The sequence below is a fragment of the Pteronotus mesoamericanus genome, unplaced genomic scaffold (assembly GCF_021234165.1).
Source record: "Pteronotus mesoamericanus isolate MK-2021 breed Mesoamerican mustached bat unplaced genomic scaffold, CSHL_Meso_final contig_116, whole genome shotgun sequence".
Taxonomy (NCBI): Eukaryota; Metazoa; Chordata; class Mammalia; order Chiroptera; family Mormoopidae; genus Pteronotus; species Pteronotus mesoamericanus.
Window position 1 is genome coordinate 18,513,031 of NW_026555027.1, and position 119,807 is coordinate 18,632,837.

The 119,807-nt window shown below is 38.9% G+C and overlaps 2 protein-coding genes and 1 non-coding gene across 4 annotated transcripts; 2 read left to right on the top strand and 1 right to left on the bottom strand.

Annotated features, from left to right (window-relative positions):
- The first annotated feature begins 19,968 nt into the window (after positions 1–19,968).
- Positions 19,969–35,775, top strand: BTG3 (BTG anti-proliferation factor 3). The gene is made up of 5 exons (XM_054579609.1): positions 19,969–20,184; positions 23,601–23,778; positions 28,097–28,234; positions 32,408–32,618; positions 35,076–35,775. Exons 2-5 carry the CDS (start codon positions 23,606–23,608, stop codon positions 35,316–35,318), a joined length of 765 nt encoding a protein of 254 aa, XP_054435584.1. The 5' UTR covers positions 19,969–20,184; positions 23,601–23,605; the 3' UTR covers positions 35,319–35,775.
- An 83-nt stretch (positions 35,776–35,858) lies between these two features.
- Positions 35,859–87,776, bottom strand: CXADR (CXADR Ig-like cell adhesion molecule). Of its 2 annotated transcripts, XM_054579606.1 has the most exons (8): positions 87,655–87,776; positions 65,707–65,873; positions 61,508–61,712; positions 55,356–55,511; positions 54,229–54,351; positions 53,558–53,696; positions 52,100–52,283; positions 35,859–36,241 (listed from the first exon to the last, which is right to left on the bottom strand). In XM_054579606.1, the coding sequence occupies exons 1-8, from the start codon at positions 87,695–87,697 to the stop codon at positions 36,200–36,202; spliced, it is 1,059 nt and encodes a 352-aa protein (XP_054435581.1). In that variant the 5' UTR covers positions 87,698–87,776; the 3' UTR covers positions 35,859–36,199. The 2 variants fall into 2 exon arrangements, with proteins under 2 accessions (XP_054435581.1, XP_054435577.1); XM_054579602.1 differs by lacking the exon at positions 35,859–36,241 and having other exon boundaries at positions 48,108–52,283.
- Positions 87,777–111,742: 23,966 nt separating this feature from the next.
- LOC129077311 (U6 spliceosomal RNA) lies at positions 111,743–111,847 on the top strand. The gene has a single exon (XR_008529810.1). It is a non-coding gene; the product is annotated as a U6 spliceosomal RNA (small nuclear RNA).
- The last annotated feature ends 7,960 nt before the right edge of the window (positions 111,848–119,807 follow it).

Below are 119,807 nucleotides of genomic sequence, written 5' to 3' on the forward strand. Positions count from 1 at the left end.
TCCAGTACGTGGTAGATTGAGCAGTGAATGGGAAGTCAGAATGACAAAACCAGTTGTAGACCCAATTTTCAAAACTTGTGTTTGTACATAGACAAATATAAGGCAATTATTTAGAGTGGAATATGAGAAAAAATAAATTTTTATTTTTAAAGGAGAAACCTGAGGATACTCATAAGAAAACAACCAATAGAGGGAAAAAGACTGAGCACAAAAGAGAAGAGATACTTGATAGAATGAGGTCTCTGAAGATATGGAGAAGGCTAAGCACAAGCTAGCCGCTATATTAAAAGATCAGCTATGAACATATAGATACCATTTCCTTGGAGATGGGAATGAAGAAAGTAGAAATGGGTATAGAAGCAACCAATTTTGTTAACATATGGCAGATTGCATTTTCCATCCATATACTCTGCAATAATGTAACTGTACCACTCCTCCATCAAAAGATGGAGTCTTCCTCTTACCCTTGAGTTAGGTGGTTCTTAGTGATTTGCTTGACCAACAGAATGCAGTGGAACTGACATTCTGGGACTTCCATGGCTTATGACCTAGATTTGGAATGCTTGATCCTGGGTCTTTCCCTTTAAGACCCATCTGCCACGTGTGAACAGCCAATGGAGTCCCCCAGCTCTTAGCTTGTAACTAGCATCAGTTGCCAGCCATGTGAGAGAGACATCTTGGGCATCCAGCTCAGTCAAATCTTCAATTGTCTATAGATCAAACTGACTGTGGGTTAAGCTAAAATAGCATGACTGACCCAATATGAGAACTTCCCAACTATACCTTAAGAAAAGGTACAATCCACAAAATCTTAAGAAAAAAAGGATTCAATCCACAAAATCTTAAGAAAAAAATAATTTTTGTTTTAAGCCATTAAATCTTGGAAAGTTTTGTTACTCAGCTAAGGCTAATTGAATATGGAGGAACAGGGAGTTAAAAGAGTTCAAGCTTTATTTTCTTACAGTTGAGTAAATGCTAAATGCTTTGGAATAGCAAACATAAGGAATGAAACAGATAGTTGATGGGGAACATGTAGAAAAATAGTTCAACAGTGAGGAGGGTCTATTTCATGTCATAGGTCCATTGCAATGGCACCAATCTCCTTTATGATTTTTCTCTAGTAGAGCTCAAAAGATTACTATAGGTTTGAAGTGTGGCAGTACAGATACAGAGAAAAATAAAGGGCTCAAAGAGCAGAGAATGGTGTCAAGAGAATGGTCAAAGCAGTTAATCAGTGCCTAGCAGTAGGGCTGAGTGATGCTTAAGACACAGAGCTTAGGGCTTACAAAAATGTTTTAATATCTTTTAGAAACAGAAGAAAAATAAACTTTAAGGCCAAAGGAAATATTTAATATATTATATTTATCTTTATATAAGTGCAACTGTAAAATATAACTTTTTTTTTTTAATTTAACAAGGGTCCAATGGAAGAAAAAATGTTTAGGGCTCATGAAAATCATTATGTGGTCCCGCCTAGGAGGGGCAGACAATATGAGGAAAAAAGAGAGATGTTAAGGGTCAAAGATCTTGATGAAACTATTATAAATTTGTAATCAAATTAAGAGAGCAAAAGACCTGGAAGGATAAGAGATTGTGATGAGGAAGTGGAATATGAGAATTTTAAGTTTTTGCAAAAGGAGAAGGGTTTCATAGGTGATGAGAAGTTCTGAGATATGCTGAGGAGAGGGAGGAAAGGAGAGGGTTTTCTGGACAAAGGAGAAGATGGTGGTGGGTAGAAGGTTGAGAAGGTCCTTAACATTGAAGTGATTGCCCCAAGTGGCAGCAGTTAGAAAGACTAGAATTCTAGATGGACCAAAGATTTATGTTTAAAAATAAACACATAAAAATTAAAGTACTAGAAGAAACAAAGGAAAAATTTTTTTACTTGACATTTACTGACAAAATTCACCGTAAGTAGAATTTTGAGAAGTTCCTTAATCAAGTTTAACAAAAATGGAATATATTTTAAATATTTATTTTCTACCAAAACTAATGTGAACTCCTTTTTTTTATTTGTTTAATTTTATTTTTAAATCATGTTTATTCTATTACAGTTATCTCAGTTTTTCCCCCTTTGCCCTCCTCCACCCATCTCACCCAGCCCCCCTCTCCTACAGTAAGTTCTCACTCTGTTGTCCGTGTCTATGGGTCATTCACACATGTTCTTTGTTTAGTCCCTTCTACCTTCTTTCAACAATTGTCCTCCTTCCCCATCCCCTCTGGTCACTTTCAGTCTGCTCCATGTGTCCTTGCCTGTGGTTTATTTTGTTCGCTAGTTTATTTTGTTGAATAGATTCCACTCATAGGTGAGATCATGTGGTATTTGTCTTTCACCTAATGGCTTATTTCACTTAGCATAATATTCTCCAGTTTCATCCATGATGTTGCAAAAGGTAGGAGTTCCTTCCTTCTTTCTTCCTTTTTTTTTTACAGATTGATTTTATATATTTTTTATTTAAATGTAAAGATCCATTATAAAATATTAAAAAATTTAAATCCGTTATAAAATCTCAGCAATTAAAACAACATGATACCAGCACAGAAATAATCAAGTAGATCAATGAAATAAAGTGAGCATTCTAGAAACAAGTGTATATATCTAACAATGTAATATATGATTAAATTGGTATTTCAAATCAATGGGGAAAATAAGGCTTATTCAGCAAATAAAATGCACGGACCACTATTCCTTGAAATAAAACAAATATAGAGTCTTATTTCACACATTATATAAAAAATATTCAGGTGAGTTAAAAATCAATATGTAAAATCTAAGGAGTTTTTGGAGAAAATTCAAAATAACATTTTTCTTACCCCAAAGTAACATATTCAAACATAGAAGCTATAAAGTAAAATATTGACAATATGACTATATTAAACATTTAAGACTATATAGTAATATACATAAAAAAAAGTTAAAGGACTTTTAGAATAGGTAATAGAATAGGAAAATATTTGCAACACATCTAAAAAAGGGTTAATAGGGTTTTTTGGAGGGTTTTTTAGGGCAAAAATTCTACAAACATTTAATCAAAAAATGGATAAAGAATACCAAAAGGTCATTTAAAGTTTTTTTTAAAATAATAGAAATAGGCAAGAGATATACAAAAAGAGGTTTAGTTTCAACAAATAATAAAGTAACAATTTAACACATTGTCACAATCAAATTAATAAATAGTAAAAATATTGGTAATATCAAGTATTGATAACTGTGAAAGGAACTGAGTATTCATAGACTCTTTTTCTTCATCTTCTTAAAGCAGTCCCTTTAGCATATCTTGCAATGCAGGTTTGGTGGAGGTGTATACTTTTAGCCTTCTTTTGTCAGAGAAACCCCTTATTTCACCTTCAATTTTAATTAAATTCCATTTTACCTTGCTGGGTAGAGCAGTTGTGGTTGCAGGCCTTTTGCTTTTCATTGGAATATTTCTTGCCATTCCCTTCTAGCTTGTGGTGTTTCTGTTGAGAAGTTAGCTGCTAGCCATATCGGGACTCCCTTATAAGTTACTACCTCTTTCTTCCTTGCTGCCTTTAGGATTCTCCGTTTGTCTTTGATATTTTCCACTTTAATTATGATGTGTCTTGGAGTGGGCCTCATTGGGTTCCTCTTGAATGGGACCGTCTGTGCTTCCTGCACTTGTGTGACTTTTTCTCTCCTCAAATTAGGGAAATTTTCCATCATTATTTTTGGGGAAGGAGTCAGCACCAGGATCCTGCCAGCTACTCTCTCAGTTCTCTCCCCAAAGCTTCCATCTCCAGTCTCTCCTGAAGTGTCTCTAGGCCATTCTGCACCCCCTTTAGCCAGGGATCTACTATCTGTGGCTGCCACTCTGCATTCAGCAGGCCGACTTAGAGATACCACAGGGCGGAGCCAAGGCACTCCTAGGGGTGGGGCTCTTGGGTCCTCTCATGCTGCTGCTGCTCAGGGAAGTGGTCTCTGGCTGAGCAAGATGGCTGCTGCTGCATGGGGGATGAGTCAGCACCGGGATCCCGCTGGTTACTCTCTCAGTTCTCTCCCCAAAGCCTCCTTCCCCAGTCTCTCCTCCGGCATCTCTAGCCCACTCTGCCCCTGCCTTTGCCGGAGACCAGGGTAAGTGGCTGCAAATAAAAATTTATGCATTGGCTCTTTAACCAGCTCTTTGCGTCTCCAGCCACCTGTCTCTGGCAGAGAGCAACCCTGCCGCTTTTCACAGCTGGCTGTTATCTGTGTACTTTTTGGGCTTTGGTGCTGTAGACTGGAGATCCCCGCTTATGGAGATCCCTGGTTTAGACCATGCTCTTCTCAGGGGGATCCAACTGGCTGTTTCAATAGCCATCTGGTGCTGCTGCCCAAGGGCACCCCACCTGCCTTCTCAAGTCTCTACTGTACTCCTTACCAGTTAGATTGTGCTAACACCTATTCTTCTGTCTGTCCGAGGTTATAAGGCTCCTCTCTTGCTATTGTTCAGTTGTTTTTTCCAGGTGATTTCTCCACAATTTAGTTATAATTCCAGGTTGGCCCTGGGAGGAGGTCAGTGTGACTTCCACTCACTCCTCCGCCATCTTGATTCACTCTGAATTCCTTTTTTCAAAGTTGAGGTATAGTTGACATAGAGTATTACAGCTATATCAGCTATACAACATAATGATTTGGTACTTACATACATTGCAAAATGATCATCACAATAAGTCCAGTTAATGTCTGTCATATAGTTGAGATTATTTTTCTTGTGATGAGAACTTTTAACATCTATTCTCTTAGCAACTTTCAAATATGCAACACAATATTATATTATTAAGTATAGTCACCATGGAGTACAGAAATTTTAAAAATTATCTTAAAATAGGGAAAGTATAGATATAAAATATAGATAGCAAAATGGAAAGATTGATAAACTAAACAATATGCAAATAAAATTGTCTGGCACAAGAAACACCAAGACCAAGTGGCAATTCAACAAACTAGGAGAAAAGTATATTGCAGCTCATATTTCAGTAGAAGTCTATTTTCCATATTATATAAAGACCTGAAATAAAATAGGAAAATAGAGAGGGGTTTTGCACTGAACTCTAATATGTGACAGGTTCCCCCCACACCACCAAGCAATTCTCTAATACCTGTATGTGTTCTACAGTTCAACTCAATTTGAGGTTATCTACCCAAAGAGAGCATCAGATTCCATAGGTTAAAGGCTCAGTCCCACAAGACTGCCCTCTACTTCTGATGCCAGTCACAAGGTCAGCTGTTACTTGTGCTTCTGACAGGAAAGCTATAAATCAGAGGTTCCCACAACCTTCTCCTTGGGTTCAATTAATTTGCTAGAGCAGCTTACAGAACTTGGGAAACATGTTTACTCACTAGATTATAGGCTTATTACAAAGGATATTAAAGGATACAATTAACAGCCAGATGAAAAGATACATAGGGCAAGGTCCCTAAACAAAGGAGCTTTTTCTGTCCTCGTGAAGTTGAGGGACCAGCACTGTTCACCAACCCAAGAACTCTCCAAACTTTCTCCTTTTGGATTTTCAATGGAGGTTTCCATAGGCATGCTTGATTAAATCATTGGTAATTGATGACTGATTCAACCTCCAGCCCTTTTCCTTTCCCCTCTCTGGAGGTCAGGAAGGGGTTGGACTGAAAGTTCCAATCCTCTAATCACATATTTCGTTCTCCTGTTAATCAGCCCCCAAACTTAAGTCCCAAAGTCACCTTATTAGCATAACAAAAAACACTTATATTGCTTTTATCCCTTAAGAAATTCCAAGGGTCTTAGGGGTTCTGTGCCAATAACAGGAACCAAGATAAAAATATACAGTCCGGCAGAAGTAACCCCTGCTTGAGTGTGGTTTGTAGAGTAATATGTTATAGTTTTAACGTGAACATTTCACCTAAAATATCATATGGTGTGCTTGAGTGTGATATTGTTATGTTTATGATTTTGTAATAAAAAAGGGGCATTATTGTTGCTGGACACTGTATATATTTCTTACTATAAATCACAGTATCACAATTGGCAAAGAAGATAGCTAACAATTCACAGAAAAGGAAATACAGTGTTAAACATTTGAAAAGATGTGCATCCTCACATAAAGTAGGAAAATCACAAATTAAAACTTCCGTGAAATATTTTTCAATTATCAAATTGTCAAAGGTGAAAAAAAGAATTAAATATTGTGTTGCCAAGGATAACTGGAAACTGACTCAAACCTTGTTGATGAGTGTAAGTCAACACACAGCCAAGGGAGAGCAATGTTGTCAATATTTACTACAACTAGAAAAAAGTAAATAACTTTAACCCAGCAGTCTCACTTCTAAGAACTGAATCCACAAATAACCTTCCTCTTAAAGGGCACATGGCACAGACTTACTTGGACTCACTGGCTCTGAGCTCCAGCACAGGAAAGCCACTCGAAAGATACCAGGGATGTATGGGAAGAAGCTGAATTGTTTGACTTTGGGGAGGGAGTTGAAAGAGCAGCTTTCTCTCAGATAAGTGCTGGCAGAGGCCATTGTTTTTTGCTGAGACCTCCCTCCTGCTCCAGTGGAACCAGCAGATGGGTGCCATAGATGAGTCTCCATCAACTTGATTAACACTGTTTGCTCACTGTGGTGATTCCCTGAGCCACCCCCCCCCACCCAACTTGCAGCCCACTCAAGTCATTTCTGGTGGCTTTTCAGTGGAAATGACCTGCCTTGCCTCATGCTGAAGAGTTTATTAAAATCTCTCAAAGGTTCACAAATCCCAAACAAGCAGCATCTACTCTGGTCTCAGTGTTCCCATATCTCTTGCTAAATAGCCTCAGGCCCTGAACTAGCTGGCCTCTGTTCAAAGCTTGGCCTCTCAGGAGTACTTCCAAGTCCAGTACAAGTAGCAGCCATCCGTAGATTGCTTTGTAGCTCATGCAGGTGACTGACATTGGCCAGCACTTCTCTGGAAGCCCTATGGTCAGCTTCAGACCACGTCAAAGCACTACACTCAACGGGTGGATTTATGGGGCACCTGAGCCCCGCTGAAGTAAGTCCTGCTCCATGGAGTTGGCCCCTGGACAGCAGCTACTCCACTGTTGTCTCAGCCAGTCCTCTCCACAGCCCATGGGCCTTGGGGGTAAATTCCTCCCATTGACATGCCAACAGCAATTAAAGCTCAACTGCAGCAGGAGGGTACACAGAGCTCACACAGGGGGTGCACCTGGGGGCCCAGCTGGAACACCCACGAGGCTGTTCCACTGGGCCTTACAGAACACCAAGTACATAAGGCCACTCTGCCAAGACTGCAGATGTTGCATCTCTCCCTAACACACAGAAACAAACACAGGGGGGCTCCAAAAGAAGGAGACAAAGAAATGTGTCTCAGATGAAAGGACAGAACAAAATTCCAGAAAAAGAACTAAATAAAATGGAGACAAACTATCTAGATGTAGAGTTCAAAACACTGGTTATAAGGATGCTCAATAAGTTAGAGGAAGAGTACACAAAATCAGTGACAACTTCAGCAAAGAGATAGGAAACATAAAAATTAAAATAGAAAACAGAATCTTTGCAGGCCAGAAGGGATTGACACAAAATGTTCAAAGTGATGAAATCAGGGACTTACAACCATGATCACTCTATCCAGCAGAGCTATCATTTAGAATCGAAGGACAGACCTGGCCGGTTAGCTTAGTTGGATAGAGCATCATCTGGATATGCCATGGTTGTGAGGTTCTATCCCCCATGAGGGCACATGCAAGAAACAACCAATGAATGCAGAAATAATTGGAACAGAAAAGCAATGTCTCTCTCTCTTTCTCTCTCCCTCTAAAATCAATTTAAAAGAAAAAAAGAATTGAAAGACAGAGTTTCCCAGACAAGAAAAAGCTAAAGAAGTTCATCAGCAAGCCAATATCACAAGAAATGTTAAAAGGTCCTCTTTAAGAACTAAAAAAAGATTTAAAAAATATGAATAATAAAATGACAATAAATATATATCAACAGTTACTTTATTTTTTAAATCTTTATTGTATTTTTTCCATTACCATTTAGTCCCGGTATACCCCCTGCGCCCCAACAATCACCACAATAGTTACTTTAAATGCAAATGGATTAATGCTCTAATCAAAAGACACAAGGTGACTGAATGGATAACAAAACAAGACCTTTACATATGCTGTCTACAAGAGACTCACTTTAGATCCAAAGACATATATAGACTGAAAGTAAAGGGATGGGAAAAGATATTGACTAAAAATGGACATAAAAAAAAAATGCTGGGGTAGCAGTAGTTATACCAGACAAAATAGACTTAAAAACAAAGGCTATAGCAAGAGATGACAAAGGAGCCAGCAATTCCACTTCTGGGTTTTTATCTGAAAACACCCAAAACACTAAATCAAAAAGACATATACATCCATATGTTCATTGCAGCATTATTTACAATAGCCAAGATGTGGAAGCAACCTAAGTGTCCATCAGTATAAGAATGGATAAAGAAGAAGTGGTGTACATATACCATGAAATATGACTTAACCATAAAAAAAATGAATGAAACCTTGCCATTTACAACATGAAGGACATAGAGGGTTTTGTGCTGAGTGAAATAAGCCAGAGAAACAAGGATAAATACTGTATAATTTCACTGATACGTGGAATAAAAAAAAAATTACAAAAAACAAGCAGACCATAAACAGACTCACAGATACAAAGAACATTTTGATGGTTGCCAGATGGAAGCAGGGCTAGGGAGAAGGGTGAAAAAGGTGAAGGGATTAAGAAGTACAAATTGGTAGTTACAAAATAGTCATTTACAAGAAAAGTACAACATAAGGAATATAGTCAATAATATTACAGTAACTATGAATGCTGTCAAATGAATACCAGATTTACCAGGATGATAACTTCGTAAGTCATCTAAATGTGTAATCACTGAGTTGTACACCTGAACCTAATAGAATATTGTACATCAACTGTACTTGAAAAATAATTACTAAAGTAAAAAGAAAATCCTATAGCTAGTGTCATTAAATGGTGAAAAGACTGAACACATTCTTAAAGTGGGAAACAAGGCAGGAATGTCCACTCATAACATTTCTATTCAACATTGTACTGAAGACTCTAATAGTATAATAAGGTATGAGAAAGAAACAAAAGAAAACAGATTGTAAGGATGCAGATCTGTTTATTCACAAGTGAAAGGATCATATATGAAAAAATCCTAAGAATCTGCAAATAAGCTAGTAATAAGATGGTAAGGTTCAAAGTCAATTTACAAAAACTAATTGTATTTCTATATATTAGCAATAAACAATCAGCAATTAAAATTTACCACTTATAATGGCATCAAAAATCGAAATCCTTAAGAATAAATTTGAGCCCTAGCCAGTGTTGTTCAGATGGTTGGGTGTCAGCCCACAGGGTGGGGGTTGGGGGGTCACAGGTTCAGTTTCCAGTTGGTGACTGTGAGAAGCAACTGATCGATGTTTCTCTCTCACACTGATGTTTCTCTCCCTCTCTTTCTCCCTCCCTTCTCCTCACTCTAAAAACGTATGAAGTTTAAAAACGAATAAATTTGACAAAAGATGTTTATGTTTCATCAAATTAAACATTCCTGAGAAAAATTAAATACCTAAATAAATAGAGAGACATACTATGCATAGACTCAATATTGTTAAGATGTCAATTCTCTCCAAAATGATCTATAGATTCAAGGCACCCGAGTTAAAATTCCAACATGCTACTTTGTAAAACTTGCAAACTGATTTTAAAATTTATATGAAAATGCAAAAGATCCAGAATAGCCAAAACAACTTGGGGGAAAAAAGAACAAAGTTAGGGGGCATTTGGGTTTTTTAAAAGTATTTTTCTAGGAAGTGATTTCTAGGAGTATAATTACTAGATAAAAGATGAGAAACATCTTTAAGAAAAATGAATCTTATTCAAGTAAACTTTGCAGCTCAAAAATTTTTTAGATTTGAAGTATTTTGAAAGCAAATTGGTAGTTGTCATGAGACTGAGAAATGCCTGAGTGACTCCATCGTTCAGACACTAGGTGAGAATGAAATGAGCTGGGATGAGGGTGTGGCATGAGATTACCTGCTAGTGAAGTATAACATGGACAGAAAGAAAAAAAATCCAATTTATTAAATAAATTAATTTAGTGGTAAATTTACTAACAAAAGGAAAAACATCTTATTGTACAGAAGATATTTTACAAATAGTTGATGATTCTAATTGTACTTTAATAGAGCAAAGAGTAATAATATCAGTTTTTAGAAGCTCCCAGAAAATGCACTGAACTGGAAATCTGCTGATGTAGAACTTTAGTATAGGGATTGCTACTAACCAACCTTTGGGTGGTTAACTTTACCTCTCTAGGTCTTAGCATTGATATCTTCAAAAGGTTATTGAAGGAAATAATTTCTAAGGACTCCTTATAGTTCTATTCTAAAAATTCTCTTTATGTCTTTCTATAGTTTTTTTTTTCAGTGTTACTACATTTTGAGGTAATGTCTATTCATTTCTCCTCTATTGAATCCAACTTTTTGTAATTTACATATCTTTATCAGAGAATATTACTATAGGGTTATTGTGGCTGTGTTCAAGAAATCAAAAGCTATAAAACAGTTTTCCCTTTCACCATCCAGGACCAGTAATGAAGGCATTTAGCATGTTTCTACCATTGATTATAGATACTTCTATTTTTTCTTCTTTCTTCAGTCCTCCAAAATGTAGTCTTTGACACATCACATAAATAAAACACCACCAGTATGCCTCTCTACTGATTCTCAGAGCAAGTAAAGTTTAAGAGAATACATAAATAAGCTAAAACAGGTGCAGCATTCTAAGTGGAGAGAACTAGTTCAAGGTCACTAACTGACTTCTCTCTAGCTATATCTGAAAACCTCCCTCCAGTATTTTTGTAGTCTGATTCTTTCTTTATGGTAAGAGCTATTGCGCATATAAGAATCTTCGTCCCAAAAGAGCCCTGTTTAGCTTATCTTATTTTAGTGCATAAAGCCAGAATTCAAAAGACATGCAACATGAACAAAATTGTGTAAAGTGTTGAAACATATTTTTTCTTGAATTTAGCTATGATAGAATGAGATACTACAGGCAGAATCTAAATGGCAGGTGTTCCTTACAGGGGTCCACTGTTATATAGAGTTTAAGAGGGATATAATCTCTCCTCTATCAATCATACTCGGGTTCATCACCTTTTGAAATTTTCTTCCTCTTCTGTTCATTTTACTTCAGAACACACCATCAGTCCAAAAGAACTGCTAATCTTAACTAGTGTGTGTGAGGCCATTTTGAGATATAAACTTTAGAGTTAAAGAAAATTCCAGGTGTGGTCTCATATTATACAATTACCTTACCACAAGTTTAAAAAATTAGTTTTAAAACTTGTGGCCATCTTGACCATTGCTTAAGCCAGAACCTAAGCCCCCTCCTTCAAACTTTCATACCTATAAACACAGGCTCTGACCCAAGTCTCTTCCCTTAGTTTTAAGTAGAAGTTATATCACTAATAACCACATGGATTGCCAGCCTGGCTTTTGTCTCCTAAATGTCATTTCTGGGAAAGCTTGACCAGTTTATCCTAACCCCTTTTTAGCTGAACTTCTAAAACCAATACGCAACTTGTTATTCTGCATACTTTCCTTATCTGTTCTTTTTTATAGTTTTTTTTTCCATGGTGGTTCCTGTTCTTGATCTTTCCTAAGGCTGTTAACTCACATTGTGTTCTCTTGTTTCCCTCTGAACCCTTCAACCTTGTATCTCACAGATTTACTAACTCAGGCTCCAATCTTAACCTACAGATCCTTCACTCTTGGAGTGATATGTAAATTTTGTCAACTTCACATGGTCCACTCTGAATCTTTTACTACATGGTATTCAGACTGGAAGTAAATTAGTTATTTTTTATCCCAATTCAGACATTTTTAATAAGGCATAAAATAAAATTCACCTTCCTTTGTGGACAGCATAATCAAGTGGCTTCTTAGTCTATGACCCTGGGGGTAGTTAGGGAGCACAAATAAGTGTCTTTAGTTTATAGCCTGTCATAGACGGCAGTAATATGGAGAAATATATAAAATGAGAATCTGTAAAGAAATGTATAAAATGAAAACAATACCAAAAGTGAATTTTTTAAAGTTAAAATTGTTAATACTGTCATGTTGATTCCCCTAGGCCTCTAGTCGAATGGATATTTGATATATGTGAGGTGTTGCTGGAGACGGCATTTATTACTGTACAATAAGTTTGCAAAGGTAATTCTGGAAACGTTTCAGTGTACTAGGAACTCATAAAAACTATTTCGTTAAAAAAGAATACAAGTTGATATCTGTGAGTGCTGTCTCACACTTAAGTAAAAACAAAGTCAGCTGCCACATGGCTGCAGCAGTACTTTCATCTGACACTTTCAAAACTTGGCTTAAAATAAACTAGTGTGCTAGCCAATGAAAAAGCAAAGAGAGCATGGAAAGCAGTGGGGCCATGAAATTGGGTAAGAGCACGACATTTCCAGTTCAACTATTTTATAGTCTAAGACTATAAAAGGAACAAACTGTAAAACTATACCAAACCATCTACCACTGAATTCTACATGATTCTACAGTAAGTGTCATAATCTATCCTTCCCTTAAGAAAAAATTGTCAGTTCTATTCTTTCAGCTAAAGAACCTACAATGCCAATGTAACAATAGTCTATTTAGTGGGTTAACACGTTTTATTGTTCAGATTTCCATTATCCTCTTAATATAATATTACTTTTTCTACAACTATCTTAATGTCTATACATGGTGTCTCTATTTTCTCAAATTCAGTTCATTTTAGATTCAGAAGGGAAAATCAGAGAGATTCCAAGTGTGAGAAGAATACCGCTCACTTGCTGACTCCGAGATATAGGGTCCTATGAGCAAAGACCATGGAGAGGGCTCTGGGAGCTAAGAGCAGTCCCTAGTTGACAGCTAGCAAGGAAACAGAGACCTCATTCCTACAATTACAAGGCGTAAGATTCTGCCAATGACCAGAAAAAACAGCCATGCCAACCCAAATTTTGCCTGACAGAACTATGAGATAATAAATTTGTATAGTTTTAAGCTGCTCGGTTTGTGCAATTTGTGCTCATTTGCTATGGTAGCAATAGAAACCTAATACAGACTATGAGACTGGATTAAAATGAGGAGAGACTAAATAAGAAGCGATGAGGATGGACTGGAAGAAGGTAAAGGAGGTGCCAACCATTGTGTGGCCTTGTAGAGCATTGTAAGGCCATTTGAGTGAGACAAAAACAGTTGAAAATCAAAGGATAAGTCAAGAGGATTTGCTCATCAATGGCCTGCTAGGTGTTGGGCAAAATGAGGTGTTTGTTGACTCCAAAATCATTTACCTTAGCCAAGGGCAGAAGAATTGTACTGAGGTGAAATAACAAACAATTCAGGAGGGGAGCAAATTCAGTAGGGGTTGAGAGGCAAGGGCAAACAAGGGTTCATCTTGGGACATGTTATGAATGAAATGCCTGTCAGACATCTAAGTGGAGATAATGATTAAGCTGTTAGATACAGAAATCTGGAGTTCAGAGAATGGTCTGGAGCTGGAACTATTAATTAGGAAGTCCTCCCACATCAAGTGTTCAAAGTCAGGAGATGATGAGTTCAAACACTGAGGAAACATGTTAAAGAGAGAACGGTGCTTTGTGGTTTATCCCTTTTTGAAAGTCTCTCCTAGATTTTTTTTTCTGATTTGTAAATACAAATATATGAACGATGCCAAAACCCAAATGTTTTAACAATATTTAGTTATTATGTATTTAATGAGTTACCTGACTTAAAATTAATAAAACTGAATGAAATCCATACTATCACTGAAAATCCAAAATAGTTATCACTAAAATCTTCCAAATTGAACCCAGATTATATAGTTGAAAAAGCCCATTAAAATTTGCATAAGCTCTGTACCCATATCCAAAGAATACTCCTCCAATAGCTATTGCTCTGAGACATTTTAACATTCCAGAATCATATACATTTTCATATAACATTTGTGCTGAAAATCTGGTGAGGAATATTATTCTCCTAATTCATTTTGGTTCTGCAACACTATGAAAATTCCGTATTTACATGTCTGCAATTGAAAACAAAGGCAAAACAAAACAGAAAAATACGAACACAACAACTTTGTTTCACTCTGTTTCCTTCCACACATACTGCCCCCATTGTGTTTTCAGTTGTTGCTAATGATATGGGTCATAGCTAGTTTATTATTCTCACCAACTTTTCTTCTGAAAAGAAAGAAGTATTTGTGAGTGCTTTAAGCTCATTTTTTAAAAAAGCAACTAAAAAATCCCTCTCTGTCATAAATCTCTATCTATGCTTTATTGTATCACACAAACAAGAGTTGATGAAACCTTCTTACAAGGTAGAGAAAATCCTGACCTGCTGCACCCATTTGTCTAAAGTACTCTTATAGGCACAATTACAAACTATTTTTGCCAACCACATCACAAATAATTATTAATGTGGTAACTTTAGCTCCATGTTTTGAGCTTCTCCCGGACTAGGTGAGGGGTGGCTACATGCTCTTTATGGTAAGACTTCATTGGATCATCTGCTGACAAAGCAGATTTTTAAACTTTATCCATAATCACCCTAATTAGGACATGAATGTCAGGACTTGCTGTGTGAATTCAGTCCTAGCTATCTCTGTGGCCCACATGAAAGGAGTGACTCTGCCTTGGAAACAATTTCCTTATGCTTACGGCTTCACCCCACTACTTACTTGCACTGAAAAAATAGTAAGGAAGGTTTGCAATGTGGGCCTCACAAGTCTGTGAAACTTCCTATCAGCTGGAAGCACAATCAAATCCAAACCCTTTCATAGACCTACAACACTACTGACTTTACATCTTTTTGCGGCACTTAATTTATAATATAACTTGTAATATGTAGATTGTCCACATGTCTCTACCTTCCATAGATTGTGAGCATTTATTTGTTCATTTTTTTAAATACTAATAGACACGTTGTTCCCAAAGCTCTAGCACAAATATTTGACATGGTTATGCAGAAGAGGGCTCTTGAAAAAAGGCGTACAGTCTTATCTCCCCATCTCCATCTTTCCCACCACCACACAAATGACTGAACAGAGCAAAGAAAAGTAAAAACATGGGGACTTGTTTTCCTTTTTGTTTTTAAGATTTTATTTATTTATTTTTAGAGAGAGGGAAGGGAGGGAGAAAGGGAGAGAAACATCAATGTGTGGTTGCCTCTCGCATGTTCCTTACTGCGGACCTGGCCCGAAACACAGGCATGTGCTCTGACTGGGAATCAAACCAGCAATCCTTGGGTTTGCAGGCTGGCACTCAATCCACTGAGCCACACCAGCCAAAGCAGGGACTTGTTTTCTTCATGAAGGCATGCTTTCTGTCATTCACTAAGAGATTTATATATTTAAGCCTACTTATCTTTTGCATTTGAGGAAATAACATTGAATGAAGGTTGTGACGGTTAATCTTATGTGTCAGCTTGGACTAGACCATGATACTCAATGGTTTGGTCAAACACCAGACTAGATATTGCTATGATGGGTATTTTGTAGATGTGATTAACATTTATAACCAGTGAGTTTCATATAAAGGAGATTACTCTCAATAATGTGGGTAGGCCTCAATAAGTTGAAGGCTTTAAAGGTAAAAACTGAAGTTTTCTGGCCCTGGCCATGTAGCTCAGTTAGTTACAGTGATGGCCTTATGTGCTAAGGTTGTGGGTTCAATCTCTGGTCAGGGCACATACAAGAAAAAAACTAATGAATACATAAATAAGTAGAACAACAAATCAATGTTTCCCTGTCTCTCTCCCTCCCTCTCTCTCTCTCTTTTGCCATTCCTTTCTCTTTCCCAAATCAATGAAAAAAAAACAGAGGTTTTTTTTTTTGTTTGTTTGTTTGTTTGAAGTATAATTAATATTACTTCTTTAAGACAGTAAGAAAAATCCTGCCTATGGATTTTGGACTCAAGGCTGCACCTTCAACTCTTTCAATCTGGATTGGGTTTTCGGCCTGTCAGCCCGCCCTACAGATTTCGGGCTTGCCAATTCCCATAACAGCGTGAGCAAATCCCTTAAAAGAAATCCCTCTGTCTCCATATATACATACTGCTAGATCTGTTTCTCTGAGAACCTAACAGTTATATTTCAAAGCAGTTCTTCCTTTTATGATATTGTGAACCTTTTGCTAATTTGATATAATTATATTCTTAATTTTGTTACATAGAATAAGGGTAGGGATGGTACGGAGAACAAGAGAGTATTGTCAAAGGAACTCAACAGCAATGGTACCTCTCCTAACAAGAACGGAAATTTTACACCAGGAGCTTTTAATATGAAGCTCTACTTGAGCCCAGAGTGTGCAACCCACCTATACATTTTCCTAACCCCTAAGGGGGCCGGGGTTGGAGGGTGGAGGGTGGTATGGCCAGACTGCTGGGGAGCAGGAAACCCCAACCCGATGTGAGAGGCTGCGTTTCCAGAGTGAGGCAACAGACACTGGGTCCCCCTGTCAGCTCTGGACTTGCCCTACTTGCACAGTCTGGAGCAGGCTCATGCAGGACTCATGCCCCACCAGCAGCGGGGCAGCGGGATGCTGTGGCCCTGTGCCGCACAACATGGTCCCCAGGCCTCTCCCAGGAAAGTTCACCAGTCTCAGGGGCACGAGCAGCCTTGGCTGCCGGGGCCCAGTGGACTGAGCCCCTTGTAGGACACTGGCAGCAATGATCTGACAGTACACCTGGGCCCTGGGAGAGTGAGGAAGCTGTGGCGCGACAATAGAGACATTGGCCTCACAAGCATGCACTCCAAAGAGAAAGCCTGGAGCTGGAGAGATGGAGGCCCAGTGGTATAGCAGCCTTGGACTCCAAAAAGGCAAATAAGAATGAAGAGGGGGTATCTGGGCATGGATTTCAGTCTTTTTTGGGAACAAGGAGATTTCTGTGTTTTGCAAAGAGAATAGGTTGGAGCAAGGGGGACTCCACTCCCCCAAACTGGGCACCTTGTTACCAAAAACCTTTTTCCTTCCCCACCAAATACTGTGTTATACTTGTGTGCATTAGCAGATGGTTGAATCCCATTTTGCCCAGTAACAAACCTTGGTCACATGACTTGACAAATCCTAACCAACCGCCAACAAAGAATTTGAGAAGTAGCAACACATTTTCTGAAAAAAATGGAACATGTATGGGGAATGCTGGGGCAGGGAGGAGGTTTTCACCAGTTAATACAAGTGAAAATACAAAGTTGGTATGGCCAATTTTCGTTGCCTCATTCATCATGAGTTTGTGTGTGTGACTTTTGGAAGTCAGTTTCACTGCATGATGTAATGGAGAAAATAATGATTACAAATTTTCTTCATGCTTGTTTTTTTAACCACTGCCAGTTTATTGATATTTAAGAAATTGAAGCAAAGAAAATAATTTATTTTAATTTAGCCAACTGGTTAAGTACTGGAAAACTTTGAAGAAATATATTGTTTTTGTTTTTGTTTTTAAAGATTTTATTTATTTACTTTCAGAGAGGGGGGAAGGGAAGGAGGGAGAAAGAGATGAAGAGAAACAGCAATGTGCTAGAGAAACATTGGTTGGTTGCCTTCTGCACACCCCCAACTGGGGACCCAGCCCACAACCCAGGCTTGCACCCTGACCAGCAATCAAACCAGCAACCTTTTGGTTTGCAGGCTGACACTCAATCCACAAAGTCACACCAGACAGGGCTGAAGTGTTTTTAGAATTAAAAAGTGTTGAAGCCCCTTGATAGACCTCCAATGGTCCCGAAAGGCTGCACACTTTTCCCTGGTGTTAGGGAAACAGAACTCTCTCTGTCCACTATAAAAGTAACAGTTTTGTATTCAGATTCCAACCTGACATGTGGATTAAGATGGTACCTGAGATTAATCTGTTTTTAATATTGAACTTCTCTAAACTCAAAGGAATAACAGATTTTAAAGAGTTACAGAGTTATTTTGTGGAAAATAATCCCTGATTTTGAAAGCTATTCATAACTTTGGGATAGTGTATGAGTTGTGTTTTCTGTGACTTTGGGATACAGCCGCAAGATGTGTGTGATTTTAAAGCCCCTGCCATATTAAGGTGGCTCATTTTCAAAAGAAACCACTTGTGCTAAAAGCAAACTAGACCTATTAACAAAGGATCTTAGTGAACATTTAGATTTCACTGTGAAAAGGAATCAGCTACGAAAGGAAAAGTACATTTGATGGTGTAATTGTTTGTTTCAGCTCTGCTCCCTCCTTCCAGCCTCCTAAAGAGGAGGGTCTGGACTTGCTAGGCCAATTCCTTGGGGCTTTTTTGATTCCAACTCAAGAAAAAAGAGAGCTAGGAGAAAGGATCTGAAGAACTGGCCACAGTTTGAAAGCACACATGCAGCTATCTTGTGTGGGAACAGTGGAGGAGAAAAAAGAGAAGTGATAAAGATGTGTTGTTTGTTACTTACCTGCTTCACAGTGTTCTGGCTATGAGAACTTTAAAAATTTATTTTGAAATCAGATTTCAGGTACTTGCCTGTGTTTTTTGGAAATGGTACTGCTCTAAGTCTGGGCCATGTTGTTCACAGATTTCTAAACATTACACAAAATAGCCATCTTGAGCTATAGGAATTTCAGAATGAATTTTGAGTAATGTTTGTGGCTTCCCAGCTATTTATGAAATTCCAGTGATAAAAACCTTTGTCAGTAAATACCTCAATCAGATTGTTAAGAGTTTAGAGTGAAAACGCCTTTTTTCTCCTAGAATATTCTAGGGTATAAATATGAGTACTCTCTTTAAATCAACCAGTCCAGTAGCCCTAGGTGGAATAGTTTTTTTAAAAGTTAAGTTTATTGTACTCGTCTTGGGATTGCATATTTATTTTTCTAAAAAGTTGTTCTGGATTGCCCATTTGCTATAATTACCAACATCAGTAATAAAAATTTAAAATACTCATGAAACTGGGCTGAAAATATGCTCTGAGGCCTAGTGGACTGTGAGAAATCTGGTCAACCTATAGCTTGAGCAATCAGTTCTTGAATAATTTACATGTTTTAGCAGGAAGGAGTGAAAACTCACTCTTTTAATAGTAATTTTTTAAAAGTAGAAATATCTTTGTATTTTGGGGGTCTGTTTGGTGTATTCAAGTTCTTTCACAAAATGAATACTGTGGTCTCAATGAAATATAAAAGGTTGAAAAGATGTTCCTCCTTTTCTTCAGAAAGTTAACGTACCTTTTCCACACTTGGATTTGCTCAAAGATGAAGGTTTGTATCTGGGAAATCCTTGAATAAAAGGATCTCCAAAGCAGAAAGCCTAACTCTCAAGGTTTCATACATTCAGTCAACATCCCAGGAACCCTTCCTATATGCAAGACACTGCTCAGTGCTAGGCCGGGCGGGACACACAACTGGTAGTCCCTGCTCTGAGGGAGCCACCTGCCTAAGCAGGGAAGGGCTCAACTAGGCGCTCTAAATAACCTACAGTTAACGTGCCTGCATTTACTACACCCATAAATGCAGTTTCCCTTCCATAGGGTCCGTGTCGCCCCTGCCACCCTCTTTCCCCCTAAACCCTGGTACTAGAGAAATGGAGATCTACAGAGCTGGATTTGGACCTCGCACTCCCAAGTCAGAGGATGTCAGGGCACAGAGGAGCAAGGAGAGACCAAAGAGGGAGGTGGATGCCCAGGCAGTCTAGGGACGTGGCCGCGCAATCCCCGAAGGCTCTGCAGCAAGTAAGCGCACGGCAAGAATCCACTCAGCACTCAGAGCAGGTCTTCACCGCAGCTCTGGGCGACCCTCGACGTCTCACTTGAAGGTCCGCGCGGGTTCTTCGTGGCCTAAGTTTCGGGGGCGGGCTTTCAGTGAAGCCACGCCCCCAGGCCCCGCCCCCGAGGCGCGCGAGCCCGTCCCGCGCGGCGCCAACCCTTTCCCGGGTCATCGCCCCTCCCCTCTTCCGGCCCGCGAGCCCCCAGCGCGCTACCTCAGGGCTGCGCTCGCTGGCTCGCTCTCGTCCGCTCGCCCGCCCTCTTAGCGCGCGCTCTCGCCCGACGAGGCGGGAGCCGCACGAGCTGGACTAGGGGAGCTGTGCTCCTTGCCACCAAGCGGCGGCCCCCAGAGGCGGCGCCCTTGGTTCCCCGCCCGAAGACAGTCGGGTCTGCCTTATCTACGGCCCCAGAGCGGTAGCGGCGGTGAGGAGGCCGGGCCGGGGAGGCGGGCATGGTGGGGCTGAGGGCATTGAGGGAGGGGAGGATGGTCCCGGCGCCCCTGCGGCCACGTCGAAGGCTCGCTGAGGGAGGCGCGCCAGAGAACCGGGAGGAGTGAGAGATCGAACCGGGTTGCATCGGCTCCGGCTGTGCGCGAAGAAAGGGCTGGGGACCGCGAGGGTGGCTGGCGGGGTTTCCGCGGGACCCTCGGCGGGATCGGGACGGAGACGCCGCCTTGAGGCTGCTGCCACGTTTCCTTCCTTCCCCTGGGGGGTGGGCGGCCGCCCTGCGCCTTCCCGCCCCCTGCCGCCCCCTTCTGCTTCCGCGCGTTGTCTGAGCCCGAGACCCTTGCTGTCCGAGGGTCGCCCCTGAGGGGAGCCCGGTCCTCGAACCAGGCCACTCAGAGACCGGACCCGGAATGGGGTTGGCGCACCCACGGGCAGACTGGGGAGCGGGACGCCCCCTGCCAGGCTGTTTGCCGGGGGATGGGGCCCCCGAGCCCTTCCCCCTGAACTCGGGGAAAGCCCCGATTGCACAAGTTGGACGCGCTTTCAGGCCGTTCTTTGAGGAGCGGGTGAGGGTATTTTTGGTGCCTACTCACCTCGCACTCATAGAACCGAGCGTGAGGGCTTAGCGGCGAGGGCTTAGCAGCAATGGCTTAGAGAGTCCGTCTCCGGGCCCTGCGGGGATCCCGCGTTTCCCCGGCGTCCGGAGCCCGCCTCGTACCGCCACTGAGGCTGGTCCCGGGCGCCTCACCTCCACCGCCAGGCGCCCGCGTCCTCAACCTTGGGAACGTCTAGCAGGAGAGAGATTGTTTCTAGAAACGCTCGCGATTGTCTTTTCGTTACAAGGAAAGGAAAAGTACGAAGTTACAAACTCCTGGAAGACAGGGCTGGGTTTTCCTCTGGGTTCTACGCACGCCCCGGTGAGCTGAGGAGCCTCTGGAACAAAGTACAACTTGAGTAGCAGCCTCCGCGGTGACGACGTCCCGGGGTGACGTCACTGTGCGATATTTAAAATGGGAGCGTTTCGCTCTGAGTGTGGGTGGAGGAATTGCGGCCACTTACGCAGGGCGCTCGGATCTCCTGGGCCCGGCTCGCCTCCGGCTCCTCTGCCCCTGACTTGATAACTCTCCCTCGTTTCACCTTTCGGTGCTCCTGGAGAGTACTGGCCGGGGGGGGGGGGGGGGGGGGGGGGGGGGGGGGGGGGTCATTTTTCTGCTCTTCCAGGCGTCATTCCTTCAAACTGAAAACAAAGTAATTCCATATGACTCATCCTGTGTTACAACCAGCAGCAGCCACTAAGTGGTTATTTCCTTCCTTCTCTTTTTGATATGAATCGGAGCAAAAATAAAAGGGAAAACAAAACCCCAAACTCCGATACGTAGAACACGGTTGGCAAATTTAATGAATGAGGAGAGAAATCTAGTTACGGATTCAGTACTTTTCTTGAGAGTGGTTCCTTGTGTTGGGTTGTGTGGGGACTGATGTAGTTCCATCACCAACTTTTATCCCAGACCATATGTTAAACTGCAGTGGGTTCTCTTTCCCCTCATAACATGGTTGTGTGTAAATAATAGCTTTATGGAGTGGAAATGGCTCACATGTTTTCCAAGAGGAGGCTGCGTAGCGCTTGCGGGAGGGCTGGGGTTGTGGGTGCCCGCACCCTGTGGTGTGCGGCCCGGGACCCGGGGCCCGGGACCCGGCCGTGGAAAGTGGATTTGGCATTCTAGGGTTCGGGAGGAAGGTGTGGGTGCCCGCCCCTCCGGGGTCAGCGTGGCGATGGCTGCCAGCACACCTCTCGGATAACTATATAGAATTTATTTCACAGTGAGATCCCTTGTTAGAATTTGTACAAGGAGTAAGGGAATCATATTATGAAGAGAGACTTTTAAGAGCAGGTTTAATAAGAAAAGAAAAAGGAAGCTCACAGAATCACCTTTATTTTTTGAATGTGTGAGAACGCAAACTATCAGGTTAGTTGGGTTTTATACTAAACATAGCAGAGGCTGTAAGTCTTTAATAATTGGCTTCAAAAAAGGCGATGTTGCTTAGTAAATGCAGTATCTGAATAACTCCAAGTTGTTTCAGCCAAATGAATGAGCTCATCGCTTAAAGACAGAATATACATCGAAACAATCCCAGGACACAGTTGTTTTTGCCTTTATGGATTAATCAATGATAAATCAGATCTGCCATTTAAAGAATCCTCCTTGAGACACTTCCAAAATGCAACTACATCTCTGATTATTTCTTTTAGTTTGATTTTCTATAGATGACCCTGAGTTTTCATTCTCTTAAATATGTTCTTATAGAGCTACTCTTTTTGTGGTATCTCTTCCTGAAAGAAAGCTTACAGGCAATCTATACTGGATTTTTTTTTTAATGTATAGCAGCTTTAGGGAAATATAATTCACATACCATATAATTCTTACATTTAAAAATGTATTTTGTTGGTTTTAGTATTTCATGACGTTGTGCAACCATTACCACAGTCAATTTTACCATATTCTCATAACCTCAGAAAGAAACTGTACTAATATCACTCCTCCCTTCACTCTGTCCCTAGTGCCCCCTTAAGCCACTAATCTACTTTGTATCTATATAGATTTGCCTGTTCCAGAATTTAATATAAATGGATTTATGCAGTTTGGTTCTTTTTGACTTGCTCCTTTCCCTTAACATAATACACTCAAGGTTCACCCAATGTTGCAGCATATATCATTATTTCAATGAAATCTTTTTGTTGCCTAACAATATTCCATTGCATATATATGCACCACACTTTATTTCTCCACTCATCAGTTGATGGACATTTGGGTTGTTTCTACTTGGCTATTATGAATAATGCTGCTATGGACATCTGTGTGCAAGTTTTTGTGGGTATATGTTTTCATTTCTCTTGCGTATGTAGCTGGTAGAACTTCTGGGTCTTACGGTAACCCTATGTCTAACCTATTTAGGAATGCCAAACTGTTTTCTATTATGGCTCTACAATACTGGATTTTAAATAAACCTTTTTGTGTTTTAAAATTCAAATTATATCACAGAATTTTAAACTTAAGTTATTGCAGCTAAATACTGACACATTTAGTAAAAACTACTATAATGGTACTGTAGTACTTATCTGAATGATATCTCTGATTTTATTTTAACCAATAGGAGCAATTTTTTGTGCTCTCTTTACTGAATTTCTTCTCAGAGCTAAGTGGTAAGATTCTTAAACAGAATTTTATGAAGTCTTTGTGGCATAAACAGCGATTGTTCTCTACTGCAGATATGAGCCAATGAAACAAGATAACATTGTAAGGAGGAAGGGGAGCTGCAAGGAGGGATATTTTGCAGAGCTTTATCTTCCAGTTTTTCTATTTTGTTTTGAGAAAAACTATTTTATCTCTGCAGGAAAAATGAAGAACGAAATTGCTGCCGTTGTCTTCTTTTTCACAAGGCTAGTTCGAAAACATGATAAGTTGAAGAAAGAGGCGGTTGAGAGATTTGCTGAGAAATTGACTCTGATACTTCAAGAAAAATATAAAAATCACTGGTATCCTGAAAAACCTTCAAAGGGACAGGCCTACAGGTAAAGGACTGAATTGGACTAAATGAAGAGGCTGATCAGTTTCTAAAATGAGTGCAAGCCCAAAGGACCCATGCCTTTCATAGTTTATCTGCAAAATACAGAACTTTGGGGTGTCTTGGTATTTTTTTCCTTACTTATTTTAAAATACGGGTATTTGTTGTTGGAGCTCCACTGCCTGGTCTTCGGAGGCCAATATTTTAGGGGCCTAGGAGTTAGTCTTCTTGTGGTTATAGTTTGGCTCCTAACTGAGTGCATTCTTCTCTGTATCACAGGTACTTGGGAGTTTTCGAAATTCTAGGGGTCCGCTAAAGCTATCACCCATAAATGGACATGGTAGGAGTTGACAGGAATTAAGACTATTAAATACCTAATACATTTTTATACAGAATTAACTCTATTTATACTATGCATAACTTTATTGTAGAAGCTAGTGCAACTATTTTAGAGCTGAAGATAACTGGTAAATATTAGCTGTGGGATTTGAACTCAGATCTAACTGATCCTAAATTCTTACGGGCCTTCAGCACACCCCACTCTAAGAGGGAGGGTAATTCTCACACGTAGCTGTCTTATACTCTAGTTCATAAGGAACATTTACAGCTTAAAGAACAGACTCCTGTGGAACGTGTCCTAGCATGCTTACTCCCTGCTATTGATGTTGACCGCTCAGGAACCTAGGTTGAGAATGTTCTGCTAAAGCCATCTGTCAATCCTTATCATTTGTGGAGGTGGCCACAAAAAAATGAAAGTGGAACAGTTGTGGCTATCATGAGTACAGAAATTATTTTATTTATGGATATTGTTACCCCGAAAGTTTTCTCAATAAACCAGCACTTCTGTGCTGTAATATAAAAAGGACTTCCTTTTAGTCACTGAGCTCTTGCAAGTGCAAGATTATTCAAAGAATGTACAAGGTAGGTGGAGATATGATTTGTTTATTTCTCATTTGCTAAAAGTTAGGTGAGTGTGTGTTCTATTGAAAAAAGAATCAAAGTGATTGATGTATTTTCCCCTTCACATTTACCCAAGAGCTTTCTTGGTAAATTGGAAATATGGTGAGTTAAAGCAGAAATGTGGATGTTCTATCTAAAACAGATTCAAGTTATTTTTTATCTTGTCATTCAATTCTCTTAATTTTTTTCTGCACACCTTCATTACTGATAGAGTGAACAGCTTTTGTGAGTTAGAGCTGTTGAGGCTTTTACACGAAATGCCAAGCCACCATACTATTACTGAAAAAAGGAGACACTGTCAAATAAATGCTTAAAGGTCACACAGTGTATAATTTCATTGCCATTACTTCTAAAAACTTGGGGGGGAAAAGTTAGTCAAACAGGATTAAATTGGCGTGTGATCAGAAGTATCATTACTAAGTCATTTTGAAGCCGTCTTTGAAGTAGAAAACAGACTTAATGCTGTCATTAACTATTATAAAAATGAATCAATTATAGGATTAACCAGAGTTAGTGTACTCTTCGATTCATAGAGTAGGTTGGAAGTGTTCTCTTTCGTCTAAAGTGTTTATACATTAAAACTGTTTCTCTGCAATATATGCAAATAGATGCTTTTGAAGGGCAATTTGACATTATTAAGATCTGTATAAAATATCCATACTCTTGAACAGTAAGTCTCCTAAAAATCTATTCTAGGAACTTAAGCAGAAATGCAGACAAATATGTATGAATATGGATGTTTCTTACACTTTATAACTGCAAAAAAATTGGAAAGAACTAAACTGGTGATATTAAGTAATTGATAGACTATTTTTACGCAACTTTTTTGAAGAGTGATTAATGGATAAATAGTCACAGTTTATATGGAATGAAAAACAGCTTAAAATATGTAAGGAATATAAGTTTTATTGAAGCAGAATCTCTATTTAACCATCTATATTTACATACATATTTTTAAGCATAGAGCCTATATCTTGTACATGGCAAAACACATACTAAGATTTCCCTTAACTCCTTTTAATTATAGGGCACATGGAACTTTGTTTTTACTTCTCACCTGAGGATATGTTTACTGATTTTTTTTTTTTAAGAGAGAAAGGAAGGGGGGAGAGAGAAACATCGATCCATTCCCTTCCGTGTACGTCCCGACTGGAAATTGAACCTGCAACCTTCTGGTATATGGGACAAAAACACTCCAACCAACTGATCCACCTGATCAGGGCCACATGGGACTTTTTTTTTTTTTAATGTACTTTTAGAGAGGGGAAGGGAAGGAGAAAGTGGGAGAGAACTATCAATGTGCGAGAAAAACATGGAGAAACATTGATCAGTTGCCTCTGTCACACCTCCAAACGGGGATCTTTGGTTTCGCGGGCTGGCACTCAATCCGCTGAGCCACACGAGCCGGAGCATTTTGGAATCAACCTACACAACATTAGAATGTATAACATAGGACCATCTTACAAAAAGGAACAAAAGGACATCATGCATGCTGTAAAATGATTTTTTTTTTGCTCTGAATTTGCTAAATTGTTAATGATGTTAAGATAGGTACAGACAGAATAGGGTGTCATTGGAATCTCATGGTCTAGATTTGAACCCTACATTCACTACTTTTTAGTTGTGTGACTTTGAGAAAGTTACTAAAATTCTCTTTGCTCTTTCTTAAAATGGGGAAAATAGTATATAGCTCAGGATAACTATGAAAATTAAGAGTTAACACATGCAAAGCATTTAGGAAATTGCCCATTGCACAGCAAACCATCAGATAGAGCTAATTACAGTTGACCCTTGAATAATAATTAGGAGTGCTGACCCTTACATAGTCCAAAATTTGTGTATGCATTTTGACATCCCCCCAAATTTAAGTTGTCCTCAGTATCCCCAGAGGATTGGTTCTAGGACCTTTCTTTGATACCAAAATCTGTGGACGCTCAAGTTCATTATATACAGTGACATAGGCCATGGCATACAGTTGGTTTGCTGCATCTACGGACTCTCAAACTGGGAACTGAAAATACTGTACAGGTACTTACTGAAAAAATTTGCATATAAGTGGACCATGTGATTCAGACTCATGTTCAAGGTCCACTGTATTATTATTATTATTTGAATATGCATATTAGCTACCATCAAATTAGAAGTTTTTTTCTAATTTGTATTTTCCATTTAAAAGGAAAATACAAATCAACTAATGAAATGGTTACTATTTATTTTTAGACAGAGAGGGAGGGAGGAGAGAGAGAGAAACATCAGTGTGTGATTGTCTCTTGCACACCCCCTACTGGGGACCTGGCGTGCAACCCAGGAACGTGCCCTGACTGGGAATTGAATCTGTGACCCTTTGGTTTTCAGAATGGTGCTCAATCCACTGAGCCACACCAGCCAAGGGGAATAAAATAATTTAACTTGTAAAAACTTTAAATGGCGCATTATTCTATTGATGTCACCGTATTTATGGTATAATTACTAGTTGTCATTTACATCATGTTTTCCATATTGTAGAGCTTTGAGTCTGAGAAAGAGGTGAAATGTCCTAATCTAAATTCACCCAGTGCTAGTTACAGGACTAGTACTAAAACCTGGGTTCTCTTGATTTCTTAGTTGTTGGCAATAAATACTGTCATTGAAGATACCATTTCTCCATATTAGTAGAATGCTTATTTTAGTGTGTATTTTGCACTTGTATTGGGAACCATCTTTGAACATTCTCACTTTCAACAACTATTAAAAATAAAGAAAACCCTTGCATAACAAGTTAAATGAAATAAGCCAATAACACTTTGGATTATATTTTAATCTTAAGTATGTGAAATGAATGGTTCTGTGTCCTTGACTGATTCTAGTTTTATAGAACAGTTTTAAGTAAGACAAAGGACATCCTTATTAACACTTATTTTAGTATCTGGGATGTATAAGCAAGGTAATGACTGATCAGAATTTGTCATAAGAATTTCCAAGTATTATGTGAAACTTTGTTGTTGGAGGATTTGTTGTTTATGAACTTGGCCTGTTAAAACATTTTCCTTCAGAGCTCCAAGTAATTTCATGCAACTTTCATACTCCTTGCTCATTTAATGTACTTGTTGAGTAGTTTCTAAGTAAAATGAAGTAGAACCAGTTTAATGATTTCCCTGGGTTCACACAGATGCCTGTTTCTTTTTACTGGACTGGGTAGTCTTGTTGATGCTGCCTTTGCCTTTAGTTCACATTTACTATCTATTTGGGATAGATATACTCCTAAGTTCTCTGCAAGGGTTTTTTGTTTGTTTGTTTTAAATTCATGTTGGCAAATACTAAAAGATTAATGAGGATTATGATCATGACTCAACTAAAGCTGTTAACATTACTCCACTTTGTTATAGATGCATTCGTGTCAATAAGTTTCAGAGAGTTGATCCTGACGTCTTGAAAGCCTGTGAGAACAGCTGCATCTTGTACAGTGACCTGGGCTTGCCAAAGGAACTCACTCTTTGGGTGGACCCATGTGAGGTGTGCTGTCGGTGAGTTTTTGATTTTGGTGGCTGAACTGATTACCTTGCTGGAATTGAGTTTATGAAATTCTTTTAGGACTGCTTGTCTGTGTATCTTTATGGCCAGAAGTTGGTTGCTTGGCTTCCTGATATATGGATTTTGTAAAGTACTTTTCTTGAGGTGATAGGAAGGAACTGGTTACATTCCTGTTTTAAAGCTAAATAAACTAAAAAATTGATTGGGCAGGGTTTTTCTAGAACTTTGCCAAGAAGTTTGTTGTGGATCAAAAAATAAAATTGAGACATCTAGACTCCTGTAGGTCAGTTATCTTCTTTCATTGATGGTGAACTTGTCTTTCCCTTCTTCAAATTAGGAAATAAATTAATCTCAAATAATATTGGATAATAATTTGTAATTGTTCTCTTTCTGTTTGTTTCTACTCTGCCTTCTGATTTTTAAGTGACTGATTGATATTTTCATGGTTTTGCTTTCATAACGGAAATTACTTTTTGTCTCCTAATGAGCAGAGTTGTGAAAGGTGAGTGGTAGGTCTGAAATCTAATTTGTACTCCATTCATTCTAAAAATATTCATTGTGGGCCAGGCTTCTTAGTTGTGGCATTTTTAAAAATGAAAGTGTCATTTGTCTTTCATGTAGTTCAAAGTACAATAAATTAGAAGAAAGAATAAGCAGATTACGACAGAGAATGATTTGTGTTATAACAGGAATATGTACAAAATATAGTGGTTGATGGCACAATGGAGAAAACTAGTGCTCTGCTGTGTCAGAAAAGACTGTTGAGTAGGTGATTTGATATTCGAGCTGATTGGGAAAGGATGAGTTGCAGTTGACTAGATGACAAGGTGGGAAGTACATTTCCAGGCAGGAGGAACAGGATGAGCAGATGCTTGGAAGCCCCAATGAGTAATTTCGTACAGCTATTTCTTTAGGACTTTTTCTCTTTAATTTTGAGGAACAATTCACCTGTAGACTGTAGTAGAGATGCTTTATGATGTAACCCTAATACGTTCCAAAGGTTCATATTAATAATCGCCTTTGAGCTGATTTCTAACAATGAAAAGGGAGTTGAAGACATGTCAGAAAATGCATGATTACTCTTTCATTGAATATTCTCTCTCAGGGTCAAACTGGAGACTTACCACTGAACCATTGGCAGACCTCAGTATACGAGAAATATGGCTATCACAAAGCTATTATATTAAATTGCTTGTATTTTTATTAGGCCTGCACTTAGATTCTGATTGACCCTTATTTAGCACAGTTCTTTAAGGAGTTGTGTAGCTTTTCAACTAATACAGAATTTTAAGCAGCATTTGAAAAGGGGGTTCATAGTCAAACTGCAAAAAAACGGTCATAGTCTGACATAGAGTTGGGAGTGAAGAAGCTGAAGATTTGGTACAAATGTATTATTACACAGTCAAATAATGAATATTTAATAGTGACCTTAAATCATTAGGGAAAAGTTTCTATGTCCAAGGATGTTTAAGAAGCTGGGTAATTATATGAACATTTTGGACATGTTTATTTGAAATGTTTAAACTAAACCATGGCACCTGAAGAAAAAAGCTCTAATTATGTGGACGTTCTACCTAAGTGAGTACATTATTACGATGCCAGATAATGAAAAATTATTGTGCTTTTATCTGGTTACTGTAAGAAAAACTTTGCATTCAATAACTTTCTAATTTATATGTGATTAAAATTGTGCCAAATATTGGCTGTGATGTGATTTTTTTCCATGGATAATAGAAAGCACCTTCAGAATGTGGGGCCCTCATTCAGTGATAACAATCCCCAAAAGAAAGATGGTTAGTGATTGAATAGAGGTTATACCATAAGTTAATAGAGGAGATTGCGATAGTGATCAGTACTTTTGGACCAAACTAGAAGTAAATAATCTGAAAATTAAAACAAATCTGATCTAGCAATTAGTTATATTATATAACTGAGTAAATATCTGAATAACAATAACTAGAGGCTGACAAAGGTTATGAAAAAAATTGAAATGCACTCAAAGATAACATTCTTCATAATCATCAGCATAAAATATTGGAAGGGTGCAGAGTGTTCCGTACTTGGAAAGGTTACTACTTAGGGAAATATTTGAAAGGATACAGAATAGATAACATCTTTCCAATAAGGAGAATCTGGCAGTTTTATTATGTATCTATCCAACATATTTCTATACCTTTAAAAAAAATTCTATGATCCTTTCTTTTCCTGATAAAGAGCCTTAGGTACTATTGATTTGTTTCAAATTAAGTAAATTGGCCTTAATGTTTTAGTAGTGTATCATTGAAAAATGGGAAGTTTAAAAGTTGTTCACTACTAAGTCTAAGGAATTAACTATACATTCTAATGTTACTGTAATATGGTAAGCAGCTTCACTTACCATGAAGAGAGCACTCATATCAAAATACTACAAAGGGAAAGGTGTAGAACCTAATTGAACTTACATGTCAAAGAAATCTGAGTTAATACAGCTGATCCTTCAATCATTAGATGTCTGCCCCTGATTTAGGTTTCTGCAAAGGCAGGGATTTTTCTCAAATTTCCTGCCTTTATGTTTTGCTTGAATTTTGACTCCAGTAATGGACAAAACTGAAGGTAGGTCTAAGCCCATTGTTCATATTGACATTAACATATGAATTAACCTTTGATTGTATCAAGATTTGCTTAGCCTTTAAATGCTGGAGAGGACAGAAGGGTAAATTTCCATTGCTAAAAACCCTATGCTAAGTAAACTTGAAATTTTAATACATGAATTCTGTGTAGTGAGGAACTTGCCCAATTGTTCAGGTACCTTATACTAAGAAGAATCACCAGCAGAGGACCAACCAGTATCCAACCAGCTCCAGTTTCCTCACACAGCAAATAGGAAACTGAGGCCTGAGGCCTGGAGAGGTTAAATGACTTGCCTCTAGCCACAGAGCTAGTTAATAGCTAAGCCAGAACCAGAAACTTTTCCAGTGCTCTTTCTGCTATCCTGTAGCAACTCCTTTTATGAGGAAAACTGGAAAAGAATAGAAGAGGGAGTTATGCACTATATTCAGGTAGCATTTATGGCCCAATTCAGCTTGTGCAAATGCAAGATAGCACAGTTATATGAAGACAGAACTCATCTATGAGACTACTTGATTTCCATATAAACTTTCAAAGGCTTTATTGCAGTTAGGCCGTTTATTGTAGATATCTTGATTGAGAAATAATTTGAGAGAAGTTCTTTGAAATGAATTGACGTCAATTAACAGTTAACTATTTTTACTGAAGTTGTATTTATGTTTTTTAAGCTTAGAATCACTTTGTTTTTCTAACTTTAATTACATACTGTGTAAGAACTGCTTAACGATTCATTTCCTTTGTCTTAATACTTACTAAAAATTGTTTCATCGTGTTTATGTTGTACAGTCTATTTAAATAAATTTCTGGGTTTCTCCTTTGGCCTCTAAATGAAAACTGGTTTTACTGTTACTGTGCTATTTTCCCTTATTGTGGAACTTTATATTTGGCAATTATTTTTCTTAGATCAAGTCTTTAAAAACATTTTGGAAGGATAAAAAGGCTTGTTTAATGAAAGGTAACCAGTTACGCTAGGGATCCTTATAAGGTATGCAGTATAGTTCAAGCAAAACCCCTTTATTTCCTCAATGATAGTTTTTTCTTTAACTTCAACAGATGCCTCAGTTCTTATTTTTGTCAGTGTGGACATAAGAAACACAGGCCCCTTTTTTATTTAGTCATGATAAAAATAAATGTCATAAGAAACATCTAGTTGATTTGTGACTTGAATTAGGATCTATATTATTACAGGGATCAGTTAAAATATATTAGAAGATTTTACTGTACAGCCCACTTTAATGGTATGTACAAAATGGAATCAAAACAATGAATTTCTCTTTGATGTCTTAAATAAGTATTTAGGAGACGGTAGAAAAGAAAATTTGAAAAGAATAGAGTCACTTTTATTTGAAGTTAAATAGATCAGAGGTAGAAAATTGTGGCCTGCCTGTTGGCATGAAGCTAGGTTAGGATACTATGTGTGTAAGATAAAGTTCTGAGAGGGTTTCTTCTTTGCTCTGGACCAGAGACATGTCCAGACCAGTTTGATTGTTTCTATGGATGTTTCTTGCTTTGTTGTGACTTCAAGGTTGGTAAGATTTTTTTTTTTCCTTAATTCTTAGGTATGGAGAAAAAAACAATGCATTCATTGTTGCCAGCTTTGAAAATGAGGATGAGAACAAGGATGAGATCTCTAAGAAAGTTACCCGGGCCCTTGATAAGGTTACCTCTGATTATCATTCGGGATCCTCTTCTTCAGACGAAGAGACGATGAGTAAGGAAGTTGAGGTGAAATCCGGTTCGGTGGCTGCAGCCCCAAGCCCCATGTACCAGGTAACCATGAAATAGCTTTATATGGAAGGTCCATGAGCAGGGTTTGCCAAGTCATTCCATGTTGCCCAACGTTTCTCTGATTTGAGATTCTGGATTACAGTTCTTGTCTTTCCATATGAAGTTGTTCCTCTGAGATGTAAAATAAGCACTCCGGCTCACTTTATCAAAGGTCAGCCTTACCACTCAATGAGTAGAATAAATATGTTTCAAAAAGTGTGACAAAGACGAAGGGAAAAAAATGAGATAAAACATTCCTGATGTTTTTAAAATTCTCACTATCTTAAAAAGTAGCCACTCATTTTTGCAGTCCCTAGCACTTCAGTTTGTACCTTTGAGTTTAACTTTCTTGTTCTCTACTTTTCCATGACCTAAGAGAAATCACACTAAATTATATTTCAGTCAAGCTAAATTAATTTTCACTCAAGCCAAAGCAATATCTTCTTCACTTTAACAGTTGAAGAATTATATAGCTACCATGCAAGCACCTATGAGATATTTTCAGTTATTTACTATTTATACCCCATGTGCCAAAGAACATTTAATATACTTATAAAAATTCTTAACAACAGTACTTCTCAACTGGAAAGATATTTTAAAGTAAAAAATATTTAAAGAAATCTTTGAGTTGACCCTTATTCTGCACTTGGCCATTTTTCTAATTTTAAACACAGCCGACCCTTGCGTGATACGGGTATGAAATACACAAGTCCACTTAATGTGAATTTTTTTCAATAGATACCTGCACTGTTTTCAGTCTGAGATTGGGAGTTTGAGGATGCCAAGGGCCCACCATATGCATTAATCTACGCCACTTTATATAGAGGACTTGAGTACTTGCAGATGCTGGTACCTCAGGGGTCCTGGAATCAATTCTCTGCTGATACCAAGAGACAACCAGTTAATAAGCTTTTAGGGAGTCGGAAGTTAATACATCAGTATTTGCGTGAGAGGGCAAATATACCTAACCTCCATATTTATTGTTCAAGGGTCAAGTGTATACTTTTAAATATACTTGTTTTTATTAATTTGGCCTTAATTTGACTTAATGAAACATACCAGGCTTATGGTAGACTTGGGTTTGTGCTGAAATGAAAATTTAGACTTTAATGAGTAAGAAATCAGTTACCAGTTTTGAGTATGAAAAACTAAACTTTTAAATTTAACATACATTTATATAGTGAGCATTCTATCACTATAACTTCATTTTTTATTTCTCCTTTTATTTTTCAGTTGAATTATTTTTCCTAAGCTTTAAAGGAAGATTGGTTCTGAAGATTATTATATTTTATATGTATATATGTGCATTATAACACATTACCTGCTTTTAAAAACATCAAGCAGTATAAAAGTATAATAGTGACAAGTGTGTCCTCTCCCTCCAACCACTAGTCCTATTCCCTTCCCTGGAGATATTCCCACTTATTTTTGTGCTCTGAGAGATTTCCTATATAGATAAGTAACATTTTTAAGACCTTTGCCATAAATATGTAGGGCATTTTTTTTTCTCTGCATAATTTGTTATATACTGCAAATGACTGTTAAATTGCCTGGGATTCATTCAAATATGTCCAATTTTATCTCAAAATTTTGTTACTTAACAAAGCGAGAATGGAAGTCCCAAATTGAACTGATTGCTGCTAATATCTAACAATTAAATTGCCCTTTTATATTTAGATTTTCCTTTAAAATTAAATTATATTTATTTTCCACCCCTGTTGAAAGACTGTTAGGATAAAATTTTAACAGGAAATGAACGTCTCTTGTGCTTTTTAAGTTAAAACATCTCTTTGTGACATATCCACTAACAAATTTCATGACAGAAAATCCTGTTTATTATATGCCATTGTGTAGGAAGCTGGTGCAAGTGGCTGATTTTAATTTTTTTTTTAATAAAAGTACTAAAGCCATTCAGTAGGAAGTCTTTAAGAACTGGTACTGAAACAATTGGGGGTGTGTGTGTGTGTGTGTGTGTGTGTGTGTGTAAAATTTTTTTTTTTTTAAAGGAGAAGAAGAACCTGACTGGTGTCTAACACCATGCACACAAAAGTTTAATTTGGGATGCATCGTAGACCTAAAAATAAAAGCTAAATCTCTTGATGTTTTTGGAAGAAAATACAGGGAGATTTCCGATTGCTTCAGAAGGCTAGTTTGAGTTTATTCGTTTTCACTTACTCAGAAAATGCTAGTTGATCAAAAGTAGGTTTACAGTTGTCTCTATGGAAAAATAATACAATAATTTATAAGTAATACAAGAATAAACTCTGTGTATTGCATACTCAAAACTATAAACCTACTTTTGCCCCCACCCTATATTTAGACTTGACCATAGGAATGTCACTTTTGGAGTGAGTGGTTTTGTTTTTCTTCAATGAGGAATCTGGAAATTCACCTAGTTTTTACATAACACATGACTAATTTTTTTCTTTGAATTGACTTACTGTTTTCTCTTTCCTACAGATTTCAGAACTGATATTCCCACCTCTTCCAATATGGCACCCTTTGCCCAGAAGAAAGCCAGGAATGTACCGAGGGAATGGCCATCAGAATCACTACCCTCCTCCTGTTCCATTTGGTTATCCAAATCAGGGACGGAAAAATAATAAACCATATCGTCCAATTCCAGTAACATGGGTGCCTCCTCCTGGAATGCATTGTGACCGGAATCACTGGATTAATCCTCACATGTTAGCACCTCACTAGCTGCTTTTGATTCTGTTGGTGTTGAGAGAAGTAGAATAAGCCTGACTACATATTAAAAGTTAAAAGTTCATACTCATAGTAGTGAAGTTAGATGGGTTAAACCATCAAACTTATTTTTATAGAGAAGTTATTGAGGATAATCTTTCTTAAAAAATATATGCACTTTAGATATATTGATATAGTTTGAGAAACTTTATTAAAGTTAGTCAAGTGCCTGAGTTTTTAATATTGGACTTGAGTATTTATATGTTGTGCATCAACTCTGTTGCATACGAGAACACTGTAGGAGTGGACGATCTGTTCTAGCACCTTTGAGCATTTACTTTGTGGAGAGTATGTAAGTTATTTATACACAAGGAAATATATTTTATGTTACTGTTTAGAAGAATTGTGTGAAATCATGTAGTTGCAAATAAAAAGTAGTTTGAGGCATGACAATGTGTGCTTCTGTTCTGTGCATAAAAAAGGGAGAACAAAGGGGATATTTCACTTCACTGTTTAATTAAACATTTAGCAAAGTAAACGTAAACATTTTCATTTTCCTTTAAAAAATCAATTTTTAAAAAAACCATACTTTCCCCAAAGGCTACAGTATCAAAATAAGTATATAAAAAGTCTAAAATTTGTTAGCTCGTCGAAAATATAAAACATCTTTCAAAATATTAAAGTCACTGTACATAGGATTTTTCTAATGAAGAATTTGGCCTTTACTAATTTGGTAGGACATTTGACAAGTGCATAATGCTATTGCATAAAGCAGAAACATCCTTTCAGCCACTCAAATTGCTGTGCCATGTACTTTTGCTGACATGTTAAAGTCTTTACTAGAGGTCCAAAATAAACTAGAGCAGTACTTCGGATTCTTCAGTAGTCCTTCATATTTATACCACTGTAATGACATCAGTCTTGTTAATGTACTCGAACTACAAAAAGAAAAAAGGAGATATAAGAATTTTGTTCCCAAAGTAAATTTTAATCTTCTACATCTTTAAATTATTTAACTTAGAAAAACCATTACTTGCTAGTAAATCATTGGATGGTTTTGGCTATTTTAAATATTCCTGTTGTCATTTTTTTCTGGTAAGTTCTATCAATGTATAGAATACCAGAGAAGTATACAAATCATAAGGATACATAGCTCAAAGATACTAAAGCATGTGGGAAAGTGTTCCCTCAAGTTTTTAAACCTTAACTTTCCTTGTTCTAACGTTACTGTATTCTTTTATAAGACATACAACTTTTAAGGTACTTTCAAACTGTATCTACTTTTCCCCCAGAAATACAGGAGGTTGGCAAAAGTAGGTTTACAGTTGTGATTACATGAAACTGTTGTGTATACCAGACAGCAAATTGTAAACCTACTTTTGCCTACCCCTGTATATAGTGAATACCTGTTCAGGCTTCAGTTTATTTATCTAGGGCTAACATCACAAGGCAGATTAGTTATTTTAAGTTTAGATTTTTAAAACTTCACTGTTCCCTTATTGGAGAGTTTTATGTGGTAATGGCAGATTTGTGGTCATTTGTAAAGGTGACAGGTTTCAAGTATTTTTGTCATGGAGCTAGCACTTTTTTGCTCACATAATTACAAGCTTGTTGGGAAAATCAGAAGTGTACTAGCCATACTGTCAGAGAAGGAAGTATGTTTGGCACACTCCTGGTAACCATACCTTTCTACATAGGACACTATAAAATCTTAATCTCTTATTCATTTGTGCTGACAACTAAATGGCAGGGTGCCTAAGGGGAAATGCTAAGTTTGAATTTGTATATTAGATGAACTACCTGTAGAGATTTCCAACTTTAACTGTCCATCCCCTACCTTGTTCTAAAATTCACTTAAAGCAAAAGAAAGCTTTTATCAATACAGTTTTTCCAATGCAGACCGTCTTTCTCAGCACCTGGATCTTAAAGTCTGTCTAGTAAGCATGGGGTACAAAAGTTTCTCTTAACTTTTTTAGTGGTAATATGACTAAGTTGTAACATGTCTGAACTTTCTCTCATATGGCTCTAGGACTGCGCTAATGAAGATAAAATGTGGCTGCATAATTGCTTTAAAACCATATCAGGCTATTTCTAGCAGGAGTGGTTTTTAATTAATGATTTGTCTTAATTCTCTTCTATATTTGTAGATATAATTGCAAAGTTCTAAATTTAGGGGTTAAACTTGGACATAGACATTTTAAAAATAAACTCGGTAAATTTTATTACATCAGTACAATACTTTTTTAGTGTAATATCTGTCTCAAAGTATTTAACTTTTCAGCAAACTTCTATAATTTCAAGCTAATAAAGCATTCCTGTTGACTTTCTACTCAGCTATGCCTGTTAAAATTTCTTATTTGATGATTGGGAAGAGGGAAGAAAACTTACAAACACATATCATGTGCATACCTTGCCAAAGTAGCCATTCTACATGTAAAAGTAATTTTTCATTACTATCTGCCAATAACTTGTTTATTCCACATAATAATCCCATGAGGTAGGTACTAGTATTATTTATGTAGATAAGGGCTTTTCAGACGTTAAAAACACCTAAATCACAGAAAGCTAAGTAATAAAGCCCTAACTTAAAACCAAGCTGCACTTTATAAAGCCTAAACTCTTGGTGCCTTTATTCATTACCCAGAAAATCTACCAACTCATGAAACTTGTGAGTGTTCAACATCAAGCCAGATTTGAAAAAAAGGAACAAATATAAAGCTTATATTAAGTGAGAAAGCAAAATATTACAGTATCTATTGATTAATGACTAATAGTCTTGACAAAGTTCCTTTTTACACACTATGCAGTCATTTCTGAAAAGGGGCTAATGCCAGTCATTTTATTTGCTTGAACTAAATCAAATTGTGAGAGAAATTAAGTCCAATTGACGGGATTGAGATGACAAAGCAGTACCACTGATTGGTCAAGGGGAAAGATCACATAGAGAATTAGTAGTGTTAGGCCCAACTTTATCACAAGCTTTTCTTTTTTTCCGTTATCTGTGACTTAACATAGTGTACAGTGTTCTCATATATTCTCTAGAGTTTGTATAACAGTTGTGAGGTAGTAACAGGGGCTCTAAAGGGAACACCATCCATCCCTGCATTACAGATGGAGCTTTATGGCATCAACTCACACAGGAAAGTTGTCACACAAGCACTAGTTGTGGAGGGGGCTCTACATTCATGATCAAAATGTGCACACTTTATTCACCATAGAAAGTATCCCCTGCCTCCCAATTTAATAGCATTAGGCCCCTTCCAGCTTCCTTTGCTTTTTCACATATAGTTTAAAAAGGAGTACATCTAATCCTTAAAGCAAATTCACCATTAGGACTTGCAGTGAATATACCACTGCTTAGGGTGGCTTAATTATTCCTTAAAGCACATGATCAGCACAAAAATACTGAATTATTGTTTCTACCCTCAAAAAGGGAGATTATTACAGAAATGACCTTCATTAAGCATGGAAGCCTTGGGAGCCTTACTTTAATTTCATAGGACTTGAAGATACCAAATATTATGATACATATATAACTTGGCTTATAGATGTTTTAAAATATATATTGTATATATTAATGTATATACAATTTACATTAAACCTATAGGGAATACAGGTGGCAAACATTTCTAACTAGGCCAGAAGTTTAATGGATAATTTCAGTACACATTTTCGTGTCATTACTGATAAAGGTATTATTTTCACTAGTAATTAAAGCAGTTTTATTTTGGCAATCGTAAGATCAGAAATGCCCAATGTTGATGAAAGTGTGTAGGGAAGCATTCTAATACTTCGTTAGTACAGGTTTAAAGAAGTACAACTTCTGAAGGGCAGTTAAAATGTGAATGCCTATATCCTTTGACCAACCAACTGTACTTCTAAAAATTCATCTACAGAGACACTCAAACAAGGGGGTCATTACCTAAGTAAAAGTGTTCATTGCACTTTTACTTAGATAATGGCAAAAATAACAAAAACTCAAATAGCAACTAATAGGTGAACAGTTAAAATATGAACATCTATTCAAGAACACTGGAAAATGCCATGTAGTCACAAAAGATGAATTTGTAATGACATGGAATAAAATGTTGCAAGTTGGGGAAATATTGCAAGTAGAGAAAGAAAAATATTATGTCCAATATGATGCCAACATTGTCTGGAAAAAGAAATTCCAAATTGTTAAAAAAGTAGTGTTCTCAGAGGCAGGGGAAAAGGGCCAGATACAGAGAACTATTTTTTTACAATGTTCATTTCAGTCTAGATTTTTATGCTAAGCATTATTATTTTTATACTGAGCATTATTATTATTATAACTGGAGGGGTAAAAACATTTTTAAAAGCACGTAAGACACATTTGGTGGGTTTATTTTTATTAAATACTATACATCACTGATAACCAAATTGCACATACATTTTGAAGGCAATCTCTTACATTTCTGAATTAAATGATTGCAATGTGGGTTACTTTTTGGTGATTGTTGTTCATACTGTGTCTGGAAGAAAATATTTCAAAATAATAAATGCTTGTAATAGAGTGGTAGTGTTCCCAATTATATGTCACATGATTCTGTGATAAAAAATTTAAATAGTACTTTGAGGGAGATAAATTTCTATTAAGAATATTGAATACCTAAAAACAAACAGAAAGGTGTGAGTCCTATAAAGGAAAAAAATTATAAAAATTTGCCAAAAGACAAAAAAAAAACAACAACCCCTGACCAGAAGGATATACCACATTTCTAAATTGACTCAATTACTTTCCAAATTATTATGTAAAGTCAATATAAATCATAATTAAGATCTCAATGGACTTTTAGTGGAACTCAAAAACTTGATTTAAGTTTACATGGAAGAATAATTCTCAAGAATAACCAAGAATTTTTTTTAAAAGAACAATGGACAGGGAATGTCTTTCCTTATAATTTATAAATATATACTCTAAAGTATAACCTAGGAGTGAACCAATACACAAATGATAGAATTATAAGTACAGAACCAGAACAGAAATATGTATACAAGCAAGTGCCATGTTCCACTTAACAAGGGGGATAGATACATTCTGAGAAATGTATCATTAGGTAATTTTGTCCTGTGAACATTATAGAGTATGCTTACACAAACCTAGATAACAGCCTACTAAATTCCTAGGCTACATGGTATGTCACTGTTGTATATGCGGTATGTCGTTGATGTGAATGTGTCTTTACAAATTGAAAATATTCACTATTAAAAAATAGTAAACTAAATATTTGGTTATGAATTGTTAAAAGTTAAATTCCTACTTCAAACCATAAAATTGCCAGATTAAAAATAAAATGTAAATTATGAAACTATGAAAGTATAGAGGAAATACATGAGATATTTACAAACTTTAGCTTAGGAAAATTTTCCCCACCATTACAGAGAATTTACTGATTTGGAATTGAAAAAAAAGTTTGAACTGCGTATCAAAAGGCATCATAAACTAAGTTAAAAGACAAACTCCGAAGAGGGAGAAAATTTCCAAAAAATGTTTAAAAGAATGAATTAGTATTCTTCATATACAAAAAGCTTCTGTATATAATTAACTTAGCAGAGCCAAATATAAAGAAATACAAATGGCTAAAAACAGAAGATGTGCTAATGGCACACTAATGACAAGGGAAATAAAAGCTGAAACCACGAAGTACCCTTTTCACCTTACAAATCGAAACATTATAAAGGCTGTTGTTTGTATTCTTTGTGGAAGGCAATTTGACAATGTCAAAAAAAATTTTAATGTTTATATTCTCTTGTTCAGTAAATTAAATTCTATACATCCAGAAGATAACCTGTGGAAATATTTTTGCAAATGTATAAATATCAATGTACAATTGATGCCGAATTATTTGCCATAATAAAAGATTGTAATTCATACTACGTAAGAACATGAGGCCAATACAAGAATCATCTGTGGCTACTGATGTGCAAAATTGCCCACCATATTGTGTGAAAGGCGAAAATAGATGCAAAAAACTGAGGATAATAATAGAATTTAACAGGTTTGTCATTGAAACTGAGTCTTAGAGTATTCCAGAAAGTTGCCCCAAGTGATCTGAACTTCAAACCCAGGCAGTGCGACTCCAGGACACAGACCTTTAGAAGGTAGATAGCGGGCTGGAAAGATAGACTAAACCGTAAATTATGGTTCCCCTTAAGTTGTTAATAAGTGTTTTTCTTTTTTTGGTCATTTGGAAAGCTGTGGAATCAGTATTATTTTCTTGTTTTAGACAGGGTTTCAATGAAAAGAAACAAATCACATTTGAAAAATTATTGGCCACAAGAGGGCATCAGATATTCTTTTCCAACTTCCAAGCTAAAAGTTGTATTTACAAATATTACTCTCCCTTCTCCATGAAAAGCATTAGTGGTTAGTTTAAATCACTGCTTTTCCTATGGATCTACATATAGAAATTGTCACTGGTAATTAAGAATTTTAACTAAGTATGCGATAGTTATACACAAAAAGTATTTATTAGAATGATTTTTCTGTTAATAAAAGTAAATTTAAGGAAAAAATAGTTAAAAGCAAAGAAAGATCATGCAAATCACCTATAATGCCTCTGGCAAAGATAACCACTGTTAATATTTTAGTGGATGGGGAATGTTTAAAAGAGGGAGCTTTTAATTTACATTCTCCCAGTGTTGTACCATGATAAGAAATATATTCATTTTATGGTCACACAATTTGAAAATGTAGAACATTTTATTGTGGCACTGACTTTTTAAACACAATTTTTAATAGTTTCACAGTATTCATATGTATGTGCCTTAATTGACTTAACCCATCTTTATCACTGGATATTAAGCGACAGATCAATTTCGGAAATATCTTTTCAATCATATATCTAAATATATACCGTACTACCTTTGTTGATCATGGGGTGGGGAGAGGAGATTATTCAAGTTCAGAAATAAAGAAACAAACTGATCTTATAATGAAGCTGTCAACTTTTTGAAATCATACACAGAAAATTATAGACTATAAATGTTTTAGTCAAATTGATAAGCTGTAAAATTCAACAGAAAACAACCAGTGCAATTGGTTGATGTTTGTTTCAGTTAATTCAATGGAAAAAACACTGTTTTAGTTTAATGAATGTTATAGATCATTCATTAAATGTTCCTTCTAAAGAAGTGAAACCAAATTTACTGATGAAACTCAAAAGTATATTTAAAAATTTTAAACTTTGTCTAAAGGGACTTAAATGTGAAAAATGTAAAATTCACTTTTGTCATCTGAGTTTTTACTAAGTGAAACCTCACTATTGCATGTTTTCTAACGTTGTCCAATGATAAGACAGACAATACTTAACATCTGATATTGATAGGTAATAAGATCCTTTGGTAAATAATTTTGAAAATACTGGTTGTGATACTTGATACTTACTGTGAAACCTGGAAAGGCATATACACACAGAAAAAGTTAAAATACAGATTTTGAATAGGAATTTGGCACATAGATTTACAGTAAAATCCCTCTTCCCTGACTCAATTAGGAATGCTAATCAAAAAAGTTTAAGTGAAAAAACCATTAAAACGTATATACACCCTAAACATTTTTAAGTGTTTAAAATATATCAGTATACTTTCAGTCACCACATTTTTGATGTAGAGTTAAGAATATTTCTTAGGATACTGGTCTATTGCTAGGAGTGTTGTGTTTTCTTTTCTTTATAACCTTCATCCACAATATATCAATCTTAATTTAAAGTTTGGTTTCTTTGCAGTGAGTGAAAACAACATATTTTTAAAGCAATTGCCAGCAGAGTCATTTCCTCAGATAAGTTATCTTCACCATGTCTAGTACTTTTGCCCAAATTATGTACAATTTACTCAAATTATGCAGTCAGCAACACCACAAGCATAAACAGGCTTGGTACCAAACAAAGCAGACTCTTGTCAATCATACACCATGGTGGGGACACCGCAGGCATCTCTGAAGAGTGCTGCTGTTGATGCTCACTTGTGCCCTGGGAATCAGTGAGCAAGTTCTGCACTGGGAACAGAGAGCACTGGATAGGCCAGAGCCGGCTCTGCTTCCCCCAGCCTTCTCCCAGGCTAGCGTGGCAAGGACGGGAGTGAGAGGTCAGAGTGAGCCACACACTCTTAACTCTTCCCTTCTTTCCTTTCATATAGTTCTCTCAGGGCTGCGCCTGCCAAGGAGACTCAAAGCTCCTAGAAAAATACTGGACCAGGAATCAGGAGGCCTGGGTTTTGTTTCTAACTGTGGCCCTGGGAAAGCAAAACCTTTCTCGATCTTGATTTTTTTCATAAACTGATACTGAATTAGATAACATGGCCTACTGGTATTTTGGTGGTGGTGGTGAGGGGCTGTTTTTACAAAATTTGAACTGCTATGTAAATTTTATTAACTATCTCACAAATATTTTGCCCATAATACCACAAAAAATTTAAACTGAAGCCACAGAAATGTGTTCATAAAGCCCTTTTGGGCTACTTACAGGGTACATCTTTATTTTGTCCTGGACATAGCAGGTAGTATCTTTTAGTTGGCAGGGCAAAGATCATGTTTCTTTTCACAGAAATATTGTGTTCTGTTATTTCTGTGAGCAAGTAAAATGTCCCCTCCTTGTCACTAGATGAAATGACTGGTGGAGGCCGATGCTGGAGGACTATGAATTTCTGACAGGTTGCAAATCATTGGTGTCTTCTCCTATCATACGGCTTCCTCTCAGACTTGCAAGGTCATTCAACTGTTCCCCAGAAATGTTCTCATTGTTGACAGTTCTGGGACTATGTGAGAGGAAAATGCCCTACTTAGCAACATTCAAAGAGCACACTGTCGGTAGCCAACATTCAACTTGGAATAGTGTGCGACAGCTGACCTGGCACATGACCTAGACACATCTTTTCAAGTGCAAGATATCTCATTTTCTTCATTAGTTTAGTTTGTGCTGATTTCATACAACTGCTTTAGGTGATAACTCCAGAAACCTGAAGAAACCAAAGAGAAATTAAGAAACACACTGTAATGGGAATACATGCAGTGATGGCTTTGACAGAATTGAGCTGCTGCAATTATCAGTAATTACTGAGAAACTGCCCCAGCTGGTGAGGCTCAGTGGACTGAGTGCTGGACTGTGAAGCAAAGGGTTGCCAGTTCAATTCCCAGTCAGGGCACAGGCCCGGGTTGCGGGCCAAGTCCCCAGTAGGGGGCTTGCAAGAAGCAACCACACAGTGGTGTTTCTCTCCCTCTTTCTCACTCCCTTCCCCTCTCTCTAAAAATAAAGATTACTGAGAATCTACTATGTGCTGAATATTTATTTATTTTAATCCTCACCTGAGAACTTTTTTCCCCATTGTTTTCAGAGTGAGGAAGAGAGAGAGAACATTGATTGTCTCTAAGAAGCGCCCCAACTGGGGAAATAACTCACAATTTGGGTATGTGCCCCGACTGTGAATCAAACCTGCAAACGTTCAGTTTATAGGACAACACTGCATCCAACTGAGCCACACTGGCCAGGGCATTAGTGGAACGTTTAAATGTGAAGATGCTCCCTCTACCCTTGAGCAGTCACATCTGCTTAGGGACAGGAGACAAATACATGAAAAGATAGGTGATCCTCATCTTCCTTTGAGGGTATAATTTCAAGGAGGGAGAAGTCAAGATGAACCAATAGGACAGTTTAGAAAGATTTAGGATTCCATGGTCAGAAGGGTAAGACTATAAACAAAGTCAAAGAAAAAGGATAACCTAGCAAAAAAAGGTTTTCATATCACAAAGGGCTCATTTTAATACATTTAAGAGCTCCAAACTAAAATTGTAATATAAAAGAAAACTGAGTAAATCATTTGAATAGTTCACAAATGGTTTTTAAACATAAGGTGCTCAACTGAACCAGTAACAGAATTTTAAACCACGAGATGATTTTCTTCACAGAGATTGGGAAAGATCAAAAGGCTGGGTAAGAGTATTGGCCAGGATTGGGGGAGATATCAGCACTCTCATCCATTGCTAGCATACGCGGCTACAATACTAACAAAGCTATTTAATAATAGTTGTCAAAATACTCTATACTCAGCAACACTCCTTCTAGAAATTTACCTGAAAGATGTCTTTACACATATACATAATTACGTATATATTGTACAAACACACTGCTTGTGATTTTACTCATTACATCAAAAAGATGGGATCAATTTAAATGACCATCAGTTGGAGGCTTTGATGTAAATATTAGTTTTAAAAACAAGATAGGTAGATGGGTGTATAGATAATAGAAAATAGATAATATAGATGTAGAATAGTCTGAGAAGATTCATTAAATTAAGAAACAAGTGTGTATAAAGCCTTATTATTTTTTAAATGTACATCCAAGTGTAAGCATGGTTGTGAAGAGCCAGCTGTGAAAGTCTAGGAAAGTCACTGACCTCCCTCCAGACCTAGTCAGAATCTGAGAAGGGTTTTAGACATTTCTTTCTGAAATGTCCTTCCACGTCTCCCAGTTTCTATAGTTTTTTGTTTTTTTGTTTTAAACTGGCTTCTATTGAGTCAGATCGCCCCATTCTGTATTTGCGACAAGTTCACTTTTCTAGCCATGTGCAGACTTTCTCACCGCATGAACTCTCGCTTTTTCTCTTGTGATACTGCCTTTTGAGAAGAAACCAGGCAAGTCTTACAGACCATATGACAGGAATACTGAATGCATTCTGGCCCCCTAGTGCCATTTCTTTTCTAAAAATTCATTCAGTAATTACTGAGCAATATAGGAGTTAGGAACTGGGGATAAAGGTGAATAAACTAGGTTCAAATTCATAAAGGGGATACATTAAACATGTTAACTAATTAGAATACATAAAAGGCCTGCACTGGCAATACTGAGGTCTCAGACGCACCCCTCAATTAGCATGTGAATGAGGGGCATGAGTTCAAATCAAGAAAAATGACAAAGGAGACAGTGTCTGGACTTACACTTATAGGGCAAACATGCACTGGGAAGGTAAGCAAGGAGGGGCTGTTCTCTGGTTGAGGAAACTGCATGTTCACAAAGGTATGAAACCCACCCTAACCCCCAAGAGGGGCGTAGAGTTGCACCTGGAGGTGTGGAGGAAACAAACCAGGGAGAAATGGAATGGACCATGAAAGACCTTTTGTATCAGATTAAGATGCTCTGGATTTTAACATGTTTATTATTTACATGTTAAGACAACCAACCCACCAGGACTGGGGACAATGACTCAGGGCAAGAAAAGAACATGAAGGTGTCTAGTACTCCATGGAGACTGGTATCAGCCTTTTACTTCGGTAGTTGCCTGTACTGTCTCCCACCTCTCTCATTCTTCATTAGAGTTAGAATTTCCACAGCTCAGCAGTGAAATGAGAAGCAAACTGATCAAAGAGCTAGTCCTTGGTTAATGAGACTGAAATTTCTCTCAGTTCTTCATTAAGTCACCAAATTCTTTTTCTGTAGTCACCCCAGGACAACCTTTCCCCCCCGATCATTATCGAATTTAGAAAAAATAATTTAAGTAACAAAACAACAAATCACATTTGATTTCTATTTCAGAAATACCACAAGAAAAACTGAGCTGAGTTCTTAGGACTGCCTTCTGAATCTTTCTTAATTGCCTTTATTACATTTAGAAATTGCATCTGATTATGCCTTAAGACTTAAAACTAAACCACTTTTATTTAATAACAAATTACTTTATATACAGTTGTGTTTCAATTACATGAGTTTCACCATTTGGTATTTAATTAACCAGAAATAATATCTTGCTTTCAGAACTGCAAGATTAAAATATGATCTAAGTTAAAGGCATTAAATTATACTCAGTAGTTTCACTTAGTATATTTTATTGTAATCTTGATTTCTTGAAAATCTGTGTATTATCATGAGCATCCCAGCTACTAGGGACAAATGTGAAGACTTTTCATTATATCAGTTCTAGTTCCTAAAAACCTTCCAACACCCCCTGCGATGTAGGTATTTTTATTCCCATTCTAAGCACTAGGAAACTGAAGCTAAGTATCTAGTAATGAGTGGTGTTCAAACATGTCTGACTCCAAGGCCTATCCTCTTTTCATTTTAACCTGAATAGAAAATGTAATATGAGTATAAACCAGCCTGGCGGGTAGGGAAGGCTAGGGGTTCTGCCCTCTGACCCAGGGAACATCTGGAAACATTTGCAGACATTTTTGGTTGTCACATCTGGGGGAGGGGAGGAGGTGGGCTGCTGGCCCCCCGTACGTAGAGACTAGGGATGATACTAGACAACCTACAATGCACAGGGCACTCCTCCGCAAGAATTACCCAGCCCCAAGTAGTGAGAAGCTGTAGTACTGTACTAACAAAATACTCCTAACAATGTCTTCTTACAGGTGCGTTACTTATCCATCCTGGGTTTTTCTGAAATCAATGTTTAAAGTCAATGAAAGTAACTTTAAACCAGAACCAGATATGTTTAACACATATATGCATGCATATTTTTTAAATACTGCTTTGACTTTACACTGTAAAACACTGTGAAATGATCACTGCACTTTGGAGTTTCAACCCCAATGATTATGTCATATACGGTCATATAACTGCAGAGTATCCACTGATATGTGATTGTTCTGATCTTCATTCTGTTTAGTAAAGAATTCAGGGGGTGGAAGGAAGAAAACCTTGACTCAGGCAACAGGGAGGAAATTGACACTGAAGCTTTATAAAGTAGACACTTTTTTAAAAGGTACAATGAAGCCACACCATGAGGCAGAAAACTACTTTTTTGATTTTATTTTAAAAGTACACAAAGTCACAAAACTAGAGCAAGTTCTTGCTTTTTTAACCAAATTTTGTTCTTACAAATTTCAAAATCTGCTGCACCATTGGACATTTAAGCCAGAAACTTTAAATACAAAAATCATTTTTGAAACTGACACTACCAATTCTCTACTTGCATATATGAAGTGTCAAAATATTTTTCTCAGTAGTACAAGTGTATTTATTACAAAAATTCACAGTTAGGGATGAGAATAAGTGAATCAGTGAACTGTGGTTCTCTTACTACTTGTGTTATTCAATAGGAGAAAACACAAAGTCTTCCCTGATTGCAGATTTTAGTGTTCATGAACAAAGCCAAACCCAACAGATATTCTCTACATTCTTAAATTACAAAATAGGGTATTTTGTAAAACTAAATTTTAATTCACAGTGAGAAGACAGATGCAACAAGTATTTGCTGGTATTACTATCTGTAAGATCAAGTATTTGCTGGTGTTACTATCCATAAGATACACAGAACTGCAATTCACAAATTTATTATTCTTCCCCACTTCCATAACATTAATAAGTAGAATTTGTGCTCAGTTATGGACCATACTTTAGTGCCAAAACAGGCGAACAATAAAAAATCCAATTGCAGAACATATTGCCTTTATTGCAAGAATATCCAAAGGCATTTGAAATATTAAAACTTGCCCAGAACATTTATACTACTAAACACAGAATATTACAAAAATTTATGTACATATATATAATATATAATGTCACAAGTCACTAAGAAGTAAAAATGGTGCCAACATTTTCTACAAGCTACTCCACACATGACACATCAAAGCAGTAACCACATAATAAGGACTTTTTCTGTTCACACTGGAATAAGGCATCTGAAAGCCCTAAACACTGTAGAGATGAAAAGAAATTAGGAAAAACTTTCAACATTCATATAATTTCAAATTTACATGCTGCACTCACAGAAAGAGACAGAGAATGATTATTTTTAAAAGCCATACATTATAGAATTTGATATCCAACTTCATGCAATGAATTCTTTTTATACTTAATCAAGATGTTTACTTGCCCCTTCACTTAGTCCTAATTTACAATACTCAATCTTGAAAATTATCATTTTACTAAAAATCAGGCATTAATTCATACCAATAATCTAATTTTGTTTCTTGAATTAACCTCCCCCAAGACACACTCTGGGCTGTGTTTCTATTGTAACAATTCCATGGCAGGGTGTTTTGTTTTTTTTTTGCCTTCTAACGAGAATATTAGTTAAAATTGCCAATAAGAAAAGAGCACCCATCAGCTACGTATTCAAAGCACAGAACTACTTCCTCTATGGTATCACTTTAAGCCATCCTGCGTAGCTCAAGATGCTGTCAAGTCTCTTAGGTATAAAGTGGGATCAACTGCTTTTGCCTCAAGAATGCAGTGTCATACTTGACCCATGTTGTTACGCTCTAACAGAAATGCTCGAATACCATTTTTGTTGAATCGCTTGATGACTACCAATCATAATTCTAGAACAAATATTTGATCTCTGGTTCAACTGGAAGTATCGGTGAGAATTACTTAAGAAGTCAATCAGAACTATCTGACTTTTGGATTAACTGGGATTTAGAATAAGAGTAGCTGGAGACATAGTGTAAAACTTAATTCTGTCCTCTAAACTTCATCATGCCCCACAGGTCTCTTCAGGTTACATAGCTGATTTTTTACTAGCATGTGTCTCAGGATATAGCTGGTATGGACCTGAACTAAAAGTGCTTCTGGAAGAGATTCTGACATACGTAGAGCTGAATCCTAGGCCAACTATGAAATCTAAGGCCAGGAGAGCCTTACATATGTCCATTTTTTGTAGTAATTTCTACTTACTTGATAGCATAATCTTTATTACATGAAAACTAATAGAAAGGACCAAGAGTTGTTTATTAAAGTTTGTGCTGTTATTTCTTATACTATTAGATAAATAAATGTATTCATACAAAACAGATCAGACATCTGGAATGCAAAAATAGTTATTGTTATAAAATCAGAAACACAGTAAAAGAGTGTTAGGGGTGTTGAAATTTTAAAATCTTTATGAATAACACAATCTGTTTGTTAACTTGCATCCATGAAGAACAGAAAGGAAGAGGCAAACTGAGAGTGTGAGGATGGAAAGGTGTCACAGTGATGCGCTTTTAGGAACAGTACCTTCACCTCTAAGCACCTGTCAGGTGATAGCTAGCTCATAGGCACCAGAAATTCATAATAAAAATTAAATTACCCAAAAGGCACAAATGAAAATGCTAACACCAAGTATAAAAGCAGTATTATGTAAGGTTAAAAATCTATTTAAAAAATGCTTCCAAATATGTAAAACTATACACTAATCCATTACACAGGCATTCAGCTTAAATTTACCATTAAAAAGTGTACATAATACTCTTCCTAATCATAAATTCATGCCAACATTAATTTATAATACAGCATGAACCATCACAGCACCCAAGAAGATTAACAGAAACCAACTCCCTAAAAAATCTAGGGAAAAGGTTTTAGAGCTAGTGAAATAATTTATTGCAGACCTCATTTACTATAAAGAAACTGTTGGCTCATTCTACTATATCCACACTCCCTCACAATCTTAAGGGAAATACGGGAAATTCACTTTCTTCTACTAAAACAGTATTTAACACATTTGGCAGTTAGGAGTATTCTTTTACTTCTTTTCCTTTCGTGTCTTTTTTTTTTAAAGAATAAATCACTTTCACAAAACTAAGACTCAAACTTTTCAAAGCTCAACTTGATTTTTTTGCAACCACACAAAGCCATGTTGGCCGTACAACAGCAACTGCACATCCTCCACATCTGGAAGACAGAACTGATGGAGGACACGAGCCTAAAAACTATTTCATCATCCTAAGTCTATGAAGAAAACATCCTCCGGGAACTGCATTCAGGAAGACAAATTTAGGATTACATGTTTCTAGAACATATAACATGCAACACCATCCAAAAACAGCAACAAGATGCTGAACCAGAAAAGACTTCCTAAAATATGGGACCAATAATTAGGAAATTTCAATCTGTAACTCTCAAACAATAAACGAGTTATAGTTTTTTCTTAATAGAAAAATATGACCTAAAGCAGAGAACCGGTACTTAGTTTGGGAACTGCAAAACACTCCATCCTTGATCTGGCTGGAAGCCATTCTGAAGATGACCCCAGGCCTCTAGGTATCGACTACCCATCCCTGAAACCCACCCTCACTACTGAACTCAAAGTGTCATTGCTCTATGTAGCTGACAGCAAATTTTCTAGGAAAAATCCATAGATACTCCTTTATTTCAGCATAGAAAAGAGCTCATTATGTCTCTGTTGCCTGTAGCAGTCTATCAATTAAAAAAACCTTGTTTATGGGATGACTTGAAAAGAAAACCAGTAATTTCTGGAACACTGTAGTTTTTTTTTTAATGTTATTAGAGCTATTCCAAACATATTTAGAGTTTTCCAAGAAGATATAAAAACAAGAACATAAAGGTATTTAAGAGTTTTTGCCATGGATGCATCTTTACCAGTTTTCAGTCATAAATTAATTGAGAAAGGCATCCTGAAAATAATGGTAGAAATAATAAAGCACTACTTTCAGATGATTCAAGTATCACCTTGGTGTGCATCAAAGTTCACCAATTTCTTCCCCTATGATTTCATATCCAAAGTGCTACATCTTACTAAATATTGATATTTAGAAACCGACGAAGTCAATTTCTTAAAGGAAATCTTTTTGAGATGGCAAGTTCGTCTTTAGTAACTTTAATGCCTTTATATTTTGATATAACCACACAAAACTTTTTGAGATATATTTCTTGTAGTTTCTGGTCCACTTTTTGATCTATTGAGGCTGGTAGCAAAATTTGGAACAGAATAGGTTTTCCTACTTCGAGAGCACAGAAATGGAAGGCACAGAGGCGCTATACTATCGACCCGTCCTTGCTCTGAGCGGGAATCATCACAGGCACCGCTCCCATCCTACTGAGATTAGGGGCAGCTACCTTGGCAGGTGGGAGAGTCGGACTCTGAGGAGCACGGTCAAAATCTTCACTTGGTACTTGGTTATACTGAGTCTTAGAATAGCCATCCATGTTGGAAGGAGACATGGACCCCAGGGACGAGTGATTGCTGCCGATGTAGCTTCTGGCAGTGGACGTCCGGCTCTTCGGAGGAGGCACGTCTTCCCTAGAAAGCAAAGACCCCAGTAAAAGTTCCAAGAATAAGCTTCTAGAAACCTACAATTTAGCAACCTGTGCATCATGGTGGGGAGGCTATTTAAGCATTCCATATACAAAACTGTGTATGACACACAAAAAAGGGAGCTCAATGAGCACAACATCACCAGCTGTGTACTTTCCCTGAAGGTATCATTTACAGAGTGCGTATCTTCATGCAAAACGAAAGGCGGTTTTTACAAAAATTTATGATTCCATAATGTTGCCTTACAAGGAAAGAACCCCAAATATTTTCACATTCCAGTACAATGAATCTAGATAATCTAATTATAGTCATACAAAAATTTATAGTTGATAAAGCACTAATACCTGCAGACATATGTCTACCAAAAAAGAAAAAAATATATGTTACTTTATCTAATACCTTAGCTGAAAACTCAGGTTCAAGTCTGCAAAAATAGGAATTCAGGCATAAGAATTTTCACACCATGGACTGACACAGAATATATACCTGAGTTACCCCAGGTTCCATTTCAAAAACACAAGTGCCCAGACCTGACCCCATACCTACCAAATGACAATTTCCTGGGTGTTCAGTCAAATGTTATTTTTTAAAGTTCTATAATCCAATGTACACTTCTAGTCATGATCTACTGGTTTAGAATGTTTTTTTTTAAAAAAAAATCACATTACTATTTATGTCACTTGATACAATCAGGTCGTTTTTTGTTTTTGATCCTCATCCAAGGACATATTATTGATTTTAGAGATAAGGGAAGGGAGGGGTGAAGAGGGAGAGACACATCAATGTGAAAGAGAAACATGAATCAGTTTGCCTCTAGTACGTGCCCCGACTGGGGACGGAAACCGCAACCCAGGCATGTGTCCTGACCAGCACTGAATCCATGACTTTCCAGTTTATGGGCTGATGCTCTAATCAATGGAGCCACAGCAGCCAAGGCACAATCAGATCATTTTTTAAAAACCTCAACATCTGTGTTTTTTTTCTTTAAACTTCATACCTGCACTGCGTTTGAAGAAGACAAACGCTGGTTCTTAAAATAGGGCCCAAAACTGGAAAGTGGTTCGGGCAGGGCACCATGGAGGTGGGTTGATCTGCATATTTGAAGTTGAAGGTGAAAGTTTTCAGATGTGTTAAGGGGAAGAGCTATAGCTTTTACCCAACTCCCAGAGGGGTAAACACTTTGGATGGTTAAGAGAACTAATTCTTTCAGGCATAATAAACTCAGTATACATCATTCAACTCCTGTGTCACTTAATTACCTGATATCATGATGAACCTCCTTTTCATATTTTTTTTCTCTGTGCTTTTTATGACAGCAAAAGACGATCAGACCGATGATCACTAGTGCAAGCAAAGTTCCTATAATAGCTCCTGCAATTGTTCCAGCTCGATTTGAAGCTAGAATAAGATGTCCGTAAGAAATAAAAACCCCACAACATATTTAGTCATATTGAAGATAAGGATGCACACTGACAGATTGATTTCATTCTATGTATTAACTTTAAGGACAAATTAATTAGCTTTTTGGTCCTGGGGCAAAATCTACTGAAGAACTTTCTTTTAAACTGTATAATCTATTTCAAGCATAAATGCAATCAAACCAGATTAAGACTTTACTATTCCCAGCTATCTGAATTAGCATGTAAGAATGTTCCAAATAGTTTGTACTTATTAATATAATGGCAAAATATGGTATAAGAGTTGATTGACAACTCTTCATCTTCATGGTGCTACAATATTGAAGGTTTCATTATTAAAATGTAATTTTTCCTTTCTTGACTTAGGAACACTAACAACCAAACCATAAAGTGCTTTGTTCACAATTAGCATCCATTTGCCCTCCATATTCACTTGCTGACTGAACCAAAAGGGGCTGTATAAAGGTAAGGGAAACAAGCATTTTCAAAACAGACAGAAAGAAGATACTTACGAGGAACAACATCCAGGCGTAGCTCACATTGATCAGAGCCCACTCTGTTGCGGACTGTACAACTGTATACCCCAGAGTACTCAGTAGTGGCGTTTTTTACAGATATAACAGGTGAAGTCATTTCTATGGAAATAAAGGTGGGGCAGAGCAAAACCGATTTTTACAGGAGAGCTGAGTTTTCAGCAAAGGCAAACCCTACTAAGTTCAACAATCCAGGCAAAAGTGACAGAGGCTGAAGCTGGGTGCAGAACAAGCTGCCAGGCAGACACATGCATGTCTCCAGAATGCAAACAATTGTGCCACCAGTTCATTTGTATCAAAGCAAAAATAAACATGACTTCCTTAGCCAGGCACAGAGTCTCAGCTGAAGCAGAGCTATATTGACTATGAAAAATATTCCATGCCATAAAGGTTCTTTGGTGCAGCAGGAAGATTTGCAAAAGCTATTTCATCCACCCCCGCACCATGGAAGAAATATGCAAAAGAAAGTCAGAAGGGGTCATACAGTCTGTATCCTAATTTGAAAAAACAAACAGAGGCTGAAAGAAATCCTACTTAACCAGGGTAGGGAGACTGTAGATCAGTTTGAATAACAGGCCAATTATAACAGAGTGAGCCATCAGATTTAACCAATTTGTAACTTTCTCGTTAGTGTCACAGAGGTGTTTTTGAGATGTTTTTGTTTTGTTTTGTTTTAACACACACACCATGGGTAAATTATAGTATCTTCAACATGAATCTAGGCTCATGAAACTTTCAAGATCCAACTTGCTATAATTTAGTCATTGTTATGATCATGAACATTTTCTGCCAGTACTACCATCAACTAAAAAAAAAAATATATATATATATCAAAGAAACCAATTATAATATCCAAAACAGTAAACTGTTATAAAAATATATCTGTTTATACTACATGACAACTTGTCATTATAAAACAATGAATAATTTCCATGGAATCCTGACTGCTCTGTACAGAAAAGGGATGGTATTTGGGGATTAAGTATATGTATAAATATATATAAAAATATATATAAACAAACATATACATATATGTTTCAGACACACTCCTATTAGACCTAAGTCAAAATCATGGCACATTGTACAGATTGTCTCATCAGCGGTACCTGTTACAAAAGCCGGGGGCAGTTTCTGTGAGTTGGACAATTTTTGCCATTCATATAGTAAAGGAAGTGAACCTTCTTTTGGTTCACATTTTAGTTTAAAGTCATTTCCAATTTCTTCTGATCCATCAACGTAACATCTTGTACCCGAAGGCTTAACTGAGAAAAGAAAATAAATGATGCCTTTACACACAAAAATGGAATTTCTGTATAATAATTACATAAACACAGAGCGTGCTGCCCAACCACTGATTCGTTACCACGTGCTCTGGGCTCAGAGTAGACAAGACTGAAAGGCTGCAACAGCGGGTCAGCAACAACTCCCCACTTTTATCCAACGCAAAACACGCAAGGCTGGGCGCAGGCAAGCAGCCACGGCACAGGGCGGAACGGCAGTGTCGCAGGCACAGCCCTGTGCCCCGTGGTTCTGTGGGGCCCACCAGAAAGCAAGCAAGCACAACGCGGGCTGTGCCTCACATGGGAGTGTGTGCCATGTGCCTTCCCTCTGGTGCCATTACTGTGCCCACCAGGGGATTTATAATAAAAAATGCTGATAACAGGGCAATGCACTTGGTACAGTTAAGTACCATTTAATATTCCATATTTAAACTAACCCAAACCATCCGAGCAGTGTGATAAAAAGGTGAATCTGAGGCTATATTCCAGATCTCTCTGGGTAACTTTAGAGAAGCTGCTAACCCCATTACCTGAAATTCACCCCAGCACTGGATTAACACTGTGGCATTTCATACTCTTACTGAACTTTTTTAAGGCATAATATACATACAGTAAAATTAACACATTTTAGTAGTGTAGGTTGATCATCTTTAATAAATGCGTGTGCGTGCACAAACGCCCCCCCCCCCCCCGTTAAGCACCACCCCGATCCTCTCCCAAGCCAACCTTGTGCTGGGGGCAGTTATCTCAGCCACGACCCTGGCCCCAGGAGCTACCCATGAGATTTTTATCACTGTAGATTAGTTCTGCTTCTTCCAGAGGCACAGAAGCGGAGTGAGTAATACGGTATTACTTTTGTCTTGCTTCTTTTAGTCATTGTAAGGCTTGTGAAATTGATTCATGCTATTTCAAAAGCCTATTCTTTTTCCCTGCCGAGGTGTATTTCATGGACTATAACATAAACTGAGTTATCCATTCATCTGTTGGTGAACACTGATTCCAGCTTTTGGGCTACTGTGAAAGCCTAACTCACTAAACTGACATGAGCAGGTGTGTAGTCTGTCAAAACCGGACTGACTGACCAGTGAGGAAGGCACTACTAGGAGCTGTGGGATGTCACCAGAAAGAGACAGGAGGGGTTCTGGAGGACTCTAGTAGATTCTAAAAGAAGCAGAGATTGGTTCTGAATCCAACGCTGTTTCTGAGGCCAGATTAGGAGAACTGGTGACGAAGGCCATTTGGCAATTGCGTACCCTCTTCAGTACAGGATGGGTAGTGCAAAGTGGGTCTGGGGGCGACACTGGGGAGACAGCAGTAGTCTAGAGTTCACTGCAGCTCCACGACCTTGGGAGAAACAATGTCCCTTATAAAGTCCACAGTTGGCTGTATCTATATCTGAAGCTGTATCTGTATCTGTCCTCCCAGCCTGATAAATGGCAGAACTGCTTTTTTTTCTTTTCTAGTCTGAACTTCTTTTCATTTTTTGCAGCCCTGGACAGACTTTTACTCTTTCACTACTACGAATAAACATGAATGGGTTTTATACAATCATGAACAATACTGCTTGAACACTCATGTAAATACTGGAATGTCTTCCTTTTCTCAGTAATTGCTGGATCATTTATGGTTTGTGTGTATGTTTAGCTCTAAAAGACACTACTTTCCAAATCTGGCTAACAGGAGCCATCATAGCCAGTGGGGCATCTTTAACCAAGGTTGTTAATTACGCTCATCTCTTCACCCACTTCTTGACAGTTCTTCAATCTAATGGTATTTCTCCTCTTCATCTGTTACTACTTGTACTTTTTCCTAAGGATCAACAAACGCATTTAACTGCATTGTTGATTTCCTAAGCAAATCTGTCTCTTTTTTAGATTGATCAGTTGCCCTGGAGACTGCATGAATTGGACATTTAAATTGGCTTTGCAAATTATTTCAGACTGTGAGTCTTTAACAAAATAAGCTTTGTTCTTCATTTCTCCAAACTACCAACAAATCCTTTATTACATAAACTAGCAGTGGGACATGAAAGCAATGCTTTGTACATCAAGTATCTACTGGTAATGTAGCATATTAACCCTAACCCTCATCTCTTCTAGTAAAGGTGACCCTTTCCCATATACCAAACACATCCAATAATGAGCAGTTACTTGAAGTGACTGCTTGGGAAATCCAAGGCCCCCGAGTCTGAGATCGCAACATACTCCGTCCACAAATAGAACAAGATTTCTCCAACAATGGTTTCTGAGTGTCCCCTTGGAGTGGCCCACCTGCTCTCTAACCCCCACCATTATCTACAGGAGAGGTTAACTCTTCTTCCATGGCACTTGGCTGGATAGAAAGAGAAAATCACAAAGGGATGCAGATAAAGTTTTATCCCCTAATGTGTCTTTGGTCTGGATACCTGGCCTTTGTCCTCAGAACGCCTGCCTCCATGATCACTAGCAGAGATAATACTGCCCCTCAGGCAAGGGTACCTGACCATCAGCTTGTACCTGGCCAATGGCCCACTAACGTAGTGATGCTGTGCTTCATATATATATTGCGTCATCATCCCTCCATGTGAGTGGCCTACCTTGGTCTAGAGAAAACACACCCTAAATCCCCGTACGGAACAGAATATACAGGGTGGGGCAAAAGGAGCCTTACAGTTGTGAGCACACAAAACACAGAGTTTATTCTTGTATTACTAATTATTATAGTATTTTCCATACGAACAACTGTAAACCTACTTTTGCCCCACCCTATGTACTTTTATCATCAGGTCATTCGTCCAGGAATGCTAATTTTGCTTGGTTCAAAACACTCTTGACTCCAGGCAAACTCCAAGCATAGATGCTTAAAAATCAACATGCAAAGTTTGAGGGAAACAAGGTATCTGTATATTCTCAAAGGGGCTCCCCATAACAGTTTTTTTAATTACAGGAGGAAAAATTGTCTAAGTTTGCAGTAGAGAAACCCATCAGATAAAACATAAACCAAATGATCATGATTAACAGACGTGACAACATGTGCCCCTTGACATGACCGGAGGCGACTAAGGAGGCGTAAATGCAACGAGGATATTAGACTTGATCCTAGCACAAAAGGACATTAGTAGAAAACTGTGAAATACAAATTAGGTCTGTATTGTAGTTAATAGTAGTATTGTCCCAAAATTAATTTCTTGGTGTTGATCATTGTGCTATACTTTTATAGAATGTTAATATTAGGAGAAATTAGATGATGGGTACACTCTCAATTTTTGGAACTTTCTATAAAACTAAAATTATTTCAGAATAAAAAGTGAAATAAAAAAGTCCTGCCTGACACTATTGGCTCCCCAGTCCCAGTGCTGACTGAGCCACCACACACGCTGGTGCCACTGTGTCCGGTGGCGCATGTGTAGTCTCAGCGCAGTGCCTATGTCTAGGGAACTACTTACTAGGAATGTTCTACTCTTTAAACAATCCAGTCTGTTTACACCAAAAGGTCTCAATAATAAGCCCTGTCAGAATTGTGGGGGAAGGCTCTGGTGTAGCCACAGTGTTGGCTAATACTGTGGGCTCTCTATTAATTCCCTTTGTTACCATCACCCTCTTTCAGCTTCTTTGCTGACCTGCATCCACATCCATGCCTGGTGCACCTGACGGAGCAGGCCTGGCTCTGGAAATGGAACACGCTGTGGCCACAGGTCGTGCCCCCATCCCCCGGCAGCTAACAGTCATTCTGGTTCATGTCCACACAGCGCATGCAGCTCAATGGCTCATTACTCTGCAAAGAGCATTTCCGCCTCCCTTCCAGACTTCCCACAAATATATCAAAGTTCACACAGAGCCTCTAACAGGGAAGTAAGAGCTCCACCGGACTACCACTCAGTCTGGTTCCTAAAGGGCCCTTCACTTCATCTCCCCCACCGCCCCCCCAGACTGTCTGAGCAGAATTTTCAGGAAAAGCTAACAGATGAGCTTCCATCCAAGTGTGACTTTCAAGAGAAAACTTTAGTGGTTTCTCCAACAGCATGACTCATCTGAAAACAGGGAAGAGTGCTCTAAGCAAGTCTCTGACTCCTGAGTGTTAGTCATCTCCATTTCTCTTAGCAGCAACTTCCTGCTTTCCCTTCTTACTCTCATTTAACCCTCTCTCCTTTCCTCCCTGGTTCGAATTCAGGGTTTACTCAGCCATGGTGATTCCCAACAGAGTTAACAAAAGATGTTATCGAGTCAGTGCTCCCCAATGATCCCTTCTGAGGAATTAAATGTTGGGGTTGTGACGTTTGATGTGAAAGTGCCATTCCTCCTGCCCGACAGTCACAGCTGCTGCTAACAGTGTGCTTGGCCATACTGCTGTCCAACCTGTTCCTTCCACGTTATGTGCAGCCATGTGCTCTAATGATCCCTTCAGTGGAAACCTGAGAATTCAACCCAGAACCTGGTCTTACAGGATCTCTCTCTCCCCCCCCCCCCCCCCCCCCCTCCCTCCCTCTCTCTCTCTCTCTCTCTCTCTCTCTCTCTCTCTCTCACACACACACACACACACACACACACACACACATACACGTTGAGCTTTTTCATACCTCTTCTGGGAATATGTGTCAGTCATATCCCTCCAAGTGTCCCTGCCCCAATCAAACAGGGATTTAACAAAAAATTCAGATATTCTGATAAACTGGTATACTCTGCTTGGTATATCATGAACCAGTTAAAACTCCATATGAATCTTAACTCAGCGCTTTTGGAGAGTAGTGTTAAAAGAAGATATAGAGTCAGAGTTATAATCCCAGGTATGCCTGGGTTTGAGACATGAGTTCAGACAACTTACTAAGTTTTTACTTGCCTTCAGATTTATAAAAAAGGAAGGAAACTCCCCAGTTACTGAGTGTAGGCAGAGAAAGCTAGAATCTTCAATATTACAGTATTCTTTTTCCTGGTTCCTTGTTCAGATTCGAACCATAGGAAATATTTTGAATGGGTGCCATTTAGAATGAAGTACCTTTACCAGGACCCCCCCATATGCCCAGTAATGATGCTGCCAGTGGAAGATGACCTTTCCACCAAGACAAACCCTGAGGTTGCCACTGGAGTGCATGGAAATCTGCATTCTTATTCTTGCTTTCATATTCATTCTTTAGAAAAGAGTGATGTTCAGAATGAGTCTGATACCCAATATGCTTAACCCCTAATTAGTTCTCTAAAACAGAAGGAATGAAGCAAAAGTTGATGTGGGAGATACCTGTCTTGATTAGTTAATTCCAGAGAAGGATAATAAACTTTTCAGTCTTAGAGAGTTTACAAAATCTTTACACTTATCTCCTACAGAGAGCTACAACACATCCTAGTGACAATGTGGCAAATCCCCTTACTTTGAAGATGCAAAACTGTGACGCTTGCGGAGGTTAAATGACTCTGATGTCTAACAGTCTTATCCCGAATTCCATATTCCTTCTACCACGCTTGATCTCTTCTATTATAATACTCCAATTAGTCATCATAGAAACCTCATCTACTCTTTGGGTAGTGTAATTTGAAAAAAAGTTTTTGGTACACATAACAATTTTGAACTAAATGAGATCAAGTACAGATTTAATGATAATTACGTTCTGTAATGTTTCACAAAGGTAGGCTAAAGTCCAGGAAATGAAGATGCTCTTTAATTCTCAGGAGAAATCTGAGGGACAACACAAAAAACAAAAACAGGAACAAAACCTGGATTCCCTAACTCGTGGCTTAGGGTTCTTCTCCTATATCACAGAATCTGTTCCTTTGCTTTCAAACTCTTTTATGAACTTCACCAAGAAGCTGCTCACTGATTTTTTTCTATCCAAAAAAGCATGCTAGCTTTAATGTTTTGTTATTTAAAATACAAAATTACTTCAAATGTTTGAAAGTATTACTCTAAAAAACTAAGCTGTGTTTCACATAAATGCTGCTACTGTCCTCCAGCGACCACTCACCCTGGTATCACCCTGTTAATAAGTAACATTGATGAACATAACTTACCAAGAACTGCCAACTGAATCTTCTTGTTTCCAACACCGGGGGCTTTTTTCACTTTGCACTGATATGTGCCAATATCTGACAACTGCAAATTTGTTACATTTATTGATGCATCACCAGATTTGACATCGCTACTTGTAAAATGTACTCGTCCTTTTAGATCTTCATAGTAGTCATCATAAATTTTGTCACCAGAATATATAATAATCTAAAAGAAAACCAAAATAAGACAGAACAATAACAAAGCAAAAGCTGTCTCATTAAAGGTGCTCTGGGTACACCATGCTACTATGGGATCCAAAAAAAAAAAAAAGAAAGAAAGAATGAGAACACATATCATGAGGAAATCTACAATTATTCAAAGCAAGATTAAGGAAATGTTAAGACATCAATGTGATCCTTGAGCATGAAACCAAGGATCCTTACTGAAACGAAGACCCAACATGATCAAGTAATATAGCCCTGTATTAGAGTTAGTGAAATCGGAAAAGACACGATTTGTGAATTCCTATACACTCTATTTCTCAGCTGTCTCAGAGGCTGAAGTATGTATGTCAATCAAGTGTATAAAATTAAGTACACACCACCACCACCACCATCCCCCCAAAAGGGTTTATGGTAAATTTACCTGTGAAATCTAACAAAAAATCAAAAATGACATTTTTGTGTCTTCATACTAAGTTGGAGAGTTAATATTTAATATGTGAGCATTCTAGACCCTAACAGAGAAAAATCATAAAATAAGCCTCCTAAGATGTGTGCCCAGGGTAACAGGACCTTTCAATTAACCTTCTGCGAGCAACAACAAAGGCCCTTTCCTAATTCCACTGAGTTTTCTGAGCCAACTACAGGCTTTAACAGAAATAAGTAAAGTCTGAATTTAGCAAGAAAATAAATTCTGTGTTAAACCTGCCTTGGAAGAGCGTTATTGGTAATAATAGTCACCTCTAACTTTAACTAAAATTAATTTAACATGCTTTATAATTTTTTCACATTTGCTGACAAAATCATTCTGGTCATCTGCAACTCGAGCTCCAAGGACCAGTGGTGCCAGTCAAATAATAATCAGAAAACATGACTACAGCCTGTAGTTAGCAAACAATTTTTTTTTCCTAGATGTTAATTATGAACAGTCCAGTCAGAATAAATGTTCTCTGTAGGAATTTCTTGAGGGCAGAGGCTTGAGTTCTTTTCTTTTGTATCACCTCCCTATCATGCTGACCCCCACTCTTAATTCACTAAAGATCTTTTATTTAAATAAATATTAAGTGTCTGCTCCTAGGGAACACTCAATTAACACTTAACAAAACACTTAGCAATTTGCTAAGTAAATAGGGGGAAGGGTCCACAGCTGACTGACTCTGTAAAACAGCCATTACGTCATTTGCTGCATTTCTTGCTACACCCACTTGTCAACATCAACATTGAGAACTCCTCAAATGAGGCTGCTCTATCTTCCTTTCTGTTTCACTGCAGACTCTCCAGAAAGTTCAATCTATTGTACTTTCAATTCCTCAATTAGCTCCACACACACACACTTTAGTAGTCTTTTAGAAGAGGGCCTGACAAATAAGAGATGTGTCCCCACTGTTAGTTTGTAAACTATCTTGTTATTTTCCCACAAAAGTAATGTTGTAAGTGGAAGTTAAGAAATGCGGGACTTCTGCTGACCAGGCATTTGATTTCTCTTCAAGACCCTGCAGGGTGGTGGTACTCTCCATATTTATCCTTTCGCCTGAGGAACGCAGTGGCTCTCACAGGTCAACTTGTGCAGAGTCACACAGCTGAGACATGAACCACATTCCTTTGAGTTGGCACGGTGTACTGACTTTACTAATGTTTCTATATGACTTGCAGGCTTGAGAAATGCTTATGCATAGAGTATTGCAGTGAATTCTCATTGCAGTCTTGAGAGGTACGTCTATTTGTTCCCATTTTACACCTGAGGAAACGGAGGCTTCTGAAACATGGGAGGCAGTACAGGACGGCAATCAGGTGCAAGCGCTGTGGGTGGGGGGCAGTCAGAGAAACCTGGGTTCAAACAACAGCTGCCATGTTGCCAGCTGCGTGACTCTGGGCGTGTTCCTTCAAATCTCTGGCCTCTGTTTTCTCCTCTTGATGTATAAAACAACAGTTCTCATTTTTGAGCGTTGCTTTAAGGTTTAAATAAATATATATATATAAAATTAGAGAATACGAAACACCACAGAGCACACAGTATGTTGTTACTGTCTGCTGACTACCGAGATCACACAGGGAGTAAGGATGGAAGTTGCTCCAGCCCAGTCCCCCGCCACACTGCCTGCTAGCATAAATGTATTTAAATAAGGGCTCGGCTAACACGTAATGTAGCTCAAGTCCATGAAAGCATTCTCTTCTGGGCCAATCTCCCCGTAAACCTTCTAGCTTTCTTCTGGCCTGATTTTACCGTGTTTTACACTATAAAGCTAGTTTTTTAACCCACAGGTTCTGCAGGGAGCAAGGTTGTGTCTCCCACTCAATAGAAGACTTCAGGTCCTCTTCCCATGAAGGGACACACAATACTAGGGACATACACTGGGCTTCTTGGTCTCTAGAAGCACCTTGTTATGGCTTCACTAAATAATTCTTAAGCCAGAAGCATTTAGACCTGTGCTCCCTATCCATTCACCTTGACCATGAGAGTGGAGTCCTGAACTTGAAAGGGAGATGAGCACCGCACTGCCCAGGGAGTGAGGGTACGCAGGACCTTGACGAATGAGCCTGTGTTCAGGGCGCTGGCCCTGCCAGGGAGGCGGTGGGGTGAGAAGAACAAGGCAAGGACAGAGGGAACAGGGTATCTGGGCTGGGCAAACAGAGTGAGTCAGTTTCAATTTATTTTGCTTAGGGAGACAGAAGGAATTCCCAGGAGCGGAATCAGGGCAAAGGTATGTCCTTGGAGGGGGTGGCCCTAGTCATTCTCAACTTAGGAAAGTGCTTTAATTACTTCCTTCACAAATACATCATGAGCAAAGTGTTTCAAAACATGCCCAAAACAGTAATTATTCAACTGCACTGTTCAACCATTAAATGGCTGAATAATCCCTTCTTTTACATGGACCATAAGTAAAAATAAAATTTCTCAATGGTTGGCTCTCAGTCAGCATGGGCATTAGGGGGACCAACACCCACCTCCCCGCTCCCCAATCAAAAATTTCTGTATAACTTTTGACTGCCCCACAACTGAACTGCTAATAGCCTACTGCTGACTGGGAAGCCTTACCTATAACATCAACAGTCAATTAGCACTTATTTTGCATGTTATATGTATTATATACTGTATTCTTACAATAAGTAAGCTGAAGAAGAGAGAATGTTACTAAGAAAATGATATGGAAGAGAAAATACATTTAGAGCATTTACTGAAAAAAAATCCACATTATCAGTGGACCTGTGCAGTTCGAACCTGTGCTATTCAAAGGTCAACTGAATCACCACATTCCTCTACTATATGGACTTATGTTTCTCTCCCTGATCTAATATAATTTATTAACATTGATTTTATTTTTAATTAAATGTGTCTGATGAAGCTAATATGCAACATCCTAAATTAAGTAAAATATTCTGGTACCATTAAAAAGGCAAGGGGTGATATAAATAATATGTATTTAGAAATGAGATTATTGGGCAATTTCCCTCTTTTGTGCTACTTTTGGCTTTCCAAGTTTTCTGCCTTAGGCAATTACTTTGTAATTTAAAAATTTTCCGTAACAATATTTTGGTATTTTATTTTTTTTAATTAGTATTGAATACTTTATAAATTGCTGTTTTGCTAGGAAAACCTTGCTTTGCTTTTAAAGAAATTCATCATACAGGATATTTACCTTGAAATAATACAGAGTACAGACTTTGCAACAGAATGTAACTGTGTTACACAGTTATACTTCATGACTTTTACTGGTATCAGAATCCTTATGTTAAAGTTAAAAATTCAATTCTATCAACTTCTCTAAAGTCTAGCTTACTCACTGTCCCTTAACACATATTATGCACATTTCTGCCACACTCTCATATTTGCTCCACAATGTTCTGACTCTCATACACCCCCCCCAAACTTTACCAACCAGATTTTCAGAAAGTTCACAAGTGATGCCCCACACACCTATGTGGTCAGCACAGTGATGGGCACTGAAGACAAGTTTCCAGAACTATCTGCTGAGAGAGCAAGCACTCAGCACACTTACCACTTGATCCACCTTCTGATTATCAGCGGGTGATAGCAGCCACTCAATGTCCAATGGCCCCTGATCTTCCGGACTCTGGGTAAATTTGCATGGCAAATAGGCGGTTTCCCCTTTGGCCTTTTCAATCATGTGTTCAGGACTGGTGATACTCAAACTTCTGGTGACATCTGGAGAAAAAAATATGCACATGGACTAAATGTCTGCACGCTCAGTGCACCCAGCCTGTTCAGAAGGAACACAGGATGTGATTTGGGACCAGAGTAACAGAGTTCAAACTCAAAGGTGCAGTTTTTAGTTTGTGTCTTTAGTTTAGTTTGTATAAAATTAGAATGACAATATAATATGTATGGTAGTCAATACAATTTCCTTGAAGAGCAGTGTGAACTTGCCAACTTTATAGGAATATACGTTTCTATTTGTAGAGGATGCTTTATATCCAAGCATATGTTTAAAACTGAATTAAGCCGGAGTCCCTGAAAGGTCAGTCAGGTCACACCAATCCAAGGCCACACTGTTCATGCTTGCCTTGGCGCCACAGCACACTGGGAATTCCTCATTGCTGGGGTGCATGCTGATGAATTTTGACACGTTTTGTTGCCCAGACTTAATTCTAAAGTTTTATTAAATTTGATTCTGTAACTTTTATTAAATGCTTAAAAATATTTCTAAGCTAAGAGAGTAGATCCCAAGAGTTCTTATCACAAGGAAAAAAAATTCTTTTCTTTGTCTTTTCCTTTTTGTGTGTGTGTCTCTATGAGCTGATAGATACTCACTAAACTTATTGTGGTATTTCACAATAAGCATAAGGTAAGTCAAATCATGCTGTACATCTTGATCTTATACAATGCTGTATGCCAATTATATCTCAGTAGAACTGGGGAAAAGTTGTTATGTAGTTCCAAACAATAAATTTTGATAACAATTCAAAAAAGGGGGAACTCAATTTATATAGCTTAAATTTACCAAGTGGTGGACATCAATATTATCTTTAAGACATTTCCTTCATCCCTTTCCATTATCTTTTTGAAAAAAGCCAGTCAGATGTATTATATATTTTTTAAAGACATCTTAAAATTCCATAACATTCTGAAATCTGTACAACCCTTCCATTTAGATCGCACTTCAAGAAAATTAATGCTGAATATTTGAAAAATATGTAAAAGGTAAAATAAGATGTCCTGAGCCCCAAACAAAAATTCCAAGATACTCTTCTGCTTCAATTTGTCAAAAAGAGATGGCTTAATGCCACTGAAACATTATAAGAACTAAAACTGGTCTCCTTCTCGTTGACTTGGGGTACTGAACACACAGTACAATATACAGATGATGTATTATGGAATTGTACCCCTGAAACCTATATGATTTTATTAACTAATGTCACCCCAATACACTCAATAAAACAAGAAAAAATTAAAAAAAAATAAGTCTCCTGGCAGAAAATGGTTTACAACAAAACTATAATTTTTTTATATGCATAAAAAGTAGAAATAACCTGTAAGCAAAATGGCACCATTTCTTGATCTATAAGAGTAAAAACACCAAGTTTAATTAATTCACATCTTGTTTTTCAAAAAAGAAATTTTGTTCATATCACTTTACACATAAACATAGGTCTGTTCACTACTTATGTCCTGTGAGAAGAATAAAGTTTCAACAAGCTAACAACCTGGTATAAAATGAAGATTTAGTCTGTAAATGAACTATCACACAAAACTTTTTTTTCCTATTTACACTTTAAAAGTTTGCACAGCACTTTTAGATGATATTTTCTTATGCATAATTCAAATACCTAAGGTATGCAGAACCAAAGTGTCAACTACACAGGAGATTTCAGCAACACTAACTTCCAGGGCTGGACAATGAATGGGAAGAGGCCGGAAGCACTAAGATTATGGTACACAGATCCTGGCTCTCTCCCTTCTCTTCCTCTGCTCCCACTTATTAAAAAGTACGTATTTTAATAAATATTTTCTTTATTTAAAAAAAGCAGTAGAGAAAAATTTAGAGTAAGCAAATCCAAATCCTAATTCTCCATAATAAATTGACAGAAAAAAACAAAAATGAAGAATTAAGTTGTTAGCCATCCCGTGTGTTTTTCCTGTTAGCACACTGACTATCACTTGTAATAAAGTATTAGTAGCCCTGGCCGGGTCCTATTCTTCCAAAGGCTGTGGGTGCACTCCCCAGTCAGGGTGTGCACGGTAGGCAATTGATCAATGTTTCTCTCTCACACTGATGTCTCTTTCTTTTTCTCTCCTTCTCTAAAAGCAATAAACATATCCTTGGGTGAGGATTTTAAAAAAAAAGTTAATAGAGTTGAAGCCAAAAGATTGAAAATGAAAGTGAAGCCAAGTTACAGTCAAGACCATCCTAAGTTTTTAATCACATTTTAGCGGAATCCTTAAACAGCAGATTAAAATGGGACACAGATTCTCTGCTCCCTTAAATCAGAAGCTGGCCTAACTCTGACCAACAGAGTACAGCATGAGAGCTGCTCCTCCGAGGCAAGGCTGCACAAGGCCTCGAAGCTTTCACTCTGGCGCTCTCACACCCCTGACACTGAAAGGACAAATCACATGGAAGAGAACTGAGGTGTCTGACCAACAGCTATGGCTGCCCCATATGCAGCCTCCCTAAAACACGCAGTCGTAGTCCAGGCAGCTGTCTGCCGGCCATGAATGAGCCCAGAAAGTCCCCTGTAGGCCTAGCCTAGGCTGGATATCCACAGAATCAGGAACTGACATGTATTTTTACTTTAAGTCTCTACAGTTTGGGTTGGTTGGTTACACAGCAAAAATTGATTATATACCATCCAAATCCACTAGGTCAATCCAAATGGACTATGGAATATTGCCAAAAAAATATCCATTTTACTCCAATCTGCATTTCATATCCATATTTCTATTTAAAATTATGTGACTTGATATTTATGTGGGGGATCTCAAGTCTATCCTTAATTAATATTCAATCCTCTGAATACATACTTCATATCATTTCTAATAAACTCAGTTCCATTCCTTCCTCATTCACCAAGGCAGCATTCTTCTACTTCTCCAGCCTTCAATGATTTTTCTCTTCTTTTTCTAGAAACGATCATAGTATGTACCTTATTTTCTGCTATCTGTATCACCCTTTTGGCCTTAGCATATACTATACTGGAGATTTTTCTTTTATAAACTTTATTGTGAAGTTGACTAAGGCAGGCTCCATGGTTTTGTCATACCTTCTAGATGTTGATGAGCTTATGTTCTGCCCATAAGACCTACTTTGTTTTTTTAAGATGCTGGATTTACTATTAAATCAATATTAGCTCCATCAGGGTTGGGAGAAATTGTAGGCACCTCTATGTCCTGCTGTAGTTCCCTGCACATTAGTAGAGAAGAATCGGTGAGTAGATTATAAACTTGATCAATTTCAGAAACGCTGAAAGAGCATTAATTTGTCAGCCGAAGATTAATCCTGGTACTTGAAGATCTCCTTTCTGCAGCTACTACAATTTTGTCACCTGTATTTAATTTATCTCAGTAGTAACATGTTATGCATCAGGTAAGGTGAAAACAATCTGAGTATACTCCGGAATGAAAGCTCTATTCCAAAATGAATCAAGACACAGCCCCAAAATATGGAGGTAAAAATATGAGAATGAAAATTTGCTATTAAAAAACCAAAACTTTCTGATTACTCTGCGCTTTTAGGGTTTTTATTTTGTAAAATCCAAATGAAAAAGTTAAATGACACGAGACATCTAAATGTGTCTAAATTCAAACCCTACTCCTGCTCTCAACACTTCTACCTACACAGTCACTAGAATAAAATACAACTTAGTTTACATAATAGTATCTTCCATTCTTAGTTGATACATAAAAATTACTTTTATCTTAAAAAAGTACCTTAGGATACAGTTACATATGTATAAAAATAATCTGGAAAGATATATACCAAATTGTTACCAGTAGTTATTTTTTTGAGAACTGAGATTTTTAAGAAAGGTAAATTGCTCGTTCCTGCTTTATACTGCGATGTTCTTAATGTATATACTGCTAAAGAAATTTTAAACAGAATTTCAAATGGCTGTCAGCATGTCTTTTCCAAAAAATGTTTAAAACATTCAACTGCTCTTCATTGTGCTATACTGGAAATGAATTAAAATCTCAAGGTCATACAAAATAGTTATGGGTTTCCTAGCAACAATGAAGGGGCCTCTTTGAACAGAGGCCGTTTTTTTCAAGCACCGATGTATGTGACACTTCCACTGCAGAAGACAAAAAGAACTTTTAAAAAATGGTATCAATATTTTTCATTTACAGTTGGCATTCAGTATTATTTTGTATTAGTTTCAGGTGTACAACGCAGTGGTTAGACAACCACATACTTTACAGAGTGGTGCCCCCTGATATTTCAAGTGTGTACCTGACACCATACATAGTAATTACAGTATTATTAACTATATTCAAAAGGCAAACAGTTTGGTCTCCTCGCAGTATCTCTGGGAATTCTTTCCTAATCTATTTATGAAGCAAACTGAATGATAATTTAAATTGCAGAATCAAACACAGTCTGAAAACTAAAATAACAAATCTTCTTATAATTTTATTCAAACTTATATTCAGAATATGACAAAATATGTAGTATATTATCAACAAGTAATTGTAGGGTGCATTTAAGTGCTCACTACTGGCTTATAAGAATAAAGAAAAAAACCATGTCCCATTTTGGCACATACCCCATTTTGGCAGGGACTGAAATAACACCTCCCAATTCCAAATCATTTGGTTCTGGTTAAGTTTTTCTTCTGCCCAGTCTGACTTCTACCTGAGCATCAAAATGACAAGTTCATCAATGCATTTTTTTAGTCCTTTATGTTGTCAACCTACTACTAAGGCCTTAGATATGTCTCTACCCTGTGAATGGAGAATCGGAGATCATGGAAAGCAGTAACTACAACTGGAGAAAGAAGGCGATGCTTGGCACAGATGATAACCTGTCTTGATTTCTTTAATACTATTTTCAAGTCGAAGCTACACGTTAACTGGGATGGTCTTCAGTTTTTTCCCCCCTTTATGGTAATCTTAAAATCATAGAAGTGCTCTTGGAACTTTGTGATTGGTTCAAAAAAAAGGAGAAGTAAACATGTGAGAACTCTTAATAATGTTTTGAGTGAGGAAAGCCTTAGAGAAAAATAGAGAATCAAGCACAAAAAGCTATGATGGGAAAAACAGGCTTAACTATACTAAATATTTTAGGTTAGAAAAACCACCAGCTAGCATTCAACAAACATTTGCTGAATGAAGGAAGGTTTTCTGTTGTTCTATCACTGAGGAAACACACAAAAGGAATGCTTTGAAACATGTTGTCTGTGTATTTACCTACACCACCAAGATAGAAAAATGTGATTTCTGACCAGTGATGGCGTGTGCACAGGGATTTTAAAATCATGTCCGAGTGCAGAATGCAAGCAGTGGCGGGTGAGGTCTTTCCTGCATGGTACCCACGGTGGGTATTTCACATTTGATTTTGAAGCCAAAGACCACGATTCCTGATTGCCATTGGTTTCCTTTAGCAGAGCAAAATTTCGGGTACTCAGCTAACAGAAAAAAATATAAAAATATCACATATCAAAGAAGGGAAAGAGAATCTACCAGCGATGAAAGATGATCCACTCAAAAACAGTGGAGGAAAATTAAGTTATAACGTGGCTAAAAGAAGGTGAAAATAAAGGAAGACCGTTACCTCTTAAAGATGGAACTGTAACAGCCCAAGAGTTCTGGAGGTCTGGGGCCAATCACACAAGGAAATCAAAGCAATCAGAGAAAGCACTCAGGGGAAAGAGTAAGTCCGTTTGTGCATGCTTTCCGAGTCTGAAGTGTCCACTTTCTCCCACTGAGATCACCTCCAGCCACTATGGAGGACCTCCCTTTCACCTCCTCTCCAAGGATTTCCCTGATCCCCACGGGCAGTCAATGGTAACTGCTTTCCCCTATTACACAACACTCTTTTGTAGACAGCTGTTTACATGGCCCTGCCTTCAAGCAGAGAGGATCACTCAACATAGTTCCAGGGCATTATCTTTGGAGGGTAGGTTCTGTAAGCTCTCTGACCTGCGGTTAATTGCTAAACAGCAAGCAGGGGGAAGGAACTTGGAGCAGAGGGAAGGTGAAGGAGCTCTCAAAAGTGGAGTAGTGATGGGAGAGAAGACCACAGACCTTGTGAGGGCAACACAGAGAGGAGGGCCAGGGGAAGAACTTGTGTAAAGGGAAGCAAAGAGGCGGAACAATGCAGCCCTGACAGGAGATACAGCTCAGAGAGAGCTGAGCAAGCCTGTCACATGCTGATGGGAACAGGCTACTCCTTATTACTTTAATATCCCTATTACAAGAAATGTTAGCAAATCTGGTAGAGAAACTAATGTGATTGCAACTTTATATACAATTATATTAACATGAGAGAAATATGACATTAAGAAAAACATTTAATTGTAAATATTCTAAAATCACAACTATGAATGAAGAAAATCTGCCTAAATTTCAGCTAACTCTAGAACAACATGAAACAGAAAACTATTACAAACTGATGTGTGTGTTTGATATTTCTCTAACTATCTGCAGTCATTTCAAAGATGTTAATGTCGGAAGGAAGGAAGGAAGGAGGGAGGGAGGCAAGCAAGCTCTGGCTGGTGTGGCTCAGGGGAATGAGTACTGGCCTGCAAAAGGAAAGGTCCCTGGTTTAATTCCCAGTCAGGGCACAGCTTGGGATGCAGTCCAGGCCCCCAGTTGGGGGGCGAGAGAGGCAACCAGCTGATGTATCTCTCACACATCAATGTTTCTCTCCCTCTCTTTCTCCCTTCCTTTCCCTCTCTGTAAAAATAAGTAAATAAAATCTTTGAAAACAATTAGAAAAACAATAATTTAAGTACTAAAGTTCTATTTCTTTGGTTTCTTGGAAAGTGGTACAGTATGACCTAAATGTCAATTGTGATAAAATTTATTTGATATTGAGAATTTTGAGAAATGTCAGAGAATGTCGTAAAGATTCACTATTTTAAATAGGATACATTCACTCTGATTGTTGAGTTTGGATCATAGAATGTAGGGAATTTACATAAAAACACAATAGTAAAGATTCTGGCATAAAGACAGACATATATAGATCAATGGAACAGTGTAAAGATTCCAGAAATAAACCTATGGTTTTATAGTCAATATTTGACAACAAAAATGTCTATTTAAATAAATGGTGCTGGGAAAATTGGACAGATATGTACAAAAAAAAGGGGGGGGGGGGAAGAGAGAGAGAGAGAGAACCTAGCCTACCTTTTTACACTGTATACAAAAATAAACTCAAAATGGATTAAAGACTTAAAAGTAAAGCTCGAAACTGGAAAAATCCTAGAGGAAAACATAGGCAGTAAAACCTCAGACATTTCTTGTAACAGTATTTGTTCTGATATATCTCTTTGGGTAAGGGAAAAAAACAAACAAAAAACAAACAAATGGGACTACATCAAACTAAAAAGTTTTGCACAGCATAGGAAACATCAACAAAATGAAAAGACAGTCCGCTGAATGGAAGGACATTATTTGCTGATATATCTGTTAAGGGATTAATATCCAAAATTTATAAGGAACTTATAAAACTCAATACCAAAATAACAAAAAATTGAATTAAAAATTGAACAAAGAACCCTGAATAGACACTTCTCCAAAGAGGACATACAGACGGCAAATAGACATATGAAAAGATGTGTAATGTCACTAATCAGAGAAATGCAAATTAAAACCACAATGAGATATCACCTCACACCTGTCAGAATGGCTATTGTCAATAAACCAACAAACAAGTACTGGCGAGGATGTGGAGAAGGGGGAACCTCATGCACTGCTGGTGGGAATACAGACTGGGGCAGCTACTGTGGGAAGCAGTAGAGTTACCACAAAAAATTAAAAGTGGTACAGCCTTACACGCAGCCTTTACAATTCCACTTCTGGGAATTTATCTGAAGAAATCTGAAACACTAATTTCAAAAAATATGTACATCCCTATGTTTGTTGCACTGTTATTTACAATAGCTAAGATTTGGAAGCAGACCAAATGTCTATTAATAGATGAGTAGATAAAAAAGTGGTATTCCATTTACACAGTGGAACACTACTCGGCCATAAAAAAAGGAAATCTAATCCTTTGTGACAGCATGGATGGACCTGAAGAGCATCATGCTACATGAAATAATCCAGGCAGAGAAAGCCAAATACCATATGATCTCACTCATATGTGGAATTTAATGTCCAAAATGAACTAATAGGCAAAATAGAGACAGACTCATAGATAGAGGGTAGGCTGACAGCTGTTGGCAGGGGCGGCTGGGGGACTAGGACATGGTGGAGGGATTGGGCAAAAAAGAAAAAAATGTATGGACATGGACAACAGCGTAGTGATTGCGCGGGGGGGAGCAGGGCAGGTGAAGGAGGGTGTGGGGGATCGATGGCGCTGGAAGGAGACTGACCTGGGGTGGTGAACACACAACACAGCGCACAGGTGATGTGCTGCGGAATTGTGCACCTGAAACCTGTGTGATTTTGTGAACCAGTGTCACCCCAATAAATCCAATACAAAGGAGAAAACAGTAAGATCCATGAGAATATTAAAAAACACTCACAATAAAAAAAATTTTTCTCTATCTCCTACTTAAATAATCCTACCTCTTTTTATAACTTTAGCAGGCACTTACTTTCATAATTAATTCAAACAGTTTTAACTGTTAATATTCAAATGCTGTATGGATAACATTTTCTAGACTTACATTTTTTGTTTGTACATGTTTGCAGATTTTTGTATTTGAAATACATTAGTTTCAGCTTTATAAATTTTGTATATATTTTGTACTCTTTAGAATAAAACACTAGTTTGTATATTATATTCTGTATTATGCAAAATAAATGTCAAAATACAAACAAAAACAAAATAGTAAAAAGTGATGCACTAGAGCAATGTTAAGAAGTAAAATGGACAAATCAGAAACTAGTATGTTTATTAACTGGGACTAGTATAATTTTGTTGTGTGTCTGACAAATATTACAGATGTCTGGGTTAGCAAGCAAATCACTGGGATACTGCAAACCCTGTTCAAAAATGCAACCACCACATTATTTGGATCACTTCCTTCCTCTCTTCACCAGATGTTAACTCCAACCTATCTTAACTTCATTCTCACCGGGAAGTAGCCTTGTTGTGGTTAACAATATTTAAGTCACCTATGTAGTGAGTGTTTCTAGAAGGCAAAAAGTAAGACATTTTAACTATGTCATACTAGTTAACTACTCCAGCTAGATTTTATTATTGCTGGGGTATTAAAGAAAATGCCTAAGGAAGGTATAAACTACCATATTTTGCCGTGGATAATGTGCACCTGCATTTTTGTGCACATTATGTACAGGATTAATATACTCATGGCATGTAATCATTATACCCATGTATAATGCGCATCCTTATTTTCCCCTCAAAAATTTGGGCTAAAAAGTGCTCATTACACAGCAAAAAGGGGTAGGCCCTTTGCTCTCTAGGAGTTGTTTAACTTCATTGTGTGCTACTCAGTATAGTATGTTAATATGTATGTAGAGATGAGTTAATAACTAAGTTACATTAAATATATTTATTTTTCTATAAATTTTTAAAAAATATAAATTCCCAGATCTCCACCCACAAAAAAGAAATAAAAAGCAGGCACTGAGGAAATAAACTGAAATGGAAACCATCATCTTCACAATAAATAGTAACTAACAGTGACTGAGTACTTATTATGTGCAAGGCACTTTTCAAAATACTTCAAATACATTAATTCTTTCAATTCTCATAACAACTCTGAGGGAGGCACGACTATTACCCCTACGTAAAATGAATGAACAAAGACAATGAAAGGTATTTAAGCTACTAAGGGAGCTGGATGGAAATGTAGGTGGCCAGGCTCCCAAGCCACAATCATCCTGTAAGTAGCAGTCTGGCAGTAAACACCTCTGGACACAGAGATTTCATCTGAAAAATCACTGTAGTCCTGACCGGTGTGGCTCGGTGGGGCACTGTCTCACAAAGCAAAAGTGTGCCGGTTCAATTCCCAGTCAGGGCACATGCCTAGGCTGCGGTTTCAGTCACAACTAGGGTGCATACAAGTGGCAACCATAGATGGTTCTCTCTTGCATAGATGTTTCTCTTCCTCTGTTTCCCTCTCTCTAAAAATAAATAAGTATAATCTTCTTCAAAAATCAGTATAAAACACAGCATGTTATTAGATCCCATTCCATCCAAACACCATAGTGGATGTGGGTTTGGAATTTATACTATTCTCCTTTACTAAATTTCTAAGGAGACAATATTTTAGGTAGCACATAGTTCAGGAGTTTGGGTGAACTTTTTGTAATAGAGAAATAAATACCAGACTAGGAATCCATTGTCAAGCTTTTTCCAAGAGAAGCTTGATCATTTTGGACGTGTTGCTTCCCAAGAGCTCAAACATAAATTAAGGGCGTGGAACTGAATTATCTATTGCAGATCTAAATATGTCCTGAAGTTAGACCATCAATAAATCAACCAACAAGAAGCCTTCCCCTGACATCCATCTCTTCCCCTCCCTGCCATCTCAAAGGCAGTAGCAGCAGTTTTCTGAGTTCACCTCCTAAGTGCAGACATTTTTGAAACAGTGGCATATTGAATTATGCAGGCAATTCATTAATAACATGGGCTCTAAAGTCAGATCTGGGTTCAAATTCAAACAGCTAACTGCTTGGCCACAGGCAAAGTTCTAGCCTTTTTAAGTATTAAGGTTTTCTTTACAGTGGGAGTTAATAGTAATAATGCCTCCTTCATTGTAGGGATTAAATAAAATAATATATGTAAAACATTAGAATAGTTCCAGCATAACCTGGTATGATCATTCCAATAAACAGTGTCTAGTATGACAATTCACTGTCATCTTATAAGCCTGTCACTCCTACTGGAATATATAAACTCCTATATTCCAGTAGGAGTAGTATTGGGAAGGTATCTTTTAATCTCTTCTCTCTCACACTTACTCCACAAAGGAAGAACTCAAAATTTGTTATTGTAAATAAATGACACTGAAACGTATCTACTAGGTTCAGCAATCAGAAAACATCGTTGGTGGCCTAGGCCTAACCTCATTTAGTGAAGGCTTTGTGGGGAGTGGCAATGGGATATATCTGACTACAGAGGTGAGGTTTATGAATAAAGACAGAAGTGACTCATTACTGTTTTTTAGGAACTTTTGAGGCTGTTAAGGACAGGAGAAAATTGTGAACTGTGATGTGCAGTCAAGGAAAAAACGTTTTTCTAAAATAAGAAATGTAGATCGTGTCTATAAGGAACGGACTTCTGAAGCCACAAGGCACCCTTTGTCATCCTTAGCTCAATAAGCCATCTATACATCGTTTTAACTGTCTCTGAGCCCTCATGTGTATGGATGGAGTCTCTGACTCTCTCATGTGGAGGGCTTCTGTACATACCTATGTATTAAATTTGGTTTTCTCTGGTTAATCTCTCTCAGGTGGACATAATTATGAGACCAGCCTAAAAGAACCTTGAGAACAGAGGAAAGTATCCTCCTCCCCGACAGAAGAAGGCATTTCTTGGTCAATGGGGAAGAAAAACCAGAATTCTGAGATAAGCGGGAGACTCAAGGACAGAAGGAATGGTACACAAGGTGGAGGGGGAAATGGTCTGGAGAACCCGGTGGGGCCCCAAGAGAATAATCAGAACACCATTTGTTTGTACATGGCATAGCACATCTGATCTTGTGAGAGTAGGTAGTTAGCTACTTATTAATAAAAGAAAGAAACAAAGGGACTCAGACATTTTTAAGCCTCATAAACTAGGGAGCTGAATCAGATATTAAGTCTAATCTACTCGAGAGCGGAACTGGACATTCAGCCTGCTTCACTAGGGAGTTGAGGCATTCACAGCCTCCCCAGGAGACTGCCACATTCTCTACCCTCAGGACTTAATCCCCAAAGCGGACCGGAACCAGGATTACTGGGGGTGGGTGGAATTTCTTTACAGGGCACTTGCACAGTAGAAACCCAGACGGTGCAGGGAAGGTCCTCCTACCTTGAAGCGTGGCAGTAGGAACCAAAGTGGTGACATAAAGGGGCAGGGTCTAGCCTGGGAAAAGGCTCCAACTGGATGAAGGCCTGAAACCCCGAAGGTCTAGGAGACTAGGAGAGCGATTGGCTGAGCAGAGGGCCCAGCACCAGTCCAGGAGAAAAAGCCAGGAAGGAGACTGGGTACTTTGAAGGAGAACTCACTAGTTCTGGAAAGCCAAGAAAATATATTGAGCATGATGAGGAATCTCAGGGCAGTTGCTGCTAGTGCCTATCTGCCCTCTTCATCCCTGAGGTGGTATTTCCCTTCACTCCAATAAATCTTACCACTCTGCTTAAATTTATTCTATGCCTGGGTCCTTTGAAATTCATTCCTTGTGACACCACAGGAACCCAGTATCAACCGGCAGCAATGTGACCCACACCCTGTTCTGCTGACTCCTCCTTCCAGACAGAAGTTTGCTGACAGCACTGCAATGACGTCTCCCTCATACCTCCCAAAGCACTCATTCCAGCACCTCGCCCACAGGTATACGTTAATTATTTATCTGCAGACTTCACCCACAGAGACTGAGGTACTCTATGAGAAATATTTAATATATAATTTATAAATCAGGGCCAGGGAAAATATAAACTATAATTGAAAGCCAGGCAAGAAGAGTTAAAAATGTGAACATGCAGACAGATTTTAAGTATTTGTGGCACTGGACTGGGGTCCGCCCCCTTCCCCATTCCCCTCACTCATCTCAGGAAAGCATTAAATTTCAATTCTGATCAAAATGAAGTCTCATCCTTTTTTTCAATCTGTATAGTATATTACCTTCCCCATATTCTCTAATACACAGATGCTATTTTTAGAATTCTCTGGCAAAACAAATGCAAATAGGGTATTATGCATTATGGGTAAAACAGATCTGTTGCCATGGTGAATTATTTTCAGCACCTTCATAGAATAATCTGTATCGTTCCATTTTAAGAAATCTGCCTTTGCTTCCTTGCTCATAAAAAGCTCAGGCTCTCTTCCTTTAATTAGCACAAGACAGGAACAGTGAGTGACTGAATACTTGGTACAAAAAGAGAAAAAAATTAGGTGAAGTGTCTTATAAAGATGAGATCACAGAAAATAAAAAAAAAGCAAAGAAATAGACATAATAGCAAAATGAGTAAATAATGTTATCTTTTCACGGGAAATCCAAAGTTAATAAAGGGTTAATGACAATAAGAAAATCACCCCTGTTATAAGCATGTCTAACTTGATTGCCTCATCTTGGCATTAATTCTTTTCTTTTTTCTTTTTTGCATTAATTCCTTTCTAATAGCCCAAAGTAAATTTAAGTTTCCCCAGCAACCATCGCCACAGTCCATTCCATCCTTATTCTCTCCCTAAATTCATTTATTCCCCAAAAGGCAAGTTAAAAATGTGATTTCTGTGCATATATTTGTTTTTTGGGTTTTTTTGCTTTATACCTAAAATGTAAATGCATGTAACTATTGAATAAGGACAGCTGATAGAATTTTGTGTGTAAGTTACAAATGCTCTTATAATTACAAGAAAAGAAGAAACAAGAGACTTTATTTAGCTCATTGCCAATAGGAATGCCATGTAATACAAATAATCACTTTTGAGTTAAAATCTCAGAAGAGCATTTCCAAAGGCATATCCCATACGACAAAGCTATTCTGGCAGCACACCACGCCCATGTTTTTTTTAGTTAGTTGGATGTTCTGAGACTAGTTATGCTGGAAGGTAACTGGAACCAGAGCTCTGAGTTCTAGACCCGTGCTGACCGAAAGAATAGTTGTTAGCCACCTATGACCGCTGAGCACCTGAATGGTGGCTAGTGCAAAATGAGATGTGCTGTAGGTCAAATACTGACCACATCTCTAAGACTTAATATAAAAATTCATCTCATTAATGTTTAATTTGATCACATATGGAAATATTTTGTATACTGTGGGTTAAATAAAACATATTCTTGAAAATCTAGAATGTCTTACACGTCTCGCCTCAATATTCTTACCAGGTATACCTGTTGGGGGCTGAGGAGGAGCCTGAGAGCTCCAGTTCCCTGTGAAGCCCACCCCTCACATAACATCTGCAGATGTGCTTAAGGCAGGACAGAAAAAAATTTTTTTAATAAAAAAGATTAATATGAAGTGTTATTCCTACTCCAAGGTTGTCAGGAGAGGGGATTCAAATGAGATGCGTGTGAAATTGTCTTTTTTTTTTTTTAAAAAAAAAAAGGTAAGATCACTTTTCTAGCCCAGAGTTACCAGTTCATTCCAGAAGTATCAGATTTCACATTGTACTACCAAGTAGGTTAAAAAGTCTTCTCAATTCTTACTGTAGAACTACCCAAAACAAAACACTCCAAAGTTTTTGTCTGGTCTATTAGAGCAAACACCCAGGGGAACTGTCTGGTATTCAAGAGTTCAAAGCACTCTTCACTGGGGAATCTGAGAGACTAAGTAGGGTCAGGTAGAGTCACTGTAACAATTTAACAAAGATGTGGCTAAACACACTTGGTTCCCTGCATCTGAATGTTCCTTGAGATTCCTTGAGAGCATTTCATCCTTTCTTTGGAGAAACCTATACAACTCACAAAGAACACACATCTGCCCTAGTGATTTTCAACCCTTATCATCTCATGGGACACATAAACAAATTACTAAAAATCAGCAGCACATAAAAAAAAAATATGTTTTGTAGCAAACTGACTAAAGAGGAAAAAAAGGTATAATTTCAGTTCATTCAAATCAGATGGCTACTGTTGTGTCAGCTGTGGTCTTTTTTTTTTTTAACTTGAAAATCTAAGTGAAAAGAGGTCAGTGCCCCCGATTAAATCGTCGGGTATTGCATGTTTTAAAAATTCTTGTAGCACACAGTTGAAAATCTCTGATCTATCTTATGGGAAGGTGAAAAAGTAACCACAATTAGTTATGTTGTTTCTTCACAAAATCTATACACACTTTCAGCTTTTGGAAGTAAATGAAAACAGTCATTCCCATTCCAACTGATAAAATATCTTCAAAAGAATGAAAGTAATTTAACAGCTTCCAAAGAAATTTGCATTGTTTCATTATGTATAAACACTGGTAATAGGTAAAAGGACTGGTAATAGGTAAAAGGACTGTTAATCCTTTTTCTCAGCAACTACCAAAGAACAAACTAAGTCATGCCATTGATATCACACCTACCCTAAAATAGACTATTATCTCCTCCCATTTGTCAACAAGAGCTGGCAATAGGCTATTCTTCCAGAAGCACCCTAACAATTAAAAGAAACTGAAAATACTGCTGAGTCAAGTTAAGGCCTTTAAGGCTTAAACTCTAACTAGCTAACAATTAGAAACCAGAATGGGTGATTCAATGGGGGGGGGGGGGCGGGGAGGGGGAGAGAAAGGCCTAAGATCAGTGTGAGCACAAAAGTGAGAGTGTCTCTTTAAGTCACAATTTTGCCACTGAATGTAGAAACATTTTCAACTTCCTTCCCATTTTATTTTACATGGAAATAGGAATGGATTCAACAAATTGTACAAATTACAAAGAAATACCACTAATTGAGCCCCAAGAGAACACCATAAAGCATCAATTCGGTATCAGCTTCCTGTACAGATCGCTTCACCCTGGCAAGGTAGCATCTCCATGCCCCTCACACTCCGCCATTTGCAATTTCAGCCGCACTGGAGAAACCAAGTAGAAAATAAGGTAGGAACCAGAGCTAGAAAAGTTTACTGCTTTCTACTCCCACTTAGCACCATGCTCATTAAACAGAAACCAATCTAACAATTATTCTGGAATATTAGATTTGGTGTGCTCAACAATACAACAGGATGGGTCAAAGACTATAAAATAAAGCCGTAAGCTCATTTAAGTTAGATAAATTTTCATTACTTTCTGGATTACTTTAATAACTATTTTAAAGTTCACACCCATTACTTGCTGGCCACCAAGCAAACCAAGTCAAAAATTCCATTTCAATTCTCGCCTTGATTTAATTCCACCCAGCAACGATCTGTGCGTGACAGAGGAGAGGTGGAAAGGAGGGTGGGGGCGGGGACACCATGCTGCAAACGGGACTGAAGTGAAACTGGAGTACAAATTCTCTCCATTACCGAATGCACGGCACATGACAAAGCTGATACACAAAACTGGATTGTGCAGGACACCAGGCCCAGCCTTGCTCACCTCTTCCACGATGTTCCTATTCTTGATCTTCAAATGCTCTTTCCCCTCCAGGTCTTTTCATTAACATGAACTGTCTAGGACCTTTTTCCCCTGTTATTTATTAACATGCACTGTGCCATACACTGGGAAAGAAATGAAGACTCAACGGACAATCCCTGACCTCAAAAAATGTACAGCCTGGTGAAGGAAAACAATCTCAGTAAAGGCACACTTGATACGTGTTTCAACATGCTCCAGTATCAAGAAGTGCTCTCGTAGTGAGACGTCAATGATGAAGCTATTTCAATCATCTGAAGAGACACTGGTCAAACCTGGAACAGTGGCTGCAGAGATACAGATGACGTCAAAACTGACTGAATATAAACAGGTGAAAGAATAGGAAGACTCAAGAAAGATGCCCAGATTTCTGCCTGGGTGTTTTTGTGGATGAAAATGCCATTTCACATGAGAGGCAACAGTGGTATGCAGACAGGTTTAACGAGAGGTGCTTGTTAGAAGTCTAAACAGAGGTGTCAAAAGTGGGTGGTTCGAAACTATGAGGAAAGCTTGGGGAACAGCCTAGAAACAGACTGGAGGCTGTAAGGACTTAAGTGGCAGCTGAAACCATAAAGTGAGAAACCCCAACATTTAAGTAAAAGGCAGAAACTGGGCCCACAAAGGGAAATGAGCAAAAAGGCTGTGGGTCCAGGGGCCTGGAAGTTACAGGACTCATTATCTGCTGGCTTCTACCTTCTCCCCTGGTCTGCTTCAGTCCCCTGGAATTACGGCCATATGTGCAAAGCGTCACTATCAAAACAACTGCAAGTGTACAGTACATTTCTCACTCTCCACTTACGCTAGACCCGATAGGTTGTAAATCTATTACAACCTCATTTTACTCACACTGCTACAAAAGCTGTCCTCCCTGTGAAATCAATGATTTTCCTGAATGTTCTTAATAATCTCCTAATGAGAACACCCACTGGCCTCATTTCTGCATCAGCTATCCGAGACCCCCTCATCCTCCGGTTCTCCTGGTTTCTGTCACTCCTGGCCCCTGTCACTCCTCATTGTTGTTCACCTTCTGTTTACTTGCTAGATGCTGATCTTCCCCCAGGGTCACATTTCGTCTCCTCTTCTAGTCTTCCCGCTCTTCCTGGTTAACCTTACACAGACGCCACCTATCACGGGAGACTCTCACCCGTCTCTTACTAATCCTTGCCTCGCTCCTGAAATGCGGTCCTTTTCTTAAATCTCCTTCACTAGGTATTTTTCATCTTCATTCCCCTCAGGCACCTCAAATACAACCTGTTTAAACTTAAGCTCCTTGTCACCTCCCTAAAACTTGTTCCTCTTTTCTTTATCCCTTGCAGGTTAGTGACATCAGCACTAACTAGATTCACTAGAATCTAGCATTCACTAGAGCCAAAAATCTTACTGCTTCTCTCCAGCTTTTTCTTGCCACTCATTCACCCAAATATCAGGCTCCACTGCATCTCCCTCAAAACAACTTTCCAGATCAAAGAGGAAGCCCAACACCACTCTGCCGGGTTTCAACAGAGACTGTTTATATCCAGATCCTCCCCCACGGAGTCCTGGTTAGATCCATCAGTTCTGCCTGCCTCCAGCACTGCTATGGGGTTTTGCACCATTCAAGAGAATGACATCAGGGTGTAACCTCACTTCTTGGTGCCACTGCGGGGGGGGGGGGGACGAGACACGACACTTTAACTTGACAGATGTCCATCCCTTATCTCCTTATAAGCTCTTGGAAAAACCTTTAGATCTTTGCCCACCCAAAGTGTGGTCAGCAGTGATGCATGGGGAACTTGTTAAAATGTAAAATCTCAGGCCCCACCCCACATTTTCTTCTAAGAACGACTCCAGTGCACATCAAAAGTGTGAGAACTGCTGGCTAGATGCTTTATACTCTGCCCTGAATTTCTCAACTCCCATGACACATCATACCCTTTCAAGAGTATGATGTACCATCTTTGGGAATGTCCCATCAAACCTGCACCTGGCAGTCCTATACTAATGTAACAGGCCCTAGCACAAGCAGAGTACATAGTAGGCCATAAATAAGTGAATGACTGGATCATTTAATGTATTAATTAACTGATGACTCTGAGGTACTCAAGAGTACTCAGGTAGATGCTGAATGTTACACAGTTTGAAATAAAGGCCTGTAACTCAAAGGAAAGACGGGCTGAGCTGCAATCTTTTTAAGTCACTAGCAACTATTTGGAGGTTAGAGGAATAGGTAAGGTCACCCAGTTTTAAGATAGAGACTGAGAAGAGGACTATGAGACAAATAGTCCTGGGAAGGCCAAGGCTGAGGTCCTAAAGTAGAAGGTCATACAAAACAGGCTAACAGGGTGGGAAATGAACACAACAGGTGTTAAGGAGCTTCAAAAAAATACATGGCACATGTGATTGATACCTTTGGCAACTGAAGCGAGGGTGGGGAGGGTGTGGAACAGAACACTGAGGCCAAGATACAGCAGATGCTTACCTTCTTTAGACTAATAACTGAATGAGGCAAGGCTAGTGAAATGATCTCTACAAGGGCCATCTTTCTTGGATGAGAAGAGAGAGAGAAATGGAACCGACAAGAGCTACATCACATACATGGGCCTAGCGGCAAAGTGGTTGAAAACCTCAAGTTGCCAACATTTGCTGAACGCTGCAGGCCACAAGCTAACACTGGTATTATAACAGCAAACAACACAGGGAATGCCCCTGCCCTTTGACCCAGTGCAATGAGATAGATGGAGTAATTGATGGAGACCCCACAACAGATACGTTAAGGAGCCAATATAGGACGGCTCAGCTCGGCTCGGAGATGAGGCAACTTCTGCTCTGGTGGTTGGTATAATGGCAGGAATGTAAATATCGAGAGAGGTGTACAGAATGATAAAGTTCACATCTAATAATAGTCACATATATATATATATACACACACACACACACACATATGTGTGTATAATGAAAAGACTCCAGGAAAGCAAAGAGATAAGCTTTTCACTTTGCTCCTCAACAAGTCTGAGATAGTAGGAATCCCTATTCTTGACACATAAAGCAACTGAGGCACACAGAGAGGACAGAGGCCTGCTGCCATCAAATGACTAACAAGTGGTCAGTATATCTTTAGTACCATTCATGTTGACACTGTGAAACATAGCAATGCCCCAAATTTCAACATGATCCCAGTCGCTGCCGCTGCAGCTACTGCCGGTACATGAGCCACATTAGTCTACAACACCAGTCTCAGCCCTTGATCCTTGTGGTTTCAACAAAGATAAAGAATTTAAAAGGCTAATAATAAAAATTTTTGTACATGTCACACAGCCAAGCCAACAGCAGGTTCTTAATAAATGGCTCATAACCAGTGATGGAAATTAAAATGGCTCATAACCAGTAAAGGATGCAGATCAGAGGTGATCAAAAAGTAAAGAAAGTAGCTACTTTAGAGACAGACGAGCATAGTTATAAGAGCAAGGATTAAGGAGGAAATCTGTGATCAAGGCAAGTTACAGAACCACTGTGCCTCAGTTTCCTGTCTTGTACAACAGGGTTCATCATAATATGTACCGTCCAGGGTTGCTAGGTACACTGAGTATATGTAAAGCCCCTAGAACAATGCCTGGTATTTAATAACTGCTTGATCCAGGCTTTAATTTTACTACCACTGTTAATGCTTTACTACTACTGCCACTACCATTACAAGTACTGTAGTATGACTTGCACTAGGTTGGCAATTAAAATGCATCAAAAGGAGTTGTACCAGCAATAAGAGTTCACCACAAAACTCTTTACAAATATACAGAGACAGCTCTAAAGGAAGCTCTACCACTGACAGGACTGCAATTTTTAAAATATGTAAGCCCCCACCTCATTTTGCCAATTGTAGGGTCATGCTACCACTCAACTTGAGTTCGGAGCAATACATTTCTAAGGTAGTGGCTGAAGAAAACTGTCAAAACCATACATCAATCACACAGGTTCTGAGTTGTCTACTAAGCTGGAAAATGAAAAATAGTTGTCTTGTTTAGCTAAAGACAACAGACCTGTAATGAGATGTGCACTGTAGCTTGCTGTACACTTTATGAGCAGAATAACTCTGTAAGTATCAAGATATCCTTGGTTGAGACTGTGCCTACCAAAGTGCGGCATCCAGGAAAACACCCAGTTATCTCAACATTCCTAGGGGAAAAAAGTCCTCTTCATGGCTTATGTTCTTCCACTGTTGCAGTTTACATGCAGCCTAAAACACTTTTTTTCCATAGAGAACACAAACTTTGTATTTGCCATTTCAACTTCAGTTTAGTCCTTCACAAAACAAAAAAGGAAATGTACTGTGTCAACTGGTTACTGACCCTTCATCTTTTCCAGAAGATTTACTTTAGAAATTTCAGCCAAGTCCAAATGATATGTATCAAAAAGGTGGAGGTAGTGCTATAGACTCAGATTGATGATTACACTTGTTAATAGAATGTTAGTCCCATGAGTAATGCTCACAGCTGTGGCATCCAACAATGAAATTAACATTTGAACAGGAAGTAGAGAGACATCCCAACAGAAGGGGCCACCTGATCCTGCTTTAGAACCTTAAAAAAAAAATTACCCTTCCGGAGGCTACAGTGTGCCTCCTAGGGCCATACTTACGGATTTTTTAAAAAATGAATCACTAGGTTATAAAATGAGACAAATGCTTATTTTGACAAACAACATCAATTGGTTAAAAAGCTGACAAAGAAATGGATCAGATTTTTTAAAAATCCGAAATGATTATGTTTCCTAATGGTCCACACATTTATTAAATGCCTCCGTTTCCCTCCTGATAAAGGAACAATTGAAAATGTACTACTTGGCCATTCCTTTAGGAATCGCTCTGTACTAGTCACCCCTTCTTATCTTTAAAATGAATCATCTTACTGAGGTTAGGAATTTCCCCTTCGCACTTTGTCCTGGGATTGCACAAATCAATAATGCATTTTTGCAAAAACCTGCTTTTGATTTCCTAACGTCTACTTCGAGCTACCTGCCTCTCCGACCAGATCGAAGACGCTCAGCGCCGGTTCACTCAGCGCCTCTTTCCTAGAGGTAGCAGGGACGACCTCGAGCTCAGTGTCCATTTAATCATGGCGTTTGTAATTCAGTCTTTCCGCTTGGAACCGGTCGACACCTGAAAACTCGCCGCTCAGGCTTTTGAAATCGGGTAATCCTGGACAGACACGACAAGGCTGCGAAAAAGGGTCTATCAAGAACACAGAAAGCAAAGCCCGAACTGGCGGCAAAGAATGGAGATGGAGCAACGGCAGGCGCAAATGCAGCACGCCGCGCCCACCCACCCGCGCCCCAAGAACCCCTGCACGGCGCCCCTCATCCCAGGGCTCGGCGCCCGGCTCCGCCAACGTCCCCTACTCCGGACACTCCACACCCCACGCCCCTGCATGGCTTCCTTACGAGCCCCTCCGCCTTCCCGGCTCGCGCACCCAGCCCGGCAAAATCACCCCTGCAAATCAGCCCGCCCGGCCACCCCTGCCGCAGCGACCCCAAATCGCGCCCGCCCCCCTCCCCCACGCCGCATTGTTCCCGGGTAGCCGCAGGCAGCCAGCGCCCCGGGGCTGGCCAGGCAATGGGGATACTAGGGACCGCACTGGCTTCACTCACCAGAGACTCCGCACAGAAGCAGGAAGCGCAGCAGAAGCGCCATGGTGGAGGCCCGGCCGCGGGCGGCGACGGCAGGGAGAGAGCTCTCGCCCGGGGTCTCAGGCTCCCGGCGCCTCGCGCGCTCGCGACTCGCTGCCAGCTGCGGCACCTCTGCGCCGCAGCCTCACCCCGCCCTCCCGGGCAGGTGAAACGCGTCACTTCCGGCAGCGGCGGAGTCCCGCGGCGCTGGCGGGCTCCGCCGGGCGTGCGGGGTTGACATGGCAACGGGCGCTGGGCGCTGCGCGCGGGCCGCACCCGACCCTCCCGAGTGGGGAACTCCCGGGTCCACGGCGCTGGGCGCCCACGAGCGCGGGCAGCCACTCGCCCACGCCTGAGCTGCGGTTCCCGCCTCCATACCTTCAGATAAATCGGGGTTTGTGCCCCAGGGTCCGGCCAGCCCGTCTCCCCCGGCAGCTAAGCTGTGAGCCCTGGCTTCAGAGGGCGACAGCGGACTTCCCTCGCCGGCCCGCCTTGGGATCGGAAGGGCTGCTTCTGCTCGCGGCCCCACCTGCACTCAGCCTCCCCTCCCCACCCTCCCCTCCCGCCGGGGCGGACGGAGCGCCTCGGGCTGCGCGTCCGACCTCGGGCGGTTTGCCGCCGGGAGCGGAGCTGGCGCCCGGGGCTCTGGGGAAGTGTGCGGTTGGCAGCGCCCGCGTTGGCTCCCAGCTCCTTGAGTCGCGTGGGCTGATGGAGAAGCCTCGAAAAGGCTTTTCCCCATTTCCAGGGATGACTCAACCCCTCAACGTCAGCTACGAATCTGGGGGGAAATAGGCGGACGGGCTTGCCTTGCCTTTCCCAAGGTTATTCTCTAGCCTTGAAGGTGGCCAACAGTGAGCTTGAAAAGCAGGGCTAAGGGAGGATGGTTGAAGTTTGGGGGGCGGAGGCTTGTTGGACTGGGGAGTTAGAGATCTTGCGTCGCCTCGTCAACCCAACCGGGTCGCTTTTTACCTCCCGGTGCCTGCGCCAGGTGTCGTCTTGTGTCATTTTGGCGCCTGTTCTCAGTTGCTCTTTTCAGGCAACGTGCATTTAGAGCTGCTGAGACTGCGGCGTTCTCGACGGCACCCTCTCGGGAGTGAATGACGGGAGAGAAGCAGGGTTGAGTACTGGGAATTTTCTTGAGCTCCGAGATGGGGCAGTAACTCGGGAAGTTACCTAGAAACAGCGCCTACCGCAAAGGTAGTTACGGAAGTTAGATGAGATAATGCAGAAAAGAATGCTTGGCCCCGTGTGCCTGCTGCCCTCGTAAACCCTTAGTAAGGTGGAAGCTACACGAGAAAAGAGCAGTCACCAGGAAGACCAAAATTGCCAAACTGCAATTTAGCCTGGCGGTTTGCGAATCGGCTACGTGTTAAGCGTATTTGGAGAACTTTTACGAAATAGCAATCCGCGAGCCCCACTCCAGGGATGCTGCTCTAGCGTCTCTCCTGCGGCATCCTGGCGGGTACAGGTAGACCGCAGAGACGGCCAGGGACTGCCTACTGGTTGGGGAGACAGGGATTCTACCGGACAGAACTGAAGGTATCACATATTTGGAACTTGAATTTTACTCGCCACGTTATACCTTATGAAATTCTCTAATTAAACATTAAATTTATTCATATCTATGTCAGACTGTTTTATGAAAACTTTTTTAGTATTAATCGCTTCAGAGTCCCACACGTTTGTTACAAAGTTGCGTTCGCCCTGATGTTTGGCTCTCCTCCGCGGGGTAGACATTGCGCCCAAACGTCAGCATCATCTCAACCACACACTAGAGGAAATCTTCAGAAATTACCGAAAGGGATTTTCACCTTAATCTCTTTCCTTCTGGTACTTTAAAAAGAAAACAATCCTACCTTTTGCCTCTTTTTTTGTGGTAAACATTTCCATAGTTCTACATCATTTCTGTTACTCTGGATATATCTAGAAGGCCAAAAAGGCACATTATTTATCTTTGTCAGCCTTGGAAGCACAGCCCATCATAGTAGCTTCCCTAGTACTTGTTGAATTGCATATATTCAGTTCACATACAGGGTGGTTAAAAGTAGGTTTACAGTTGTTCATATGGAAAATATAATAATAAAATAATAATACAAGAATAAACTCTGTTTCACTAACTCACAACTGTCAACCTACTTTTGCCAACCCCCTGTACTAATGTATCGATATGTGTTATAAAAAGTATTTAAATATCCATGCAATAACCCCCAAATTATTACATCTTAATTTATGTTTAATTTTTTTATTTTAGAGGGAGAGGAAGGGGGAGAGAGAGAAAGAGAAACATTGATTTGTTGTACCATTTATTTACGCATTCATTGGTTGATTCTTTCTGGAACGTGCCCTCACTGGGAATTGAACTCATAACCTTGGTATATGGAGATGACGCTCTAACCAATTTAGCTACTCGGCCACAGCTTAATTTGTCTTTTTAGAATGTACTTTTAAAATATAAATTTTGCAAAATTAATGTTTTGTATTTCTTCATATTACTGAACACAAATTAGTTTTATAAAGTCATCTTTCAACTTTGGTTTGTGACTACATTATTTCATTTAAACAATAGTTAAAATTATGCAGCTATCTGAAACTTCTTAATGACACTTTAATAAGCTGTTGTAGCTATTTTCAGCTTAGAAATTCTGTCTGGGCACTCTCTCTCCCAGGAGCACGCCTTCCTCCACAGGCGTACATCTCCTAAACCCTAAGGGACCCCAAGAGACTTGGAACCAGGGGAGCAATGGGCAGCAGCACCTGTCCTGGGCTAATCCCCTGAACCTGTCCCCAAGGCCCTTTTTACCTGACTCCCCAGTGAGCCAGCAGTGGCCCTGCCTTGGCTCACTGGTTTCCTGTAATGTTTCTAGAGAGCCGAAGCATCCCTGCCTGCGTAAGCTTTCTCCCGTTGCTTCTTCTATCCTAGGTCCTCCCTTGTATCGCTGTACCCAGTTTTTAAATAAGTGTACCCTCAAAATGAAAAAAAAATTTAAAGAAATTATGCCTCTTGGAAGCTGTAATAGATAATCCCTAATTCTGGAACATATATTATTGATTGTTTGGTATCCTCAGATCAAGCTAACAAATAGTGCGGTCATTAAATGAATTGCCCTATCTTTGAAAACACCGAACACTCCACAATATATAGCCTCTAAACCAACAGAAAGGTGATGCCTGGCCCATCATGAAGGTAATAATTAAAGAGACATAAATAACTGTGAGGGTGATATAACATCTTGTCCTAACAAAGATTTCTCAGCAGTAATGGATTTTTTGGCACACCCACACATTAGAGGTTGACTTCCACTTAAGAATTAAAGGATTTTTTACCTCTTCTCTGCCTGGAGTATGAAGGCAGGGGCAAAGCAAGAAACTTTCTTTTGATAGGGGAACTCCAGAGTTAAAGATTTTAGCCTTAGATAATAGGCTTAAGTGATTAATGCAGGTGGAAAGCTGTTTTCCAGGAGTTGGGATGCATCAATGAGCAATTCAATCCTTGAGCCCCAGGGGGTCTGCAAGCAACAGAGAAGGTATCTGAGTTGTTGATTAACAGATAAAGAAGTACAAGGAAAAATCGCTTCCTTCCTGCAACTCTTATTCAATTAACCTTTTTCCGAAAGGCCTTACCTACCTTTCTTGGCCTGATAAAAAGGTCAGTTTGAAATGAAGTGTTAAGATGGTTAAGCACCCATAAAGATCCAATCTTTGTCTCTACTTACTGGTTCTGGTAGTGACAGGCAGCACAAACTCCAACTTTCCTAGTTTTACTTTCATACCTGACACTGATGATTTTCATGTTTTCTAGAAAATGATAATGCTGTTCTTAACAAGAAATGAAGGCTTCTTACAAGTGTGTTCTACTTAAATTACCAAGAACATTGTTTTGGGGGGTTAATATCATCCAAGTCTTTTTTTTTTTATCCCTAAGCAAATGAACTTGTATATACATACATTTTTAGTTTCATGGCGGGTGTATAATATTTATAAATCAACTCTTAGCCAGGGACCCAGAATTTTTTTTAGGTTCTTAATGATGCCAATAACTCACAATACTGAAATTAGAGCATTTCCAGGGCCATGTCCTGACTTTCACGGGCACTAGGTACTGTTGCCTTTGTGGACCTCTCTCACCTCAAAAAATATTTAAAAGTGTCTTCTATGGCTATGTTGGTATAAAGACAAATTCAGTCCACACTGGATCATGTTATTTCTTTTGATTTTAAAAGAAATGAAAATGATTTTACAGGCTCTGAATATTTGGCTCTGGGCATTGCTTGTCTCCCTCCCTCTTTCCACTAGGTCAGTTGTTCTGATGATACTAATAATATTACAGGTTTCCTTTGAAAGAGAAGGAAAAAAGTGAACTTATAAAATTTCCTTCTCATCTCTGTCTCTATTTCACCCCTTTTGCCAAAGTCCCTATTCTTAGGGTGTCTTTAGTCTCTTTTCTCTACTTTTCGTCGTAGGACAGAACAATCTATTACAAAATACTAAATTTTCCCTGTACTAAAGATAAAAAAGAGATAGATATTTACCTTGGAATAAAAGTTTGTTGGCTGTTTTATTTAAGCTCTTCCTTCATCCCCACAGTTCCATAGTTTCTATTTTGGCTTTGAGGTGTTTTGTTTGCCTATTTGGAAAAAAAATAGGACTGATAGAATAAACCCAGAGAGGTTATCTTCTTTCTGTGATTTTATACTAACTTTGGTGGTGACCTTTAGAAAGAAAATTAAGCTCTGTGAATATCATAATCCTCAGGAAGAAAGAATTATAACGGCTGGTGTTAGTGACATACACAATAGGCTGTTTTGAGAACAGATGACAATGTTTGAAAAGTGCCCTGGGATTTTTAGATCAAAGATGCCATGTTTACCCAGCATTAAGCTCATTTAATTTATACCCAGATTATAACTTTAAATATTACACAAGTGGATAGAGCCTCCATATACTTTATATCTTACTGGTTTCTTTTTGACTGGAGACTGCTTTCTGTCTGATAGGTAATAAGAATGCTTTATCTTTCATCCAAGGAGTTTAAAGAACTAAGCAATTATGACTCATTGTTCCTTAAAACATCTCTACAAAACTGGTTATAGGTAAAGAAACTACAGTCATTAGGTGTTAAGGTGTTAGCAAGGCATTGCAGGAGTCAGAGATGGAATTCAGAATAAGTCCCCCTTTCTTTGGATTAGACCATAATCAGTATATTCCCTCCCAGTGAAGATATGCTTTTCTGGGGCTTCAGGTTGTTTATGACAAAGATAGGAAGAAGAGCTCAGCTATTATGCACCTCTCCAAGCTCATCTCATACTCCCTGTCCCCCCTGTAGCTACAGATACTGTGCAGATACTGTCCCCTCTGCCTGGAGTACTTGACCTTCCCAAGTGGGTATCTCCTAGCCATCCTTCCCACTTCAGATCAAGTGTCCCTAAGAGAACCCTGATTAAATCAAATTCCAGCATTACAGTCTCTAAAAGGTACCAGGTACTTCCCCTTCCCACAGCACCTGCCACAGTTGCAGTTTTATACATGAATGTGTTATTTGATCATCTGATTAATGCCTATTCCACTCACCCAACTGTAGGCTCCATGAGGGGAGGGAACATGTCTGTTTCTCCTCCCTGGTGTAGCTCCAGCATCTAATGAAGTACTTGATGTTACATATGGGCTCAAAACATATTTCTTAACTGAGGTATTTCAGGTTTTAGGAAGAGTGTTCTTTTAGAATTTGAACCCAAATCCCGAGCTTCAACTTGGAATTATAATCAGGAAGAAAATGATTGGCATTTAAAATTATTACTGTAACATATTTGAATAAGGGAATGTATATAATGCCTTAATAGCTTAATTAAAACCCTTAAAGCTCTAGTTAGAGGAAAAGAGATGAATTAGGAAAATAGTGAAAGGAGGAGAGCTCAGTAAAAGGGGTAATTAAAGGGAGCAACTGCAATTTAATGCAAAATTTATTTCTGTTCTTTGGAAAAGCGAGACTAGACAGGGAAGCCAGTGGATGGTTTCTGTAGCAGGAGTACTCACTTGAACCCAAGAAATGGACTTCTCTTTTTATATATCCCTTTGGCTTTTTGGCTTCTTGTCATCTTCACATATTTACTTGAATGGTCACAAAGCGCTCACTATAGGTTTTTCTATGGCATCTAAGGAAGACCGAGAGAAGACTGAGAGAAAACTGATGCTTTTGACTTGTCTATTTCCTTTCTTCTGGAATGGTTCACTTCTGAGACTCCAGGAGAATTACTGCCAGCAAAAGCCCTGGACATCCTGACCTGTTGTTCAAGTGTAACACAATGGGCAAGAATCCCTCCTCTTAGAAGTCAAACTTTCAGATTTAGCAAAACGCAACCAAGGTTGGGGGGGGGGGTGTTGTTATTGTGTTGTTTTTCATTTTAAACAGGACCTGTCATAATCCTATCTGTGTTTTGACAAAAAAAACAAAAAAAAAACACCAAACAAAAAACCCAAACCCTTTGGAGGCAGTACCAAGGGTAGTTCTGGAGGAGGAAAAAACAAAAGAAAGATCATTGAAGAAATTACTGACATAGTAAAAGCTGATGAGGCTGGAACTCAAGTTGTGATAGCAAGAGAGGTTTGGGAGATATTTTGGTGAAAGAACTAGGAGGATCTGAGCCCAACTGGACATAGACAGTGAGGAACAGGAAACAATCAAAGCCGTCTTAGGTTTCTAGGTTTGGGCCATCAGTGGATAAGGGTGCTATTAACTAAATAGGGAAGAGAGGACAAGCAGGTTTAGAGGAGTGTAAATGTTAGGTTTTTGGCACTTGAGGGACATCCAAGTGGAGATGCCAGAAAGAGAGACAACCTGGCTGGAGACCCAGATTTCGGAACCTAGATTACACTCCTTTGAGGAATTAGTTTGCTTTTTATATTGGTTGTAAATTTTAGAGCAGCCATGCTGCAAATGTGGTTAATTTTCCAAAGAAACCCATAAACACCCATTTAGACTACAGTGTTCCGGATAGAGCATGATGATATGTCATTCATGAAAATATCTCTTTGGGGACTTGCATTCATCAGGCCAACTTGGCACTCTGGGAAAGCAACTTTCCTTTCTCAGGCATGGAACCGGGAGCCGGGACTTCTTTGCCAAACCTTATACTCTTCCCAGGAACAATGGAGCCTAGAAAGTTTAAGGGCAAGCTGCATATATTAAGATGTGGAAGCAGTACTGTTTGTAGTTTTAGGGGGATGGGACTATGTTGGCTTTTAAAGAAAGGAGAGGGAGAATTGGCAGATCTTTCAGGCAGGGAGAAGGGATCTAGCGTGGAAAGATGCGGATGGGGACACAGGGAAGGCTGGAGTGAAGGACCCTGGCTAGAGCTGAAAGAGTGGGTAGCAGGAGTGAGGAATCAGCAAGAAATGAAAAGCCTGAGACCACAGATCCCAGGCAGCTTTGGCGACCTTACTGGGTTTGGGAAGGTATCGGCTGTGATGCTGTGATTTTAAGAAATATATATGCATATTTGGTTATTCAGATGACCAAAATTTATTTCTTTGGGTGTATATTTGGTTTTCATCCATGGTTCCTGACTCACAGCTCCCAAAACTCTGAATTTCCTGAGTGACAAGAGCAATGGGAACATCTTTTGTTATAACACTTGATCTCTTGTCCTAAGTTTCTGAAAAGCTTTAGGGCCATAACTGTGAAATGGATATCTTGTTATTTATAACAGGCTTCTTTTCATCACCACAGGGCTCATGTTAATGAGGTGGCAACTGGACTTGAAGCGGGCGTCTGAGGCCTGCTCTAACAAATTAAACAAACCCCAGAAGGGAATCATTGGAACCTCCAGTCTCCAGCCAGTTTGGCAGAAGCATAGGCACAGGTGAGAGATAATCTGGTCTTACCACTGGCCTCTTGAAGTGGTTTGGGGTGATGGTGAGGGCATCCTGTGGGACCTGAGCTCTTAACCTGTGGAATCTGATGTAACCCCTGGGTAGACAGTGTCAGAATTGAGTTGAATTGTAGGACACCGAGCTGGTATGATAGCATTGCTTGGTGCTATGGAACGCCCCCGCCCCGCCGCGCCCCCCACCCCACACACAACACACATTGAAATTGAGAAGCAGAAATTTTATCAGCCATGCATTCTGCTAATCAGCAGTGAAGAAAAGAAGGAAGGTGAAGCATGTATACGGAGGGTGGGGGAGTGGATGCCCAGGGGCAACGGGAGTGGGCACAGAAAGGCTGTTCTTTGGACCACCAGGTGACTCCTTGGCTAGGAGGGCCATTCATGGGGATATTGGGTATTCCTAATTTCAGATGGCTAATAGTGAGAACATACTATCCCAATTCACAATTCAAGCTCTAAACGACTAGGAAACTTGTAAATCTCTGGTAGGGGAGAAAATTTTCTATTTTGTAGATGGGCATGCTGTCAAGATGATCTTACCTGTTCCTACCTTAATAGTTTAAAAGTTAATTAAGCATTCCTGATTCAAAAACATTGGAAAGATGTAAGAAATTTCTCTTTATTATAAAGCATTATTGTCACTGCTGAACATTATAATTTCACTTTTATATAAACCATTTTGCATATAAAATTAAGCAGGGGCTGATTTTGTGATTCTTTTTGTTACTTTTTTATTTTTATTTTTTATTTTCTATTGCCCTGGAGCTACTTATAGCAAGCAAGCAAGGAATATAGTGAACATCACTGATGGGAGATTAATTTCTATTCTCTCAGTGAGTCAAACTTCAGTTTGGCAAGAGATGCTGAGTGGGAGTAGGGGAGGCAGTTGACCCTTTGTAGCAACTTAAGAAAACTGAGGAAACAACATTTAAACATATTTAATACGAATTTATTTAAAAAGCATTTAGGCCCTGGCTAGTGTGGCTCAGTGGTTTGAGCACCAGCCTGTGAACAGAAGGTTTGCCCTTTTGATTCCTGGGGGGGGCACATGTCTGGGTTGCAAGCCAGGTCCCCATTTGGGGGCATGTGATAGGCAACTGATCAATGAATTTCTCATGCACTGATATTTCTCTTTTACTCTCCCTCTCTCTCTAAAAGTAAATAAATAAAATCTTTTTAAAAATAAAAAGCATTTAGGTAGCTCCAGTTTATAGCTTTTTAGTGTTGGTGTAATTCTAACAGAGATGAAGTACACTCTGGCTTGACCGAGTAGAAATGCACTGAGTGCATCGTTGGGGTCTGCTAACTTGATAGTAATTTTCATTTTTCTCTTTTTAATCCTCACCCAAAGACATTCCCACTGACTTTAGAGAGAGGGGGAGGGTGGGAGAGAGGGGGGAGGGAGGGGAAAAGAGGGGGAAAGAAACATCAACGCAAAGAGAAACATCAATCTGTTGCCTCTCCTACGCTCCCTGACCCAGAGTGAACCGGCCACTCAGCAATGTGCCCTGACCCAAACCCATGATAACTCAGTCCCCAGGATGATGCTCCAACCAACTGAGCCTCACCGGCCAGGGCAACATGATAGTAATTTGCCACACTGTGCCCTATAGATGTGTTAGGCTATATCTTTTTTGAGTTGTTTATTTCATTATTACACATTGCCTACTTGCTTGATTAAAGAAATAAATGGACTTTTGGTGAGTCGTCCCATATGGCTTTTAACAAATGGCTGCTGGCTTCCCAGCATTCCTTTCCTGCAAATGCTCTTTCATGCACTAAAATTGCTTAATGGGCGGGAGAAGAATCAAATGGACAAACATTGGCAACTCAGATAGAAACTCAGATGACAACTCAAAATGGTTAATTAGGCTTGGCCTACAGAACTGCAAAAAATTTTCGCTTAAAATATGCCAGCACATTCCAGGGGCTAACTTCTTAGAACACCACTTAAACTCCAATTACTCTCAAGAAGGAGTAGAGCCATGGAAAGGTAGTAAGAAGGACGGTTCTCAGTTTAAGTAAAAAAATAAATAAACCAAAGTAGGATGTAATCTTCAACAGAATGAAGAAATAAACATATAGCCTCCTGATAGCTTAGGTCAAATCCTTTTTCACTTCTTTTATTTTTTCCCCCTTAAGATCCCAAAGGCCTGCTGAGTATTTTTAAGTAACAATGCCTAAAATATGAAAAAAAGTAATGTATTTTCTCCATAAGTTACTCTACTGTGGTATGGAGTATAGTGAGGTTGAATATGAAGTAGGGTTTAATGTAACCATTTAATGTAACCATTGCAGGAGGGATCAGTTTAACAAGGAGGGTTCCAAAGATGAATATAGAATTGGGCCTATTTAGCAGGCATTTTGATTTTGGTATTGGGTGGTTAGAATATAGAGAACTTAAGTGACAGATAGAATGGATGACCTGTATGGGAACCAAAAGGGTAGTGGTTTGACTCTGCGGACACTGAGGTACAGCTTTGAGTGCATGTTTTTATTTAGAAGGTGATCCAAGATAGCACAAGTAGAGAAATGGGGAAGTGAGAACACCGTGGGAGAAAGCCAATAGAAAGCATGATGATGAGCAGATTGACTCTGCGGATAGTGGGTCAATTCCAGAGTGAGATCCTGGAGGACTATGTAGAGTAAGTCTGGGAGTTGTCCCCTGTGAAGAGTGAGGAGCTGGGGTGTTTATCTGTTGATGGGTGAAGGCTCCTCTGGGGGATATTAACTCTCCAGCATTCTCCATCTTTAGGGGTCCAGCATATTCCTACAGTTGGATAAAATCTTCAGTCAGTCAACTGGTCCTTGGTTCTTACTCATAGAAAATATATGAACAGTAAATGCTGAGTGAATATGGGTCTTGTACTTACAGCATCTGCTTTTTTTGGTTATCAACCATGTGGGGAATTTAATTAATGTTAAGAAAACTCTCACTAGAAAAAACAATGAGTACATGGATGTACATGATTTTACATTTGATTTATTAGAACATAAAAGTTCCACCTGAAGTGCCAAAAGTCTCTCTTTTGGGGGACCTATGCTGATCTATAGAAAAATTGTTCCTTGTCTTAGCTTGCTAGAAAGTGAATACGGGGGCACGGGGAGGGAAGAAGCCAGGTAATTACCAATCTTGGACAGCCTTCCAGAAGAAAATGTTGTGAGAACTCGATGGTGGAGCCCATAGTTAAATTAAACCACCATGTTCTTAGTGGAGGAATGGATAAGCCTCGGAGATGTGAAAGAGGGAAGGAGGTCCAGGTGTTCTTGTAGCAGGTGGTATAATTGAAACGTGTTTGTAGAAATGTTGTGCCAGCCGTAGACCTAGAGACTGAAGAATCATGTTGCTAGGGATTAAATATTTGTGTCTCTCCTCAAGTCTGTGTGTTGAAATCCTAACCTGCAATGGGATGGTATTGAAGGTGGGGCCTTCGGGAGATGATTGAGTCATGGGGGTTATGTCCTCATGAGTGGAATTAGTGCTCTTACTAAAAAGGACTGTAGAATACATCTGAAACTAATATAATGTTGAGTGTCAACAGTAATTGAAAAATTTAAAAAAATAGTAATTAGGAAAGAAAAAGAGATCCAAGAGAGCTTCTTAGCTCTTTCCACCATGTGAGGACACAGTGAAGAGGCCATCTATGGACTACAAAGCAGGCCCACACCAATGCTGAATGTGCCAGTGCCTTGATCTTGGACTTTCCAGTCTCCAGAACTGTTTGGTATTTAAGCCCCCCAGTCTATGCTATTTTTGTTATGTATAGCAGCCCAAACAAACTAAGAAGTCTCTTCCCAAACTGGGTGAGTCGTAAACCTTGATTTGATTCCAGTAAGGCCATCTAAAATTCCTATAGGAATTACACATTAGTCTATTTCATTTTACATTTTGTTCGTTGAGTGTGAGCTCAGCCTTAGTAGCTCTAAAGGATGTAAAAATAGATTGTTTTTTCCCTTCTGCTCTGACTGCCAGCTATTTGGAAATTCTCCAGAAGCAATGACTTATCACTTCTAACACATTAGTGTTGATGGCTGTGGGAGAGAGATTCCTAGTACCTAGAAAAATGAACACTTACTGAAATTGCTATGATGTCATCATGACCTTGAAACAGAGACAACACCAATGAGCCATCTGGCACCATATCTGAGTTTCCATCTACCTGCCCGAGTTCCCTCTGCCCTGGAGATTCCTGAGACAGTGCCCCACCCAATTTACAGGCCCACTCAAGCCCTTTCCAGCATCTTTTCCATATAAATGTCCTGTCTTGGTGTATACTGCAGACTTTCCTAAAATCTCTCAAAGGTTCACAAACCCCAAACAACCAGCATCTGGCCTCGTGTGCCCCATACCTTCTGCATAAAGAATAATGGCCTCTGCCAGCACTTCAGTCTGGGAGAAAGCTGTCCCTCCAGCCCTCATCCCAGGGCCAGGCAATTCACATCCTGCCTGTTTGTCCTTGGCACCTGTTAGCTGCTGTTCCAGCACTGGAGCTCAGCGGGAGGTAGTCCAAGTAAGTCCATGCAGGCCCCTTAAGAGAATTGCCTGGGACTCCAGAATCCTTCAGTCTCACTCAGCCACAATCCCTGCTGGTTTTCATAGCCAGAAGTGATAGGGATTCCTCTTCCTGGCACTGGGACCCTGGGATGGGAGATCTGTTCTGGGGCTGGGACCCTTCATTTCTCAGGCAGAACCTCCACGGCCGGGATATCCCTCCCAATGCTTAACTGCCACTCACGGATGTGGGACCAGTCTGCTCCAGGTCTCCGCCCCCTCCTCCCAATCTCCAAGTGGCTTCTTTACATCCTTAGTTATAGGACTTCTTTTCAGCAAGAATTCAGACAGTTCTCAATGATGGTTGTTCTGTAGTTTAATTGTAATTTTGATGTGGTTGTGGGAGGCTACAAATACCACATTTACCAAGTCGGTCTGGACTTGTTAGATAAAGTGTCTGGTTACTGTATTTAGTTTGTGTTTCTTCCTCTTACGGTTTTAAATCACCATATGTTATTGTCTAACAAATATGTTACTACATCATAGTACTTTAGATGCAGAGAAGCCAAGAGATCAATCCATTTTATTCATTTTGCAAATGTAAATGCTGAGGGATTCGGGGAAAGAAGGAAAGGCATTGATGTCTTCATATCTAAAGAAAAATAATTTTGCTAAAATTAGTTGACAATTTGGAAATATACATTTAGTTCACTTTACAATTATATACGCAAGTGGGTTAAAGAAAAAACAAAGTAATAAGATAACCACAAGAATATAAATATGTACAAGGGGGTATCCCAAAACATTGGAATTTATAAAAAATTGTGTATTTATTCTTACATGTTTAAATTTGTCATCTTCAAAGTACTTTCTATTTGATGTAATACATCTATTGAGATGTTTTTTTCTACTCTTCAAAACAGTTTTGAACTTGTCAATTTTGATGCCTTTTGGTGCTTCTGTTGTTTTTTGCTTCACCTCTTCCACATCAGCAAAATGTTCCCCTTTGAGGACTTTTTTCATCCAGGGAAACAAAAATAGTGGCTGGGAGCGAGACTGGATGAATAAGGAGAGGGGGCGGGGGGACCATACCATTTTTGGTCAAAAACTGCTGAACGCTCAGCACAATGTGGGCAGGTGCGCTTCTAAATCATCCATCATGAAATGGGCAACCATGTTGAAAGTCTTCAAGAAAAATTCACTGAAGCTGAATGTAGCCTCTCACAACGATGCCAGCTGATGCACTGATACAGATGAGTTTCTAGAACACTCTCCTAGCAGAGGAAGCCTGAACTACAAGGGACCTGCCTGCCAGAAGATAATTCTGATTTTTTTAGGTCCCCCCTCATATGTGTGTGTGCATACATATATATAGATTAGGGAAGATCTTTACTATTTTTTGTAAATTTTATTGAAATATAGCATATATATGGGAAGGTGCACAAATCCTAAGTGTGCTGGATAAATTTTCACTGAACAAACACTCCTGTGTAATTACATAAAACCAAGGACCAAAATGGACAAAAATGCAAGGGATATGACTGTTAAGATTGACAACATAAGTAATTTAAAACATCTGTATGTCAAGAACAATGTCAAACAAAACATAAGGAAGAAATAAACACTCAACCAGAACAAAATGAAGAAATAAGAATTTTTAAAAAAAACAGGGAAAGAATAAGGAGATTCTGGAACATCTCCAAAAGTGCCAAAATTGGAATCATACGGGTGCCAGAAGGAGAAGAGGAGGATCAATAAGTTGAAAACTTATTCGGAAAAATAATGAAAGAAAACTTCTCTAATTTGGCAATGGAAAAAGACATACAAGTCCAGGAAACACAGAGAGTGCCAAACAAGTTGGACCCAAAGAGGACCACACTAAGACACATCATAATTAAAATGTCAAAGGTTGAAGATAAAGAGAGAATCTTAAAAGCAGCAAGAGAAAAACAGATAGTTACGTACAAAGAAGTTCCCATAAGACTGTCAGCTCATTTCTCAAAAGAAATGTTCTAGGCAAGAAGGGACTGGCAAGGAATATTCAAAGTAATAAAAAGCAAAGACCTACAACCAAGATTACTATCCAGCAAAGCTATCACATATAATTTAAGGGCAGATAAAGTAAATCTTTATGCCAGACAAGGTAGAGCTAAAGGAATACATCGTCACCAAACCCTTATTAATGAAGTGTTAAAGGAACTTATTTAAGAAAAAGATCAAAACTATGAACATTAAAATGACAAAAAACTCACAACTATTAACAACTGAATCTAAAAGCAAAAACATTCTAACCAAACAACTAGAATAGGAACAGAATCACAGATATGGAGATCATTTGGAGGGTTATCAGTGGGGAGGGGCTGGGAGGAGAATGAGGAAAAGATACAGAGATTAAGAAGCATAATTGATAGGTACAAAACAAACAGAGGGATGTTAAGAACAGTATAGGAAATGGAGAAGCCAAAGAACTTATATGCCTGACCCATGGACATGAACTAAGTGGTGTGGGGGGCAATTGCTGGAGGGAAGGGGGAGACCAGGAAGAAGGGGGAAAGGGGGGAAAAATTGGAACAACTGTAATAGCATAATCAATAAAATATACTTTCAAAATAAAAGTAGGAACTTTTAAACTTCAAAAAATTACAGGGGAAAATGACAAACTGGAAACCATTTTCAAATATATGACAAAGATACCTTAATATTTATTATTTCAAAGTAAAAAGAAACATTAATAAGTTTGAATACCCCAGTTAAAAAAATGGGTAAAGTACACAAGAGGCAATTCAAATATATACAGGTTGGGGCAAAAGTAGGTTTACAGTTTTTCATATGGAAAATAATGCAATAATGAATAAGTAGTAGTTCAAGAATAAACTCATATACAACTGTAAACCTACTTCTGCTACACCCTGTATATGTACATTTTCTCTAGTAATTGAAGCAATTGGCAATACTGAAAACCATGTAACACCTCATGATGGAAAGTGCTGGAAACAGTCTTTTGTGTTCATTTCTAGTTAGGACATAAATGAAGTCTAGTTTGAATGTGGGGCAGAGGTGGGGCCCATAGCTGTGTATAATTTTCAATATGTATAATAAGCTTGCAACATGTAAAGACAATTTTACCCCAAAACTCTACTTCTAGAAATTTGCTGTAAAACACAAGAAATCACATAAAATGTCTAAAAATTGGAGTTTGGTTAAAAGGAGTATATGTTATGATCTCTAGCCACTAAAAAAAAACTTATATGTAGGAGAATATTGAATAACATAAATATTTGCAATATGTTAAATTAAAGTCATCAAACTATAACAATAAATGTATGTTAAGAACCCAGTTTTTAAAGTAAATGATAAACATATAAATGTGCTGAAAAAATATTGGTAGATCTTATATCAAAAAATGGATTCATTTAAATCTGGATGAAGCATTATGGGTGATTATTTTTCTCTTTGTGCTTTTCTGTACTTTCAAAATTTTCTGTAGTGAATATTAATTTTCTAATTAGAATAAATATAATAAAAATAATTTTACAGTTGTCTATAGTATGATTTCATAAAGTTGATCCTAAGCAGTAAAAATTTCTTTTTTTACATGTGTTAGCTGCACATTAAAGAAACAAAAACACTGACTCATTTTATCTTCTTCGTCTAAAAGTGTTAAAACATTTTATACTCATCTTTAAAGATGTACACATTATGGTTGCCTCTGTAGTGACATCCAGAATCTTGACACCACATGAACATACAACACCAGGATTAATCAAGAACAACCATGAATAAACTACTAACATAATACTCTTGACAAACAAGAGATAAATATACTCCTGTAACACCAACTAGATAAAGTGTATTAAATTACTTGTGTATCAAATTACTATGATAACAATGTTTGAAGGGTTCCACTCAATTCCACCAAATTGCAACTTATAAATATTAAGCTTTTATGGATTTGCTAATGAGATTATCTGCCAAAGTGATGCCCTAGAAGGCATTACATGAATATTTTCTATCTCCTATTTTGCAGATGATGTTGCCACTCCCTCCTTGTAAGGGTAGGGATGGAAGATCACCTTTGAGCAGATCGTTGTGCCTTTCGTATACCAGGAGGGCATGGGCAAGGCCCGGGAGAAGGTATAAAGTGTCAGTTTAAAGCCGGCTCTGGAGCTGAGAAGTTGAGGGAAATCATCTATGTCAGAAGCCAGGGGTTTTCTGGGAAGAGAGAGACACATACTTCTCTCCTTGCCCTCATCTTTTCTGCCTGAGGCCTGGTTTCAGGGACAGTCACAGATGGGCACTAGGGTGGTCAGATTTTGAAGTACAAAAAAAGTTTAAAGAAGAAAGTCATAACCATAAATATCCCACCATCTAGAATAATCACTAAACATATTGTCTTATTTGGTTCTAGCATATCTTAATTATTGTTTAAAATTATTCATTATTACCATAAAATTATTAAAATTATAAAATCAATATGTGCAGATTATAAAGAATTTATGCAATGCAGAAAAGTACAAAAATGGAAGTGAAAATATCATCGAAGTCTTTCATTAATAAATAACACAGTAGTGAACCTTCAGACATTTTTCAGTTCAAGGAAGAAGGATGTAAGATAAACTTCTCTACAAATGGGTTAACAATATAAATCTTATCTCTAAACACAACTTAATTTAAATATACAATATAGAAAAGAAACAAGTAAAATTAAAGGAATTACTGAAATTCAAAATCAATGCATAGTTCTTTTCTACAAGAGATAATATTTTCTAAAAGACTCCTCTTAAGAAAGGATTTATGAAAAATACAATGAAACTGGAGCCATGTTTATTTTTTAATAAAATCCTTACAGCTTAGCTGATTGTGCTTAACATCCTGCTAAGAGAAGATCCAGCGCCTCAGCTTCCGGCAGCTCCTCCCTGTGTGTTGTATGTACCTCATTATTATTGTAGTTTATACCTTGTATGATATTTTCACATTTATTTTCCAGCCTGTAGCAAAATTTCCATAGTAACTTAGTGTCATTTCTCCATTTTAACAGTCAATACTCAGTTTTTTCACTGCAATTTGTTTCCCAATTCTTTGCTTTAATCTCTTAATTGGTTGAGTTGTCTCAGCAAGTAGTTCTTCTAATGGACCTTGCATTGCCTAATGTTTTTAGTTTATGAAAATATCTACTTGTTACTTTTATTCTGGAATAATATCTTGTCTGAATAATTCTTGAGTTACACTGTTTATTGTTTTTGGGTCCTGCAGTATTTCTCTTTTTGAGGATTGTTTTAATTATCTATTGCTGTGTAACAAATCACTAGAAATCTTTGCCACTTACAACAAATCTTTGTTATTGTACATGGTTTCTGAGGGTCAGGAATCTGGGAGGGGCTTCACTGTGAGGTTCCAGCTCAGGTTCTCTCATGACAGCCTATTCAAGTTGTGGACTAGGGCTGCTGTCAGTCATCTCAAGGGTGGACGGTGCCCAGAAGATCTCCTCTGAAGGTGGCTTCCTCACGCAGCTGTTGTTGAGAGGCTGTTTTCTTCTTGGCTGGTGGCAAAGGCTTCAGGACCTCATCACCTCAGGCTTTGCATAGCAGCTGGCTTACTCCAGAATGAGTGATCTGAGAGCTGGAATTGCAACCAGCACAGAAGCTGCAGTGCCTTTTTCTTCTTCCTCTTTTTTTTTTTTTTTTTTTTTTGCTGCAAAATATTTATTGTTTCTATTTGTTCCAAAATATGGGAGAAGGCTCCACGGTGGTTATAAGTCTGCCTAGTGGTTGCAGGAAGGGGTTCAGGTAGAATCCAGACACCAGGGAAATGCAGTAGGGCCCCTCAAAGGCCTCTGGGCTCCAAAGGCTCCTAGTGTCTCTTAAGAGAGAGCTTTTCCAAGACGTGCTCACCCAGCCCATCCTGAGGGCCAGCCAGCCTCAGCCTGCGGAGATGTAGCAGGTGGTCCCCTGTGTTCTTGATGAGTTTCACCTCCTCATCCAGAAAGTGGTTCATCTGGAAGGCAGAGAGATGAGGGTCTGTGCAGACAGCACCCAGGGCAGACACACCCAAAAGGGCCTGGTTCAGGTGTTTCTCCATGACCATGGCGGCTTCTATGGTGTCCTGAGTGTCACGCCACTCATCTTGGGACGGCTTCTGCACGTCCCCGAAGAGGGTGCGGTCGCTGTGCAGGTTTTGTATCTTCAAGAGACGCTCAGTGCCTTCATGCTACTCCTTGGCCAACTCGGAAGTTTGGTGATAAGGAGTTAAGCTCAGAAACGGTTTGGCAGGTCTCAGATCCTGAGGATGGCTGAGATGGTTCCAAAGGTGGCAGCTGCAAAAGGGGTTTGACAGGGGTCCAAGTCTGGAAAAAGGGACATTCCTGGGTCAGTTCCACCTGGACACTGTTGAAGTAAGAGACTGAACTGGGGGACCTCTGAGGCCATTCCGCAGTGCCTTTTAAAACCTTAGAAGTGACGTACTGTTGCTTTTTTTTCCAACTACACTTGGCATTCAATATTATTTTGACATTCAATATTATTTTGTATTAGTTTCAGGTATAACATAGTATAACATAGTGGTTAGACAATCACATACTTTACAAAGTATTTCCCCAATGTTTCCATTACCCACCTGGCACCCTACATATTATTACAATAATATGGACTCTATTCCCTTTGTTGTACTTTATATCCCTGTCATCAGTTCTGTGGGAATCTACTGTTTACTCAGACCAGCCCTGTTAAAATGAGGGAGGAGGCTTCACAGGGTGTGAATACCAGGAGGCGGGCATCATGGAAGGTAATCTTGGAATCTGACTGCCACTCTTTCCCTGTTCAGTATTGCCCTATAGAAGTCAGGGGCCAGCCTAAATTCTTTCCCTTGCTAGTAGTTTACCTATAAAACCTGATGCCTTGGGGAAAAAAATTTATTTTTAGAACTTGTTAGTTTGTGAATTGAATGTTTTATATCATGTGTTTTGGGGGGGTGATATTTTGTTCTGCAAACTCAGTTTTTGGCTCATATTAGAAATATTGAATTATATCTTTGAATAAAGCTTTTCTTGCATTTTTTGCTTTTCTCCTTCAAGAACATTAGTTATATTTATTTTATCTTCCATAGCTATTAGCCCCTTTCTAATTGCTCCAATCTTTGATTTTTTTCCATCCTGCTTTCATGATTATCTCCTTTAGTAATGTAGTTTTCCCCTGCATTTATTGCATCCCTCTACTATTTGTTATTAATTCATTTATTGTGTATTAATATCATTTTGGTCTTCATTTTTTCTTTTAGGAGTACACGATCTCTGTCTTCAAAATATCATTCTTTAATTTTATCATTTTAATTGAGAGTTAGTGATTTATTCACCTATGTTTTCCTTAAGCTGTTTTATAATGTAAAACAATTGTGAGACATTTTCTTCTGCTGCACACTTTATAATATGTGGCCCTAAGTATCTCCCAGTATGATTTGGTGAGACTAACAAAAGTGAGAGAATAAAGAAATAACATTAATTAATCCTTGCAACTTTCAAATCTTTCAGGTTTGAGGCACCACAAATGAGTGATTTTTTCCCTCTCAGCTCTTGTGAACATGAAGAGGGGATGCATAACACTTAAGTAGCTACCTGGCCCTACCAGTTTTGAGATGTCAGTAGGAATCTGGAAAACACAACCTGAGCACATGTTCAGTTGAAGGAAATTAGCATTAATGTATAGTTCTTTATTTTCCTCCCTAAAATTATAAAATCATCAATCCATCTTACCATAAACTCCTGGAGATTATCCAAATTCTTCCATTGGAATTTTGCCATATCAAATATTGTTTAAAACAAGTAAACTATCTGGAGGGAGGGGCTAGGGGGTATCACTTTGATTGCTAACCCTTATAAATCCAATTGACTTGTCCTTTGTCCATTCACAATTTTATGGAAATCAAAGTTAGCAAGGTGTTCAATCAAAACATCTGAAACAGTTATTGCCATTGATTGCACCATCAGTAATTTCTAGCACATATTTCCAGAATTGTTTTATGTATATAAACCCAAACATATATTTATTTTTTAAAACATTCACACATACACATAAATGGTGATATACTAAAGATACTTTTTTTGTATTGGAAATCTTTTAGTATCAGAACATAGAGATTTAATTCAATTTCTTTTAAAAAGTGCTATCATTTAGTTATCCTCTCTGCAGATAAATTTCATTTTCTTTTTTGCACATATAAACACTGCTGTAATAAGCATCTTTGTTCATATACCTATGTGTGCATACTTGAAAGGATGCCTATATGACAAAGTTCCCAGAACAAATTCATGCAATTCTTTTTTAATATTTTTATTTATTTATTTTAAAGATTTTATTTATTTTTTAGAGAGAAAGGAATGGAGGGAGAGAAACATCAATCAGTTACCTCTTACACACCACCAACGGGGGACCCAGCTTGCAACCCAGGCATGTGCCCTGACCAGGATTCAAACCAGCAACCTTTTGGATCTCAGGCCAGCACTCAACCCACTGAGCCGCAGCAGTGAGGGCTCAAATTCTTAATGGAGGTTAGATATGACCCACCAGGCATTATTCTGCTCTGAAATCACAGTTGCTGCTCTGTAAGAGATGCTTCAATTTGCCTGTGTCTTTTGAGCCTGAGCAACTCAAATTTTAGAGGAGTTTATAATAATATGGGTTCTCCTTCACAATGCCTAAAAATCCCTGAAAATTGTGGGGTTTTTTTTCTTTTTCATATCATAATTTCTAGTTGGTACTTTAAAAAAAACTATTTTTTTGTACTGGAATTATGTAATTAGTGAACTGAATATCATTTATTAAATCTCCGGGATACTTGGTTCACCCAGAAGTGAGTCACATCTGGGCCTGCGCAGAAGACTGAGTATAGCACCATGTCTGCCATCCATGGTGTTCTAGGCCAGTCTAGGCTGTAAAGTGAGGGGCTGTAATTAAAGACTAAGTTAAAAGTGGGCAAAGCTACTTATTGCATGGAATAGGGAGAGTGAAATCTTCACCTTGCTTCTCACCTACAATAGCAGTATTAGCACATTGCTTCGCTCATGCTATAGACTGAATGCTTGTGTCCTCTCAAAATTGCCATGTTGAAATCCTAACTTCCAATGCGACGGTATTAGGAGGTGGGCCTCTGGGAGGAGATTAGATCATGAGGGTGGAGCCCTCATGAATGGGAATAAGGCACTAATAAAGGGGATCCCAGAGCTCTTCCACATCCCTTCTATCATTTGAAGGCATTGTGAGAAGGTGGTTCTCCCTGAACCAGGAAAGAGGCTCACACCAGACACTAAATATGCCAGTACCTTGATCTTGGACTTCCCAGCCTCAAGAACTGTGAGAAATAAAGTTATGTTGTCTATAATCCACCCAGTTATCATATTCTGTTATAGCAGACTGAGCAGATTAATATGGTGTGTAATAAGCTCTCAGTAAATGTTAACTAAGGACTTTATAAGCATTAGGCTATCTAAATCTTTACCACAATTCCATTGGTAAGGACTATTAAAATTCCCATCTTATAAATACTCGAATGTATGTCAATATTAATATGCGTAGTTAATGGCAAAGTCGGAGTTTGAACCCAGGTCATCTGGCTTTCTAGATTAGACAAAGGAAGTGTTGCCTTCTGCGTTAGACACTGTCTCCATGGCACATGTCTGAAAGTTCAACAGCAACGGCAGAAACTTCTGCATCCACTGACATCGCAGTTGCTGCTCAGCAGACTGGAAGTGACTAGAATCATATTTAATGACTCTGGAGTGAGCTGGAGCAGGAGAGGGAAAAAACGGTTCCAAGAGGAGACCAGGTTGCTTATGGAAAACAGTCTCTAGACCCTCCTAGAACACTTCTGGAGGAATATGAGAAAATTGGAGCTCCCAAAGGATAAAAGGAACGGATCTGGGGAAATAAAATGTGTGGCTGCCTTTGCCCATAGTTTTACCGTAGGTTTGGCTTACCTAAATGTAAGTACATGTACATATGCTGTTCCTGATATACTTGAGAACCAAGATTTTTAGACCATATATGACCACAAAGGTGTGGATGAGAAAAAGGGGTTCTACGGAATGTAACCTCACAGGGTGAGCTGGCCCTAACTCCCTAACTGGGCAGGTCATCGTGGGTAGTCACGCCCCAGGCATATAACTTTTTTAATAAAAGGTTTAGCTCTGCCTCAAGCAAGCCCTGTCCATTGTTCTTGTGCATTTAGGTTAACACACGTTGAAATGCCAGAGTAATCCTCCTTTTTCAGACCCATTGGAAGCAACCACCTTCAAGGGAACCTATAATTTTGTTAACTACCCAGTAGTCCAATCCCTACCTTGCTTTCTCCTCACTTTATGTAATCTTCCTTATGTTCTCGTCCTAATTCCAAATGCAGGAAATAAACTGCCACTGTCATGCTCCAAAGCACTTGAGATCTGGCTTTCTGGCAATTGTCATCAGTTTGGCAGAAATGTACACTGATAAAATTTCACTACAGGTTTGGACATTTGTTATGGTGACAAAAATGTTAATTCTCAACACTTCCTCAGTAGGGTGTTAGAAAAACCTGTAGCTGAAAGTAGGATAAACAGCTCGGCCTTGTTCTCTTGATTGTGCTGCCTCTGAATCACCTGCTGATGTTTCGAAACTCTGACCAGTTGCTTCCTAGTGGTATCATACAGGCTCATGCCAGACTGGGAACTTCCTGGTATGCAGCTAAATATAGAAGCTGTATAAAATTCACAGTCTACAACCAGTTCAAAGTTCATACAGAAACACTCAGATTTTCATCTGTGTTATGCTAATTATTTGAGATGTTTCTGCTTCTGTTTGCTACAGTCAGCTCTGTGTACTGCTTCCTTTTTGCTCCCACTGGTAGGAGGTAGGGGGAGGGTTTTAGTGATAGCTTGCTTTTGGAGGGAGTGCCAGGTGAACGGCTTCTTGTGGACTCTCCCACTATTTCAAGCCATTTACTTTGGTTCCTTGGGGCACTACTCAACAGCATTGCCTTACCTCCGTCTAATCTCCATATTTGTAATTATTCATAGCTTGAAGCAGGAAATGTATTTGCCTATGAAGAGCAAATTGAAACAATGAGGATTTGGGGTCTGATGGCTTTAGATTTTAGTCTACCAGCGGTGTCCAACCTGCAGCCCAGGATGGCTATGAATACGGCCCAACACAAAATCATAAATATACTTAAAACATTATGAGATATTTTTGTGATTATGTGTCATAATGTATTTAATGTATGGCCCAAGACAACTCTTCTTGCAGTGTGGCCCAGAGATGCCAAAAAGTTGGATACCCCTGCAACCATCTTCTTCTAAAGACTCTTAACTGTTTTAATCCTCGGTTTCCCGAGCTGTAAGATGGCAATTAAATGACACCCAGCAACAATTCCAAAAAGTTCCTACTTCCCTTTCTGTTATTAAATGTTTTAAACACTTAGAAGGAGAAGAGTGTTCTTTCATAGTTATTTATTTATTTATTTATTTTTAAAGATCTTTTTAATTTGTGGAATGTAGTGTTGGCAAATGAAGACTAGAGTGAAAAAATAAAATGGAGTCACTATAGTCAAGTTGTGAAATTACTGAAATCAAGTAGGTTGAGGTATGAAGAAACAATTCTATTCTTGTTTTAACTAGCCTGGGAACTTACAGTTTTGAATTTTCCAGTCTCAGTCAATGGACTGGAAATACATTGACTTAGACTGGAGCACATATTCTAAAATCAGAACAATACGGAGAAAATTAACATGGCCCCTGTGCAAGGATGACATGCAAATTTGTGATGTGTTCGGTATTAGAGAAAAAAGAAGAAGAATGAAGAAAGAAAGAAAGGACTGAAATAAAAAGGATTTCTATGGAAAGTAACCTCCCAGGGTGATCTGATCATAAACTTCTAACTGGGCAGGTCATGGTGGGTATTCATGCCCCAGGCATGTAATTTCCTTACTCAAAGGCTTATTTTTGCCTTAAGCCAGCTTGGTCCATTGTTTCTGTGCATCTAAGTTAATGCACCTTTGCAAAACCCCCACCTTAGACCCCTCCTTCTAAGGCATGAGAGCACATAATCTTAACTGGCCTGTAAGCAAGGCCTTACCTTGCTTCCTTCTACCTTCAGGTAATCTTCCTTATATTTCCTCCTCAATTTCAAATGCATAAAAGAAATTACAAAACTTATTCTTGCTACCTGGCATATGCTGTCAGTTTGGCTGAAATTAACTTGGAAAAAACTGTCCACAGGTTTGGATGTTTCTTAGTCAACAGTACTTTTTACTCTAATGTTACCAGACTCAAGGGGTCCGTTTGCCTGCATGCATCAAAGCCCAATAAGACAGGCACAGGAGTTTGCAGCAAAGAAAGTAAAGGTTTATTTTTAGGAAGTAAGGGTTTGTTTTTAGGAAGTAGCCCATGCCCAGAGACAGGAGAGTTAATGCTCAAAGGCCTGGCTTCCCAAAAGCTTCCAGTATATGGGTTACACAGGGGAAAAATCATTGATCATGGTGACTAAGGGAGTTAGGGTTGTGATCAGGGTTGTGGTCTTTACTGATTGGATGGTGCTAGGATAGGGAGGTAGCTGATCAGTGCATCTGATCCTGGTGTCAGCCATGGAGTTGCTTTGTCTTGTTTTCCCATTTTCTGGGTCTGGAGCGGAAACACAACTGAGGCCTAGATGTTATCTCTAGTTTGACAGAAACTCTGCCTCTCTGGTTAACAGACCCAAGGTTTTATTCCTAAGATTATTTGATGCTATTCAGAACATTGTTGCCCTGAGTGATCCTGTAAGGGAGAAGCAGGCAGGTGAGTCAAGGTGCTGGATGAAGCCAGTTTGAATCGAAAGGAAAGAAAAGAGTAAAGGTCATAAAGAATTGTCTCTGTGCAGTTATACTAAGACCCTTCAGCTTGTCTTTCTTCTCTGGGACACTCTGGGTATTAGGTGTCTAGTGTTGTTTTGGGTATGCAAACCCTAAGGCTCTTCAATAAATTTTTATCATGTATTTCTAGCAAAGCCTCAAGAGTCTTTTTGAGTTTGACAGAACTAACATTTTTATTTAGGGTTGCAAGAAAACTTGAGCTTCTCTGAAATTTACAGTTCATTGTGCTGTTTACCATTGCCTTCTGATAAAAATTTTTTAAAAATTAAATTTGCTCAGAGGTTTCACTGTCTATTTCAAGTGATTTTCTCTCTGGTAATGATTTTCCTCAAACATGGAATTCTTGAATGTTTTGGAGTTTTTGAAAATAAATGATAATTGGAAATTTATTCAAAAGGCAGATGATGGTGAACTAAGAACTAATGACAATTTTTTTATTGTGGTAAAATAGACATAGCAAAAGTTATTATTTTAACCATATTTAAATGTATAGTTCAGTGGCAATAAGTACATTTGCCGTGTTTTGCAGCTATTGCTACCAATTCATCTCTAGAATGTTTTCATCTTCCCCAGTTGAAATTCTGTACGTATTAGGCAATAACTTCCCATTTTCCTCTACCCTGGTCAACGTAAGAACATCCAAACCTGTAGAGAATTTTAATAAGAGTTCATTTGAGCCAAACTCATGACAGTTACCAGGAAGGTAGATGTCAAAAGCTCTAGAGAATGAAAATGTTGCAGTGTTTCTTTAAGCATTTGGAATTAACGAGGGGAAGTAAGGCACAGCATGTGAAGGAGGTAGAAAGCATGATTGGCGCTGGATTCCAGGCCAGTGAACAAGAGTGTGTGTTGTCTTGGGGGTGGTTAAGCTTTCGAGGGGTCTGAAAAAGAGTCATTTCAAAGGTGTGTCAACCTAGATGCACAAAAAAGCACAAGGCTTGCTTAAGGCAAAAATAAACATTTTACTAAAAAAATCATATGCCTGGGGCCTGACTACCCACCATGACCTGCCTAATTAGAAATTTATGTTCAGATCACCCTGTAAAGTTACTTTCTATAGAACCCCTTTTTGGTCTACACACCCAACAACTGAACCCCCTGACAACGCCAGGCAGGGGTATCTGTAATAGCAAATGTTTTTTAAGGAGAATGGACACAGGATGGCGTTTCCATAACTTGTGGCAGGCATTTCATTGCCACCCCAGGTCTTTGTCATTTCTAAACCCTCCTAATTGTGTAACAAGGTAAAAATCTCTCTGACTCTATCTTATTTATAGCCTGCATTTTTTTGTATGGACTTCAAGCAAACAACCTTTGCTATAGTTATGCTAACCATTGGAGGTATTCTCCTTGAGGCTTGAGTTTTTGGAAGAACAGCTACTTGCGGGGTCGGGGGTGGGATGGCGGGGGGGGGGTCTTCCAAGGACAATAGGAAATATGTACAAAATAATAATTATTTATAAAAGATTGGCAGGAGATTCAAGACCAGACTCAGATCAACAGAAGTTGACGGACTGACCAGGGACAGAGATTTAGAGATTTTGTGCTCTTCCTTGGATCTCTGTTGGCGCCCAGATGTCTGTGGTAGCCAGTCACTTCTTGCTCTGCCCATTCCCCCATCCCTTGACACAAAGAAGCCTGAATTCTAGGGTCTCTTAGGATGGACTTGAGGAACCTCTCAGGCCCTCTGTCTTCTCAAGCTGGCACCTTCTTGATCAGTAAAACTTTCTTTACTCCAAACTCTGAGGTCTTGAATATTGGCCTTTTGAAGGATTGGGCACATGAACTTTTGAACTGGTAACACACTGAGATTTTAATATGGCTGTTCCGTGTCCAAGGAAGAAAGATAGTAACCTGTAACCTGTAACAACTTTTGTGAGTTTATTTGAGCCAAACTGACAACAATTGCCAGGAAGCAAAATCTGAACAGATTGAGAAAATGCTCTGGGAAAATGGTAGTTTTGCATCTTATTTTATACATTACAATCAAAAGAAGATCCAAGAGGGTTACATGAAATGCATTGGTGATAAGATTAGGAAGGCAGGAGAAAGCAAAGTGGGCAAACTTCTGGGATTGGATAAAGAGTAAAATGATAGACATTTCTTTTATATTGGTGGATACAAGAGAGTTAGTAGTCAACAGTTACCATGATAACAATGACAATGAGGGGATTTGTGGTCTCTGCTCAGGTGTGGTGCTTGTGCTTTAAGACGTCCTGAAAAAGAAAATTTGACATTCCAAAGGTCTATGATCATAGATGCAAAAAGACAATAGACAGGCTCAATTCAGGTAAAGATCGACTTTTGTCAGAAAAGATTCTAGCCTTTATGCTGCCTGCCATGACCTGCCTTTAGTTAAAAAGTTTTAATTTCAGACCATCCTATGTTTTTTGAGGTCTCTGAGTTTGTAAGTCTGCCATGCAGGCCTCCTCTGAGCTTGTCAGCGTCAGTATGTAACCCCTTTTCACCCACATCTGCATCAGAATCACAAAGGAACGCTCAGTTTGACCAGAGTGCCTGGCTCACCAGGGGCCAGGTGATAGGCAGCTGCCCTGAGTCCTTGGTGTGCATGTCTGGGGCTGCGTGCCTGGCAGCAGCCCCACCCCTCCTGCTGCCTGGAGAAATGAGTCCTAGTCTTGATATCCTGTTTTAGGGTCTGCTCGGCCTCTCACTCTTCCTTTCAAGCATCTCCCAGGGACTCCAGTGGGCTGCACACCCGCCTGCCAATGTCAGCTCAGCCTCTACCCCACCAGGAATTTACCAATCAGGAACCCAACCCTGTTCCCTCTTGCCCAAATTCTGAGCTAGTAAAGACATGCTCGATCTCAGCGCTTATCTGTAAATAGAAGCAAGTGAATTAGGTAATCTCAAAAGTATTTTACAGCTTTAAAGTTGTTACTCTCAGTTTAAAACAAACAAATAGTGACCCTGTTGTAACAGGCTAGATAAGATTCTCCTACAGAATTTATTTTTACGCTGGTATTTGTCATATTTTGGTATAAATACAAATGCTGAAGGTTTTATATTTGCTTTGAAAGCTCAGCCAATGATCAGCAAAATGTTAAGGAATTTAGGAGAAAAGATAATCTGTTAGCCCAAAGAATTTCATATTCTGAAAAAATTGAATATCTCCTAGGAACTTTTGCATGGACTGTGTTGTCTTTTCAAAAAATGGTTTTGACTGTCACTCTAATACAGCCTTAGTTCAGGTGAAGGCAAGTTCCTATTTGATAGGGCTATATGCATTTCAAAGCTAATCAGCATTAAATAATCAGCTGGTAAAAGAAGAGTAAGAGGGTCATTGTATGTACTTTATTATTATGTAAACTCAAGAAAACAAACTGAGAGACTGAGAAAATCCACTCAAATTCTAGCAGATAAGGAAAGTGGCCTGATCAAAATTATAACTAAACTATAGAACGACCATTATTCAGCTGTCAGAAAATTGAGCTGAATGGAAGTTCTACAACTACCAAATTAAAGAAGAAACCACATCAAGACTGGTAGGAGGGGCAGAGATATGGAACAGGCTGGTCCCACACCCACATGTGGTAGATGAAAATTAGGAGGGATAGCTCAGGAGTGAGAGGTCCCAGTTCTACAGCAAGCTCCCTAGCCCATGGTACCAGGGCCAGAAGATAAGTCTCTATAACTTCTGCCTGTAAAAACCAGCAGGGACTGAGGCTGTTGAAGACAGAAACTTCTAGAATCCAGGCAGTTCCTCTTAAAGGTCCATGTGCAGACTCACTCAGACTCACTCTGAGCTCCAGCATGGGGGCAGCAGATTGAAAAGCATCAGAGACATACAGGGAGGAACTGAATTGTCTGGCACCAGGGTGAAAGCTGGGGGTCAGCTTTCTCCCAGACAGAAATGCTGGCAGACGTCGTTGTTCCCTTTCTGAGCCCTCCCCACACAGAGCCACAGAACTGGCAGGCAGGCACCATACCCGAGACTTCATCAACCTGGCTCACACCATTTGCCCCATGCTGGTAATTTCCCCAGGCCCTGCTCCACCCAAATTTTGAGATCACCCAAGCTGTTTCCAGTGGCTTTTCTATTAGAATGGTTTGTTTTAACCCATGCTTCAGATCTTCCTAAATTCTCTCAAACAAGCAGCATCTGGCTTTAGTGAGCACCATACCTCCCAGAGTTGCCTGGCACTAGCAGCAGCAGGTGTTGTTTTACAACTTGGCCTCCCTGGGCACCTCAAGCCCGGCACAACTAGTAACCATCTTAGATTGCTTAGTAGCTTGTGCTATGTGACCCTGGACAGAACAGAGATGTTGGCTGACCTTGGATGTGCCAATAGCAAACAAGGCTCAACTATAACAAGAGTGTGTACATAGCCCACATGGTGGGTGTACCTTGAGTACCCAGCTTGGGTAATAGAGGAGGCTGTGCCACTGGACCCTACAGGACACCTACTACATTAAGCCACTCTATCAAGCCTGGGAGATGTAGCAGCTCTACCTAGTACATAAAAACAAACACAGGGAAGCTACCAACGTGAGAAGACAAAGAAACATGGCCCAAATATAAGAACAGAACACACTCCAGAAGAAGAACTAAACAAAATGGAGTAAAGCAATCTACTAGATTCAGAATTCAAAACACTGGTTATAAGGATGCTCAATGAACTTGATATACTAATTGAAATAAAGAACAATTTACAGAGAATCAACAGTAGTATGGATGAAGCTGAGAATCAGATCACTGATTTGGAATATAAGAAAGAAAAAACAACAAATCAGAACAGCAAGAAGAAAAAAAGAATTCAAAAAAATGAAGATAGTATAAGCAGCCTCTGGGACAATTTCAAGCACTCCAAAATTTGAATCATAGGGGTGCTAGAAGGAGAAGAGAAAGAGCAAGAAATTGGAAATTTCTTTGAAAAAATAATGAAAGAAAACTTCCCTAATTTGGTGCAGGATATAGACATGCAAGTCCAGGAACACAGAGTCCCAAACAAGATGGATGCAAAGAGGCCCACTCCAAGACACATTGTAATTAAAATGCCAAAGGTTAAAGATAAAGAGAGAATCTTAAATGCAGCAAGAGAACAGCAGTTAGTTACCTACAGGAGAGTTCACATAAGACTGTCAGCTACTTTCTCAAAAGAAACTTTACCTTCTTTCTAGCCTTAGAAGGGACTGGCAAGAAATATTCAAAGTCATGAAAAGCAGGGACCTACAGCTAACATTGCTCTACCCAGCAAAGCTATCATTTAGAATAGAAGGGCAGAAAAAGTGCTTCCCAGACAAGAAAAAACTAAAGGAGTTCATCATCACCAACCCATTATTATACAAAATGTTAAAGGACTTATTTAAGAAAAAAGATCAAAACTATGAACAATAAAATGGCAATAAATACATATCTATCAACAATTGAATATAAAAAACAAACTAAGCAAACAAGAAGAACAGAGACAGAATCATGGATACGGAGGGCATTTTGATGGTTCCTAGATGGGAGGGGGTGTGGGGGAATGGGTGAAGGGGTGAGAGCATTAAGAAGTACAAGTAGGTAGTTAGAGAATAGACATTAGGATGTAAAGTTCAGTATAGGAAATAGAGTAGTCAAAAATCTTATACGCATGACCCATGGGCATGAACAATAGTGTGGGGATTGCCTGAGGGAGTGGGAGGTGCTGGGTGGAAAGAGGCAAAGGGGGAAAAAATTGGGAAACTATAATAGCATAATCAATAAAATATAATTAAAAAATAACTATTTCAAATATCATTTTTTTTTAAAGGAGACCTATAGGAACCAGTTTAGATCACTTCTGTATTTAGTACTGACATTTCTGAGCATACCACATAATTTCATAAGCTAGGCTGGTCTGGGGAAGTTCTTTCAAGGGATAGATAGGACTTCAATAAGCTCTAAACTCCGTCATTAGTAGTGACCTGATCTGGTATAATTTTGTATCAGTCACACACTGCTTAATACATATTAGGTCATCAGTTTTTAAAAAAAAAGTAATTAACATATCATTTAAATAAAGGCTGAGTGTATAAATTGATAGCTGGAGAAAAATGGGGAAGGATTCCAGGTCCAAGGTACAGTTTGAGGGAAACATCAGAGGTGATGGAGTTCAACACTTGCTGGGAAGTCAGAGGGAATGTCTGTTTGGTGGGGGTGGAGAACTCAGACAGGAATGCAATAGGCAATAGGATCAGCAAGAAGGTAGGATAGGGCAGGTTTCTGTATACCTGACCTAATACATTTCAGATTGTACCCTGTACAAAACAGGAGGAATGCATAATACAGTGCTAAGGAAACATGATGCTGAGCCTATTACTTCCAAGGCCAAGGATTTGCATAGATTAATTTGGAATTCCTCCACCAGGCTTCCATTCTTAAATATTTAAAGTCTTTCCTTAATCTCCTTGTTTTCCCATTCCTCTGACATCCCCATGTGGCCCCTATAAACACTTGCAAATCCCCCCAGTTGGAGTTAACCTTCTCATATTCTCAAAACTCTCCATTTAATCCTGGGTGATAGCCCTTGTTAGTTGGCCTTTTGAGGAGACATTGGGTCTCAGGCACCAGACTGCCTGCATATAGAGAACACAGAGGATGTCTTGGTCATCTTTGTATTACCTTCTTCCAGTACTCAGCACAGACTAGTAATTGAAAGTTATTTGAAATAGGGATATCTTTTATAAACTAGTGAAAATGCTGAATGCCGTTTCCTCTTACAAGCTGACATTAATACACATTACAAGTCTGCCCAACAAAAATCTGCTTAATGGATGGTAAAAGGCACGGTCATATAAATTTCTTTGCTTGAAGAATTATTCCTACCTGAATCACAAGGTGGTTTTGATCCAACAACATTAAGTAGTTATGGCAAGTCTTAGAAATATTTGACAGGGGTGAAAGAGAA

Excerpts from the sequence above, each read along its gene's own strand:
- CXADR (XM_054579602.1), bottom strand. The coding sequence starts at position 87,697 with ATGGCGCTTCTGCTGCGCTTCCTGCTTCTGTGCGGAGTCTCTG. Across the intron at positions 65,874-87,654 it reads GCTTCTGTGCGGAGTCTCTG|ATGTCACCAGAAGTTTGAGT; the intron begins GTGAGTGAAGCC and ends TTTTTTCTCCAG. Across the intron at positions 61,713-65,706 it reads ATCAGAAGGTGGATCAAGTG|ATTATTATATATTCTGGTGA; the intron begins GTAAGTGTGCTG and ends GTTTTCTTTTAG.
- BTG3 (XM_054579609.1), top strand. The coding sequence starts at position 23,606 with ATGAAGAACGAAATTGCTGCCGTTGTCTTCTTTTTCACAAGGCTAGTT. Across the intron at positions 28,235-32,407 it reads CCATGTGAGGTGTGCTGTCG|GTATGGAGAAAAAAACAATG; the intron begins GTGAGTTTTTGA and ends CTTAATTCTTAG. Across the intron at positions 32,619-35,075 it reads CCCCAAGCCCCATGTACCAG|ATTTCAGAACTGATATTCCC; the intron begins GTAACCATGAAA and ends TCTTTCCTACAG.